The sequence below is a fragment of the Chelonia mydas genome, chromosome 5 (genome assembly GCF_015237465.2).
Source record: "Chelonia mydas isolate rCheMyd1 chromosome 5, rCheMyd1.pri.v2, whole genome shotgun sequence".
Lineage (NCBI taxonomy): Eukaryota > Metazoa > Chordata > Testudines > Cheloniidae > Chelonia > Chelonia mydas.
In genome coordinates this window covers 32507964-32630118 of record NC_051245.2, presented here as the reverse complement: position 1 = coordinate 32630118, position 122155 = coordinate 32507964, and the positions used below count along the sequence as shown (strand labels likewise).

At 40.6% G+C, this 122155-nt stretch overlaps 2 protein-coding genes across 2 annotated transcripts; both read right to left on the bottom strand.

Moving 5' to 3' along the window:
• Window positions 1-6131: 6131 nt before the first annotated feature.
• Window positions 6132-121331, bottom strand: ITGA1 (integrin subunit alpha 1). The gene is made up of 30 exons (XM_027817392.3): window positions 120733-121331; window positions 77186-77306; window positions 75281-75390; window positions 74223-74311; window positions 74014-74128; window positions 73216-73343; window positions 66584-66732; window positions 65072-65222; window positions 61148-61313; window positions 54078-54151; window positions 52260-52404; window positions 51328-51470; window positions 48993-49136; window positions 42857-43111; window positions 40723-40853; window positions 37357-37523; window positions 36901-37037; window positions 35054-35164; window positions 34348-34433; window positions 34018-34153; window positions 28647-28727; window positions 25574-25650; window positions 24727-24816; window positions 23469-23580; window positions 20581-20694; window positions 19739-19843; window positions 18993-19097; window positions 18047-18139; window positions 13767-13883; window positions 6132-11014 (listed from the first exon to the last, which is right to left on the bottom strand). The coding sequence occupies exons 1-30, from the start codon at window positions 120794-120796 to the stop codon at window positions 10970-10972; spliced, it is 3561 nt and encodes a 1186-aa protein (XP_027673193.2). The 5' UTR covers window positions 120797-121331; the 3' UTR covers window positions 6132-10969.
• PELO (pelota mRNA surveillance and ribosome rescue factor) lies at window positions 105879-114437 on the bottom strand. The gene is made up of 2 exons (XM_007052816.4): window positions 112644-114437; window positions 105879-111000 (listed from the first exon to the last, which is right to left on the bottom strand). Exons 1-2 carry the CDS (start codon window positions 113367-113369, stop codon window positions 110569-110571), a joined length of 1158 nt encoding a protein of 385 aa, XP_007052878.1. The 5' UTR covers window positions 113370-114437; the 3' UTR covers window positions 105879-110568.
• Window positions 121332-122155: the final 824 nt, after the last annotated feature.

The following is a 122155-nucleotide window of genomic DNA, read 5'->3' as shown; positions in this document are numbered from 1 at the left end:
CAAATAACCTGACTCTCCTACAAGAGTTGTTAGGATTGAAAGGGAGAGGAAGCAACTTGACAAATAGAGAAAGATGGATAGATCAGGAATGGGCTATTGTGGATTGTTATAAAGCTTAATTGTCAGCATATACTTAACTTTCTGACAATGGGGGAAGATACAAAACAGCTGGGGAGGAGCATACAGGGTTGAAGAAACTAGATGTGTCCTTTATGGAGAGAAAGCACACAAGCGATAGCCCAACGTTTGTTTTGTCCTATGGCTAAAGAAAATCATCAAATTGTTTTGCGCTAAATAACATCTGTAAAGCATGGCTAGAAAGGGTTAAACATCCTGCAAAATTAATAACCCTCAAAAGACATGTGGGGAGATAATGTTTGTGTTTTTGTGTATTTACATATGTATGAGTAGGGTGGCTAATGTAATCAACCATCCTGTCTATGCTGTATTCTGATAATTGAGAGGTCAAAAGAAGATCCTAGCATTTAAATGAATTGTAAACACAGGATATCTCGGTATTCATCTCTCTTTGAAATGTACTGTGAATGGTGGAGGAACAAGCCAATGGCCTTATGTTAATTTGTATAGCTAAGTACCAGTGATGGACCTCCTTCAAAGTAATCCTAATTACCTTTTGTTCCCCGAGGAAATTTCAACTTGTCAAAAGACATGAAATTGTATAAAAGATCCTTGGATCCTGATTCTCTCACCTCATATCTGCTTAGACTTCCTCAGGGGAAGTTTGAGTCACAAGACTTAGGTCCCAGTTATGCTGGTATGCCCTGAATATGCGATTTGGACATTGGACTATGAACTATGAACTATTTCTGAAAGAACTCTTTGCAACTACAAATCTTACCATCTCTGCTATGAATCTGAACCTCAATGGATTGAACTCATGTCTGTATGTATATTGATCTTTTAACCATACTCTCTATCTTTTGTTTTTTAATAAATTTTAGTTTAGTTAATAAGAACTGTAGCATGTATTTGGGTAAGATCTGAAACATTCATTAACCTGGGAGGTAATGTGTCTGATCCTTTGGGATTGGTAGAACCTGTTCTTTTATATGATGAAATAAGATTTACAGAAATTTTCATCATATTTGATGTGGGTACTGGATGGAGGCCTGCGGCTGGATCACTTCAAGGGAACTGTGTTGTTCGGACTTCTGAGTAACCAGTAAGGTAATAAAGAAGCCATTTTATGCTGGCTTGGTAAATCTAAGTATTGGAATATCCACCAGCTTTTTCGGCTGCTAGTCTGAAACCATTCTTTGCAGTTCACCCTAACTGAGTGACCACAGCTGGCTCCCGACTAGGATCCCGATCACAACATCTATGTAGGAGAACTCTGAAAACATTTCAAGTGGGACTGTACTCTGAAAATTTACTATTAAAATGGCAGTTTGAGCCTCAGCCCACTCTACTCTGAGCTGAAACTTCTGATTTCCACGTGCTCAGATACTGTGTGGAGATGGTTCCCATACTGTAGTCCACAGACCACCAGTGGTTCATGGCACACATGTAGACTATATGAGGCAGTCTCTTCCTTGTTTTCAGTTGCTAAATTGCATTAAAACAACCATGAAATACTTTCCTCCTATTTGTTTGCCATGTAAGCAAATGTGAGAGCTGCCACAAAGATGTTATTTGGTCTACAATGAAAGCAGACATGGTTCATGTAATCACAAAGGGGAGGCGAGGTGGTCTGTATGGGAATTTCTTCATTAGCATGTGACACACACACTGAAAAAATTAGATACAAATACAGTATAATTCCAGTGAATTTCATGTAAGGGTCCATCCACCTCTGAAACAATGCATGTGTTTCCCCAATCTATTCTACGTTAATTCAGCACATTTACTAAAGCATTAACCTTGGTACAGTTCCAATGAGAGTTTAATCCTTATAACTAACAATAACCAATCTCTTCTGCCAAACAGTTTCCAGTTAAGAGCTTTAAGTACATTGTGAGCCGGCTGGCTTTTTTTTTTTTTTAATCAAAATATTTTGTATTTACATTCTTCATCCATTTTTAGACAATTCTTGTTTTGAGACCACATGGACTGTTTTCTGATGTGTGAAATCAAAACCTAGTCATGCTTCTGTTTTGATAGTCTGAGCTGAAGAGGTTATTAATCCTTTGATAGGTACGCTTCAAACCAAATTACAACTCCCGTTGAAGCAAATAGGTCTTTTGAGTGACTAAGGTGTGCTGGATTTGTCCAGTAGTGTTTTTATATTGTCAGTTTAAAGATATACTGAAACTTCAAGAGAGAAAATAGTTTTCAGCGTATTCACAATTGCAGATTTCACAATTGCACAATTTTCATCCATTTTTTCTCTTTTACTGCTTTTCAAACCCTTCTCCAATAGAATCAACTCGATTCACAGTTCTTCATCAATCACTCCAGACTAAAACATCAGACATTCAAATTTCATGAGATTGACTTAAAATAATGATTTTTTAAAAAACAACAAATACATTTTTGCATCCTTTTTGTTTGCCTTGGTGTAGCATCACTTTCCCTCACAGCTATGAGGGCTACAAATATATTTTTTCTTTAAATGAGCACTGAGATTGCCATATAAGTACTTCTCTCCATCAGCTGGGGCTTAAGAAAAAATACCAGATATCACAAGAGGTGGAAAAACTGCCAGCATGAGTCTTATGAATCAGGTGCTGCCTAGTGCATAGACACGATGCCCAAAACATAAATCAGAGACGGTGGGAAAAGGTGGTGTCAAACTCTCCTAAGCACTGCCCTGATCCTGTTCTGTGTGCACAGTCCTAGTACTTGCTGTGCTGTTAGAGCAGCCTGAGGGATGATCTAATTTGCACCAGGCCCTAAACTCTGGAAATTGACCTGCCTTTGTTGACCTTCAAGGTAGATGGCAAGGCCCATATATTCTCCTTGGCTTATGTGATAAAACCCTAATTGAGGCTGGTATTACAGGTGGGACATTCTGATGGGGATTCTTTGGGGGCAGGAGGTTATATTAAATGTTAGTTACATTTTTTCTGCTGCTGGTGTTGCAATTTGGAAGGAAGACTAGAGTTTGTACATTTAAAAGTGATTGTTAAGGGTGCCCAGAACCTGGAGTGAGTGCTCATTGTTGGAGATTAATCTAAATCAGTGATACTCAGACTGTGGCTCACGAGCCGCAAGTGGTTCTTTAACCTGTCTCCTGAGGCTCTTCGCAGCACATGATATTAAAACACTGTGTGATTTAATTATTAACCAATTGGGATGCTTTTACTATGTTATTAACCAGTTGTAGTTCATAAACTAATAGTACTTGGTTAGTCATTTTGCTGTGAGAATAACTGTGGTACACATAATAATATATATTGTGGTACAGATGAAGGATACCTGAGTCTGTGAAGCCTTAAGATCTCCCTTTCTTTCTCAAGGTTACTAGGGTCAATCAGTTATCTCCTGGATCTCTGGGAGCTGGTCTCTTTGGGCCTCTCACCCACACTGTAAATGGGCCACCAGCTGTGACAAGCTTACAAACTCCATTTTAAACTTACAACTTTTAAATCCATCCTGACTCTTTATTAACCTAAAACCAATGGCCTCCAGGATACTACAAGGAAGGCAAAAAACCTAAAATAACCCCTCCTCCTGCCGCAAACCCACTGGACACCTTGTCAATCTAGTTCCAAGGGAAAATTTCCTTCTTGATCCCCAAAACTAGCAATCTATCAGACCCATTGCATTCTGGAAACACAGTTCCAACTGCACCTCCATTAGAGGGCAGGGAGAATGGGGCAGCAGCCACAGCAAAGTTCCAGTAGAGAGCTCCAAATACAAGACTAGGCAGGGTGCCAGAGGCATCAAACTTCCATTGCCCCCAGAGCCTAACCAATCACAGCTGGGAGAAGTAGAGAATTCTCCTGTCATCCACCGACACACTCAATCTCCATATATGTTCTGGATAAGGAGAGGAATGAAGGTCCCAGACCAGCCACGCCTGCCTCCGCCCTTCTTCTCTCCTTTCAGAATCCCGGGGTTGTTTTTCCCCTTCTGGTCAATCAAATATCTCGCCCTGTTGAGATGGGGAAGCTGCCAGTCTACTCCTCCTCCTCCACACGTGAAGTGGTGGGGCCTTATTGCCCCCAGCCTCTCATGCCCCCATCAGCAGCGTTGAGCCAGTGCACCTAAGGAGGAAGTAAGCCACATCAGGAAAAGGGCAAGCATGGCTTACATCTGCTTGGGAGAAAGGAAAGGAGGACTTGTGGCACCTTAGAGACTAACCAATTTATTTGAGCATGAGCTTTCGTGAGCCACAGAAGTGAGCTGTGGCTCACGAAAGCTCATGCTCAAATAAATTGGTTAGTCTCTAAGGTGCCACAAGTCCTCCTTTTCTTTTTGCGAATACAGACTAACACGGCTGTTACTCTGAAACTTGGGAGAAAGGGGGAAGCATGAACTGAATTGTAACGCTGGGTCACAGTTTGCTCCCTGGCCTGCTCATGGGGCAGCACAACTACACTCTTCCTCTTATTTTAAGGAAGGGGCCAGTCTAGTGACAGCATTTTACATCTACAAAGTGCTGTGTAAGTCTTAACCATGAGAACAGGGACTGTCTTCTATCAGAAGAATGATTAGGTAGCTGTATCTATATCTCTTGGGTGTTGATGATTGCCCATATAACTCTTTTACAATGATTTCGGCAGTCTCTTAGTCTTTGGGCTGGTCTACATTGAAAAATCACATCAGTATAGCTACATGTCTCAGGGATGTGAATTTTTCACACCCGACAGGGACGTAATTAAACTGACCTAACTCCCCACCCCACCAGACGTAGATCTAGCTACTGCCTCTTGGGGAGATGGAGTGTCTACATTTAAAACGCTAAAGTGGTGTAGCTGCAGGAGACATAGCCCCTTCATTTTTTGATTTTCTTTCGCTCTTACAGGGTTTAATACTTCACTCACTGAACTGGACAGTGCCAGTGTCTTTAAAGTGTGCAGGTTCCAGGACTAAGACTGTTTAATTTGATCAATTTAGATCCAGTTTTGTATCACTAATACAATATACTACAAGGCTTACTTGAGGATGTAATTCTAGTCTGTTTTATTCATATGGAGTAGTGTCACTAAAGGGGACCAGAAAATGGGGAAAAAATAGCAAAAAGTTTTGTGATCCTCCCACAACCCCATTTTTTTCAAAATGTTGTTTCAAAGGAGATTTTTCAGCCAGTTCTGATTATTAGACACGTACATCATAGAAGTCTTGGTAAACATTTTCTCAACATGGGACAGGATGTTAATATTCAACAATTCACAGTTGAAGCAGGTTTCTATCTGATAAGATCACGTAGTCAACAAAATTGTAGGAGTATAATTGAACACAAAACTGTTTACAAAAACGTTGTGTTGTGAAATAAAAGTTGCAACCTTTGCCTTCCAGGAAATGCTATGTGAAGTATTTTGATAGGCTGTGGAGGAGTGATGAGTCATTTTAGACTAGACAAGAACAGCTCAGTATTCAAGAACAAACTGCAGGGAACAATTGTGGAGTGGCCAGAGGGGCAGATAACATGAGACAATATGCTTTCATTTTTAATTTCCATGGTGTTGTGAAATCTTGTCCATGTTAGGAGTTTAGACATACTGTGTAGATGTATGAATGTTTTGTGTATGCTTGTTATTTTAAAAGTTTCCAAAATGGTGCGTGCACACAAAATGTGTACCTACAGCTTCAGTGGCTATTTTGAAAAATTGCCTCTGGATGTCAGATATTATATAAAGAAAAGGAGGACTTGTGGCACCTTAGAGACTAACAAATTTATCTGAGCATAAAAATTTGTTAACTTCATGAAAAAACATAAATTTGTTAGTCTCTAAGGTGCCACAAGTCCTCCTTTTCTTTTTGCGAATACAGACTAACACGGCTGCTACTCTGAAACCAGATATTATATAGTTATTTTAGCTGCAATAATTTCATACTTAATAATGGCAGAAATTTCCTCGCTGTTATAGTTTTGCCCCAATGTGCACTTCTACAATACTTTTTCTATTCACATGGCAAACACATTTGCTCCCATATTATGGTTCTTTCATATTGCCTAGGGAGCAACATTATATCAAACAAACAAAATAGTCAACCAGGCTGGAAACATTGTTATTATTTATTGATAAAATGTATGGAGCAATTTTACAGAAGAAAAGCAAACATGCAGAATTCAACAGGTTTTCTTACGATTCCCTCTCTTAAAAACTGTGCAAAATTCCAACAGTTATTACTCTTAGTGGTATTTTAAGGAGCAGAACACAGCTAGGGAGGACATTCATTCTTTATATGGGTTTAACAGCACAATACATATGCTAACAAATATAAACAAAGGCTTAGCATATGTATTCTGCTGTTAAGTTGGTCAGGAGTTCTCAAGAGGGGAGTGGGGTGGGGGGGGGGGGAGGGGAGATGGAAGGTGTTTAAACAGTGTTTTTGATTCCTGCTCCAGACTCTGGACTATGAACATATACTGATGGGAGCATTCTAACCAAGGGACAGAGGACTTTAATGTAATCTGGAGCCTTCATATTTCCTTGATCCTTTGCAGATGGACTTATGAGATGTATATGGTACAGAGACTGTTCTAGCCTCATTGATTGCCGATTTCTCCCTTGCAATGGACAAAGATCAGATATCTTTCTCATATGAGTTAGCAGCCTTTGATACCTGAGATGTAAGCCACATAGTCCTTGCTTGAGTAGTTTTGTTCTTTCCTCTCCAAATGTAAAAGCCTGTTCCCATTGAACTCAATAGCAAAACTTCTTTTGATTTCAATGGGAACAGGATTTGGCCCCAAGAGATCAGAGAATGTGATTTTGATCAATTGCTTATCTGTCCAGAGACAGTTCTCATGCATGTTCTGCCAGGCTGGTTTTGATTGCCCCGCCTGTATGTCATACTGAGGAAAATAATAAAACAATTTGGGCTGTGGTTCTATCAAGATGCACAGGACACACACAGTTCTATGCCTCTTTTCCATCAAGCCCAGATGGCGCAGCATCTTTGCTTTCCTAGTGCCTGGCGGAGAGCAATACTTAGGCCTTGTCTACACTGCCACTTTACAGCAATGAAACTTTCTCGCTCAGTGGTGTGAAAAAACACCCCCTCCCCCAGTGATGCAAGTTTCAGCACTGTAAAGTGGCAGTGTAGACAGTGCATGAGTGCTGGGAGCCATGCTCCCGGAGCTGGGAGCTACTCCCCTCGTGGGGGTGGGTTTTTTACAGCGCTGGGAGAGCTCTGTCCCAGCGCTGGTGCTGCGACTACACAGCCATGTTAAAGCACTGCCGTGGCAGCACTTTAACGTTGGTAGTGAAGACATACCCTTAGATAAAGGCAAGCTGGCAGAAGTTTAGCTTGGACATAAGGGAAGCACTGATAGTGTGTTAAGGGAAAGTGGGGTGATTGTCCTGGCTATCCTTCTTTCATTTAATAAGTTTTCAATTTGGGGTGCTACTGGATCCCCAATGACACCTGCAAATGCTTTGGACCCCTGGTGCCACCTGTATCATTTTACAACTGTATCTGTTTAAGTTTTTAAACTGTTTAAACTTTTGTTTAAACAAAAAAAGTCCCAACCCCACCAACTGTTAATTATTAGAATCATATTGCAACTTGCTGCTGCTTAATATATGAAGCAGAGTATTTATTTGTAACCTTTAGTAGATGCAGAATGTCAGTGAAATGTTTCTGATATTTGCACCATTGGTTTCAATAGGGTCTTCTATGGTTTGTGTGATAAGAGTAATATTGTTTGTGTGATGGTATGTACAAAGGTTCTCTCGAGTAGAAATAGTGGATTGCTAATGCAGGTTATGTGATAAGATAGTATTCCACGGCAGTACTTACTTTACATATTATTATATTTAAATAGTTTCTTTTTTTAAATTGAAAATCTAATAAGGGCAGGTCTTCACTACCCACCAGATCGGCAGGTAGTGATAGATTTATCAGGAATCAATTTATCACGTCTCATCTAGACGCGATAATCAATCCCAGAACGCACTCCCCGTCGACTCTGGAACTCCAGCTCGCAAGAGGCGGAAGTGGAGTCGATGGGGGAGCAGCAGCGGTTGACTTGCCGCTGTCCTCATGGCCAGGTCAGTCGACCTAAGATACGCCGACTTCAGCTACGCTAGTCACGTAGCTGAAGTTGCATATCTTAGGTCAACCTCCCCACCTTCCCCAGTGTAGGCCAGGGCTATGAGAGCAAGAATGAGTAGGAAGAAAGTGCTATGGTACAAACAGAGAAGAAAGGCTATTATATAAAGCCTATTATTGCATGTATGATCCAAAGTGTGGCTAAAATGAATGGAAACGTGCTTTACCTAGGAAGAATACTTTTGTACACTTTCTCTAGGGAAATATACTGTATATAAAAACTAACATGGTTGCTGATGCATATTAGTCAATAACAGCATTGCTCAGAAATTAAATGTAACATTTCATTAAAAATACTGCTGAAGAGATCATCACAGTTGCAACATGAAGCGCTTAAAAGTCAGGACATGCTAAAGTTAAAATGGCGTGTCTTAGCACTGTCCCATTGTATTATAACATATACAGCGGTTAATCACAGGTGGGGAAGAAGAATGAACTTGTGGTTAAAGCACGAGAAAGAGATTCAGGAGACTGGGAGTTTAGTTCCTGCTCTGTCACAGACTTCCTGTGTGACCACAGGGGAGTCACTTAATCTCTCTGCAAAAATAGGGATAATAGCCCTTTCTCATCTCACAGGGATGGTATGAGGATAAATACATTAATCATTGTGAGGCACGCAGACAGATATATGGCCCTCATCAACATACTATGTACCTCAGACAGATAGACATGGCCATATAGCAATGAAGTTATCTACAAAACCTGTACTCTTATAGTGTGCAAACGGGACTGCAGACAACGAAGCAGCTGTTTAATATTTATTTTCATCTTCATTGTGCAATGAGTAGACCTCTGCATCACTCAACTGCTGACCAATTTGCACACTGAATGAAGCAGGGGGGGTTTTACACGCCACTCTTTGAATTCTATAACTTCTGCTCTCAGTTATACCTGTGTACCTTTGGGGTAAGTCCACTGACTTTGGTGGATTTATGCTGAATTTCACAAACTCCATGGGACAGTGGAGGCACAGTTATTTATCAAGTCCATGTTGTGACTCTGCCACACTTTCTAATGAATTATATCCATTAAAATACGAGACATGGGCAATTTCAGTCAGGCTAGGGTTGTGCAATCATAATTTTTCTTGAACATGAAAGAAAGTTTACAAACATTTTCAAACAAACTCATACTTGCTATATTAATAAGTCTCAACCCATCCCAATGACTACCATATAAGCCAAAAAGTAGATACGAGGGACTTCATGATTTACCCCCTGATATCCTCTTTCAGATATGAAGCACCTCCTAAATTTCCAGAGCTTTATTTGCCCACATATATAATTCAACCTATGGTCACTTTTTTAGAAAAATATACACTCATTAAAAAGTAACAATACACTTGGTAAGACAATATCAAAGAATAGAACAAATATGCCTGACATGTTATGTTCTTTGGAAAAACTGCAGTGGCTTTTGCATTTCAGTGAAATTTGTACCAAGGAGATGAATAAACTCCATTGTCTAAATGCTGGGCTACTTTTGGAAGATGGAGGCATATCCACATATGCTCATTCGGTAGAAGGAATGTGACCCATGTGAAAAAAAGAGGCAGCTTTATATTAAAAATGATTAGTGTTCGAAATGGGTTTAGAGAAATATAATGTTAGTATCTATGTTTCAGTGTATTATATAACATTTTAAATCTTTGATACAAAATAAACATCATTTGTTAAGTGCTTAGTCACTGTACAAATTTTGCATCAGTTCTTAAGCTTGTAAGTAAAAAATGAGGCATGGTTTGTAATACAAAATGCTTGTCAGTGCTTTTCTAATTGCTCTTTTGATAATTATCTGGTTGGGCACTTTCAACCTACTGAATTAAATAGCTACACAGTAACTTTTCATGGATAGTTCAAGAAGCAACCCTACTGGCAACTCCAAGATACACAGCGAGGGGCAAATTTTTGGGGTGCCTCTAAAAAACACAAGACTTACAATTTTGCTGCACACATCAGTTTGAGAGTCCAAATGTGATTCTGCTTATTTGCAAACAATGAGCAATCAGCTGTGCTTGTAATTATAATTTTGTGAGCATAATTTTACAGGCCTGCTAAAAGTCAGATTCTGGTTCAGACACTTGTATGACTTAAGGGATCAATCCTGAATAGTTTTGTTAATAATAGAAATTTATTTCATGGAATGGCCTCTGTACATCTGGATGAACTACATTAAGAGGGAAGAAAAGCCCTTGTAATTGCAAGTTTCGTGCAAGCTCTGCAGTTGCCCCTTTCCTCTGGATTATCCTTTTGTCAAATATACCCGACTGTATCTGGTGCATGCTCAAGGTTTGAAAGTCTGGCTTAGCCAATTGCCAGTCCATTATGAGAAATGACTTTTGAATACTTTGTTCTTTTGAAAATAAGGAACATGTGGTAAAGAGATCATGATTACTGCTTGCAACTTGGCTTCTTGCATAATTTGGGCTGAAGAAATATTTCATTTGACAAAAAACATGAATAGACTATTTTTCCTATACAAAACAACTCAGAATTTTAAAATTGAATTACTCTCCAAAAATGAGTAACAGCTTAAGATATTTTCTAACATATTACAAAATACTATAGGGCTGTTTTCCCTTTTTAACATCCACCTATATACTTGATTTGTTTGCTGCTGTTTCCTCTTTTTAAAAAACACCTTGATTAGTCCATGATGGAGTTTAGAAAATGTTGTGACCATCAAATTTATAACTATATTTATAGCTTTACAGTCATATTTGAGGCAGACCTGAGGACAGATCATTGTTTAATTGCAACATACTCTCCTTTGGTAGAATTCTTTATTTCTCCATTTTCTTCTTTAGTGGCCTTTTGAAAAATCCAGCCTGTATATGGCAGAAAAAAGAGAATGCAATTCAAAACTGGAATTTTAGAAACATGAGACATTTTGGCAAAGCTTAAATGTTTTTATTTACTGTTTTAATGCTTACAGATGATACAAATTCACTTATTACTGAAGTACAATGTTGCTTTAATGGATTGGAACAATAATGACATATCTCACATTAACAGACAAACAGAGCAAAGTTAATGTACAATGATTGCTGAATCATTGTTATGCTGACGGAAAGTGTCAAAGGTTTGTCAAGTCTTCAAACAAATTAGAGGACTGTTGAACAAATATTAGTTTACTGTTTAAATTCCAGATTTTTCAGTGGCTATGCATACTAATTACTAACATACTAACTGAGTTTTGGCTTTGAGAAGACTGCCCACTTGTGGCAAAAGATTTAAGCACAGCAGTCAAACAAACAATATATCTGTCATTACACAAACTAAAAGCTATTTCACCATGCTAATTTCCCCCTACTGTTACTCACACCTTCTTGTCAACTGTTTGAAATGGGCCATCCTAGTTATCACTACAAAAAAGTTTTTTTTCTCCTGCTGATTATAGCCTACCTTAATTGATTACTCTCGTTAGAGTTGGTATGGCAACCCCAATTTTTTCATGTTCTCTATCTATCTTCCTATTGTATTTTCCACTACATGCATCTGATGAAGTGAGTTTAGCCCACGAAAACCTATTCCCAAATAAATTTGTTAGTCTCTAAGCTGCCACAACTACTCCTTGTTCTTTTTACTGTCTTTAAATTATAATTTGACATTTGAATTGCTGAAGAATATCAAGTCTGAAGTCAATACAAAATAATTTTATAATGCTACACTCTTCATTTAATTTTTCAGCTAACAACAAATGTAATGTCATATTTTGCAACGTTAATGAGGGCAACAGACAGCTAGTTATACAGCATATTTATTCCACTCAGAATCACTACTTACCAGGCCAGTTTTTGTTAACCTGCAACATGGCACAGACAAAACCTGCTTTTGTGCATGAAAATCTGGTAATTTCATGTCTAAAATTATTTGTGAATTGTAGATGTGTAATTTTGAAGATGCAAAGGTAGTGGTGGCCACTTTTGAAAATTGGCCCCAACATATCAAGGTATTCGCTAGTTTTCTACTAGTTCTGCTGATTTTGTAAATATGTAAGCGCTGGAGGTATTTTCACAGTTACTTAATTTTAATTCTGCAATGATTAAGAATCAGTTAATAGGTACTAATGACACTTAATATCTACATTTTTAAATTCACTACTGATTTTGGTTGCTAAACTGGACACCTTGAAGGGGCCTGGTTGTCAGATAGTGGATGCATAGCGCTTTCCGATAGTCAGGCCCCTTTAACGTGTCTCAAGTCGGGCACCCAAAATCACTATTTACTTTTGACTTTATTGCCTAATTCTAATTTTTTACACATATCATAAAAATAAAGGGTTGAGATCAACTGAAGAAATATGAGCAATGTTGTGCCTACCACGAGTGTACATGCAAATCAAGTGACCGAGTGTGTGTACATGGCTAGCTAAGAATGTAATCAGTTTAATTATATGTTCAAATGGCTGTACATGTGCAGTAGTGTATCTGCATGTATGTATGTGTGAAATTATATGTGGATTCTTGCATATGGACCTCAAGACTCCCACTTTTTTAAAAAAAAAAGTAGCATAAAGTATACAGTTTTATTTTTAAAAGAGAAAACTGTTATGAATCAGTACCAATACTAAAATTTTACTAGCACCATCTCTCTAAGGTACTGCTATAAGGTATAAAACAGATTGGCAATAGCAAAGTCCCTAGTGGACTTTATGGATTTTGACTCTTTTCCCCTTTCATGGTATAGAAATTTTGTTTGGGATAGTTAATAATGCTAATCTTAGTTTACTATTTATGGTTACAACAATGGTCTACTTCTAGAGTTATTAGAAATGGCATTGGATCATTAAAGGTCTTGCAAGGTTTTAAATGCTTATTGTGGGATGCTGAGAAACCTTAATTCCTACTGAGTTGACTGAGAGTGGAGGGCACCCTGCACCTTCAAGAAGTACTCATAACTTTGCAGGATCAAACCATACATACCTGGAGTTAATGCGTGATATCTGAGAGTAGCTATTTAGGGCCTGACCCTCAGAGGTGCTTTGACTTCCCAAATTTTTAAGAAATTTTGAGACTGTATTTCAGCTGAAGCAACCCAAAATTCAAGGAACGCAGGAGAAACCTGGCATGGTTAGCTAAAATTATTTACCATTCTGTATTGTATACCTTAACTACTTCACTGTGGTGAATCAGTGTTAGTGTTCCACAGAGTAGCTCTAAGGTATTTCAGTGAAACTTTCATTATTTGATCTCTGAAGCATGACCAGATTGAACTGGCTTAGAAATGATTTCACAAGATGGAAGAATCTCTTGTTAGTAGGACAAAAGTGCAAAGCAGCACTTTTTCTTAGCATCCCTGTGTCAGAACCCACTTTTTGGGACAAGAACTCTAACTGAATCTAATTTTAATGAAATCTCACTGCTAGAAAACTGGCACATATTGATTGTACCCAAGTGGTTAGAATGGTCTATTTTACTTAGGGAAAAATGAAATTTCATTAAGTATTTATTATGATATTTTACTAATTTAGGGATTTATTATGTTTGTCAAGTTCTAATGGTAAGAACACAGGACTGAGCCCTTAAACATCTACGTATGTAAAAATCTAAACACAAATCAAACAAATGTGTAGCTTACCTTCCACAATGCAAATATAAGAAGTGCAAGAATCAAGAGTCCAGCAAAGGCACTCAGTAAAACGACCCATAAAGGGATGACACCAGGGTGAAGTTCTCTTGAAATTTTAATCGTGATCTGTGAAAATTATTCAAAAGGTAAATGGTAAAAAAAAAAAATTCTCTAAGTAACAAAGTAGCATAACTTGTATCACCTACTGTAGATACTGTAGTATGACTTTCAAAAGAACCCTATAGTTTCATTTTGTGGGTAGAATTTAAAGGATGAAAGACAGAATTTAACTCTCAGTATGAAAATTGATATTTATGTAAAGTCTCACAAGATGTGTAAAGTTCACACAATGGGCCAGTTTCCTCAAAGACGTTACAAGCTTCCTCCAGAAACTCTTCAACATCAACAACCTCCTTCATAACACCATCCCTACCACCATGGATATCATCTCCCTATATACCAACATCCCTCACCAGGATGGCATCACTGTCTGCCTCAAATACCTATAAAATAATGAACACTCAGAAATCCACCCCAAACGCATAGCCAAACTCATCCTCACCCACAACTACTTTATATTTAACAACAAACACTTTGTCCAAACTATGGGAACAGCAATGGCTAGTAAGATGGCAGCCTCTTTATGGGACATCTCATGGAGGAATTTCTGGAAAAATGCACCACAAAAATCAATGATATACCTGAGATACATCAATGATATTTTCATCCTCTGGACAGATGACCTAAGCTTCCTCATAGCTTTCTACCACAACTTCAATCACCGCCACCGATCCATCAACTCTCTCTACAACACTGTCAAACCAGCACCAAATTCCTGAAGACCTTGATTGGATTCAACAACGGAACCCTACAGACAACTATATACAAGAAAGCCACAGATCACAACATTTACCATCACAGATCCAATAACCACCTCAGACATGCCAAGAAATCTGTTATCTGCAGCCAGGCACTCAGATACCACAGAATTTGCTTCAAATAAGAAGTCCGGTATACACTTCTAAACACATTTAAATCTGCCTTCACTAAACAAGGACACACTATCAAAGAAATAGATTGTATCATGGAATGGGCCACCCAAATACCCAGAAGAACCTGCTTCAATATAGGGGGAAAAAAAACTCACTGACCGCACACTTCCAGTTGTTACCTATCACACCACATGGGGTATCATCTAACAGTTATAACCCATACTTGATGGGGACTACATCCTAAAAAATCTTTCTCAAACCCTGCCTTCTAGCCTTCAGACAACACCCAACCTTAACAAGCTCCCCATAGACCAGGACACACCAACTCAAAGTGCGACCAGACCCTGCCAGAACAACAGATGCAAAACCTGCGGACATAATTCCACGGCTACAATGATTGGTAGCCCCAGAATAAACCTTTCAAGATCCATGGGTCCCACACATGCCTATCACAACATGTGATATACCTCACAGAGTGCATCAAATGCCCTAGCAACAGTTACATAGGTGAAACCAGATAACTGCTACACTCTCAAATGAACTCACATAGAAAAATGATAAAAGGCAGAAATACACTATCACCTCTGCATGAACACTTTTCTCAAAATGATCATTGTGCATCTGACCTCTCAGTCCTCGTCCTCAAGGAAACCTGCCCAACACCATCAAAAAATGAGCCTTGGAACTTAAATTTGCAACTCTGCTGGACAATAAAAAACAGACTTAATATAGACACTGTTTTTTATGGCCCTTACAACAATTTGGAACACAACCTACTGCTTGCTAACCCTTAATTGCTCACTTCATTTTAAGTGGTCTCCTACAGCATGTGTGAATCCCTTATGCTTAAGGATCTGTCCCACCTTGTATTTAGCTCAGACACTCGTTTCTTCCTCCAGACCTGAGGAAGAGCTCTGAGAAGCTTGAAAGCGTGTCCCTTTCACCAACAGAAATTGGTCCTATTAAAGACATTACCTCACCTACCTTGTCCCTTTCATATCCTGGGACCAACATGGCTACAAGAACATTGCAAAGTACCTTCTAATTAGGAGTCACTGTTTTATTTATCACAATTCTGCTACTAAGTGACTGTAGTATTCTAATGAACTATATTTTCTGAAGTGTGATGGGGTGCACAAACCCCAGACTGAGCAACCAGGAATTAAGAAATTACTCTGGGCTCAGCCAGCTCCACCCTGCCACACCGTAGCAAATGTACCAACTGGAGAAGGAACTAAAAGGCAGGAGAGCAGCTCATTTGGGGGCAGACCAGGGAGAAGAGCAAACCTGCTACTAGCAGCTCCAGGGAGATGAGCAGAGGGAAAGGCAGTATTTCTCCCAAAACAACTGCCCAAAGGCCCCTCCCTGGGGGAAGGGAGGGCCTGCTGAAGAGACATACTGAGAGAGAAGCATTGCCCTCTCATATGAACTCTGGACTGGATTGATCCCCTTAATTTTTGTTTGAACTGTCCCAACAGGGGAAAGCCTTGGACTGAGTTGGCCCAGGAGGCTGGGCCATACCCCAGGAGGAGGCAGTTGTCCTCACTCTGCCTAACCCCAGATGGCGACATTGGGACAATTGCAGGAAGGTGATAGGAAGTGGCCCAGGAAGGGCTGCCTTAAGCCTCCCCAGCTGTCAGAACATGGATAGCCCTCAAAAGGCCCTGGGTTGGAGCCCAGTGGAGTGGGAGGGCCAGGGCTCGCCTGCCAACAACCCCCCCCAACTAACCTAACCACTGGGCAGTGCTCTCCTACCAAACAACCCTGAGCGAAGGCTGTCACAAAAATTCTGGCATAACATTTCTCTGTTTATCATATGGTTGTGATTCTCAGAAAGGATTTTCAGTAATACTGGGAAATGTTTATTTAAGTTTGCGTTAAGCTCCTAAAAAAGAGATGTGTGTTCATTCAGGAGTACAGAAAATGCATGTGGAAAGACTGCACACTATGGAGTGTTTACAGTACCTGCTCCATGATTCAGAGGAGCATGTTAAGGGCTTAACTTCATGAAAAAGTTGCAGTGGTTTAACTACATTTGTGATTTTAAACCAATTTAGTTAAATCAATATAAAAGGCTGTGTAGAAAATCTTCTCATTCTAAACCAGACTTATTTTGTTTTTTCAGTTTTATTTGTAATTGGTTTAAGATGACCTGAAATAAGAGTGTCCATACAGGGCCTTTCACCATTTTAATCTTAAATTGGTGTTAAAAACTAATTTAAGTTAAAACAATGCAACTCTCTTGTGCAGCAAGGCCTTAAAATTTGTAAACTAAACATTTAATTTCAATGACTTCTTATAATTAAAACAAGGTATTTCTGATTCACATCACAATGTAGAGGTAGCTCAGTTTATCCTCAAGAGCCAAACTTCATTTTAGTTTATGATCTAAATTTTAATCTGTGTTTTAAAAGGAATGTATGTAGAAAAATAAAGAAAAAGCTTATGGCTCATCACTGGCATGTAATTAGTAGTTCCCAAAGTAATATGTACAAGAACTAATTCATTCTGAAGGTCACTCTTTCAGAAATTCTTGGGGGCACTGCACAGTAACATACAGTAAGATTTTTTACCTAGAGTCACCAGTGTAGTTATCTAATACAATATTACACAAACAAGAAATTACCCTAGAAAACAATACAATAAATTTATTTTGTATAGCTTTATGCAATGTATTCTACAATGTTTTAAAGAGTTAAATAAAAGTTACAAACGAAAAAATAGGATAGAGATGATTATACTGGCTCCCATTAATAGGCAATGAACTTTAATAGGAGTTGATCAGGCCATAAGAGGTATTGCAAATGAGGATTGCACAGTCAGGGTAGATGTAGCTTTAAGAAATAAAATCTTATTTTCATATAAATACTCTTGGTAATGAAGAGGAGGAAACAATTAGAGGAAAATATTGCATATAAGCAGAATTGTTTCTAAAGGACATTTGTTTTTCAAGACTACCTAGGACAGCTGCTTTTTAAATTATTAATGTTTTTAAAAGATTCATTTTAAGTGTGTCTCATATCCACATGGACAGGGGAAGCACTAATTTACTGCAATGGTTAGCTCCAGATTAGGTGAATAATTTTCTACTTCATATGTAAATTGATAAATAGCATAGTTTTTCTATCATTCAATATTATTTTAAGTTAGTTCTGACATTTTTTTTACTCTGAATAGATAGCAAATTATAGACCTCTTCCTCAGAGAAGTGTGGTTCACTGCGGCAGGTAACATATCAAACATGTCATTAACAGGGTAAATCCTGCAATGGGTGTCAGAGACTAGGGTCGCACATACCTCTCGTTTTTGATTGTCTCTTCTCAAAATCAGTGATGAGTTTTCACTCTGAAGTAATGCTCTTACAATGAGATGTAAACTGTGAATACTTGCCTGGAAGAAAACAAGATGCCACTGTTTATGTTAAATATTTTTAAGACTGAAATTTCAGAGATGAATAACAGCATAGAACTAAGTTCAGGTTGTGAGGTAGTAGGAGAGCAAAACGGAATGATAAATAGAAAAATCACAGAGAGGCATAGTGGGACAGCACATTAATTCTGTACATGATGCTAAAGTTTCAAACAACAGTGAAGACAGAAATAATGCACATGGACCTATGGTCTGATCCTGCAACATGACAGTACTTGTAGTACATCTCAGTACTTGTAGGATTGAACCCCAAGTATAGTTAAAATTATGGGAAAGAAACAAAAAATATGAAATTAAGACTGACATATTTAAAGTCCTGATCCTGCAAAAATTGCACACATGAATATCTTAAGCATGTAGGTATAATTAATGAGCATCAAGTTAAGTGCATACATAAGTGTTTGCAGGAGTGGAGACTAATACATCTCCAAAAAACAAGGCAAAGCTTAGATATTTAAAGGGAAATAGAGTCTTGAAAAACTGAATTGCTGAAACAGGAGTTTGCAATGTGAAATATTAGCTATAATCTGAATGCTATTTTGGGTCATATACACAGAGGCATCACATCACAGGTAGGTAATAATTCTTTTCTATGCAGCTCTGGTGAAAATGCATTTTTAATTCTGATGTTCTGAGTACCTCAGTAACAGAATATATGTAGGTTAATTTCAAGGGAATTCTTAAAATAGTAAGGAAACAATCTCAAGTACTAGAAGACTGAAGATTAAAAAAAATATAACTGTCTAAGCATTATATTTGGCTTACTATGGTTTCAAACCCATAGTTATACTCAATGTGGAGAAGGCTTACTTACTTTTATAAAGGTAGGTTTCCATAATCTTAATGAAATGTTCACTTGAGTTATATCAGATGGGGCCAGAGTACAATTAATAGATGCACAGTTGTATGTATCACAGTCCTGTTTAAATGTTTATAGACAGGAATTAGTAATTAAACATTTTAATATGACTCTCTAGAATAAAAAACCTATGTATAGACCAGTGATTTGTAATTTACTATAGGTTAGTTGTATGTGTTATTAACACTAAAAGAATATTGATTACCGGGGCTTGGCTAGACAAAAAAATTACACAGAAATAACCAAGCTTACTTTTTAATTTAAATGTAACATATCAGAATGCTAGCATTTTGTACCAATTTTGCATAGTTGGAAATGACTAAACAAAGTTGCCAGGAAGTGGGAGGTCAGGTCTTTAAAATATTACTTAATATTTATTTCATTAGACGAGAAGGACGAGGATAAAAGATTTACACTGATGTAAATAGGCATAGTTCCACTGAAGTCAACGGAGCTATGCTGATTTACACAAGTCGAAGATCTGGCCCAAGGATGTGTAGTTCAGCTTCATGTGCAGTTTTTGCAGCAAGAGCTAATAAAAAAATATAGCATGTTACCTTTAAAGGTAACGCTTTCAGCTATTAAAATATTTAAGACGAAATTATATGAAGGAATATCTTAACAGTATTTATTAGAAATATTCAACTCAAAACATTCCAGGTAAATACTGCAATGAATGTACACATTTTAGACAGGCTTACCATACTTGTATCTTTTGTAGGCTCTTTTATTTTTGTCACCACAAACAGCGTCCCAGAATTGATCTTGAATGGATCTATAGGGTGACTGGTTTGGCAGACTGCATTCTGTTAGAAAAAATACCAACATCTCTCTTACTGCCCGAAGGTCCAAAATAATAACATGAAAAAGCTCCAGAAATAGGTCAGTACCCTAAGATTTAGCAACTGTAACAACAAGATCATTTTATAGTATACCCATTTGTATACTATATATACTATACTATATATTTGTATACTATATATACACATTTGTATACTATATATACTATATATCTATACATTTGTTAATAACCAGAGCATAGAAGAGCAAAATGAAGGTGACATACCTGTTGAAGCATATTATTTTTATTATCTTTCTCATTACAAATATGACAGTCTTTTATGAGGTAATTTAGGCTACATCTAATCTGCACACCATTGGCAGTGGTAGGTAGTATGCATGTAGCTATATGCTTCAGTGAAAAGCAGGATGCTGCTGAAGCTTTTCAGTGCCCTAACCACTAAGCCACGCGCTTGACAATAAATGAAATTAATCTTGATATCTTCAAATTATTGTTCAAACACCAAAGCTAGGCAGGCCTTATTTTGTGAACGGCTACATTTCTAGAAATTCTTCAAGAAGGTTTACATCTTATTCCAAATCCAAGTTATCATGTAGATTGCAATCAAAGCTAAATTTAAGTGCCCATATGTAATCAAATTGAGTCTTTCATTTTCTGACATCAAACACAAAAAAATGGAAGAAAAACATTTAAACTTTAGAATAAAATGAAGGTGCATTCATGTTTATAGTCATAACTTACATCTGAAGATGACAATCCACTTAGGTAGAGAATGGGGTTTTTGGACAAAGTCAAGTTGGGGAATGAAATCTGCAGAGTGAGTTGTGGCACTGGAAAGTGTTCACCTTTTTCAATCTACAAGAAACAAGAACAACTCTGTATTTCCTGTTTTCTAGTTAGGACCTTCCTTATCTTATTGGTGTTTGACTGTGGTTTTTTCCCCCCCTCCCTTCAAAGAATCATAGAATATTAGGGTTGGAAGAGATCTCAGGAGGTCATCTAGTCCAATCCCCTGCTCAAAGCAGGATCAACACCAACTAAATCATCCCAGCCAGGGCTTTGTCAAGCCAGGCCTTAAAACCTCTAAGGATCGAGATTCCACCACCTCCCTAGGTAACCCATTCCAGTGATTGGGTTTATTTCACCCTCCTAGTGAAATAGTGAAGTGTCTCCTAATATCCAACCTAGACCTCCCCCACTGCAACTTGAGACCATTGCTTCTTGTTCTGTCATCTGCCACCACTGAGAACAGCCTAGCTCCATCTTCTTTGGAACCCCCCTTCAGGTAGTTGAAGGCTGCTATCAAATCCCCCATCACTCTTCTCTTCTGCAGACTAAATAACCCCAGTTCCCTCAGCCTCTCCTCATAAGTCATGTTGCCCTGCCCCCTAATAATTTTCGTTGCCCTCTGCTGGACTCTCTCCAATTTGTCCACATCCCTTCTGTAATAGGAGGACCAAAACTGGACAAAATACTCCAGGTGTGGCCTCACCAGTGCCGAATAGAGGGTAATAATCACTTCCCTCGATCTGATGGCAATGCTCTTACTAATACAGCCCAATTTGCCATTGGCCTTCTTGGCAAAAAGGGCACACTGCTGACTAATATCCAGCCTCTCATCCACTGTAATCCCCAGTAATCCCCTTTTTCTGCAGAAATGCTGCTTAGCCAGTTGGTCCCCAGCCTGTAGCAGAGCATGGGATTCTTCCTTCCTAGGTGCAGGACTCTGCACTTGTCTTTGTTGAACCTCATCAGATTTCTTTTGGCCCAATCCTCTAATTTGTCTAGGACCCTCTGTATCCTATCTCTATCCAGCGTATCTACCAATCCTCCCAGTTTAGTGTCATCTGCAAACTTGCTAAGGGTGCAATCCACATCATCCTCCAGATCATTAATGAAGATATTGAACAAAACCAGCCCCAGGACCAACCCTTGGGGCACTCCGCTTGGTACCGGCTGTCAACTAGACATAGAGCCATTGATCACTACCCATTGAGCCCAATGATCTAGCCAGCTTTCTATCCACCTTATAGTCCAGGGTGATTGAAGTCCCCCATTAGAAGCAGGGCCTGTGATCTGGAAACTTCAGTTAGTTGTCCAAAGAAAGCCTTGTCTATCTCATCCTTCTGATCCGGTGGTCTATAGCACATGTCCACCATAACATCACCCTTGTTGCTCTCGCCTCTAAACTTAACCCTTCATAACTATGCAGTCAGCCAGTGGTGAAAGGGAGCATGATGTGAGCTCCATTAATTTTATTCAAGCAGCAGACAGGTATTAATTGTACTCCAGAATTAGCAAATGCAGTTTACTATGTATCTGATGAATAAATAGGTGGATGCAGACAGAAAGACAGGATTCAGTCCGCGTTTCTATTTTGACATATTCTACATTTCTTGCCACTCCCTTGTACAGCTCATCTGTTTTCCCTTTAGGACTTGTATTACGTGAGTTCCTAGGGGCTTTTCTTTCTATTTTTAACTCCGTGTTCAAGTCCAAAACAATGCTCTAACTTGGGAAGCAGTAGAGGAGCCATTGTTGGGAAAAGGAAATGGCTTCTGGCAGCAGTACTAGCTGGCTCAAAAGAACGTTCTTCCCCAAAGACTCTTAGAACAGCTCTAAAGCAACAGTCTTCTTGCAGCTCCCCTCCTTCCCTATCTCAACTCAGTCTGACTTGTTTCTCAGATCACAGTGGCTTCTCTCTCTCACACACACAAATTTCTGCTCCTTCTGAATTGGCACTCTGCAGGAAGGGGTGGGGAGGAGGACTATCACTTACAAGCAGGGTCCCAAGCTAGTAGCAGGGACACTGTCTATCAGATTTCTGACTACGCACTTCGCAGCCCCTCAGCTTCTGCCTTTATTCAGTCAGGTAGGGTTTAGAAATCAGATAATCCCACCTCAAGCAATCTCTTAATTTTAACATTAACACAAAGATTGGAGAATACTGTATCTAAACTTTAATGTTTAAAAAGTATGGGTGGGTAACAACGACATAGGTGGGATATAATATAACAGAGGGATAACAATTTCACCTTTGTAATTACTGTATAGAAAGAGTTAGTCCTTTCCCAAGGCCCATCTATTACAGACAGAAAGTTGCTGATTCAGACTTTTCATACGGATAGGACTAATATTCAATGCTAGATTTAAAACTGGGAAACAGGGATGTTTTAGAGATGACTAAAATCAGTCCTGCTACAATGTGAGGGATTTATAACCCACTAAATGTCTCTTCCAGCCCAAGTATTCTACTTTGCCATCTTCATTTAATTAGAAATGCAAAGTCCTTAGAGCATGGTACTTCCTTCAAAGCTAGCTGGTTTCTGGAAATATCAATTTTCAAAAATAAGTACAAACTGTAATGAATTAAGGGAAGCTTCTAGTTTCAATGGCACATGCTTTCCCATTGACCATCTTGAATGGCTCCGTGGCCCACAGATCACATTTGAATACCGCTGATATATAATATTTTGAAAGCAAAAAACACAAAATGCTGCTGTAGGAGGTTTAATATGTTGCAAATGTGACACTTAGGTAATAGGTTAGCAAAGGACATAAGTGCATTCAACCAAGTTCAAAAACAGAACTAGTCCCTTTATAGTGTCATTGTAGCTCCTGTTTCTTACCTTATAGTTTATGTTAACTTCATCCCCAATGTTCTCAGTTGTATTAATAACAGCAGGAACTGTATCATTTGCGGCAATTATAATATGGGGTTCTTTGGGATCTTTCAAATGACTGGGGGTTAAAAAAATAACAAAACCTTTATAATCATGCACTCTAAGTTAATTCTAGAGAACTTTTTGTTACTTGAAGTTAATCCTTCAGGGCTAGTTTTATTACAGTGTGCTACTATTTCCATTAATGCACAAGTCATTGGTTTTCTAAGAAGTGCTTGTGTCTTTTTAAGTATAATGTACATTACAAATCCCTTGTTTGGTTAAAACTATATCAGAACAAATCATTCATAAAAGAAAGATGGATTCAAGGCCTGACTCTACACTGCCTTGCTCACATGGAGCAGTACTTCACTCCAACCCTAGTGCCATGCGAAATAGGCAGACTCCTAGTAAACAAACAGAAAAAAGAAAAGGTGGATAAAAACAGACGGGTCAGATTTAACTCTATTCCATATGGGGAGGACCTGTATTCAAAGCTAGATTTGACACCCATTTTTTAGGGATGATTTAAGTCAACGAAGTAACACAAAGAGTGGGAAATTTTCAGAAGCAAAAATGGGAGTTAGGCACTTAACTGCCTTCAGATGCTTTGAAAATCCCAGTTGGAATGAATTTAGCCTAATCATTTACATATACAAATATACACACAGCACATCCCATATTGATATATGTAGGCATACCCTGCACACATATTTCTAAGGATGGAATTCAACTGAATTTCAACTGTTCCTGAGAACAAAGAATATATCTTTACTATGGCAGACCCCTTGAATTAAAAATGTATATGTGAACTGATAAAAGGCTTTTGAGAATCTGGAAATTAAGGCTAATTTATGAAACCTTAAAAAAAACAAACAATAGAGGGCCAATACAAAATGCTAGTTTTCACTACGAGGGGAAAGCTGTGCTTTCTAACGCACGTGACACACCTCTGAATGAACAGAACAAAGTATGAGAGTCAGCGAAAGCTGCTATTGCACTAGTCATCCTATAAATCACATGTAGATAAATAAAAAGTGGCTGCAGCCTGCTACGGACAGTGACTGATCCATTTCAATAAACCCTTTGCTTTTTATTCACGAGACCAGTGTTTGTCTTTTGTCTACACTACCAAGTACAAGCTAACAGCAAAACCACACAATAGCCTCTTTAAATGTCTGCTGTATCCCATACTAGAAAATTAAATACAGAAAAACATTAATACCTTAAAAATATTAATCCCATTTCATATTTTACTGGGATTCTAACGTCTCCTCCATTGTCAGTCAGGGTCTCAAGTGGTTCTTCGCTGTCACTAGAACAGAACAACACATACCGCTCTGGTCAGATTATGATACTCCTCAGTACACAGTATGTATAGTTGGTGGGGAGGGCTCTGAGAGACTGAAATACCTGCAGCTGTGCATATAAAAAATCCCACTGGCCACTTCAAGTTAATTATGGTCTTTTAAAAATAAATTGAAATGGCTCTTTCCAGTAAGTAAAAGGTACATACTGCATTAGGCCAAAGTCAAAATTACACCCTTGTAGAAATGAGAATACAAACTGCTGTAGATTGAAAATAGCTACATTATATCAAGTAGGGGCCATCTCCATCGCACAATCCCTGTAATTTCCTGTGACACCATATATTACAGGCAGGTGCAGTCCAATTTACCCATGCAGCTATGGCAAGGCACCTCAATCTTGACTTGCTGCAACACCATTGCTATTTGAGGCCTAGGCCTCTCTCCTTGGCAGAGACTGCAAATTGTGTTACAATATATGGTAATTTTATTATCAGAACAGATGTCTTCTGTGGTTGAAGCTAGAAAATCTGAGTCACTTGTCTCATTGGTCTCTATAAATGAATGTCCATTTATTTAATCCACATCATTTGATAGCCTCAAACAAACCAACAGTTCTGTACATCTCTAAAGCTGGACATTCTAGACATTTAATATTCTCTTTTGAACCAACCCCCCCCCCCAAAACTCCCCATCTCTGTCATACCAGCTGGAGTGCAAGCTATACAGAAAGTTTGAGATATAAAAGCAATTTTGGTAACTAACCTTGTTACATACACCTGAACAGTAGCATTTTCCAGAAGATAAGAAGCGTTGAATTGGAATACTATTCTGAAAGAAATCTGGGGGAGAAAACACATATTTTAAAAAGATACTAAGAAAAGGAGAGTAATACTCAGCTAAACATTAAAATGTATTCAGATGAAAACTGGCAAAATTCCTAAGTCAAAAATCTTGGAGTCCATACTCAGTTTTCAGTCCATCTAACTGAACGAGTAGGACTTCAGGATTTTGCCCAAAATGAAAAGGAAATCCAATAGCCATCAGGTTATTACACTGCAAGGCCAATTTTTCAAAACTGGTGGCTCAGAATAAAATTGAATATATAATGTGTGTATAAAAGATAATTAAAATAAAATTACATATTTAAATTCCAATTTGTAAATTTAATTTCCTTGATTTAAGAATTCCACATCTGTTGATCCCGAGAGCCTGGTACAACAGCTATCAGGCCTTTAGGGAGGGATTTGTATACAAAGCCTTGGTAGTATAGCTGGTATGGGCTGTTTCCCTTCCTCATTTAGAAGAGGCTGCTGGGTTTGCATCTGTTCGTACTAATGTGATGGCATTTTTAATACATGGCAAAGGTGCCTAGAGTGTTGAATAGGTATTTTTTAAATGTATTTAAGAAATCTAAACAAATAAATAATCCTGGATTTTACAACAATTTACTAATGACTATAATTAAGGCTAATATAACATAACATTGTCACTTGGAAGGCTTTGGAAGCTCTGTTCTAAACATGCACCTCTCAGCATCACTAGACAGATTACACCGTAGCAGTTTTGCTTTGGTTTAATGAAAATGTAGCATTTGGTAATTATGTGATATAACAATCTTACAGTTTGTTAATCTAAAGGAATTTGAATTCAAGCTCTTTATTTCTCCATTGGTTTAAACGTGTGCACAGCTTTAGTATAAGTGATCCAGAGAACATTGTATGGGCGATTTGAGCATATAAGGAAGTCAGGAAGAGGCCTAGAACAGGAATTTACTGGGACTGTTTATCAGCCAATTAGACGAATTAATATCTGAATGCAAATGAGGGTATGAAACATCTAGGTTTTCAGACTGAGTGGGAATTGAAGGACTCTAGCCACAGACAAACTGACAATAACAGTTGGAAAGTAAAATGAGAAGACTCTTAAGAAGCTGCGAATGGGAATAATAAGTGGGGTTTGTCCTGATTTGTCTACATGGAAAGAACAGTTTATCTAGTTGCTACTGCTCAGAGACTGGAATTGGAAAAGTGTGTATGTTGGTGTGTGAGAGAGAATCTAAGGTAATTTATTATATCTGCACAAGATTTGGTGTACCCCAAAATAAAAGGAATAAGATATTTTATCCTAGAGCAATTTAAGTGCAATTGATTGTCCTTATTTTAAGCTATTTTATAAACACTGAAGTCCAAATTTAAAGTGCTGCATTTGGACATTTGATTTAATCACCAAAGAATACATCTGGGCTACCAGAAATTTATTCCTAAAATATAAAGAAATAGGTTACAATTGTTTAAACATTTTTACTTCCAGGTCTCTAGGTATGTTTCTTATGCAAATTGTTGAGGTTATAGGAAATTTTCTTTCATCTAGCTCAGGGATGGCCAACCTGAGCCTCAGAAGGAGCCAGAATTTACCAATGTACATTGCCAAAGAGCCGCAGTAATACATCAGTAGTCCCCACATCAGCTCCCCCCAGCTCCTAGCGTCTCCCATCCAGCAGCAGCCCCATCAATCAGCGCCTCCCCTCCCTCCCAATCAGCTGTTTCATGGTGTGCAGGAGGCTCTGTGGGGGAAGGGGAAGGAGCAAGGGCACGGCAGGCTCAAGAGAGGGGGTGGGATGGGGTGGAGTAGGGGCAGGGCCTGTGGTAGAGCCAGCCACAAAACTCCTGTTGAACCCTTAGGCATGTAAAATCAGTGCCTACATTTCCAGGGTAAAAGTTCTCTCTGGGCATGTGCACTGCTGCCTCAGTGGAAGAATCCAGACACCTATCTCCTGAGTAAGCCCCAGAGCGATCTGGAACTGGGGAAAGTTTGATGTTTGCCTGCCTATCTCGCATGTGAGGCCCCATTCAGTAGGTGTGCTCGTAGGCTGATCATCATGTTGGGTCCCATTTAGAATGGAAAAGGCGGCGGCGGCGGCAATGTTATAACTTTTAGCTCAGTGGTTAGAGCACTCACCTGGGATGTGGGGGACCCTGATTCAACTCCCCCTTTTGCCTGATGGGGATATTTCAATGTGGGGCTCCTTTAGTCTCACCCGTTGAAGTTGTTTCATTGTGGATAAATTCTTAAAGAGCCATAGGGCCAGAAACAGAGAGAGAGAGAGAGAGAGAATGACTCTGTAACCTGCTAGCTAAGGCATACACCTGGAAGGTGGGATACTTAAGGCACAGTGCTCCTGCTCTTTAATTGAGTGCCATAACCACTGAGCTAAAAGTTATAAGGTGGGTGTCATCTTAACCTCCTGTTTTGTGTGAGTGAGGCACATGCCTAACTCATTCTCACAAAACCCAACTTAGGTGGCTAAACTGCCTGATTCCAAGAGAGGGGTTTCTGTTTGTGGTTGACTAGCAGAGCCAGGTGCGTCCCTGCATCCTGGAATGAGACAACTATCTCTGTGAAAGGGGCAGGGTTTAGGACACACCTCTCTCACACATGGCTTTTGTGAATCACATTCTAAGGTACCTATCTCTCCCCATTCATTATAGAGGCTAGGTTTCTTCCGTGAAGAATTGAGAGTTAAATGTGCGGGGGGGGGGGGGTGTGGAACATCATGGCATTTCCTGGATCTTACATGGCTATTTCCATAGAGACAAAATCTATATTAGAAAGGGGACCTTTTGAGTCTTATTTTAGGGAGGCACAGTGAGGTGTGTGTGTGGGGGGGGGGAGGGAGTTCTTTTTTCATTGACATGGAGTTATTTGAGATTTATTTACATCTAGAAGCTTAATTGGTGCATAAATACATAACTGATCATGTAGCAAAGCTCAGGATGGACAGCTGCCATACAGGGCTGCTGCCCTCTCCAAAAATATTCCATTAACAGTTTCCTACCTCTTCTCCAGACTTTAGGAAAGGGTATCCCACTTTACAGGTAATATTGTGATTGGATTCACAGCTATCTTTCTGTATACCCTAGACAGAAAGAGTCACATCATTACAAGAGTGATTTCACTTTTATGTGAAACATTTTAAAAAATGTGTTAATTAAAAATTAAACAGTCCAGAAGTATAGCACATATTCTTTGTAATAGTTACATTCCATCATCATCATAATCATCATAATCTAAAATTCAAATTGTTAATGGATATGACTTTCTACATTTTTGTTTCATAACATATGTAAAATATTTTTATCATAATATTGTTATATAAAGTTATATCAGAATTACTATTATTATCAGTGAAAGTGTACAGAGAACTTCACAAAATGCATAGGGCTTGAGTTTAAAATATGCATACATGCAAAAGAATTCTCTTCTCATCCCAAAGCATCTTTACAAATATGGGGAGCAGTACAGTGTCACCATTCAGTGGTGAAGTGGGGGACTTCAACTACTCAGACATCTATTGGGAAAATAACACAGCAGGGTACAGAGTATCCAATGAGTTCTTGGAATGTATTGGAGACAATTTTTTATTTCAGAAGGTGGAGAAAGTTACTAGGGGAGAGGCTGTTCTAGATTTGATTTTGAAAAACAGGGAGGAACTGCTAAGAATTTGAAAGTGGAAGGCAGCTTGGGTGAAAGTGATCATGAAATGATGAGTTCATGATTCTAAGGTATAGTAGGAGGGAGAACAGCAAAATAAAGACAGTGGATTTCAAGAAGACAGACGTTAGCAAACTCAGGGAGTTGATAGATAAGATCCTGTAGGAAGCAACTCTAAGGGGAAAAACAATTGAAGACATTTGGCAGTTTTTCAAAGAGACATTATTAAGGGCACAAGAGCAAACTATCCCACTGTGTAGGAAAGACAGGAAGTATGGGAAGAGACCACCCAAGCTTAACCAGAAGATCTTCAATGATCTAAAAAAAAAAAAAAAAGAGTCCTACAAAAAGTGGAAACTAGGTCAAATTACAAAGGATGAGTATATACAACTAACACAAGTACATAGGGACAAAATTAGAAAGGTCAAGGCACAAAGCAAGATCTATCTAGCTGGAGATATAAAGGGTAACAAGAAAACATTCTACAAATACACTAGAAGCAAGAGGAAGACCCAGGACAGGGTAGGCCCATTACTCAATGAGGGGCCGGGGGGAATAATAACAGAAAATGTGGAAATGGCAGAGGTGCTTAATGACTTCTTTGTTTCGGTTTTCACCAAGAAGGCTGGTGGTGATTGGACGTCTAACATAGTGACTACCGGTGAAAATGAGGTAGGATCAGAAGAGGCTAAAATAGGGAAAGAACAAGTTAAAATAACTTAGACAAATTAGATGTCTTCAAGTCACCAGGGCCTGATGAAATGCATTCTAGAATATTCAAGGAGCTGACTGAGAAGATATCTGAGTCATTAGCGATTATCTTTGAAAAGTCATGGAAGACTGGAGAGATTCCAGAAGACCGGAAAAGGGCAAATATAGTACCAATCTATAAAAATGGAAATAAAGACAACCCGGAGAATTACAGACCAGTCAGCTTAACTTCTGTACCCGGAAAGATAATGGAACAAATAGTTAAGCAATCAATTTGCAAACATCTAGAAGATAATAAGGTGATGAGTGACAGTCAGCATGGATTTGTCAAAAACAAATTGTGTCAAACCAACCTGATAACTTTCTTTGGCAGGGTAACAAGCCTTGTGGATGGGGCTGGGGGTGGGGAAGTGGTAGACATGGTATATCTTGACTTTGGTAAAGCTTTTGACACTGTCTCGCATGACCTTCTCAAACAAACTAGGGAAATGCAACCTAGATGGAACTACTATAAGGTGGGTGCAAAACTGGTTGAAAAACCATTCCCAGAGAGTGGTTATCAGTGGTTCACAGTCATGCTGGAAGGACATAATGAGTGGGGTCCCGCAGGGATCAGTTCTGGATCCAGTTCTGTTCAATATCTTCATCAATGATTTGGATAATGGCATAAAGAATACATTTAGAAAGTTTGCAGATGATACCAAGCTGGGAGGGGTTGCAAGTGCTTTGGAGGATAGGATTAAAATTCAAAATGATCTGGAGAAACTGGAGAAATGGTCTGATGAAATTCAATAAGGACAAATGCAAAGTATTCCACTTAGGAAAGAACAATCAGTTGCACACATACAAAATGGGAAATGACTGCCTAGGAAGGAGTACTGGGGAAAGGGATCTGGGGGTCATAGTGGAGCACAAGCTAAACATGAATCAACAGTGTAACACTGTTGCAAAAAAAAAAAAAAAAAAGCAAACATCATTCTGGGATGTATTAGCAGGAGTGTTGTAAGCACGACACGAGAAGTAATTCTTCCGCTCTACTCCGCACTGATTAGGCCTCAACTGGAGCATTGTGTCCAGTTATAGGCACCACATTGCAGGAAGGATGTAGCAAATTGGAGAGAATCCAGAGAAGAGTGACAAAAATGATTAAAGGTCTAGAAAACAAGACCTATGAGGGAAGATTGAAAAAAAACTGGGTTTGTTTAGTCTGGAAAAGAAAAGACTGAGAGGGGACATGATAACAGTTTTCAAGTACATAAAAGGTTGTTACAAGGAGGAGGGAGAAAAATTGTTGTTCTTAACCTCTGAGGATAGGACAAGAAGCAATGGGCTTAAATTGCAGCAAGGGAGGTTCAGGTTGGACATTAGGAAAAACTTCTTAACTGTCAAAAGGTGGTTAAGCACTGGAATAAATTGCCTAGGGAGGTTGTGGAATCTCCATCACTGGGGATTTTTAAGAGCAGGTTGGACAAACACCTGTCAGGAATGGTCTAGATAATACTTAGTCCTGCCAAGAGTGCAGGGGACTGGACTAGATGACCTCTCGAGGTCCCTTCCAGTCCTATGATTCATTTTGGACCATGATTTGTACCTCCACTAAGCCCAGCTTGGTCATGTCCTTATGTATGATGTTCCATCACCAAGTCTGATCAGCCTCTAGGTCTGACTGACCCTAGTTTGTGTTTTGCATTATTTTCTTTGGCTTCCTTTCTACCGTTTATCTTGTCCAATGTCCCCACCATTATAATATTTTTGATTGCAGCCAATCTCATAACGATCTCCGATTTCACATTCTACCCTCCTCCTAACTTCATTTCTTTTAACATCATCCCACTTTTTATATCTGCCATCTTCCAAAGAACTCTCATCTCTACTGCCTAAAGCCTTCTGGTATCCATTTCATTTAATGCAGCTACTTCCAGAGTACTACTGTTAATAAACTCGCTTGATAAATTTTCACTTTGGTAGCCAAAGTACATGTTTTAACCTCAACCTTGATGGAACCATCGACAATGATCAAGCTTCCTAGGTACACGTAAAATTTCACTTGTTCAATGGCTTCACCACTGCTGCATTTCAACACTTCATCTATTGTCCATTTCACAAGATGCGACCACTTCATCTTCTTGGCATTTATTGTAAGTCCAAGTTGACTACACCAATTTTCCCTGGCAGTGAAGAGTATCATATTTAAATCAAAGGTGTCTGGCAGTTGTACAATGTCATCTGCATAAGCTACAGAACTTAATTCTAGATCACACAATGTCACACTCTCCATCTCATCTACTATTTTTAACATCTAATTTAGGAACATGATAAATAGTGTTGGTTATTCCATGCCCTCTTGTTTTACACCCCTCTTACTTGAATCAGATGCTTAATCTTCCACCAGAAGTACAGGAGACTTCATACATAACTTTTTTCACTGCGGTTATCCTAGCTGGAACTCCATATAGATGTTACTACTTTCCACAATACTTTACTCCAAACCAAATTAAATGCCTTTGTGAAGTTGATGAAGGCAGCAGACATCTTTAATCCACATTCCCACTACAGGGTTCAGCATTTTGTCAAAATGTTCCTTTCCAGACTTTAATCACCTCTTTGACATTGGTTGTTAATTCACTGGAGGCTGTCTGACAACTTGCATTATTGCCCTGATTGTGTTTCTGTACAACTTAACCTTTTTGTATATTGTTTTCATATCTTGTTTTGTTGCTGCTCCTGCCAGTTGTTGAGTGTCTTCATTCCAAAACTTTTCTTGTCCAACATTTGTGATTTCCTCACTGCTTTGTGCAATGCTTTTAATTCTTCTTATTTCCCAGCTGTCTTGGCTTGTTTACACTTCTCCTATAATGTTCTTGTTTCGTACTCAGAATGCACAAAAATGCATGCACAATCACGCCTACTTGCAAGCACAATTACCATGACTCCATATAAATCTAGCATTTACTTCATACACACCAGGAATCATGCAATCAAGCACTGGATCTAACTGGCCATTTGTATGCACAAATACTTGATTTGTACATATAATGGTGGAAACTGTGTACACAACTTAGGCACATAATTACATGCACACTTTTAAAAAGCAGGCCCATGATAAATAGATCAATAACATTTTAAATTCTTGACATCTAATCAAACCAATCATCTTGGTAACTTCAGAATTGTTTATCATTAACTTTCTATAGCTCTGAGGTCATCACATGTTTATTATTAATATTTGTTTTAACTGATAAGGTGCTTCCCCGTACCCCTGACATCAGAATGTCAGCAAAGCACATATTGTTATTCTCCCCTTCCCATGCATTTCATAATCCCCTCTTCCCAACTGTTGCTGCTGTAGGTGCTCCTTCTTGCCCTTTGACTATGGTGATATGATGCAGAGCCTCCTCCAAGACTGCATTCATGGAACTGATTCCTCCTTTCACTTACACCAATGAATATGGTTCCTTTAAGTCAAAAGAGTTACATCGTCTTCCTGATGTAAGTGAATTTGCTTTGCTGCTGTTGCTGTCGGTCCCAGGATATAAGAGAGACAAGGTGGGTAAGGTAATATCTTTTATTGGACCCACTTCGGTTGATGGAAGGGATGAGCTTTCAAACTTCACAGAGCTCTTCCTCAGGTCTGGAGAAGATAACCAGAGCGTCCAGGCTAAAGCTGAAGAACATGAGGAAAAGCGCTGTGAAGCTCAAAAGCTTGTCCCTTCCACCAACAGAAGTTGGTCCAATAAAAGATATTACCTCACCCAGCTTGTCTCTCTGGTGGGAGTGAAGGCAGATTTAGGCCCTATGTATCTTCACTGCTCTGACACCATCCTCAGTTGAACAGTACTGTTTCTCACCCATTTCCTTAAAGACCATAATGGTGCTTGGTTTGCACTGGCCTAAGAAATTTAGTCCCATGATAATTCTCAAACTGATGTCCCTAGTTTAGCAGCTTAATAGACCAACCCCCTCAAATCTCTCCACCAGATTGTGATAAATTGAAAAATCTATACCTCAATTCCAGCAAAAATAATGTTTGGAGAGTACTGTACTAAGACTCTGGTATTATAGGCACTGTCTTTTTTATTCCTGACAGACAGTAGCACGTTGAACTTATCATTGCTTGACTTTATGATGAATGGAGAGGAACTGTAAAATAAAATAAAATAATTGTGTTAATTATCTTTACTTTACAAACTGATAAAAAAAATTAAGCAATGGAACTTTTTCCCCATGGCCATACTGTTTTGTCTTTGAGAAAACATTGATCACCAGTATTCTATCAGAACACAGAATCTCTATTTTATTAGTATGGCAGCTATATTAAGTTTCAGTGTAGTTACCTGTCTCCAGCTATACTTGTTGTTATAATCAGAACGAGATCTGTAATACATTTATTTTTGATTCCACAGTCTTTTGTGAAAGGAATCTGCAACAATAATATTGATAGTTGTATTCACATTTTGTTATAAGTATAATCAAAATCTAAGTATCAGCATTTCAAGCCATTATGTATTTTACATTATAAAAACACCTTTTGTTTGACTGTCATGGAGACCTTTGTTGGTATTAGTTAATGAAGCCTCCTGCTACCCTGTGAAATTATTGGGTGTTATTACCCAGCTGCAGAAGAGGGATACCTACGCATGGATGAACAGAAAGGTTAAGTGATTTACCCAAAATCACAGAGTGAGTCAGTGGCAAAATTGTGAATAGTACCAATGAGTCCTGACACATTCCCCTGCTCTAATTTGTAGACTAGATACAGCTGCCTCCTTTCGCTGGAGTGTCCTATGGGCAGGTCATTCAGCTTTAAAATTCAGTTAGAGCTTCACAACCTGATTCAAATGCCACTGAAGTCAAAGTCCCCACCAATGGAGGTTTCATGGGAGAATGCATCTCCCAGCCTGGCCCCTCCATCCTCACTGTCCAGCCCTAGCCAATTTATGGACTAAGCCATCCAGCTCTAGGCCTTGCAGGAGCTGTCTGGAGAGGGGTGAATCTCAGCTTAAATACTCTAGATATTAGCAATGAATCTTAACGACTTACATATTCATACGCTGATTTCGGCTGGTCGCTATCGAGAACTGGCCCATTCTCTGGGTTGGAAAAATTGAACTCCAACAAAACCTTTACAGAGTTCTGAAAATCAGGCTTGTCCTAGAAATGAAATAAATGAAACTGTTTTTATGACATTTTCCCTTAAAACCACCATTGGTATGGAAGCCTCTAAAGGAGAATAAATACGGAGAACCCCCCCCCCCCAAATGCAATATTTTTCAGTCTCATTCTCATCAGAACCACAGTGTAGGAAAAATATCTGAAAAAGGAACAACTTGGTCTAGTTAGCTAATGACGACCAGCTTGTTTCCAACCAAAACCTCCAAAATACATGTCCCATAGGATCACAAAAGGTCATCTAGTCCATCCCTCTACCAATGCACGATCATTCAAGATCTTAAATGCGTCAACATTTACAGTTACTTTTATACTTCTTATTCTTCAAAGGCAGCCCTGGAATAGGCAGATACGAGGCCCACGGACATGAATGGAGTGCCCTTTTGTGCCAGGGATGAATCTGTGCCCATTATTCTTACACATATTGCACGTTCAAGCAAATCTTATGCATCATATACCAGTAGGGTAATTTTTTCAGCAAGCAACTGTGGAGTTGCTAGGATATGGGTGCACAACAGGAGTTAGGAACCTAAGTCCCTATGTTAGGAGCCTAGGTCCCAGTTCTCGGACCACTGCGATGCACAAAACTCCCAATGACCTTGTAGGCATCTCAACTTGCCCGCCACCTGAGTTTTTGCTGTAAAAGCTCCTTAGGCACTTGTGTTTCTGAGCAAGTGCACTGCTGCCTCCCTGTGAGCGTCCAGATGCCTATCTCCCACCTAAGCCCTTGCGTGATTCACAGACCATGGGAAGAAAGGTGTTTGGTCCCCTAACTCCCCCAAGAGGCCTGATGCAGTAGATGTGCTCACAGGCTGCCTAACGGATTGGGCTCCCATAGGCGAGCTTACACAAAGCAGCTTGAGGGGTGGAGAGGAGGAGGAGCTGCCACCTCTCAAATGAGTGCTCTAACCATTATACTATGGGATATTCTGATATAGGGAGTCACTCTGTCTCTCCTGTTGATGAAATTGCACTGTGGATAAATAATGAAAGAATCACTGGACCAGGGGGAATGGATGCTGTGTCTCCCACATCCTGGGTAAGTAGTCCAAGCATCAGGCTACAGAGTCATTCTCATGCTTGTGCTCTCATTCTTTCCCCTTTAAAGAGTCAGTTGGGCCAGTCATTGGGCTCAGTGTGACAATGCCGAAATCCTTTTGAGCGTTCAGCCCTAGATGTTTTAAGAATAGGTATCGAATAATGTAAATCCCTAATGATTTAAAACCAATGATCATAATGGACCTTTCATATGAACTGCTAACTGCTTTACATTTATTTTTTTATAGTAAAGAGGTCTAGCTCTGGTCTTCTCACACATACTCTGTCCCAACCCTAATCAGAGTTACACTAGCAAAGAATTGCACCAATGTGCAAATTACACTTTCATCTCACATCTTCCAGCTGACTCTTTTGCTCACACCTAAGTCATCACCACCATCCTTTACATGACTGATGAATTCAGCCCAAATGTGTTATTTGGATTTTAAATATAAACAACAAAGAAATAAAAATAAATTGAGCTAGGAGAATTTAATATATAGTCAAAGAAATATTAATACTATGAAACTGATTAATAATGTGTATACCGGCTTTTGACAATGATAGTGAATGTAAGGAGCCTTTTTAATCTATTTTAGCATTAATGCAATAAAAATGCACTTAGAGATAACTGTAGTGTAACAATGAGAAAATATAGCCACTTTATATGATTTACTTGCCAACACGTAGAAGTTATGTTTAATACATTCTGACCCTTTGACAGTGATATTTTTTTGTATCTTCCTTTCTTGACTTTCCATGAACAAGCTTCGAGATATCTGTCTTTGTGAGTCAAGCGTAGCCCAATACTGTATACCTACAAAGATAATTGAAATAATAAAACCTATGTGGATAGGATTATAAGCAGATAGATATCTCCCTACTCTTTTTTCTCCCCATTTATTTTTGCTGTTTTTTTTAAAAATAAACTGTAATAAAATTTTAACAATTTTAATATTTTTATAGATTGTGAATATCAAACTTAAAAAATAATCATTTCAGAGTTGCTTGCTGTTTTTTGGGGGGAGGAGGGAACCCAAACCAACCCACCAAAACCAAAAAACAAACCAAAACAAACTCAGATGCAAATAGAGCAGGTTTTCATGCAAAGATTCGATGACTTGCTGTCTACTTACTGGTTTCATTTATTGTATCTTCTTTAGACTTTAGTCTGACTTCAAAACATATTGTGGCATTTATGCATACTGTTTCTTTTTTATCCATATTACAGTTTTTCTTTTGGATATTGATTTTATTGGGTGTGAAATTCATGGAAACATTTACTACAGCTACATCGCGAGACCTTAAGAAAACACCAAGAGGAAAGAAGATACTTAAATAATGTAAATCTTTTAGCATTTTAAAAACAAACTTGTCAAACTGTGCAATACTGTACATTACTGAACATACATACAGTGATACAGGCAGATAATGACATACACTATACATACTATGAGGTATACTGTATAATGGGAAAGGAGCAGTTAGTGGAATACTCTTCAGACCTTCCATAGAAATGCACAAAGGATAAGATTTTCAGAAGCATCTAAGTGACAGAAGCCTAAGTCCCATTTTCTAAAGAGATTGTTAGGTACTTAGGAGCCTAAATCTCATTGCAAGTCAAAGGGACTTTGAAAATGGGACTTAGTCTGCTAAGTCATTTTGGAGCTTTTGAAATTTTTATCCAAAATGGTTGTTACTTCTTACTTTTCTGATGATTGCAAAGTATGTAAAAGCCAGCAAATTAAAACCACACTGAGGCAACATAAAATGTATTAAGAGCAAAAAATAAAAGTAGTTCTAAGTCCAAAATTCTGGTTGGCAAAGTCTTGGGAGAAGCATTATTTGTTATGATGATTTCTGTTCTGTTTTTATAAGACAATGCTGATTTGTCTATGAAAACTTTCACTGACTTCAAGGTTAAATCCAGCCCAGTATAAATAGGCACAACATTCATTGGCTTCAGAAGTTGTATCTGCTTTCACTATTATGACTTAACCTATCTAATGTTGAAGTACCTAGATGCCTCAACCAGGTCAGGCCTCTGTTGTACCAGGCATATATAGTAAATGACAGTCCCCATGCTGCCACGTCTTATGATTTTGTCAAGAGTCTTGTGATATTTGGTATTTTGCTTAAAACCCCAGCTCCTGGGGATCACTGATTAGGTAAGAATCTTAGCTGTCATTTAAAAACAAAAAGGAAGTTTCTAGTCTCTGTAGTCACGAAGAAGAGCTTGAAAATGTAACCCAAGGGCACCTTAATGGTTAAAAGGCCAGAATGTAAATAAGAAGACCCCAAACTTATTATTTTTAAAATTTCTTCTTATGATTGTTAAGAAAATCTGATGATTTTTGGAGTCTGACTCATGATTTTGACCTTTTGGGGTTGTTAACATTGAGTCTCTGCCCCAAAGAAAGACAGGCTAAGACCCTTGATCCTGCAAAGACACATGCTTAACTTTACCCACTGTGAGTGGTTCCATTGCGAAACTGGGGCCTAAAAGACAAGACAATCAGATGAGACAAAAGTAGGTTGGAAGGGGAAAGAAGAAAAATGGGGAAACAAAAGATGGGATCTGCTTAGAATAGACTAGCTGTCATTCAGACAGTAATCACAAACTCAGCACCAATACTGAATTTAGTCTCAGGTGTTCATTTAAATTAGAACAGCATTTTATATGTTTAATTATTATTATTACAGGAAGTGCTGGATTTGTTATTTATTCTTTTGACCTTAGATGTAATGTATGCTTAATTTTGCCATTACATCTTAAGCCACAGTTAGTTCAGTGAAAATGTTGCAGGTTCTATTTTGTCTACATTCTAAAAGAATAGGGTCTTTTTGTTTAGATAAAAAATTTAAAATTATGTTTCCTTTTATAATATAGCAAGTTTCATTTTTTCATTATTCCTCCTCTCAGGGAGACATTAAAAATATTAAGATCCATAGATAATTCTAAAATATGAGATGAAACAAGTACACACAAGTGAGATACATAGTTTTCCTGCAATAGTCCACCCTTCAATCTGGAGTGTGTATGTTAATTAATTAGGTGCTTAACTTGTGCTATTATTTTAATGGACACACACACTCCTATAATAATTGGGCCTGCAAATTTACCCTAATTGTAAGATCAAATGTAAAAAGTAAGCATAAGTTTAAAAGATGTCACAATAACCTATAGCAAATGTTGATGGGAAAAGATGCAAAAAGGTGACAAAAAATAAATTAGTCTGAACAAAAAGGCCTATTAATATAACTCAAGGAATGTGTTAAGATCCTGCTTTGTAAACAAGAAAAGTCTAGAACTGAAAATGAGTAAACCAAAATTGGTGTGCTAGAAACTAGGCCTAATAGATGGACAATACTGAGAGGACTAGTCTGCTCATCATTCCCCTTTTGGGGTCCTCAAAAAGAGACTGCGAGAGGAAAAGCTAGCTACTGTGATGCTGGTTGACTGCGAAAGGAGCAAGCTTCACTATCATGGCTGCTACTCGTACTGTCTTCTAATCCTGAAAGATGTCCTGACTAGACCAGACTTGAGAGAGGGAACCAGATTACATCACTACCTCCACTGGCTTTGGCTAAATCCCAAATACTACCTGGGATGTGAGACTTGTATGTTCTTTTCCTTCCCCACTTTATTTCTTCTCTTTCCTATCCCTCTCCTTTTTTCCTTCTGTCTAACAAGAGTCTAGCTTAGTTGGCCAAGACTATATATTTTGCAACACTGCTCTAAGCCTCTGTCATGAAACAGGAAGATAAATGCAATGCCCTAAACTGCACAATGTTGGTACAAGTTTGCCAGGTCCTGGAGTGACTGACAAGACCATGAGCCGTGCTTGTGTTTCTCCAGAAGTGAGGCTGCAAGTGAGAGAAGCTGTATTTTCTCTTTGTTATTTTTTTCTCTCCCACTTTTGTGTGTGTGTCCAACTTGTTGGGTCTTCTAGGAAATGGGAAAGGATGGACAATAACAGCAGCAGCAACAGCTCAAGTTCCAGCCCATCTCTTTTCCCAAAGAAAACAGTTATTACCACCTATAAAACTGTCGAACAAGGTGTGGAGGGAGATGGGCTGGAGGTGGGAATTCCTTCTAAAGACTCTCTCCAGGGAACAAGGAATGTTGTTAAAATGAAAACCTTATTTAAGGCTTTGCATTTCAAATGCTTTAACTGCTTTTCCTTATTTTTCTGTACCTTTAATAAAAGGTTAAAAGGATGCTTAATGGTTTGTTTGCCATGGCACAAAGTAAGTAAGCTGAGGTCTCTGTGTACCAAACCCTGAACCTTGTTTAACTCTGTTTAATGTTGGAAAGTTTCAGGTCATATTAATGCCTATGGCTCTTTAGGCTCTTTTATTCCATCTAAATTAATACAACAACAGGACAGGAATAAGGAAAACAGTCAACATGAAACCTTTCATCTACCAGCAGAGAACATCCAACCATCTACAGGTGATTAGGGTTTTGCCCTTTAAACAAATGCTTTTAATATACATACCAGAAGAGGGCAGCACCACCAAGGCCTCCAATAGTGACATCTGTTAGACCATCACCATTTAAATCCATTTCTCCATGTATAGACTGACCAAAAAATTTCACTTTTTCCCCATCTCCACCTGATGGAATATGCTATGAAAAAGAATTAATAGCTTTATGTCGTATACAACAACTCATATATCAAAAAATTAAGGATGCACAAGTTGGGTGTGAATAGGCTTTTTAGAATTTTAACACTACATTTTCATTATAGACCAGGGGTGGCCAAACTGTGGCTTGTGAGTCACATGCGGCTCTTTTACCATTAAAGTGCGGCTCACGGAGCCCCCCCATGCACCTCCCCATTCTCCACTTATCAGACTGGGGGGAGGGAGAGCTCAGGACCTCTGTCTTACAGCAGGGTGGTAGGGTAGGGGCTTCTACCCAGCGGGGAGCAGGGCCTCGAGGCTTCAGCCCAATGGGGCACACCTGTCAGGGCTCAGGGCTTCTGCCCAGTGGGGAGGGGAGTCTCGAGGCTTTAACCCTGCGGGGTGAACCTGCCAGGGCTCGGGGCTTCTGCCCATTGGGGAGGGGGGTCTTGAGGGTTCAGCTCCGTGGGGTACACCTGCCAGGGCTCAGGGCTTCAACAGGAGCTGGGCTGAAGCCCCGGCAGGCACCTCCTGTGGGGCTGAAGTCCTGAGCCCCGTCAGGTGCGCCCTGGCTCTCGAACTTCTGAAGGTTGTCTTATGTGACTCGGAGGGTCAGTAAGTTTGGCCGCCCCTGTTATAGACCTTCTAAAAGAGTTATCATGGTGATGAGCACAATATAAATGCCCAGCTACACCACTAGATCTTTTAGGAATTGTTAAGCGTCTCCTTTATCTATTCATATAGAGCATATTTAGAAGGTTTCTAATGAAAACACAGTAGAAAACAGGATAAAACATAAGAAAAAGTGTTTTATAACAATAGATCATAATAGTCAAATTCAGTAAAGTCAGAATGAGTTTAACTGTACTTAGCATTCTCAAAAGGAAGCTGTCAAGGTTGCGGAGGTGTCAATTTGACCCTACTGAAGTCGGTGGAAAAACTCCCATTGACTTCAGTGGCGCCTATCAAACTCTGACTGAAGTCAATAGAAATCTTGCCATTGAGCCACAAATGCTGTACTAAAGAAACTAAAGATTTAATCCAAAGTAAACGGAAAGACTTCCACTCATTTCAATAGGAGTTGGATCAAGCCCTCAAGGAGTAATAAGTCCACCCTAATCAAAGGATATGTCTGTTAAGACACACTGTTTATAAAAAGAAAAGGAGTACTTGTGGCACCTTAGAGACTAACAAATTTATTAGAGCATAAGCTTTTGTGAGCTACAGCTCACTTCATCGGAGCTGTAGTTCACAAAAGCTTATGCTCTAATAAATTTGTTAGTCTCTAAGGTGCCACAAGTACTCCTTTTCTTTTTACGGATACAGACTAACACGGCTGCTACTCTGAAACCTGTCACTGTTCTTATAACTGCTGGTAAACTATATGTTTGACTTTGTAACGGTCCTCACTTGGGGAGTGTGGCCTAGTGGTCATGACTGCAACTCTTGACTGCCAAGGGGATTGTGGGGAGGGGAGCCTGGGCTCTCCCACTCCACCAGGCTCTGACCCAGGGCCCTTTGGGCTACCAGTAAATCTGACAACCCAGGCTGTATAAGGCTGTCCTCCCTGGGCCTCTTCCTCTTGGACACTCCCTGGGATCAGCTTAGTCCAAGGCTTTCCCCTGGTGGGGAAACCCAAATCACAATAAGTAAGAGGGGGTTACCAACGTCCAACCTCCACAGGATACTTCCTTCACTGGTTGTTTCGGGGGTGGGTCCTTCCTTCCCACACAGAGGGCCCCTTTGGGCAGTTGTGTCAGAGTCTTAAGCTTCCCTCTGCTCTGCTCTGCTCTGCTCTGCTCTGCTCTGCTCTGCTCGCTGCAGATCTGCCACCCAGCTCACCTCCAGCTCTGCCACCTAAATGAGCTAATTCCCTGCCTTTTAATTCCTCCACCAGATGGAGCATTTGCTGCAGGTGTGGCTGAGCGGGGCTGGCTGATCCCAAAATAATCCCTTAACCCCTTGTAGCCCAGTGTGGGGTTTGTACACCCTATCACAGACTCCTACCTGTGCATATTCTTTCCTTATACTATTGCCATTGCCATGATATATGTACACAGCTCCTCGATGATCATCCTCTAAAGGAGCTCCTATTACAATATCATTAAACCCATCAAGGTTGAGGTCCTTTACTGAAGCAATTGCAGTCCCAAAGCGCGCACCGCAAGGTTCGTTCTTCTGATTTTTGCAGGAACTGTGCTTTAACAACGAACAGCAAGTCTGCTTTATAGGTTCAAGGCTCATCTGATATTCAAATGTTGTCTGTGAAAAGGATAAATGTAATGTTTAGGGACTGCCATAAACTTTACAGCAAAGCAGGCTTTTAAAAGCACGTGCACTCAAGACAAACAGATAAATTACACAAAGTTAAATCGCTTAACAGAAACCATGTGGTGTTAAAATATTATTCTATATATGGTGAAAAGCTGTGGTTCCTAAACTATGGCTGCCATACTGACTCTAAGCAGGAAAGGAGAGACATGCAGTGTGTTTGTCTGTCTGTGATAGCTGTCTGAAGTAATGGGCTGTAGGAAGGCACAGCATCCTAATAGTGTCTGTATGGTACTTTAACTAAACCACTTAACCCCTTAAGGTGCTGCAAGGATTCTTTCCAAAAGAAGTTCCCTGAACTGGAAAGATACAACAAGGTTTATTCTGGATCACAAATGGCAGTTGTCCTGAATATTGTAATTCCAGTTTTGGTAAGGTATGGGTTGTTTACTAGCCCTGAAATAGTCACCCCATGTGTGCAAGATTGGATTCTTTTGGTCATCAGGGTCCATTCAGGCTGTGCCAGGTTCTAGATGTCCTCAAGCCCCCCACCTGAGGTATAAAGGGCAGAGTGTGCCCAACCATCCTCAGTTCATTTGTCAATACAGAATGCCAGAGGAGTAGGTCTCTGTAGAAGCAGGGAAGGAGGGCAGGTTGTGGAATCCATGTGGACAACACATCTCAAAGAGTCACAGTTACTGTAAGGGAAGTAACCATGCTTTCTTCTTCAAAGGATTATTCATATGGATTCCACTTGTGATGGCCATCAAGCAATTTTCTGTTTGTGTAGAGGTGGATACTAGGAATCCTGCAGGACAGCCCTACCAAAGTAGGCATCTTATCTGGATGCCTGTATCAAAGAATAGTCTCCTGTTAATGTGTGGACTGAACTCCATGTTGCTGGCCTTATACATGTCACAAATAGGGACATTCTTCAGTCAGATAACAGAGCCTGCATGACCTCTAGTGGAATAAGCTGTAATGTGGCTGGGTGGATCTAACCTGGATAACTGTAGCACACTCTTATACACTTAGAGACCCATACTGATACTTTCTGAGATGATATTGTGAGATCCTCAACCCTATAAGCAAAGGTCACAAAGAGCCAACGTGTGTTCCTGAATGATTTTGTCTTGACAATGCCCTTATTACATCAAGTATAACTTCCCCTAGGGTTGAGTTAACCTTATGGAAGAAAACTCGGAGATTAATAAATTGGTTCGTATGGAATTCTGAAACAACTCTGAGCAGGAAGGTAGCTCTGAGAATAAAGCTGTCCTTATGAAACACTATAGAAGAACTGACTTATGGACCTGAGTCACCCCTATCATTCAAGCTGATGTAATGACTACTAAAAAGCCAGTCTTCTTAGATAGGTGGTACAGAGAACAGATTGCTAATGGCTCAAAGTGGGGAATCCATCAACCTTATTAATACTATGCTGAGGTCCCAAGTGGGATGGAGCTTCTGAACTGTAGAAAAAACATTAAAGAGGCCTGTAAGGAACCTGGTCACTGCAGGGTAAGAAAACACAGCGTGGCCCTGGATAGGAGGGTGATGCATAGATATTGTTGTTAGATGGATCCCTCTGAAACAAATAGAAAGTCAATCATTTCAGGGCCAGGAAATAGTCCAATATTGATAACATGGGTATTGTTGGGGAGCTGGTGATGAGACGCCCAAATAGAAGACTTCTTCCACTTAGCTTTATGGAAGTCAGTCTAGTTGAGGCTTTCCTGCTTTGGAGCAGAATGTTCTGAACTTCTGCTGAACACTTTCTTTCAGTGGATGTTGGCTAGCCAGTTTCCAGGCTGTCACGTATAACAATACTGGATCTGGATGTAGGATCTAACTGTTGTGTTGTGTGACTATGTTGGGTGATTTGGATGATTTTCCTATCCCTGAGATGAGACATCTGTCACCAGAGTCTTGGTACGCTGATGTGCAGAAAAGGTTACTCCCTTGCACACCTGAGATGTCTTTTTGCCAATCTAATGAGAGGGGACTTCTTGAGGGTGGAACTGTGACTAACACATCCATGTAGTGTCTGCTGTGTAGATACACTGATTTCAATCACCCTTGCATGAAGTATAGGCAAAGTCTGTCAAGCTGTCACATAGGACCATAAGGACATGTGTCCCAGAAGTATGAGGCATGCTGTTATTGAGGTTTTTGGATGAGCTTGAAGTTGGCTGATGAGGTCGGCTATAGTTTGGAATCTTTCTTTTGGGAGGCAAGCTCTTGGTGATCTAGAATCTAACATGACTCCTATGAACTCTATGCTTTGATTAAGAGTAAGTGTGGATTTTTCACTGTCTTTGAGCCCAGTGTAATGTTACTTGAATTGAGTTTGTTACCTGCTGGGGATGATCTTCCTCAGATCAACCTGTAAATGGGATACATCTCCTCAAATGAGCTGCCAAGTACTTGATGGTACCCTTTGAGCTGTGGAAAGGCCAAAGGGCAGGACTTTGTATATATACGGAGATATTCCTGCTAGAAATGTGAGATACATCTGACTCATAGGAAATATGCAGTTAAGACACTGAACCTTCTTTCTTCTTTGGAATTATACTATTGTAGAAATAAACCCATCTACCTTTGAACTCTAAGGGTACCTATTTTGTTGCTCTGAGATGTAGCAGAGAGTCTACTTGCTTCAATGGTATTTTGTGAGGGGTCCCTGAAGGGGATGGGAAAAGGGGGTGGAGGGTAGGAAGGGACTGAAATTGTATGCAAATATCCATTACTGACAATCTCTTGGATCCACTGGTCCATGATGACCCCAATCCAGGCTACTGAAAAAAAAGAAGGCAGTTACCAAAAGAGGCAAAGTGGGGGAGGAGAAGAGTAGAAATCTCCAAAGGTTCTGACTGTGGTGTGAAAGCTGCTGTCAAGAGAAAGACATCAAATGTGTCGTATTTGTCAGAGGCAGAGGGTCATCTGCGTTGGAACCTCTACTTCTTCCTTGGTAGCTCCAGTGCCCCCTCTGGGTTATAATAGTATGAGGCACAGGAATGCTGGCTGAAGGAGGCTTGAAGTCTGGCTTGCTTTCTCTTTGGAATGTACTAGACTAGAGAACACAAAATGGCTCTGGAGTCCTTTAATGACTGGAAGGACTTGTTGGTCTTTAAGTTGAAGAGATTGCAGTCCTCAAATGGAAAATCCTCAAATGATTTGGACCTCCCTTGGTATCCCCAGTGACTAGCACCAGGAGGATCTTCTTATTGCCCCCAATGTGGTCATGGTGTATGCAGATGTCTCAGACACATCCAAAGCAGCCTGCAGGGAAGTTCCCAGCTATCAGCTGTGCCTCTAGCATGATGAATTTTAATTCTTCCGTGTGCTCCTGCAAGAGGTCTTTCTATTAATTGAGACAATTTGTTCGAGTGCAGATAGTCACATTTTGCCAGAAGCACCTGGCAGTTGGCAATGCCTATCTGGAAACTGTCAGAGGAGTAGACTTTTTTGCTCAACAGATCCACTCTTTAATGATCCTTTTCCCTTGGTGTTGTTTATAACGCCCTTGATGCTTGGATCTTTCCTGAATAGCTACTATGACAAGTGAGCTTGGCACCAGAAGTGAATAGAAGCCCTTGTGAGGGGCTTCCTCAAAGCCCTTGTGATGAACTTGGTACCATCTATCCACCCTCTTACAAGTGACAGATATTGATGCTGGAGTCTGCTCCTCATCCTTGCAACGGTCCCTCGTTAACGCATATGGTGACTCTACCAGGTATGGAACGGTGCAGAATGTCTAGCTGATCATGCAAGAGAAGTCACACAGCTTCCAGTGAGATGTCAGGGGTCTGGCCATTAATTTCACTGTGTAATCCCTCCCAGACTCTCAGTGTGCTTCCCATGGAGGGGGATGAACAGGAAATGAGTCTCTATGATAGAGAAGACATACCCCTCCTCCAGGGGTGGGGCTCCCATTCTGCTGTGTTAGGGTGCTCCTGCATCCCTTTATCTGGGTAGGAGAAGCAGATGGTACTGCATAGCTGTATGTGGTCCTGTAATTTCAGTGACTGAAGGCCTTGTTAGCATAGCTGATGTTGTATGAGTCAGCAAGGGGGACTCTGGTACCAGGCTCACTTGGTCTCAAATAGGCCACAGGTGTCAAAAGGGATGATATCAATGCACTGGGTCCTATGGGTATCAAAGAGTCAGTACTGGAGGAAAGGTGGTCACTGGATTTAGATTTAGCTGGTACTGCTGGCATCAGAGTCCAGAGGAACCCATCTTAGGCCATTCCACTGCAAAGTTCAAGACCAGCATGAACACGTGTTGACAATTGTGACCCAGTTGCGAGGGTCTCCTTATCTCTGGAGTGAGGCTCTTTCCTACCCCTGCTCCAGACAATATAACCTTTGGCTGGCATCCCTTCTCAGTGCACTTGGAAAAAGAGAGGCAGCTGGAGCAATGGTCAGGGATATGCCCTTCACCTAAACAAATCAGCGATTTAGAGTGCCTATTGTTGAGAGGCACAGAAGCATCACGAGGAGCATGTCTTAAACTCCTAAGATGCAGCTTCTAGTATCAGAAATTGAGTCCCAGTACTGGACGGCTGGGGCTCTGAGCCTATTAACTGTGTAAGAAAAATTAATAAAAATGTTATATTTTTGAGCCACTGGGCAAAATAAAAGTTAACTAACTACCTCAACTAATAAATCACTAACGCTAACTGCAACAGTCACAGAGATGCAGTCAGACACTGCAAGCGTTCTATCTCACCACCATGGGCAGTAAGAAAAAACTAAGGGATGGTCGGGCACACAGTACCCTTTATGACTGGGAGTGGGGATGGTGGGGTATGAAGACATCTAGGGCACAGGCATAGCCCACACAGACACTGCTGGTCAAAAGAATCCGTTCTTACGTGAATGGGGCACATGCGCCTCAAGAATGGAATCCACATGGACAATCATTTGAAGAACATTCAGGAATATCATTGCCAAGTTAGAGAACGAAGTGAATCAGAATCTATCTATCTGGGCCCCATCCCTGTAATATCTCCACAACTCACAATCTTTAATGTGTTCATCCTAACAGCACCCCTGTAAAGTATGGGAGCACTATTACACCTATTTTATGCATGCACTTGGGGCTTGTCTACATGGGGACACTTGGGAAAATTAATTTAAATTAACTAAAGATATTAATTTAAAGTGGATTAGTTAAACTAGATTAAATCCCTGTGTGGACACTTTGTTTCATAATTAAAACTGCCTTAATTTGATTTAGCTTAAGCTAAAGGCCATTTAACTTCTGATTCAGAGTGTCCACAAAGAGGCTTAATGTAGTTTAACTAATAATCCACTTCAGCCATTAATTTAGATTAATTTCCCTGAGTGTTCCCATGTGGACAAGCCCAGAGTCAAGCAGGAAGTATGTGGCAGAGCAAGGAACTGAACCCATTCTCCCCCGACCCAGGCTAGCACTCTAACCATCCTTCCTCTTTAAGCAGGAAGACCCAACAAGTTCCATCCACACTGCAGTTGTAACTAACTCAGAAAACCCAGGTACGGCAAGGTTTTCCCCTAATTCGTTGACAACACAGTTGAAAGTTGTAGTATGAATGGGGGCTGAACTCAGTTTTCACCCAGGTCTACTAAGGATACATTTCTTAGCCATATAAAATATTATGTTAGATTTCCTGGAACTACTCTCTATTATGTGCTGGTAATTTAACTAGATTTGTCATTAAAAAAATATTTTCCATTCTGCTCTTTTTGTAGGCCACCTCCCTCACCTTCTGTCATTTGAGTATCTCCAAGTCAAGGTTTTAATCAAATTATTTGTTCAAATAAGGGATCCACAGAAACTAATGAGCATATCCCTTTTCCCCAGCCAATAACTGTATCGCTGTTACCTTGTTCAAAGAATACACATACACTTTTCCTTGTTCCTCTTTTTCAGTTCCCATGTACATAGGAGCTCCAACTAGCAGAATGTCTGTAAATGAGTCTTTATTGATGTCAATTGTAGTAATAACACTCCCAAAGTATGACCCAATCTGCAATAAAAACATATGATATATTTATTATAGGCGAGACTGATAGTACTGCCTAATATTACGGAGGCTCAACATTTCCCATTATAAGACCCTGCTTTCAGTTGCATATATCTTTGTGAGACATTAACCATTTGGGCTGAAATTTTACAAGTGAGGTTTCTGCCTTAAGCTGCATTTTCTGGAAAATTTCAGCCAAATAGTTCACCAATTTCTGAGAATCAGACTAGAAAAAAATGTTTTTTTCCCTTTAGAAAAAATGTGGGGACCTTTTCCTTGAACTGCTTTAGCACTCCTCCCCCCCTTGCTTTGGGGGCAGGGAATTGACATTTGGCAGGGAGTGGCCTTTCTGTCAGGGATCTGTCTTTTGCTCTTCCTGTGAAAATCTGCCCAAATTTGGACAAGTTATAAGCCTTTGAAAAATATCCGTTTTTAGTTTTAGTAGAGAGTTAGAGTTTAGTGCTGTACCCTCCATAACTCCTACATGTGACCAGATTATGCATACACCATCCCCACAAGGAAAATGAGCATACTGAAGCCCAGGGTTATGGGGAGCAAAGCCCGACTTTCCCTATAATTACTGCTTCTGCTGATGTGGACTGGGGTGCTCTGGAAGTGACAGCAAGGAGTCTGTCTCTCTGGTGCTCTCAGTGACCATCTCTGCTGGTCACACAGTATGGAAGAGGAAGCTGTCTGACACAAATCCAGACGGCACAAAAGCCAGACTCAGGGGAAAGGAAAGGAGCAGATTAGAACAAGGAGCCTCGTGAGGCAGAAGAGAAAAAACTATGACTGGGAGTTGGGGGGAGAGTCTAGGATTTGTTGGGTAAGGAGGCTGTGCCTGGGAGCTGGTGTGGGGGGAGATGGAGGGAGGCAGTGGTGAGCTGGAGCCGGTTTGCACCGGTTTGCTAGAACTGGTTGTTAAATTTAGAAGCCCTTTTAGAACCGGTTGTTCCGCGAGGGACAACCGGTTCTAAAAGGGCTTCTAAATTTAACCAGCCAAAAGTGGCACCTTAAGTGCTGACTCCATGGGTGCTCCAGTCCTGGAGCACCCAAGGGGAAAATTTGGTGGATGCAGAGCAGCCACCGGCAGCTCCCCGCCCCACCCCTGGCCCCAGCTCACCTCCGCTCCGCCTCCTCCCCTGAACGTGCCACCCTGCTCTGCTTCTCCGCCCCCCCAGGCTTCCTGTGAATCAGCTGTTCGCACGGGAAGCTGGGGCAGGCTGAGAAGCAGGCTGCGGCTTCCTGCTCAGGCCCAGGGCGGTGGAGGTGAGCTGAAGCAGGGGGGCATGAGGAGGGCCGCCCATGCCGCAGCAGGTAACCCGGGGGGGGGCACGCAGAGGAACCACTCCCCGCCCTGGCTCATCTCCGCCTCCCTGGGCCTAAGCAGGAAGGCGCCGCCTGCTTCTCAGCCCTCCCCGGCTTCCCGCTGAACAGCTGATTCGTGGGAAGCTGGGGGCGGGCGGAGAAGCAGAGCAGGGCGGTGCGTTCAGGGGAGGAGGTGGAGCGGAGGTGAGGTGAGCTGGGGCCGGGCGTGGGGCGGGGAGCTGCCGGTGGGTGCTCTGCACCCACCAAATTTTCCCCGTGGGTGCTCTAGCCCTGGAGCACCCAGGGAATCGGCGCCTAAGGAGCCACTTTTGATGTGATCAGTGGGGGAGCAGCTGCTCCCCCTGCTCCCCCCCAGCTACGCTCCCCAGCCCCTAGGAGCCAGAGGGACCTGACGGATGATTCCTGGGAGCTTCCCCAAGTAAGCACCTCTGGGATTCCCCACCTCACCCCCACTACGGTGGCCCACGAGACCCTCCTGCCCGGTTCTGGGGGCAGTCAGGGGACAGGGGAGGGGGGTGGATGGGGCAGGGGTTCTGGGGGGCAGAGTTGGGCAACAACCCCTTCGTGGGCTGAGGAGGGAACCCGTTGTTAAGTTTTTGGCAGCTGGTGGAATCTCCTTCCTTAGAGTTTCTAAGGTCAGGCTTGACAAAGCCCTGGCTGGGATGATTTAGTTGGGGATTGGTCCTGCTTTGAGCAGGGGGTTGGACTAGATGACCTCCTGAGGTCCCTTCCAACCCTGATATTGTATGATTCTATGAATTTCCCTAAGACGTTTTTCTGATCCATAATTTTCATTCAAATTACATTGTAAACAGATTTGTTTACTATATTCCACCTACATTTTAACTGTAAAACACATGCTTACTTGTTCTCCATTTAACCGCTGTAGTATTTTTACATCTCCTCCTACTATTTTGTAAATGATGACTTGGCCTGTGTGATTATAGCGAGGTTGACCAGCAATGTATAGCACATCTCCGGGTGTCAATGCTGAATTTACAGTGTATCCTAGGAGAAGTAAAATAAGTCAAGATGTAACATCTACAGACTGCATCAGCAATAATTGCTGTGATTCAAAACCTTAAGGTCCAATACTGCAAAAACACATACAAGTGTAACTTTGTTTCCATGAGGCCATGCTAGCAGATGTGTATAAGGGTGTGTCTCTGTAACCCACAGACCTTCTGGGTGTGGTGTTCTGTCCCACCAAGACCACTTAGAGTTAAATGAGTTTGCTCTACAGCCTTAGCTAACAGCCAGTTAGCCTTTAGCTCATGCAGTAGAGGCTCATGCACTAAGCTCCAGAGGTCCCTAGTTCAATCCCGACAACCAGGGTCTGTCAGTGTTACACCTACACTGCAGCTGAGAGCGAGCCTCATAGCCCAGGTAGAAGGACTTGTGCTACCTTGGATTCAACTCTCCTGGGTCTGAATTCAAGTGGTTAGCCACTCTGCTAGCATGTTAGCTTTAGCCAAACTAGCACGAGTCAATCTGCTCAGGCTGGGAAGCTTGCTTTCAGCTGCAGTCTAGAATGACCCAAAAGGTTTGGGTGTTTCGTGATCTACATTGACTGTAGAGTTATGGTCATATTGTGTCATCTAACTCGATTGGTCATACTCAGGTTCTAATATGATGAAATATTATAGTTTAGACATACCTCTGGAGTCCAAATCTTCCTCACCACCTGGAAGCCAGGACTGTATTTTGTCAGGAATATCTTTTTGGAAGAGTTTTAGAGAGAACACACAAAATTCATAGGGGTTTCCGCAAAGATTTCCGCAGGATCATTTCTCTTACCTAGATAAGCTGCAAGAGGTTCATTTCTTTCTGAAGACTTGTCACGAAATGTATCGTTTCTTGGCATTAAAACCATACTGTTTTTTTGCATGACTACTGTCCCATTCCAGTCATATGCTCCAACTGCTCCAAGCATGATCCAGTCCTTACATTCAGAAAAAAAAAAAACCAAAACCATTGTTCTTTACAAGAACCATAATTATCATCTCTGGATTTTCTTTGATATTCTTTGATTTTTGTTTTACATATACTTGCAATATTTAGCCTTGCGTTTCATACATTAGTATGTTCCTCACAATCATAAAGTGAAGTCACTTTTCATCCCATTTTTATTAACAACTTTGGGCCAAAGGAGTAAAGGCAAATTGGAACATGTCTTATTCCACTGGGGGATGCAGAGCCAGATAGCATAAGCAAGACAGCAAAAGTAGCCAGGGCAAGGCCAACTAGGAAATGCACTCATTTAATGCCATTCTTGGGTAGCCTCTTAGTACAGTGCTTCTACTGATCTCCAGATGGATTTTAAACCCCTGGGGATGGGTCTGCTGATCTTTTGTGCCTGTAGGAGTCAGTCTGGTCTTCCAGAAAAAGTAAAGGTCTCCCATTTCCAGTCTGCTGAAATATCAACAAATCCATTCCTTCAATGAGGTTCTGATCTTGGCAGTTTGACCCTTTGGCTACTGCAACCATATACAATACCAAATGGATCTTAAGCCTTCCTCTGGCTGGTAGTCTGGATAATATCTGTGTGTAAGGGCTAATAATCTCTCTGAATCATAATTACCATGTTATATTTTATATCCCTCCATGTAAAAGTGGAGAGATTGTATTTCTGAAACAGTATTTGTGCAAGGTCAAATGAAACAAAGTCTGTTGCTCAGGTTTTCATCAATGCTAAACTCTAACCGCATTCAAACCTGTGGGGGAGGCCTTTTCACATGGGCCAGTTCATCTCCGATGAACTGCCCAGTTCATTCCCTCTCTCTTTGTGTTGTTTTCCTTTGCCTCTATTTTTTTTCTTAGGGTGGAGGTCTTTCCATCCTTTGGGCCTAGTATTTAATTAACATATTAATTTTGTACATTGTCTAGATCATCACAATGGGCACATTATTATTTTCTAAAATAAATAAAGAGTTAATGATTTCTGGTTACTACAGTTTTCAGCTTGTGGGGGGAGAGATAGCTCAGTGGTTTGAGCATTGGCCTGCTAAACCCAGGGTTGTGAGTTCAATCCTTGAGGGGGCCATTTAGGGTTCTGGGGCAGAAATTGGGGATAGGTCCTGCTCTGAGCAGGCAATTGGACTAGATGACCTCCTGAGGTCCCTTCCAACCCTGATATTCTGTGATTCAGTACCCTGCACTGTTGTTCCATTAATATTTACCACTTAGAATTTATGTATTTGAAATAGTCAATGTATTAAAAAATGCTATACCTCTAGTAATACAGAACTTATACATTTCAGTATTTTATAGTTAAAACTGTCATTTAATAATATGAAATCTTTCCAAGAGATGGCATAAAAACCTCTTACTTTAAAAATACAATAACAACAATTTGCATTTATAGAAAATCATTTGCTGATGCCACAGTGCTATGTGAGCATTAATTAATTTAGATTCACAAAACTTATTCTTATAAATATTTTTCTATTCATTTTACAAATGACTGAGTTATTGAGAGCTCCAAAATGTGATACAGCAAACCAGTAACAAAATTGTGCACAGAATTCAGGAATCCTAATTCCAGATCCATGCATTAACCAATAAACAGCTGCTTCCCTTCTGAAAATAATTTCTACATCTAAACAGTCAATTTACCTGGGAATAATGAGCACTGAAGCCAGCTTGAGACATTTCCATTTCAAACGAGGCTGCCAGCTGGTCTGTTGTAGCTATCAAACAGGACATTTGAAATTTTAAACATGTTATGGGTTTCAGTATAAAATAATATAATGAAAACTCTGACCTGAGTTGATGGTGAGATGATGCAATTAACTAGACTGTTCACTAAACACAGTTTACTGTGCATCATTATTTAATGAACATTACAGACTTAATGGCCTGGGTAATTAGTGCTACTGTTAAGAACAAGAAGCTGTTTCCACTCTAGTGCATTATATCCATTCTAACTTATTGTATTATCATTTGTTTTAAAATAATGTTTGGACTGACCTCAGCCCAATGGTAAATATGTCTGGTATGTCTGATCAAAACTGATCCAGCCATTTTTCACTTGAGCTAAGTAACCAGTAAAACCCCTATTTGTGCAACCTTTGTTTTGCTCTCAAATACTCAAAAATGGTAGGCAGCTTTAATGAAAATGTAGCAAAGTTGCCACCTCAGTGCACCCCTTGTGGCCAGATATAGTAATGCAGAAACACTGCCTCATTTTCCCCAGTGTCTACTCTGGCCAGACCATTTTAGCTAACACCTTCCAGGGCCTCTGAGCCTGTTACCAAAATCCTAAAAAATATGAAAAGTAGGGCTGTCAAGAGATTAAAAAAATTAATCGTGATTAATGGCACAATTAAAAACATTAAGCATGACTGATCCTGTGATTAAACCACTAATCAATTCACCTCATACAAGTACTGTAGTGCAATCTCTTTATCATGAAAGTTGAATTTACAAATGGAGAATTATGTACAAAAAATAACTGCATTCAAAAATAAAATAATATAAAACTTTAGAGCCTAGTGGCTTTAGAGCCACTCAGTCCTATTTCTTGTACAGCCAGTTACTCAAACAAGTTTGTTTACATTTGCAGGGGATAATGCTGCCTGCTTCCTGTTTACAATGTCATCTGAAAGTGAGAACGGGTGTTTGTATAGCACTGTTATAGCCAGCGGCACAATATATTTACATGCCAGATATGTTAAAGATTCATATGTCCCTTCATGCTTCAACCACCATTCCAGAGGACATGCGTCCACGCTGATGACGGGTTCTGCTAGATAACAATCCAAAGCAGAGCGGACCGACGCATGTTCATTTTCATCATCTGTGTCAGATACCACCAGCAGAAGGTTGATTTTCCTTTTTGGTGGTTTGGGTTCTGTGGTTTCCTCATCAGAGCATTGCGCTTTTAAAACTTCTGAAAACATGCTTCGCGCTTCATCCCTCTCAGATTTTGGAAGGCACTTCAGATTCTTAAACCTTGGGTTGAGTGTCGTAGCTATCTTTTTAGAAATCTCACATTGGTACCTTCTTTGCATTTTGTCAAATCTGCTGTGAAAGTGTTCTTAAAATGAATAACATGCTGGGTCATCATCTGAGACTGCTATAACATGAAATATATGGCAGAATGTGGATAAAACAGCAGGAAACATACAATTCTACCCAAAGGAGTTCAGTCATAAATGTAATTAATGCATTATTTTTTTAATGAGCATCGTCAGCATGGAAGCATGTCCTCTGGAATGGTGGCCGAAACATGAAGAGACATATGAATGTTGAGCATACCTGGCATGTAACTACCTTGCAATGTCTGCTATGAAAGTGCCATGGGAATGCCTGTTCTCACTTTCAGGTGATACTGTAAATAAGAAGCAGGCAGCATTATCTCTCATAAAATGTAAACAAACTTATTTCTCCTAACGATTAGCTGAACAAGAAGTAGGACTTTGTGGACTTGGAGGCTCTAAAGTTTTACAATTGTTTTGTTTTTAAGTACAGTTATGTAACAAAAAAATCTACATTTGTAAGTTGCACTTTCACGATACAGAGATTGCATTATAGTACTTTCATGAGGTGAATTGAAAAATACTATTTCTTTTGTTTATCATTTTTACAGTGCAAATATTTGTAATAAAAATAATAATATAAAGTGAGCACTGTACACTTGCATTCTGTGTTGCAATAGAAATCAATATATTTGAAAATATAGAAAAACATCCAAAACTATTTAATACATTTCAATTGGCATTCTATTTAACAGTGTGATTAAAACTGCGATTAATCTCAATTAATTTTTTTGAGTTAATCGCATGAGTTAACTGCGATTAATCGACAGCCCTAATGAAAAGCAACCAGTCCTTCAGCCCAGCCAGGCTCAGTAAACCACCTGTTCCTCAGTTTCTACCATTTTCACCACACCTTTCTGCAGGTTCCTGTGTCTCAAACACCACCACTGTCTAGGGGTTAGTACGCTCCTCCCCTTGCTAACAGTTCAGATAGGCTGCAGCTCATCAGGGTTCTTGTCTCCAGGCAGGCTCCTTGCCTTCCACAGGACAGTCTGTCTGTACCACTTTCCCCATCAGCCTCTAATTGTTGGGCTTCCCCCTTTTAAACTCTTCTTTTAAGCTTAACGGCCAAATAAGATGTGATAGGGTATGGCTAGTTAAGCCTCAGATTGCCAATTAACCCCTTCCAGCCAGGGACAGCGTTTATATGCCCTGTCAGAAAGGAATAATTAATGTTAGAGCCATGTGAACCTTCCACACCAAAACCCCCACTAAAAGATTCACTGAACTTCAGGCAAGACTTGGCTGACCTGGCTTCAGACAAGGGCTGGGAACCTTATTCTTTTCCAACAAGCTACAAGAACACCCCACTCTTTCTTTTAGATGGCTTTGGATAAGGAGCTAATCTGGTGGCCTGGTATGGTACAGCATCTTTTCAAAAGATTCAGGAGGCAGCCAACTGGCCTCACCTTCATTTTCGGGGGACTGCTGTCAATCTAGCTCCTGTTACCTGGAGTGTTAGGGGACTGGCAAAATAGTCTTCCTCACTCTGAGAAGCACAGCAAATATCTTCAGTGGAATAAATAGTCTGTCTGGTCCCACTTTCACCAATGGCAGGATTAGAAAGGCTCCCTGGCCCAATGCTACATTCAGCTCGTATCTTTACTTCATTCCATGGGTTGATAAATCCCAGAGAACAACCCATGGTAACAGAGGAAAAGGGGTTGTAAACATACTTTGAGGTTTGCTTGGCAAGAACCTTCTATTTGCCTGTAGTCTGAGAACCTTAACTCCAGGCAAACCTCAAAGAATGTGAAACAAATCCCTTTGTAAGAAACCATTGCCTCATGCATATTTAGTCACCAAAGGCATCAGAGGAAGTTCAGCCTGTGAAGTTCAGTACATAAAACCCAGGTGTCCATCACTTGAGCAAAAGGAGTAATTTTTTTTGTCAACAATAAACTATTAATTGTTGTGGTCAGCCACTAGAGGGAGACATGATCATGGCCACTCAGTCAATGTATTATACGTGCAGACAAGACCTAATTATTGTACTTAGTCTGAGAAAAATAGGTAATGTTTAAAAGCAGAAAATTCTAATGTTACATATTGGCTGATATTTAATATTTACCATGGGCAGCCTTAAACTCCCCATGCCGGCCTCTCTGAAGCCAGTGGGGTAAAGTGGGATCCTCCTGTTACACTGTAGATGACAATATTACGGTTACCGCTGTGAATACAGATTAGAGAATGGTGCCCACTCTAATTTTCCATTTTTTTTTAAACTGAGAAACATTCTAAAGATGTCTTGTGCAAAAAACACTTCTGCCAACCTAAAGTTTGGGTAAAACAGAAAACTGCTGTTAAATCCACAGCCCATGCCATGAGATTTAGAGTCATATGAAAAAGATTATGTACAAAAATGCATTTTCTGGCACAGAATTGAATTGTGCAGTGTTACTTGGCTTTGGTTTTTGCGCTCTCTCTCTGTTTTTTTCCTTTGTAGGTTTTTTTAAACAAACAACCCTCCCCCCAAGGAAATAAAATGTAAGATTTATGTTAATACAATGCTGGTTAGACTTAGAATTGAAACACATTAAAGTCAGGCACTTCAACATGAAGTTTCATGCTGTGCTGCAGATGATAACCATGCTGAGCACAGTTAGCAAACACTTTCTAGCCAGCACCAAAACCATGAAGCTGTGTTTGACACAGGGAAGCTTCCCAAGGGCAAGGACAAAGTGAATCCTTCCCCTCCCCTAGTAATATTGTGTCCATGGTTGATACTGCAGCTCTGAGACTGGAATAACTCCAGCTGTGTCTTCGGCTCTGTGTGAGGCAACGACTACAGAATCCACAATCCACCTTGCCTAGCCCCAACACAGACTACACTGCACATTGGTACACAGGGGTTCCCACAGAGTTGGGCTCCTTAGTGCACATTCTGCTGTCTCTGAGCAGCTGGACAGCACTGCTTCTGCTGAGTCTGGGGAACTCCCACACCAAGGAAGAGGGGGCAGGATTTTATACTTCCTCCAACCCCACAACTGGCTCAGTCAATGTTACTGTAGAACCTTGGTCCATACCCTCAGCACCGAGTCCAGCTTCCCTAAAGGGGCAGACAAAGATTTCCCTGGTGCAGAGGGCATAGAGCATAGCCAGCTCCACTCCACTCATCTCACAGGGAGGAAAATGCAGCATAACCAGTGCTCTGTCTTACCCTTAGAGGGTGTGGTGAAGTCCTAATGGGACTTTGGCAGCTGATGTAACTCAGAACAGGCCTTGGGTTTCAGCCCCTGACCAGCCCAGAATCAGTGGGTTGGAAAGGATTTTCAGAGCCACCTTCCTTCCCATCTCTCTAGTTGCACAAAACATAAGCCCAGCTCAGCTGAGGATTGATTCAATTTTTCAATTCCTGACTTCTCTATGTTTACATTATTAACCTTAATTTTGCCTGAACATCATTTTTGCATACAAGAGAAAGTTTATTTTTCCTGTGTCAAACAGGAGTTTATTTAAAAAAGTCCTTTTGTATGAATTTGAAAACATTTAGTACCTTGATCAAATGTACTTGAAATTAGAAAATTGCTGGAGAAAAGGCTACATTTTTTTTTGAGGTATGTAACAACATATGGTATTTTTCTTTGTTTAGCTAAACCTTTGTCTTTTGAAGGCCACTATTTCACCTTCCTCAAATAAACGAAGTTCAAAAGTGAGAAAATTAGAAGTCTTCAAAAGCCAAGAGAGGAAAACAAGAAAATATAACACTTAATTGAAAGAAGCTGTCTAATATTTTTAAACAATCCAGTTAAAAATATTGGTACTTTATCCAGATAAATGCTTTAATAATAACAAGCTGTCTAAATGTGTCTAAATAGTGGAATTCTAATTTAAATATTTTTATAAATTATTTCTTATATTTATATTATTTCTTGACATTCAAGTTAACAGTATCTTTTGGTCTAGCCATAAACAATCCCATTCCAATTATTTGGAAAGTTGAGATATTGAAATGTGAAGTATATGCAGATGTCTTCCCTGCATGGCAATGTAATCCTTTTGAAAAGTGGCTATAATTTAAGATGAACAAACAACTTGGTGTTCTGTTACTAGCCACACACTTGAAACACAATATTGACTCATTGGAATAGAGGATGTGGGCTGATTTGGATGGCGGATGTGGCAGCCATTAATACACAAAGGATCTTCTCTATTAAAAATTTGGACTCCATGAACATTTCCAAAAGGAAAGAATAGCTTGGTGCAGCTCTACCTCCTTGGCCAACTATCTTGTGTGGCAAAGTAATGTTATAATTAAGGCTACCTTTTAGTCACGGGTATTTTTAGTAAAAGTCATGGACAGGTCACGGGCAGTAAACAAAAATTCTCAACCTGTGACCTGTCCATGACTTGTACTATATACCCTTGACTAAACCTTGGGGGGGGGGAGGTGGCCTGGGGGGCATCTCAGGGGCACTGTGGGTGATGGGGGAGGGTGGCCCATGACCCCTGATGGTACTGGCAGGGTGGGGGAGGAACGGCATGGAACCTGGAACCCCTACTGGTGCTGGTGGGGGAGCAGGCAGCAGCGCATGGCCCAGCACCCGACTAGTGCTGTGGGGAGCAGTTGTTGGGGCTGACAGGCTCCCTACCTGGCTCTGCACCTCCCCGGAAGTGGCGACATCACCCTCCCTCAGCTCCTAGGTGGAGGTGTGGCCAGGCAGCTCTGCGCACTGCCTCTGCCCCGAGCTCTGGCTCCGCAGCTCCCATTGGCTGGGAACCGTGGCCAATGGGAGCTGTGGGTGCAGTGCCTACAGGTGAAGGCAGCGCGCAGAGCTGCCTGGCCATGCCTCCGCCTAGGAGCTGAGGAATGTCGCTGCTTCCGGGGAGCCTCCCCGAGGTAAGCGCCACCCAGAGCCCTCACCCCCTCCCACCCCAGCCCTGAGCCCCCTTCCACACCCAAACTCCTGCTGCTGCTGTGGGGGGTGGGGCATGGCCCAAGACTGCCCTAGCAGTGGCTGGTGCGGCTGGCCCTGGAGCAGCCTGAGCAACACTGGCTGCTGCAGAAGTCCCGGAGATCCCGGAAAGTCATGAAATCTGTGACTTCCGTGACCTCCATGACAAACTCACAGCCTTAGTTATAATCAATAACTAACCAACATTTAGAAAGTAGTCACATACTACTGTGGGGAGGGGCACTACAGAAAAATGTAGGATAGACAGACATGGTGAAATTTTTCACCCTTTAAATCAAAATGCACTCCTTTCCCAATAATTTCCAAAAATCACCTTGTCCCAGCAAACACCAATGAAATGTAAAATGAGACCAGGAGAAATTTAGAGATCCATTGTGTCTTATATTATCTTTAACACTTCAAACTCCACGTAAAGTTTCAAATAAATAAATAAATATAGGAGGAAGAGATTTGGTACTGTTGGTGTGTTACCACAATGGTGCCTAATACAGTGACCTTCTTTACTTTTTCCAGCCTACTGTCTCCATCTACTCAGCCTCGGAGCATAACATTTCACATCATCTGCCCTTTCTGATATGTATTGCAAGACAGCTGTATGACCAGCATGTTAAAAAATGAACATATAATGTATTGTACTTTACCCAGTACAATACATCCCCAAGAGTAGGTGATCCATTATTTACTTCAGTCATAATGCAAGGATACATTAAAATTTAAAGAAATTTCATACCTTCTAGGGCAAATATTCTCTCTCCAAGTGCTTCAACAATAGTAAGAAGAGCTAATTCATCTGAGACATTGAAGAAATGCTTTTCAGTAGGTTCACTTGCAATTGATTTTATTTCCTCCACAAATTTCTCTGTACTTAAATTTCCTCTGTTGTAGCTACCAAGAATCTAAGGCAATAAAAAAAATGTCAAGAATATATTTTACAAATTATATTTTAAAGACACATTTTAGGCAGATTGTCAGTGCATACTGGGAAATAGTACCTTAGCTTAATTCAATCCACTTAACACTAGCCCTACAGTGTCAGAAAAGCACTTTTGGTAATATGAGATCATGAATATTAACTTTAAAGTTTGTCTAGAAGTTGACGCAAACTCTCGTGTTCCCTTCAAAAAACCAGATTCTCACAAACATCAAATTTAAGGGAAATATATATATATATCCATAAACCTCCATTGAAGTGTGAATTTAGAGTGGGGCGTTCAAAAAAGCTCAACATGGCACTAACTCTGTTCCCACTGATATCTTCAAGGAGTACACAGTTATGTAGGGTGACCAAACATCCCGTTTTTAAAGGGACAATCCCGTATTTAAGACCTCCTGCAGGTATCCTGACTTTTTCTTAAAAACTGGCAAATTGTCCCATATTTTATGTCTCTCCTCCTCCCCCCCATATCAGTACTGGCGGGTCCTGCTGCTGGACAGATCCCTTCTCACGAGCCGCCCGCCCACCAGTGGTGATTGAGGGGGTGGTCCAGTAGCTGACGATGGGGGCGGGCGTGTGCAAGGCTGGTGGAGGGACGAAGATGCAGTGTGCAGGGCTGGCCGCTCCCTCTGCTGGTCGATCAGCACGGCCCCTGCTGCATGCCAGCTTTCAGCCAGCAAGGCCCCACCCCCCGTCCTGGTTCCAGACAGCAGTGGCTGTGCATTGAGAGCTGCGGTGGCTGGTGAGTGTAGGCAGGTGCCACATGGCAGCGGGTTACATGACGCCTCTGCTGCCCACCCATCGGCCCTTTACGTGCCCCACCTCTCACTGTCCTCTCCCTGCTTCGCCCCATCATCTCCCCCAGCCTTGCTGCTCCTCCATATCCTCCCCGGCGGGACACATCCCGTTCCCAGCTGTGCGGAGAACCAGCCCCTGGTCGGACCGTTCAGCTCACCAACAGCCTGGCCAGCAGGCTCCTTCCTTCCCCCACTGCCTCTGGCTGGACCAGCACCCTGGAAAAGCCCAAGACCCTCTGGCTTGTGGTGCTGGCCAGGAGGAGCCAAGCCCTGCATGTGCCAAAGCCCCGCTTAGTGCTGGCACAGGGAAGCTTCTCTGCCCCTCAGCTAAGTTCTGGAGTGGTGGTGAGGGAAGTGATTTCCAGCCTGTTTGTGCCCCGACCCTGCAGGCTTCACAGCAGCACCCCCGGGCAGGGGGCTTAGCACCCTCTTCATCCACCCTTCCCCCACCCTGGGTCCTGTCCTGTCCACAGGGAGCATGGGGTTTCTCCGTCCCCTAGGCACCCTCCCATGCTGAGCTGGGTTTACTGAAGCCCCTGCAGTCTCAGGGCCTTGGCGTACAATGCATCCTTAGGGCTTAATCCCTTCCTGCCCGTGCTGTAGCCGGGGGACCAGAGGCAGCTGGGTTTTATCGGTGGCCAGCAGCAGCCTGGAGGTGTTAGCTGCCTTTCGACACTGTGCGGGCAGGACGGGAAAAGTTGCTTCCAGCCACAGGGGAGTGTGTGTGGAGGGGACAGATGAGCTCTGCAAAGACAGGGACCAGGTCATCCCTTCCCCCACTCCTCCTTCCCTGTGGCTGGAGGCAGCTCCCATCCCTTCCCTCCTGCACAGTGCTGAAAAGCTGCTGCTGGCCACATTCTGGTGTGAACCATGGAAGAAATCTGGGGATGGGGGGCATGCGACCCTGAGCTTCTCCCCCTCCTCCACGTGTTGCCTTGGGAAGACACGGCGCCAAGTGCCAGGAGAGGCAGGCCTGTCCTGGGGCCCCAGCCAGTCATGGAGGGCAGAGAGCGCCAGGCAGGGAGGGTCAGGTTGGTCGGTCACTCGCCCCGTGTCAGAGATTTGTATGGGAGTGTGTGTGTGTCACCTTTCCCCGTGTGAACCCTAAAGCCTTAAAGATAAGAAGGTATATAAAAAGAATCCAACTACGCAGTATTGCTTTTTAACAGGGCCTCAGTCAACTTGATGTTAATTTGAACGTTTATGCTGCTTAGTTCCGACTGATTTCTATTGAACTCACTTGAATATGAGTAATTTTACCAGGTGTCCCATATTCAGCGTAGGGAAATAAGGTCACCCTACAGTTACGCCAAGGCCTAGTTTTTCTGAAAATACCAACCATATCCACCACAACAATCATTACCCTCATCCTTCCCTATATCCTACAACATTTCTAAATCACCCATTGAGTTACATCGTAATTCAGGCCACAACCCTACATGGGATGCACAATTTTAGTGAGGTCCTGTACAGGTGCAAGGGTCCACGAGCTCATATCACATTGCGGTATCAGGGCCATAGATTGTATGCCCTTTGGGGGCAGGAATATTCTCTTTTATTTAAGTGCCATGAAAATTTATTGCATTATAAAAATAAACAACAATAATGGGCACTTCTTTGCAGTGCTAATGACTAGACTCTAGAGAATGGTACTGGAAATCAGGACAGCTATGTTCTGTTCCCCGCTCTGTTGCCAACTTTGTGAGGTCTTTGTCAATTATGTAACCTCTCCATACCTCAGTTTACTGAACTGCAAAATGGGAACTTCCTTAATTCACGGGGATGTTGTGAAGGTTAATTAACTGAGCTTTCTAAAGCACTCTTAGATTCTTGGATACAATTTGCCCTGTGGATTACAGTATTATTTACTACTAGCGATGGGCCAGAAACTTACCTCCAGATCCTAATTCCTCTGGCCTTTGTGGAAGTACAGATCCAGATAGAGACCTGAATTTTGCTAGAGCCCATCAATAACTATGACATTTCAGCTCCACATGAGATTTTTAATTTGCTGAACTCTTGCTTAATGAAAGAAACCATCACCAAAGCCTCATGTGTTACCACCTGCCACTATTAAAATACTGGCAGCCTAAAACCAAATATTGTTTCCTCCTTTAAAACCTGTGATTTGTGCCATTTAGTTACACTGATGTTTAATATTTAAACAATTAGTAGTGAGCTGCTTGGCCTTGCAGGAACAGTACTTCCTGATAGTATTGTTCATGACTGGGGGTAGCAGGGAAATAGATTCTTGGATCTGGCAGTTATCTGCTCTGCTTACAAAACCTGGAAGCAATACAACTGTGGTGTTCCTGTTAGGAGCAGTAAAGAGAAATGTGATCCTGAAGAGGGATTAAAAATAAACTTTCTAAAAAAATCAACTAGTTAAATATGAGACTAATTCTAATGTATAGTTACAGTAGATAGTTCACACACAAAAATATTTAAGGACCTTATGTTTCTCTGCGGAGGTTATTTTCACATAGGGAATAAAATCTCAAATTTCATCTTCATTCTCTCCCGGCTTATAGGGTTTGCCCCCCTTCATGAGAGAGGCAGCTTCAATATCCTAATTGCAAATATCAATGAGGAATAAAATGATTAAAAACCTGACAGAGTCTCTTAAGAAGTTGCTGGATGATTCAGACTAATCCACTCAATTCACTTTTGCTCTTAACAAATAGATTACACACACACACAGACACAGACACACACACAGAGGATGAATTGATTGGCTTTTTCTGATGTATTATAAAATTTGAAAGATGTATTTTATGTTCTTTAAGTTTCTCTTATTTCCCCCTCTCTCTTGAGCAATTATAGCTCCATAAAGATGCTGTGAAATAAACTTTTAACAGGCATTACAATTTAAAAGATGAAACATGCTTTTAAGATCTAAATTTCCCTGTATCATTTCACTTACAGCAATAGAAAATCTCTGAATGTTTTCATGTTTACAGTCCTTAATCACGTCTGCTAATTTGTAGCTGTCGTGTGATTCCCCGTCAGTCACAATAACCATTACTTTCTTTACTCCTCTTCGTGCACCCCGAGCCTCAGTGAACGCCTCTTTCCTTTAGGGAACACACAGAGAACACAGAAAAGCAAAACACCACTCTGATTTCACAGAATTTTTAAAAAATGGATCAGAGACTAAACTACTTGCTATCAACCAATAAACAGAAGGGAGACATAAATGCTTAATCTGATCAAATGTTAAAATCTCACCCCTACATTCTTTTCTCTTTCTTTTATGTGTACTGTGATCTCTGTCTCTTTCAGTTACCTCACAGCCTAGCCTGATGGATTCACAGTGCTGATGAAACAGCTGTCCACATCAGTTGTATGAGTGTCCGATTTTGCATTTATTGTCTATCCAGCAGAAGCCAGAATTCATGTATTGCGGGTAAGGGAGGATTCCTAAAGTAACAGTATTCAGAAAAAAGAACTTTAATTCTCCCTGCATGCTCAGTGTTTGAGAGCCAGTACTTTCAGAAGCTTCTGATGCTCAGCATCCAATAGAATCGCAGATTCTTCTAAGTTTGGTTCTGAGAGAATGTCTCTTACAGCTTTTTACTACAGGATCTGTTTTACTGAAGAGTACCACAGTTCTAAGTAGAGCAACAGAAGCAGAAACATCAGTACTAATCCCTGTACCACTCAGCTTTAGAAGTACCCACGACTTTTGCTGTGCTCATTAACCTTCCCTTCAGTGAGGTTGCTTCCTTCTTCCCCCTCTCCCATTTGAATGCTTTGATCCTGACTGAAATAGGATGTTAAGGTATGAGGAGCAGATGAGGTCTGAATAAACTACAGAAGAGAACAAAATAATGTAATAAATTGCATTGTCAAGGGGCTTTTTGGTATATTGTGATGTTATTAAATACAATAATAGAACAATTAAAGCAGATGGTGTCACTCTAGAAGCAATATAGACAGACTCGTTAAATTCAGACGTGAATTCATGTAAATTTTGCTGACTTGTTTATTTAGAAAAAACAAAATTCTGGAAAAATCAAAATTTTTCATTTTGACATTTTTTAAATGAAACGTTTCAATTTTTCAGTTTTGAATGAATTTTTATTTCTAAGTTGCCTTTAATTTTATTTTAAAAATTCAAAAACCTTTAAAAATGGTCAGCATCAAAACAAATATTTTCATTTTGTCAAAATGATTCTTTTAAAATTTTCTATTTACTGAGCAAAAATTGGTTTTGGCTCTACTCTAAATTTACTCCTTATTTAAATTAAATCTACTACTAAAAAACTCCATTATTCACCTAGCTTTAGTGCAGATACAATGTAACCCAGATGCAAACTGCCCTGGATTTTGATTTGCAAAATCAAAATCTATAAAAACCAAATCTACAAACACATCTGATTTTATTCATCTCCACTGTAACTTATCCATACTTCATAAAATAGTATGCACTTACCTTGCTGTATCTATTCCAAGGGCTGTCATAGTTTGTGCTCCACCTCTTTGCTTTATCGCCTTGGATGCAATCAGTACTTCATCTGTTGTCATGTAAGTACTGAGGTTAAATTCATGGACTACCTTTTGCCCATATTGAACAATTCCAACCTGAAACAAGCAATTTCTGTTAAAAAAAGCCCTCAATAATGAACGTTTTTGCGATCATCAGTCTCTCTACTGGGTTAAATACATTCCTTTGCTGAAGGCCAGGGCAAGGGGTATGGACAACACAAGTCCTGGGTAGAGCTGTGTGAGTAACTGATTGGCAGGCAAAAAAGTCATCGGGTGAACTCAAAATGAAAACACTTCAAAATTTTCAATAAAACAAAAAAGAGAAAATAATTATTCAGGCCTAATGAAATGTTTTGTCCAGCCCCAAATTAAACATTTTATTTATTTTTTGAGTTTTTAAAACCTTTTTAAAAATAAAATTGAAGCTTTTTAAAGAATAATTTTGAATAAAAAAATTAAAACATTTCATTTAGAAGATGTCAAAACAAAACATTTAGACTTTTTCAGAATTTTTTTCTTTTTTGTTTCAGCCAAAACAATTCAGTGAATTTAACACATATTCATGAGCTGTTTAGGTTGACCTGAAGATACTTTTTTTTGGCAAAAAGAATTGCATCCAAAAAATTTCACTCACTTCTAGTCCTGGGGTAAATTTCTCCTAAGATAAATACATAGTTTGCATGTGAGTAGATATGGTTCGAAAACAACTATTGTGTTTCACAAAACATACTGAGGTTTTAAAATTTGGTTTTTGAATCTTTCACAAAAAGGGTGGGAGGTTAGGAGGAGCAAGACCCACCCCAGTATAGCTAAAAGCCTGGTGTTTAGGCCATTGACCAACTGGTTAGGAGACTCAGATTCAAGTCTGATTTAGGATAGAAAAACTGGGATAGAAAAACTCTGATTTGAATGCAGAGCCAGGCCAGTGTCTTAACTACCATGTTATAGAGAGTCTCCCTTTCACCAGTTTTGTTTTAAAAAAAAATTGTCTAGCTCTACAGGTGAGCTTACACAACTGCCTATGGAGTAAGAGGACATATTTCACATCCAATAATGCTAATGCTTTTAAAATACATTTCAGTTATATCCAATATATCATTTATACTAAACCTAGAGCAGAAGTATCACTCAGCTGATGTTTTCAGGCCCCAGCATGAGATGAAGATTACAGTGATCTTTAGCTTGATCAAGAGCACAGTGCTCTCTGATTTAAGGGACAGCAGGGAGGGTAGTTCAGGCTCAGGCCATCCTCCCAGCAGGAGGTAAGCCAAACCAATAGATTCTTTATGCCTGACATGCGCCAGAGGGGAGAACTTGAATAAAATGGCAGCTCCTGGAAAGAAGGGAAACCCAAGAAGACCTCAGCTGGACAAGTCTTTGTGTGAGAGATTGACACACTGAATTACAGCCAGTGTGCAAATGCCTGAGGGAACCTACTGCAAAAACTGAATGTAAAATAAAAAAAGATAAGCAATATTCCTAAATATTAATTAATTTCCCGCATTCATCTCAGTCTCTTTTAATGTTTTGGCAGGTTCTTGACAGCTTTTACTGGGAAAAATCCACACAATATTCCATTAGCATATTTCAATTTTATGTTAAGCTTTACGATTTATTGGTGTTATTTAGGGTAATGCACTATTATGTGGCATATTTATATTTCGCCCATCTATTATTAAAAGCTCTGTAACATTTAGGTATTGGGGATCAATAAGACCTCTATAATGTTTATACAGTCATATTATTTTATAGGTGGCTTGGTGTGTGTTTTAGACTTGCTTTTACATGTGTTTCTGAGACAATTTTATAACATTTCCGTCGGCTGTGAAAAGGTTTTGTTTACTAGCATTCAGACTGATGATGCTATAATGGGATAAATATCCTATACTGTGATAAAGTAAACATTGACACTGTAATAGTCTTATTAACCCCATGGTCCTGCTAGCAGTATGATTATAAAGGGATATGACAATAACAGAGAATCCTAACATCACCTTTAACTTCTGCAACTCAGATTTGCTTGCTTTTTCTAAAGGAAGGATATACATAAGTTCACCCCATTAAGATAAGCTGCACCCTTTTAAAATTGCCTCTAAAAATTCACTTCTGCTCCCATAATGAGGAATATCCAGGGGCTGTGTGCCCCTGTGGATTCTGCACAATGTGTATCTCTTGTTTAGGTTACACAAAAGACTGAGGCACACATGACATTTACTGCTCATAGAAGACGTGTGGCTAAAACTGTATCCCTTGTCAAAGATTAAATTCTGAACCCCTTGCCTCCGTTGCACCTAATTTTGTGGCATGTGTTTTAACTACAGTTGAAGGAGGAATGTGCCCAGTCAAAGGAAGCTGGCTTTCAGTGATTTCTTTTTCTTAGATAAGACCATTAAACCCATGATGGAGCTTCATCCCCCCTTATTTTCCATTTCATGTGGTAGCAGCCAATAAATTGGTACATGGAAATTAGCTCTATTCAATCATGATCTGGCTCTTGCATATAAAATAATTCCAGTGAGGTACTGTGAATATTTTAACAAGGGGCTCTCAAAACTTTCCCCGTTCACCTGTGATAAACTCAAAAGGCCACATCCTTATTCCCTACTTGGTTGTATTTTCATTGCTCTAGCCACACAAAGGGGACAGAGGCTTGTTTCAGCAATCAGCTGTGGATTCTCTTGTGTTTTAAGGAATCCCTGGGTGGCATAAAGCTGGTCTAGCCAGCTCCATGCCACCTGCTCTTGGTCCTCCTAGTGCAGGGGACAGGCCAAGAGCATGCTGGGGCCATGAATGAGTATAGGCAGAGCAAGCTGCACTCCAGCAAACCTAGGCTAATGGAATGATTCCCAGGAAACTATTACTGCCTGCACAAATAAGATCACAGCATTGAGGCTGCTCTAATTTGCGGTAGGGTCCATATCGGCCCCTGGATGCTCTCGGGATCAGGAAAGCGGAAAGGATGCTGGCTGCCACATATACCACCCCACCCCAGGAATGTCCTATGTATGTAGAGGTGCTTGTTTTTGCAGAGAAGAGAGGCAATAGACTAAGGAATTGATTCATTTGTTTTCCCTCTTCAAAGAAAATCATGCCCATAACCACGGAATGAAACAGCACCTCTTGACAAATGTATACTAAGAGCATTTGCTGAAAATGTTTACACTTTGTTTCTGAAAATCACACTGCATGTGTTGATAGTATAGCACAGCATTCAGCTTGTAAAATATGAAGGAGGAAGATGTGATGACGTTTTGGGAGTTCTGAGGAATCCTGCCCTGGGAGAATTTTTGAAAAAACCTGTCATCTGGTACAATCTAGTCCAAGGTGTCAAGGATACATCATCTCTGGCAGGGATAATTTACTGGTTTTCGAGAAAATTGTTACAGTCTTTGGCAAAGTGACAGAATCAGTTCCACCTTTTAAAATTAGACATAAATCTCTATTGTAATAGGAATGGAAGGTTGGGCTTTTGGGGGCTTTTATACTGGGCACACATCTGACTGATGTAACCTTACCTTAGTGGGACTATGATCCTGTCCAAACCCCCATACCTCATCAGACTACTAATCCCAATCTTATATGTAATATGAGTCTTGATTTACTTGGTTTACATATGTGAACTAGGATCCTATTAGTTAGGGGGCGGTATTTCTATGTTGCCTGAGAAAAACTAACATTTTTCCTCCCAGCTTTACTGACCACAGCTTATTGAACATGTTTTTTGACTCATGACTTATTGAACATGTCTTTGTCCTCTTCCCTTACATTCCACACATTTTTATTTTCCATGAGGGAATGGTTCTGTAATTGTCCCAAGTTCCTGTGCAAAAGTGCTGTAAGACTATTCAAGGAAAAGTTCTATGTTCTGCGTGACCGTTCTATTTTAAGACAAAACTTTTTGTGGCAATATATATTGTTGTTCCTTCTATTAATAAATACACTCCCTTGTTTGAAGTATATAAATTAGCTGTCCTAATAAATATACATGGAAACAATTGTATTTCTAAAAAAATAAAACAAAACAAAACAGTAAAATTTAAAGCAATGAAATGTCAGGACATTCCTCACTGGGATGTGGAGGAGGGAGAGAAAGAAAATTATTGGTTTTAGCCAACTTATTTGAGATGAGATTAAAAACTGAAAAAGCTTGGAAAGCAATAACAGATGGTTCATTTTTATGGATATAGAACCAGCTGAACTTTCCTCAGTAATGACACAGTCTGATTTATTCCATGGCATTTTGTTTGGTCTATCTTGCCCCTAATGAGTCAAACATAATGATCTTTAAGCCACCACTAAATCCTCCCTTCATACAAAACCTCCTTAATGCCACAATATTTTTTATACATGTAATGCCCTTTCTGTCTTTTGGAAATAAAAGTGATCATTAAGATACCACGGGGCACGTTTTATTAGCCCATTGATTCAGCCCGGTGGGGGGCATCATGAGGCACAAGCCACTTGCCCATAGCCCCCCAAAGTGTGAATTAATGCAGCAATAAAATAGGCCTGAGAGTCTTTTAAAATCATTGTAATATGGTTCCAAAGTTCTAATGAAACTTTTTTTGCTGTTCGGCATAGGGCTTGTGCCACAGGAAATAGCTCAGACAGGAGGGAAAAAAAGAACTTGTATGAAAAAGGCAGTAATGCTTTTTTCCTTTATTCATGATCCGCATTTTAACTTTCTCTTTGCTTTGGAGCTTCTCACCCCACTCCCCATTTTAATTGTTTCTTTCCTCCTATTTTCTCCATGACCCTTTCCCTTCCCACACCCCTCCTCCCGCCGCATATTCCTTCAGTTCTCTTCCCACCATTCAGAAAAAGCAACCACACTTGGCCCACACACTTGAGCAGCTCTGATGACCGCATGACCAGCAATAGCGATGTCACCTTTCAGTCTGAGTTTGGGGCACCATGATTGCTTCTCAAGTGGCCAGACTTCAAAGGAGAGTGCCACATTTCTCCTTCATTTCGGCTTCTGTTCTCATCAGCCATGGCTGAGACAACTGGGCTGCTTTGAACTCCAGCAGCTGGACTGCTTTTGAGCTGAACTCTTACATCTGATGCTGAACAGGGAAACATACATTACATGTCTGATGTACAAGTACAAGTTAAAAGCAGGCCAGCTGCCTCAGAAACTGCTGAGCACTCTGCTCAGTTAGGGAAAGAGACTGGAGAAGGAGGAAGTTCTTGTGGGAAAAACATATACAGCAATGTACTGTACTCTTTGTACCTGAATGTTTTAGCTATTGCTTTAAAATATCATTCTAAAGTAGAGAATGGAGGACTTTTTCTCTTTCCCTTTTACTCCATTCCTTTCTTAGTTATAGTGAGAAGACGAAATCTATCTAGCCGTAACTGCGATGATCATTTTTTCATGGAGGAGATAAACCAAAACACCCTAAGCAGACAATCAGAAAATGGTTGTGTAAAATTAATAGCCAAAGCCATATTATAAATTTGTTCGAAACTACAGTGTACAGCAGTGACCCAATTCTCCTGTCACTTGTGGAACACTGGGCTTGAAATCAGTGTAACTCCATAGATTTCAAAGTGCTCAGAAATTATAGTGATGGAGACAGTTGTACAAATCCAATCTGATCCAATCACATAGAATTTAAAGCAGTGTGAGTGAGAGTAAAATAAGGCCTACATGTTTAAAAATATAGATCAGAGGGGCAGAGGGCCCAGCCACAATCCTCTTCGCCTAGGCAGCAAGGGGAAAGGAGGAGAGATCCTGGCCACTCTTGGGGGAGAGGAGGGGTGAAGGAGAAGTCCTGGCCAGTCAGGGTCTCTCCAGTGGGAAGTAAGGGCAGATGTTCCAGCTGGTCCTGGAACAGGAGAGGAAATGGGGAGAAATCCTGGTGGTTCTGGTCTCTCCAAGGAGAGTGGAGGGGCTGGGAGGGGCAGGGGGGAAGTCTCAGACTATCAGGATCTCCCCAGTGAGAGGGGCGGGGTGGGATCTCAACTGGCCAGGGCCTCTCTGATGGGCAATTTAGTAATCTGGAATGAAATTTCCCATGCTCTCACAGCCTTCCTCCTATCTCAGTAGGAAGGGGATGTTTGATATGATGGCAGGGGTCCTGAGAAGAGGAAGGAAGAGCAGAACAGACTTGGCTACTCTGAGGCTTTCCCTCTACCCAGAATGCACATAGAGATGGTGCCTTGATAGGAAAGACGGCAGAGGCATAGAGATTCTCTGTCTTTTCCTGCTGCCATTGGCTAAGCTTGGGGAATAGAGGGGAGGAGAGAGTTGATTGTCTTTCATATCCTTATTCTACCTGTATGTGAAGGCCAGGGGGGCATGAGGCAGCAGCCATTCTCCTGTGGTTGCTGCTCGCCTTCCCCACCCCTGTAATGGAGGTGTTGTTTGAACAGTATTTCCAAGATGCTGTGGGTCTGAGCAGGAAGGAACTTTTTCTTTGCGGCAAAACTGACAAAGTGAGGATAAAATCATTTTTTTATTTTGACTCCTCATTGTAATAAACTCACTTTATTCTGCATGGACTCTCCTCTCGTTTTATTTTCCGTAAACCATATTTTTCTGCAAACAAGAATAATATCACAGCATCACTTTACCTGTGTTTGTTGAGGGCCTATGTCCATTTTTTTCAGAAGGCGGTTTAAAAATTCTGTGACACTCTCCCATGGGTAAATACTATTGGAACCATCAAGAACTATGACAATATCCAGTTGGGTCTTACATTCTGCAACATAAATTGCCAGATGAGAACTGTCACAAACAAGTGTCAAATGTATAATCATTGCACCAATAATTGTAGACATCACAATGAAGCCTGACTTTTAAAAATACATGTCTAAAACAAACTGGTTTTCAGCAATATTTGCTTTGCCATTTTAGTCCCAGGATTTTACATGTGTGAGTAGTCCCATTAACATTAGTAGAACATTGCATACAGAAAGTTAGGCATGTGTTTGTTTACAGGATTGGGATCTTTACTAAGGTAAACCCTTAATTTTCCAATTTCCTACTTTCCTACTCTAGCTCTTCCACTTAAACATGTCCTAAGATTTTGTAATGTATATCTTACCAGACAGGGCTTGTTAGATGTCTCCGTAACTTACTTTCATTATTTAAAGAAACTCTTCTGACCATAAGGAAAAGCATCAGGACTATTTTTAGCAATTATGTTTGGACATTACAAAGCATTCTAGAGATTGTTTACACTGCACATTTATTCCAAAAGTAGCAAGAAGTTAGCTTATATACTGACAATGAAAACATTTACTTAACTTGGTAATGCTGGTAGCCTGGAAAAATAGTTTATGCTTTTTGGTATGTCTGTGTGTATACATTTGTCTTGTTCAGTGCTTCATGCTTTCAAACACATGAGAACAGTACTGTGGTATGCATACCTTGTACAGATGGTGCAATGGCATTTACAACTTCAAATGTGGAACTGACGTTAGAACAGATGCCAGTTGTGTAATGCAAATGCCCACATTTGTAAGCGTAGAGAGGTCCACACGCCTTTAAGAAACAGAAAGAGTTAAAAGTTAGATAATGAAGCTTTTGGGATATGTATAATTCCCTATCAAAGTAAGGAATGTATTTATTTTCTTACCAGAAAGCCTCCTTTTGGGTTAGTCACTAAAGTTGTTCCAAGAGTCATGTTCTCTTTTACTTCCATGACGTTAGGAACTGAAGTGTCAGCTATAAATAGATCAAAATGTTAAGTATTTTGAAAAGTGAAAAGATGTTAAGTTATATGTCCTCCAGTATAAAGCTTCCAAACATAAAACACAGCTTGTTTTTGGTTCTATCAAGTATTTTAGCACTCCTCCTCCCACCGGAACAGTGATTAGGAGTATAATGAACAAGTAAACATGCCAAGACTGGCTTTCATCCCAGAATTTTGTCTGGGTCACTGTCTCAAATAGTTTTCCTGAACCACAAAAGAACGTAGAAATAGCAGTGCGATGAAAGCAGGAGATTACTGTTCACACAATTTTGCCAGTTAGAACAAATAAACATTACATCTTGTATAGAAGTCTGCTGTTATATATGTTATAGATTTTACATCGAAATAAATCACTGATAAGTAAGGGGTTTCAGTAAAGAATAAAACTAAATAATAAATCTGGTAAAACTCAGCTTGACAGTAACTCTTTTCCTGTCACTATCAAGGATCTCCAGATGCCAGCCACAGTTATGGTGGCAATCCAGGCTTACTCTAATTGACATATTAATTGCTTCATCCCTGTTCTGGTGAGACCACTTCTAGCCAGTGACCATCTCATCTAAAGCCCATTGAAGTAATTGGAAAGACTCTCATTGGCTTCAGTGGGGTTTGGATGAGATACTGAAAAGGTAATCCATGAAAATGGATTGAAATCACCAACACATTTCATGCAGACATAGGGCACTGAAGAGACTTGAAGAGAATACTATTGTTATTAATATTCAAATGTGCAACCTTGATTTGAAAGACTTCCTATTTCATTATCATGAGTTATTTTATCCCCCAGAATGTAAGCATTTAGCTACACAAATTTAGCTATCTTTTTTTGTAAACAATTTTAATAAAAAAAATTAGCTATAAACTTGCTAAGATGTCACCTCTATGAGAGCTCCACACACAGGATAAGGGTAGTCCTCTGCCACCCCTATTTTATTTCATACCTGGTAGGTTCAGTTTTATGCAACGTGATTGGCCCTTCCCTACAGGGCATTTGTAGACATCTCCTGTTCTCTTCTTGGGTTGGCCAACTAATGGAGAACCAATAAGTACCCTGAAAATGAAATAAGTCACATGAATTTTCTCCTCAAAGCATACATTCTTCCTTTTGTTCCATTAGTGGACATGAAAGTCATTACTGAGTATAATGCACCTTTATAAAACTTATTGGGGGGCCCATCTGCAGCAAGCTCTGCACAAGTGTGCAAGCTGGAGACACAGCTGGAAAAAATGGCATCATATTTTTAGTTCAGAGACAAAGAAAAGTAACCATGTTATCTTCTGCTCCTTGAGAAGAACACAAAAAAAGGAAAGAGGTGTGTAAGTGTATGTGTTCATGGATGTGTGGAGGAAAAGACAATGCCAAACGCCAAAGACATTTTGGGAGACAAAAGATTTGAAAAAGTATCTGCATTTGTCTTTTTTAAAACATCTTCTCTCTCCTCTCTTATTTTTTTTCCATTTTAGTTTAAATTACAATTTACAATGGTCTACAGCAGTGGTTCTCAAACTAGGGCCACTGCTTGTTCAGGGAAAGCCCTTGGCGGGCTGGGCCGGTTTGTTTACCTGCCGCGTCCATAGGTTCGGCCGATTGCAGCTCCCACTGGCTGCAGTTCACTGCTCCAGGCCAATGGGGGATGCGGGAAGCGGCGCGGGCCGAGGGATGTGCTGGCCACACTTCCTGCAGCCCCCATTGGCCTGGAGCGGCGAACTGCAGCCAGTGGGAGCCACGATCGGCCGAACCTGCAGACGCGGCAGGTAAACAAACCGGCCCGGCCCGGCCCGCCAAGGGCTTTCCCTGAACAAGCGGCAGCCCTAGTTTGAGAACCACTGCCTTAATGTATATTTAAAGAACCCACAAGCCAGAAGATCATGAAATAGTATTTTAAAAGGGGCACCTGCAGTTTCATTACTTTCAATACTTTCTAGTGATTCTGTAATAGCCAGCGTGAGACAGTAATATTGTACATAGCCTCATCAACAACCTGCGGCTATATTGGTACATTTGTGCATAAGATTAGTGAAGGTATTACATACTGATAGCCTGATCTAGCAGAATATATCTATTGCCAATGGGCCTCAAACCCGTAGATTGTCATTGGCTGTTTTCCTATCTTGTTCAGCAGAAATATTAGACTGCTGCAGAAGCCCATTTCAAAAATAGGGAAACCTACACAGAATGGTGAATGCTACAGAGCTATGCTTCAGTATTCCCAATTTTTGGGTCATTCAACTTCCAATTCAATCCTCTACCCAACCAGCAACGAGTGTGGGAACAGGAATAATTCTCAAAGATGCAGCTGCAGAGAGGACTATTAACTCCCTATCAACTGGACAGGTAATCGGACGGAGATAGTCTTATTCTGAATTCCACTCTCAGTGCAGAGGAGATGGTCCCCTTTCTGATTTGAGCTTTCTCATAGCATTGCCATCTCAGTGGAATATCTAGCATGACGTCATTCTGAAGAAGCAAAGACAGCAACAAACCTGGCTGAATAAAACTTTTATTTCAGAATGTAGCAGCCATGAGCAGAGGGTACAAAACACCAAACACCAATATAATAATCAAAGAAGACATTTCAGCCCAAATTAAAGGCTATTGTATTATTTGATATTTTGATCTAAAAGTCTTCCTCCAGGTTGGCATAATCAGTGGAGACAATCACTGACAGAACCCATTAGAGACAACCGTACAAAGCAAGGAAATATTTACCAGGACTATAGAAGGCAGAACCTGGCCCTTATTTACTGAAATTATTGAACAGAATACAGTTCCAATGTGTGCTATTCCTGTTATTAAATAGTTATTAAATACCATTAGGATATTATGCTATTTAGAAAAAACTCACCATTTTCCTTCCTCATTTTCATACTGTTGAACCGTGTACCCAAACATGTCCTCCACAGAGCCATTGAACGTCATTGCATTTTTGACATCAACATTGAAAGATGCACTGAGGTGAAGCAGAGCTGTTAAAAAAAAATTAAATTCAATGTAACATGAAACATTATGTTACTATGTATACAAATCAAGACCGAGTAAAGTGACCATTGTGATTTTGATTAAAAGTGATTTTACTGAGGTGGCTATTGGAGTCAGCCATTTTGCTCAAAATGGCATTTTTGAATAGCAGAAATAAATATTAAGCAACCACATTAAGTTTTAATTTTAGTTAATATTTGTTTCATAACTTTCCTTTATAAAAAATCTTCATTAATTTTAAAACAAAAATATAATGAGGATTCTGTTTCTGCAATAGCTGAATTGCAGGATTGATGCAAGAAAGCTAGATAAAACAGAATTATAAATTGTGGAATGGGAGAACTGGTTGGATTCTGGATGGATGGATTTTGATGACTCAGGATCTCTTCCTATCTGTTAATTAAGTGCGCTCCAGGAAGGTAATAATAAGGTTCACACTTTGGGTGTAATTTTTGACCATCAGCAGAATATGGAAGAACAGGCTTTTAGCACCAGGCCAGAAGTTGTACATTTTAATTCTACATATAGAGTTCATCATGATGATCCATGCCTTTGTGATATCTGTGCTTGACTATTCTAATAGCCTATCAATGCTCAGTCAGAATGGCTTATTGCAATTAGAGTCTGACTTGTTCCTTGTGCTAGAGGGTATGGCAACAGCAGCTGTACCTGCGATCTGATCACTGGATTACCAGTTAAACTGCCCCAGAGTAAACTTGAGGGGCAAAGCTGTGTCTAACTGATAGACTGAGGATGGGCTGGAGGATGGGCTAATTAACCCATTAACCCAGTAAGTAGAAACGTGCAAGAAGAAAGTGGTCAGTGGGAAGAGAGATTGGTAGAGTTTTCAGAGTCAGAAGAGATCTGTTGGAGGGAAGATGCCTTCTCCACTCCTTGGCTGAGTGAGCTAAGGATAGGGTGACATATGTCCAGTTTTAGCTGAGACAGGCCCTTTTTTAAGCCCTGTCCCAGCTGTCACGACTTTTTTGGCAAAACTGGGCATTTGTCCCATTTGCTCTTGCCAACTGATCATCAGTTAGCAAGAGCAATCTGGACAAATGCCCAGTTTTGCCCAAAAAGTGGGGTGTGACCCCTAGTGGAGCACAGAGGAACGTGCAGGGGTGCAAGCGGCAACGCCATCCCCATGCAGGAGGGAGAGCTCAGGAGAGTGGCCCGGGCTGAGCCCATATAGGCAGGCAGCGGGGGCGGGGCGGGGCTTGGGCCAGCCCTGCACATCAGGGAAGAAGGGAGGAGGACCTCAGGTCGGTTCCCTGCAGAGTCCCATTTTCCCTTTGGGAAAATATGGTCACGCCAGCTAAGGAGTGTGTGCTATTGTAAATACTGAGCTGCACAAGTCTGTAAGGCTGGTGGGAAAGAGCATTGCAAATAAGTTGCAAAAGGTGTTTGACCAGCAGAAGGACTCTGAGTGGTTTGTGACTAGAAAAGAGACAGGAGTGGGATGATGCCCTGTCATATTCCTTTAACACTTCATTATTTTTTATAAAACTACTTTTCACAGCCTGACATTACTCTGGAGGGTAAATCTCTTGGCATCATCGGCAGCTTTTGCTACTTGGGTTCTATGATCAGCAGGAATCTTGATCTTCAGACTGAACTAACAGAATCAGAAAAGCAGCTAAGAATTTCTGGCTATTACAGAAACGCGCATGTAATAACAGCAAACTATCAGCTAAGGTGCAGATGAGACTTGTGTGCTGTCATCCCTGCTCTATGGTTCAGAAACATGGACTACATATGCTAGGCACATCAGGACGCTGAACAGCTTCTACACGAGATGCTTGTATAAGATTCTGCAAATAAAGTGAGAAGACAAAATACCAAACACAGAGGTGCTAGAGCGTGTGGGATTGACACACTTAGAAACTACTACCAAGAAGAGGACGTTGTGATGGCTCGGTCATATCAGGAGAATGGGTGGAGGCCATATCCCCAAGAATATTTTTTACAGGGAGATTCAAGACAGCACTAGAAAGTGTGGTCACCCTTTATGGCTGTACCATTATGTGTACAAAAATGATCTGAAGTTATTCAACATCAATGTAGACAGCTGGGAGGAGTGCACAGAAGCCCCCTTTCAGTCTGGAGGGAACATCTGCACTTGGTGCAGCTCAAGATGAAGTGGCTTTGATCCAGAGAATGGAAGCAAAGCAAAAAAGAAGAAAGCTGTAATCTTGGACTCCAACTCTGACAACACGTACATCTGTGAAACTTGTAACGAGCAGTGTCGCTCTCTAATTAGGCTTCTCAGCCATAAGTCTGACTAGACCTTTTATACATACACCATGATCCAGTGAATCGACAGTTGCCAATATATATCCTTGCTCTAGGAAAATTAGTTTCTTCTGAAGGAGATAAAGAAAGTAGTAGGGGAAAGGATATAAATACCTATTTTCAACTATTTTATAATACTTATTTTAAAAAAAATCCCTAAGCTGTTTGGACCCATTTCTTCTCTCGTCCCCTATTTCACAAGACATTTCTGGCCCAGCAGATAATTTTAATTCATTTCCCTTTCATAAAGTCTACTTTTGGAATATAGAACAACTCCCAAGCTTTTACACAGAAAAATAAGGTACAAGTGGCTGAAAGGGACACAAACTGTTGCTGAAATGATCTCAGTTATCACAACAGACTATGAGGAAATGGATCCTCACATACGCACGTGATATACTATTATAGATTTTACATATTGTTTGGGTATGGCTGCGGATGCTGATTCTTCAAAGCCTCATTCCAATTGGCCAGTTTGGGCATTTTAATGATATCACACCTGTGCACCAACTCTCAATAGGGTACACCAACGAAACACTCAGAGAAAATCCCTAGATACCTATTATATTAAATGGATGGGAGAATATTGTTTGGAGACATAATGATAATAAAGGGACAGGGAAAAGTAGCGTGAGGACAGCAGAAACCAAGCTAGCTTTAAGGTTGGAGTTACTGCCTACTAGGCATAAGATTGAAAGGATGGATGCAAAGCCTTCTCTGCTGAATGCTTGCAACAGAAATGTTTTCCCCTGATTCACCAGAGAACATCTATGGTACTCCTCAGGGCAAAGCTCAAAACCTTGCTTCCTTTATAGTTTGTGTTGTTTATTGATTGATTGATTGTTTATTTACTGTATGTTGGAGTGGATTCCTTTCCCATTCCCTTTCACATTCACACACAGTTATACCTGGAGAGCATTACCCTTTTTACATTACTGTACCATTCTTCTGTTCTGGGACCATTGTGTCTAAAAATTAAACTTCATTATGTAAAGTTCTTCATCTGCATGTAAATCAGTATCAAAGAGGATCTTAGCTTACAGTCATTTTCATGGGTTTCATCTATCTGCAGTTCTAATGTAAAATATGAAGTCACAAAAGATCTCCATTGCCCTTATTAAACTCAGGAATTGCCTATTTGAATACAACATGATTTTCAACATAAGTCATAGTGTATGCATGAAGGATATTGTGAAGAGCTTTCAGCCAAGTTAAATTCCAAAATGCTGGACTGAAGAAAATGGTTTTCTTGTAATACTACAATTGTCCTGTCTGGAGTGTTTGCAAATATGACCATGCTTTTTTATTTATAATATTTCTTTATGGGATGAAACTGTAATTTCTCATACAACTACATGTTCTTATCATGAAAGTATTTGTCTGCATTTTTGTGAGCACTGCCAGAATTCTAACCATTAGCCTCTTGTGGATTGTCTCCTTGCCACACATACAACTTCATACTGTTTTGTTATGTCCGTTCCACACAATGATGAAGAATGACTATTCAGATTGACTTCTCCTAATTTAATTATAAAAGTTTATCAATTCTTAAACACATGGCATGTTTTCAAACATGAGTGTGTAAAAAAATTCAAGCAGACAGAGCTGGTGGTCCACATAATATTGTGTGAAATCAGGACCATAAATGCGAAATTATATGTTATCTAGCTCCCCTTCGTGTTTTGGCATTTTGTGTCAATGACCCTATTGATGAATATGTACATGAAAAATGGCCAGATTATCAAAATATCAAGTTCACAGGTCAAAGCCAAGACCTTATTGCAAAACTAGGGGAAGTGACCTATCTAATGACCAACCAAGGATGACCATTCATTCATACTTTCAGAATCCCCACACCCTATGCAAGGCAGAGTTTAGAGGCCAGATTCTGCTCTTGTTGACAGTGGTGTAAATATAGAGTAATGGTGAAAGTTGCTCTAAATTTCAATACTGTAAATGCTGCTCTAGGACTAAAAGGCTCCCACTGATCTCTGTGGTGCAAGATCAGATATTAAGTGTGTAAAAGTAACCTAATGTGAAGGAATCAAGAAAAAGGTAAATAATCAAGAACTATTTACATGCTATTACAACTATTTTAGTAAACAATTATACACTTAAACTTAATTTAATCGCAAAAAGTAATTGATGATTTTAAATATTTATTGAAGTTAAACAACTATGTAAAAATACACATATCAATATGTAACAGTTGTTATAAATCAGTAAATTGTCTAAATAACCAGTGGTCATTTAGATACAACTTTCTTACCAAGCCTAAAATGAAGTGATATGTGAACCTCATATGTGAACCCTTGAATATTCAAATGTTCAATACGGTACTTATTTGCCTTTCTGAAACAAACTCACAAATACTCTTTTTGTGGTATTTTTGGCTCTAGCTTGGGAGGAAATAGCCTAAGAATTGCTTTTCTTGTGATATTTTAACTCTGCAGATTCCAGACAGTATGAGGCAGTGCAGAAAGTCAAATTTTAAACCTCAGAAATGATTTATTATGGGTTTGAGTTGAGGGCTGAGCAAAAAGTTTTATGGTAGGATGTTCTGAGGAGAAAAGGACAGGGATTACTGGGGAAAAAAAAAAGACTACTTAGCACAAGTCCCTCTCATTAAAATATTAAGGACCATATTGTGTTACACTTATTGATGCTAAGTAGTTCTTTACACAAGAAGTTCCATGGAATGGTTGTGGAATCTGCTCCTTAAAGTTCAAGAGCTTTGTGATAGATATAAATATGTAACTTGTTATAAAAATGACTTGTTAAATCTCAAATATTTTAAAATAATCAACTGGTACAATGAATTTTTGACATTGTCTTACTATAAGGCAAAAAGGGAATCCGGTCTACTGGTTAGAGAATAAGACTGGGATTCAGAATGCCCACTTTTCAACTTCATTTAAATAGCTTGCCATTGACTCAGTGTACGGCCTTGCATAAATTACCCAACATCTCATGCCTCAGTTAACCCACATGTAAAATGTGGACACTTCACAGGAGTGTTATAAAGTTTAATTCATGGATGCTTGTACAGTGCTCCCTGGAAGAAAGATGTTTCTATATAAATTCAAAGCACAACTATAATAATTCCTATTCCACAGATAATAATAATAATAGAAACAATAATAGAATTACTGGAACTAGTAATGGAGAGACATAGGCCCTCTTTATTCCCTGTGTAACTCTTAATTTCAACAGTTTACAAGAGATGAGAGTTGCTCTCCTGTATAAGACTGGGAAATCTAGTGCCCTGATAATATAGAATGGTTCCTGATAGCATCTTTTGCCATGCTTTGTTTCAATTATCTTCATGGATAAGACTTCCACCTTTACCCTTGAAAGATTATAACAGAGTTTTATAATCGTAATCCACTGGGTGACTGTGACTCGGTGTGAGGACCCAATTCATTTCAATTAACAAAACAAAGAGAAAAATAAATGTTGTCTAGCTTCACAATACTGTAGACCAGTGGTTCTCAAAGCTGGTCCGCCGCTTGTGCAGGGAAAGCCCCTGGCGTGCCGGACTGGTTTGTTTACCTGCTGCATCCGCAGGTTCGGCCGATCGCGGCTCCCACTGGCCGCGGTTCGCCGCTCCAGGTCAATGGAGGCTGAGGGAAGGGCGGCCAGCATGTCCCTTGGCCCGCACCACTTCCTGCAGCCCCCATTGGCCTGGAGTGGCGAACCGCAGCCAGTGGGAGCAGCGATCAGCCGAACTTGCGGACGTGGCAGGTAAACAAACTGGTTTGGCGTACCAGGGGCTTTCCCTGAACAAGCAGTGGACCGGCTTTGAGAACCACTGCTGTCGACAATGTTTCTTGTAAAAACAGAATTTTTTGTGATGAATTGGGTCTTTAGAAACTTACTAGAAGAAATTTGAATAGAGTTTTGATACCAGAGTGTCCAAATGGAGAATACATTCATATCAGCTGTACTTTTATTGTACAGAAAATTAAAGGAAATACATATATGAGCCTTCTTACGAGTTCAAACTGTGTTCTAATGCAATGCAGAAAGCTGTAATATACTAAACTTCAAAATACAGTCAGTGAAAGGAACCTGGACACCCTAACGCTCTCCATAATGGATAAAAGTAAGATTACTAAAGATGGTTGGGAATTTTCAACAAAACATTTTTTCATCAGAAAACACTCATTTATCAAAACTGAAACTGTCCATGGGAAAGGAGTGGTTTCAAAGAATTTCTCATTTTGAAAAAAATTGGGATAGTTTCAAAATTGACAAGATGTCTCATTTCAATATTTTTTTAATTAAAAATTCATTTTTTCCAGTTCAAAAGGACTTTGTTTCAAAATTTAAGCTAAGTGTAGTAAAAGAAAATTAAAGATCAAAATCAAAACATTAACCCAAACCGATTTTTGTTGTCGTCTTTTTATAAAAAAACTTTCAAGATTTACTTTTTCATCTAATTTGGTATAGGATTTTTTTTTTCAAAATCTCAATTTTTTTCCTGGGATGGGAAAATGTTTCTCACCCAGCTTGAATGCAAATTAGATTAGGAAGCAGGTGTAGGGTCAAATCCTGGCCCCAGTGAAGTCAATGGGAGTTTTGCCATTGACTTCAATAGTACCAGGATTTCATCTGTATTATACACAGGAAGGAGAAACACTGATATAGGATTACATAATATCACACACACATGTCTTCCCAGTCCTTTACTTGCTTCTTTTCTTTTATTGTCTCAAATTCAAACTCCTCATTCTTCACTTCAAGGCCTTGCACAAGCTCACTCCTACCTACATCTCTGGTGTCATTTCCTTCCACTCCCTATCTTGATCCCTGCACTCCTTCTAATGCTCTCTCTTTACTGATCTGTTCATTCTCCTTTTCTCACTCAGCTTTGTTCCTCCTCATTTCCTATTACTGTAGTGACCAGGGCATGGACAGTCATGCCTAGTAGTCAGAGCAGGAGTCAGGCCTAGCTGTCAGAGCCAACGGTCAAAACCTAAGACAGCATCAGGTGCTCAGCCAGGGGCCACAGCCAAAGACAAAGCCAGGGATAAGGTGGAGGAGTGGGGTCCTGGAGTAGGGTCCTGGAGCTGGACAGGACAGCAGGAACTGGGAATAGATGGAAGTCTGGGTTAGGATGGAGGACAGGAACCAAGAACAGGCAGAAATACAGGGCTCAGGAGTCAGGTAAGCAGGAGGGCTCCACAGTAGTAGCCAGCCAGGGATTCCTTTACCTGCTCAGACAACTTCCTGGTTTATATAGCACTCGTCAGCCAATCAGGGGGCTGGATATTTGCCTCAATCAGGAACCTTTGTAGTGGGGCCCCCTGCAAGCTGACCCTTCCCAGTTTACTCAGGTGAGCTATTGGGTAACAATTGTGGCCTGAGCACTGCCTAGGACTCCATGGGACCTGGGCATGAAGCCAGTGATCCCTCAGAATTACCCTCTGTGCTTGCCTCGTAGTCATTAATGAAAATATTGACGAGTACTGATGCTAGAAGAAACTCCTGAGAGACGCTACTAGATACATCTCCCCACTTTGACAGCAAACCATTGGTAATTACTCTGAGTACAGTTTTTCAGCCAGTTTTACACCAACTTTATAGTAATTTCATCTAGACCACATTTCCATGGTTTGCTTATGAGAATGTTATATAAGCCTGTGTCAAAAGCCTTACTAAAAATCAAGATGTCCCCCCACATCCCAGTAACCCTGTCAAAGAAGAAAATTAGTTTGGCTTGGCATCATTTGTTTTTCTAAATCCACATTGGTTATTACTTATAACTAAGGCTACGATTATGTCACGTAGGTCACGGAATCCATGACTTACATTGACCTCTGTGACATTTTCTTCCCCGGGGTTGGAGCTCCCAACCAGCCCAGCCCCTGCAGCTCCCAGCCCCCACCCTGGGACCCCTCAGCTTCCCAGCCACGGTGGGGGGACTCCCCGCAGCTCCCCAGCCCCGACCAGGGGACCCTGCAACTCCCAGCTGCCCTGGGGATGAGGGGACCCTGCAGCAGCCCAGACCCGCAGGCAGGGGGACCCCAGAGCTCTCACGCACCGCAGCAATGGGGGACCCGGGAGCCCCAGAAACAGCAGGTGCTGAACCTGCCTACTCCTTTTGCCAGGGATATTTTTACTGAACGTCAGAGACAGGTCACAGGCTTCTGTGAATTTTTGTTTATTGCCCATGAGCTGTCCATGATTTTTACTAAAAATATCCATGATAAAAATTTAGCTTTACTTATAACTCTATTATTCTCTTGGTGCTTACTGGAACAAATTATTAAATAATTGTCTTGTATCTTTCAAGGTATCAAAGTTAGGCCAACTGGTGTATAATTCTTCAGGTCCTCTCTGATCCCCTTTTTAAAGATAGGTACTATGTCTCCGTTCTTCAGTCCTCTGGGACGTCATATGTCCTCCAGGAGTTCTCTAACACAATTACTCATAGTTACAAGATTGTTCCAACTCGTTTCAAAAGCACCCTAGGGTGAATTTCATCAGGGTCAGCCAATTTGAATACAGCTAATCTATCCAAATATCGCTGAACCTGTTCTTTCCCAATTTGACTTGTGTTTCTTCCACTTATTGTTAATATTAATTGTATTAACTATCCGGTCACCCTTATTCTTTTGTAGCCAGCCTTGCAAGGTATTTACGTGCCAGATATGCTAAACATTCATATGTCCCTTCATGCTTTGGCCACCATTCCAGAGAACATGCTTCCATGCTGATGATGCTTGTTAAAAAAAGAATGCATTAATTAAATTTCTGACTGAACTCCCTTGGGGGAGAACTGTATGTTTCCTGTTCTGTTTTACCTACATACTGCCATATATTTCATGTTATAGCAGTCTTGAATGATGATCTAGCACATGTTCGTTTTAAGAACACTTTCACAGCAGATTTGACAAAACACAAAGAAGGTACCAATGTGAGATTTCTAAGGACAGATACAGCACTCGACCCAAGGCTTAAGAATCTTAAGTGCTTTCCAAAATCTGAGAGGGATGAGGTATGGAGCATGCTTTCAGATGTCTTAAAAGAGCAACACTCCAATGCAGAAACTACAGAACCCTAACCACCAAAAAAAAAAAAAAAATCAACCTTCTGCTAATGGCATCTGACTCAGATGATGAAAATGAACATGTGTCGTCCTGCTCTGCTTTGGATTGTTATCGAGCAGAACCTGTCATCAGCATGTCTTCTGGAATGGTGGCTGAAGCATGAAGGGACATTTGAATCTTTAGTGCATCTGGCATGTAAATATCTTGCGATGCCGGCTATAACAATGCCATACGAATGCCTGTTCTCACTTTCAGGTGAGATTGTAAACAAGATGTGGGCAGCATTATCTCCTGCAAATTTTAACCAAACTTGTTTATCTGAGCGACTGGCTGAAGTAGGACTGCGTGGACTTGTGGGTTCTGTAAACTTGTAAAGTTTTACATTCTTTTATTTTTAAATGCAGTTATTTTTTGTACATAATTGTCCATTTGTATGTTCAACTTTCATTATAAAGAGATTGCACTACAGTACTTGTATTAGGTGAATTGAAATATACTATTTCTTTTGTTTTTTACAGTGCAAATATTTGTAATCAAAAATAAATATACAGTGAGCACTGTACACTTTGTATTCTGTGTTGTAATTGAAATCAATATATTTGAAAATGTAGAAGACATCCAAAAATATTTAAATAAATGGTATTCGATTATTGTTTAACAGTGCGATTAATCACGATTAATTTTTTTAATCGCTTGACAGCCCTACTCCCAATGTATGTATAGTACCTCTTTTTACTGCCTTTTATGTCCCTTGCTAGGTGTAACTCATTTTGTGCCTTACCCTCTATGATTTTGTCCCTGCATGTTTATTCTATTCTTTTATACTTATCCTAAGCAATTTATCCATGTGTCACCAGCTTCCTCCTCTTCTTCCTGTCTTTCTTTTGCATCAGGATAATTTGAAGTTGTGCCTTTAATATTTTCTCTTTGAGAAGCTGCCAGCTCTCCTCAACAACTTTTTCCCCTTAAATATTCGTCCAATGGAACCTTACCTACCAGTTCTCTGAATTTGTTAAAGTCTACATTTTGAAGTCCATTGTCCATTCTGCTGCTCTCACTCCCTCCTTTCCTTATAATTATGAAAACCATCATAATAATATAATGTTGGTGCCACTCTGTGTGCGGGTCATCTGGGCACATTATCTTCTGCTGAAGTACTGTTGTAAAATGCCCAGATTTTCCCAGAATAGAGTGATGCAAACACAGGTAGAATGGTAGCACAAAATTGGACACATGGCTGTGCTGTGGAAGAAAAAAGAAATCACCACATATCACCCGGAAGAGATGTCCTTGGTTACTGATTTAACCAACAAAAGCCAGGAAAAAAATTAAAGCTCAGATCTGAAATCTGTTCTTAGCATGCCGTATAGGGTACACCTACCTTTCAATTAAACACCCATGACTGGCCCATGTCAGCTGACTCAGGCTTGCAGGACCCAGGCTCCGGGGCTGTTTATGATGAGATTGCCTATAATGGCAAGTGGCCCATCTTGTGACTGCTAGCAGAAAATATCTCCAACAGCCAGAGATGGGACACTAGATGGGGAAGGCTCTGAGTTACTACAGTGAATTTTTTCCAGGTGTCTGGCTGGTGGGTGTCACTGACGTGCTCAGGTTCTAACTGATCACCATAGTTGGGGTAGGGAAGGAATTTCCCCCCGGGTTGGATGGGCAAAGAATCTAGGATTTTTTGCCTTCCTCTGCTGCATGGAGCACGGGTCATTTGCTGGTTTGAACTAGAGTAAATGGTGTAACGTGATGTCTTTAAATCATGATTTTAGGTCTTCAGTAACTCAGCCAGAAGTTATGGGTTATTACAGGAGTGGTTGGGTGAGGTTCAGTGGCCTGTCAGGTGCAGGAGATCAGACTAGATGATCACGATAATCCCTTCCAGCCTTAAAGTCTATAAGTTTATGGTTTTAACCGTAGTGTAGATGTTCAGGCGCAGGCTGGAACCCATCTCTGGAACCCTGCGAGGGGGAGGGTACCAGAGCCTGGGCTCCAGCCTGAGCCCAAATGTCTACACCACAATTAAACAGCCCTGCAGCCTGAGCCCTGCAACTCCAAGTCAGCTGACACAGGCTAGCTGCCGTGCACAAGAGGGATTGTACCTTGCATCTAACAGAGGCTGCATATTGGCTTCATGTTCATCTTCCTCCCCAACAGCTTGTAAAAAGATCAAATTCAAATTTATTTGTATTCGATTTTGGCCCCCAAACACCAAACCTATATACATATCAGTCTTTGCGCACAATGGTACAAAGGTGCTTAAGGTTTGACACTTTGTAAAAAGAAGTTAAAAACTAAAAGGGTTGAGTGCAATGCAAAAGAACAAAACAGACTGAAACACCTCACAGAAAGCTAAATATATAAAACTGAAAAGCCTTAGGAAACTACAAAAAAGCAGCTAGGAAAATCCAACATCTATCTAACCATGACTCTGGGTAATAAAAGATGACAGGGGAATTTAAGATGAAGATTAAAATGTTGTACAGAGTATAAAAGTTCAATCAGGAACCTTATGCAGGAAAAAAAATACTGCTATAATGTTTTGTACAACACATAATGCATCAAATGCCATTATAAGGATATTTGAATACCTGAGAACTTATCAACATATTTTTATAAGATGCACTCTTTTACAATTAAGTGATACTAGGATGGGTGTCCCGTTTTATGAGGCAGTAATCGAGTTCCTGAGTGCCTTGTACATTAGTTTATGCTGATGTGGAACCAAATTATTGCCTTGTAAAAGTCTGCCTATTCCATTAGTGCTCTTATGGTCCATATGAAAATTGGAAATAAATAGGATAAAAAAAAGAAATTTCCAAGTTATTGACAAATTACTGAAGAGAGTTATTTAGAAATGGCAATAATGGACAGTTGACTGGGAGTATTTTCTGGGCTTCACTGCTATGATTAATGTGAAAAAGAAGTCAACTAAAACCACCATTTTGCACTTACAAAGCACCTTTCATTTGAGGACATCAGGCAACTCTGAAACTGAGGCCCAAAGCTCTTCACAAAAGTAGGTGTTATCCTCACTTTATACATGTGGAAAATGAGTCACAGTCAGAAGTTGCTTAACCAAGGTCCCATTGTGAGTCGGTGAAAAGCAGAGCTAAGGATAGAAACAAGAAGGCCCTCTCAGTGCTTGGATGCTATCACTAGACCTCACTCACAGAAATGCTAATAACTAACTGGTGGCTCAAGAACACGGAAGTGGATTCCTCCATTGTATAAGATAAGTGTAAGAAGCTTCACACTTTAACTTTTGCCTGGGTTGTGATAATGTCACCACTGAATTGTACAATCTTGGTCTATTATTTATCAGACCAGTATTCTTCTTAGTGAAATATAGGACTAGTTGCAAACATTCCACATGGAAGAAAATATTCATTTGTAGTACAATGAACTTCTGTGAACTTAGGAGACAGAGTGCTTTAGTTTCACAGCAGAAGTCTGAGACAGCTATGCTGGGAGTTCACATTGTATTTAATTCCAGTTGGCTAAATATCAGTGTCTGTATTTCAGAAAAAGCTTTATAAAAAGTTTTATACTTTATAAACCTTTCAGTACAGTTTAAATCAGGCTTTTTATTTCTCTGGACTACAAAAGAACCTTTTTATAATATTGCCTCCAACTAGTATTCCTTAATCCTTAACCTTTGAGGAGCAAAAGACTGACTTTCTGGATAGACTCCAGCCCACTGAAAAATGACTTTTCATTATTAAAAGTAGACAATTGTCCAATAAAACAAGGCAAAGAAATATATATCTTGCAAAAAGCTCCAAATTCAGTAGTCATGACTTATTCAACCCCAATAAAATGCTTTGTACAAACCAGCAAATGAAAGCTTTCTTTACTGGCTTGCACAAAGTGATTTGTATTGGAACATAGTTTTATAATGTGGTATCAAGCCTGGAAATGTATTGAATCAAAGCTTTGTAATCTGTTCATGAATGAATAAGACTGTATAACAGGAAAAACTTTTCTAAATACAATAACAGAATTTTAGAAAATGTCACCTACTAAATTGTACAACCATCTGAATAAGCCCATTGAATTTAGAAATTTGGAAACTGGCATTTGTATGTATGCAGCTCTTAACAATTTGCACATTTCATTTTATGCAAGAGGTTCCCAGAGTGCTTTACAAATATGAATGAAGCCTCACAAAGAGCCTTGTGAGGTTGTTAAGCGTTGTTATACTCTTTGAAATATATGTAAACTGAGGCACGGAGAGGCTGAGTGATATGCTGAAGGCCACACAGCAAATTCTAGAAAACTCTTCAACTCATCTATTCAGTGATCTCCAATCCATCTCCTCATATATCCCTCCCTGAGTACCATTGACTCTACTCCACTATCTAGAAACTCAGCTCCCACTCCAGTTTGGACTCTGAGGTCCACTCCCTTCTGTACATCTCACTTTCTTCCTTAGGTCCTGGCATATCATTTTCTACCTTATCCCTAAACCAGACTCCAACTTCTGTCCCCTGACCTTATAGCTGAACAAAGGATAACATATATATTTATTTTATACAGGCCTAGGAAGCAATACATTAGAGTATCTTTAAAAATTATTTAGGCTATAATTTGTTATGAAGAAATATTGAGACTTTTAAAAAAACCAAGTAGCGTGATGGTACAGAAAATTATTTTATGCAAAAGGTTAAGTTTAAGTGAACACTATACGCTTTGCATGTTGCAGCATTTTCTAATCTAGCACTTTCTGTCAGTTATGTTGTCTTTAGAAATAAACACACACACTACACTTTTACCAAGCCCTAGACATGTATTACTTCTTCCGTGGTATTTTTTCATCAAATGCCCCTACTAGTAAGCTGGCTTCTTATCCCCAATTAAAAGCACATGCCTTTACACATCTCTACACAATATCAGTATATTAATATTACCCTAAATACAAAGACATATGTCTGATAAGAGCCTGAGAATTTCTTTGGAGCACTACAAGTAGCATCTGAGTATCTAGTCTTATTTTTTCTACCATGCTTCAATGTTCCTATGTATTTTTAATCACAATAAGTGATTTCATTTTAAATATAATATTCTTTTAAGAACAGATTTCTAAAATATGAACTTGAACAGGAGGAAGCAAAGAAATATTCTTAGCTCTTACATTAGCATTGCAGTTTTTTGCTATCACACTGAGCTTCCAGAAATACTATAGTTAATTTTCTAACTGTTATCCATCCACGCACATCAGTCCTCCCCAAACAAAGGTTTTTTCAACATTGTTCCTCTGCTTCATGCTGAAGAGTTTAGCTGTATCTTGCTATACCTGGCAGAAATAAGTTAGTGAGGCAAAATCATTCATTACCTTGTTAAATTTACCACCAGGGTTAAATCTGCTATAATAGCGGTTCTAAAACGTTAGCAATCCAAGGCCCCCCATTTTGATTTAAAAAATTTTCACAGACTCCGAAACCTCCTGCTCAGCCCCAAGCCCCGCTCCAATTCTACCCCTTCCACCAAGGCCCCACCTCCAGCCCAGCTCTTCCCGTCCTCACTCCACAACTGCCCCTCCTCTTCCCCGCCTCTTTCCACCCCGTCCCCGAGCGTGTCCCATCCCCACTCCTCCCCCTCCCTCCCAGCGCCTCCTGCATGCCTCTAAACAGGTGTTCAGCAGCGTGCAGGAGGCGCTGGGAGAGAGGGGGAGGAATTGACGGGGGGAGGGGAAGGTTTGATCAGCGGGGCCCGTGGACTCCCTGGAGTACCCTTGTGGACCTCCAGGGGTTACCCCAGTTTGAGAAATCCTGTGCTATAACATCCTTGACTAGTATCACTCTGCTGCTTTCTGTAGTCAGTAATCAACCGGTTAAAAAGATATGTCTTAGTATCAGAGAAGTTCTACAATATTGAAGTCAAACCTCGTAACACAAATATGTGAAATCTTTTAGGAATACATCAATAGGTCTACTCCTGTGCATAAATGTTTGCAGAAGTGGCACCTTAAACAATGTATGTGGTGCCTATTCTTCACCCAGAGAAAGATTCGTTTCTGTAATTAAATCATAAGCATATAAGTGACTGTTAATCTCTCTCCTCATCTTCCTCTTTGATGCATGGCTGTCATAACCATACAGCTAAGGGTAGCCTAGAATTCCTCCTTACCTGTAAGGGGTTAAGAAGCTCAGATAACCTGGCTGGCACCTGACCAAAAGGATCAATGGGGAAAGAAGATACTTTCAAATCTTGGGGAGGGGGGGAAGGCTTTGTTGTTGTGTTCTCTGGGGAAAGCAGAGAAGCATCAGGTGAAAAAACTCCTTCTTCTATAAACCATCCTGTACAAGTCTCTGATATTACAAAAAGAGTAAGTAAATAAGGCAAGGTGCATTAGATTACCTTTTGTTTTCAACTTGTGAATTTTCCCTTTGCTAGAGGGAAGTTTATCCCGGTTTTTTGTAACTTTAAAGTTTTGCCTAGAGGGGAATCCTCTGTGTTTTGAATCTGATTACCCTGTAAAGTATGTACCATCCTGATTTTACAGAGGTGATTCTTTTACCTTTTCGTTAAATAAAATTCTTCTTTTAAGAACCTGATTGATTTTTCATTGTTCTTAAGATCCAAGGGTTTGGGTCTGTGCTCACCTGTACCAATTGGTAAGGATATTATTCTGAAGCCTTCCCCCGGAAAGAGGGTGTAGGGCTTGGGGAAATAGGATTCCTTTCCCTGGTTCTTTGTCTAAATCACTTGGTGGTGGCAGCATACTGTTCAAGGACAAGGCGGAATTTGTGCCTTGGGAAAGTTTTTAACCTAAGCTGGTAAAAATAATCTTAGGGGGTCTTTCATGCGGGTCCCCACATCTGTACCCAAGAGTTCAGAGTGGGGAAGGAACCCTGACAGTGGCTTTATACCCACACACAGAAAAAAAATCCCAATTTTACTTGTAAGTACAGGATCAAGCCCTAGAAGAAACCTATACCTTAACCCCACTGAAGCTATGACTTATCAAGGTGGTCACTCTTTCAGGTGAGGCAGAGCAGTTTTCCATCCATCAGTGTTCAGACACTCATTGAAAAGCTCATAATGTCTATACCTGTGCATTTTAGGTCTCTTGTTGAACATGTTATTTTGCATATATGTTATTTTTCCTTGTCAGCTGTTTTGCTTAGCATTTTATCTTCTAAAAATGCAATAGAAATACTCTGACAATAATCCAGGAAAAATTGTTAGACACAGCAGTCAACTTAATGTAGTGATGAGGCTGGATGCATTGGGACTGTGCTGAGAGCTATAAAAATTTGCCATCCCATTTTAATTTACCAGGAATATGAAGCTATGGCACTAACTGCTCGACATCAGTCAATGCTATTGCCCTATACAATTACTCATTCTGACACTCTGTACCTCAAAGTAGCACCCTGGAACCCCCATATTCACCACTGTCATATAATTATGATATGTTTTGTACAAAGTATGCCTTGTGAGGTATCATTTTAAAAGTCTTGATTTGTTGAACATTAATATCCTGTTGGATTGTACACATTGTCATTGTATGTGAAGTTATGAAGTACTGCTATACGCAGGGGTGAAAGTAAGCCGGTACGGGCTGGTACGGCATACCAGTAAAAAGCGGCTGCCAATATGTGCCCATATTCAGCTGATGTTAAAGCACTGCCACAGCAAAGGACCCTACTTAAAGTGTTGTCTGTTGCTGCCCCGCCCCCCAGGCAAAAGGAGCAGCTGCCCCAGGGCCGCGATTGAAAAGAGCCCGGGGCTCCGGCCACTGCTGCCGCTACTGCAGCAGTGGCCAGAGCCCCGGGCCCTTTAAATCACTGCTGGAGCCCTGGGTGGCATGGGCCAGGCAGTGCAGATGGGCTGGCTCAGAGACGCTGACCCCTCCAGCCCCGCCCCCTCCGCCTGAGGCCCCGCCCCTTCTGGGGGACGGAGTCAGCTTCCTTACCGGTAAGTGTGGAATGTTATTTTCACCCCTGGCTATATGGGCTATTGAAATATGTTGTGAGGTAGGGAGATGCGTACAGCCAGACTTTCTGTAAGGACAAAGAAGCACTGGCCAGATGGGCATTGATGGCCCATCAAAACAGAATCAGCTATCCCAGAGGCTCCTTAGAGAAAGCACATATGCAATGGAGATTGTTTGACCAATGGAAACTGCCTGACCCGTCACAGCAAGAATCTTTCTAGCTGCTGGAAGAAGGTGTAAAAAGAGAGACAGTGACATCATCACCTGGCCTCTCTCCCCACCATTTCAACACCTAGAAGATTGTTTGAAAGACAAAGAGTTTGGACACGGAGTTCGGTGGAGGCTGGAAGAGGTCCAGTCAGTGTATCAAAGAACTGTAAACTGCTGGTACTGTCTGTTAGGGTGAGAGTCAGTTTGATTCAAATCATGCTTAGTCTGTTTAAGTTAGAATTTAGACTGCAGATTTATTTTTGTTTCTTAGGTAACCAACTTTGATCTCCATGCCTGCTACTTATAATCACTTGAAATCTATCTATTTACAATTAATAAATCTGTTTTATATTTTACCTAAAACTCAGTGTGTTTCTGGTTGAAGCGCTTGGGGAATCTCAGCTCAGACTACAAAGGCTAGTGATGTCCATTCCACGGAGCGGTGAACTAGGTAATGAGCTTACAGTGGCCAGGTTTCTGTCCAGTTCTGGGGTGTAGGGCTGGAACTGGAGGGAATTGTCTGAAGCTTCTCTATGTATGGTTCATGAGTGGCTGGGAGATCATTCATGTAACTCAGTTAGGTGTGTCCCTGCCTGTGGATGGCTGTGTAAGTGGAGTGCCTGCCAGAGACTTGTAGCTTGACACTAGCATCACAGTGTGAGGGATAGCCCAAGTGGGTGGGTTGGAGGGTTCAGTGGTCCCATGGTCCAGGTTGCACCTCGGGGACGCCATTACACTCATCTAGTGATCTCTAGAATGGAAAAAGAAAATATAACAACTCCCTTCCTGCATTCTATGAAATATAAACATCGGAGCCCAGTTATCAAAACTGAGGGCTACCTAAAATATATTGTTGACATCTCACTAAAAATGCCCAAGAACAGTTTTTGCCCTGTTGGCTTGTTCATTGCCATTCCAGGCTACACCATTATTTATCTTCCCAAACAGCTTCCCTGTGGATTTCTCCCTCCCTGAGAAGATCTCCACAAAGCTTGTCTGGCTAGAGGCAGATATCAGAGTAGAAGTAATTTGAGGAGTGGAACTTCAGCATAAACCTTTTCTGAAAATAGCTATTTTTCTCACTTCTTTGATCCTCAATAGCCACAAACCCTTGTGTCTGCCATGCCATATGCTGAACATATAGACATTCAGGCCTCATTCTGATTCCATCAGTACAGGCTGAAGCAAAAGAAGAAATCATCCAGAAGGAATAGCAACCATCCTTATGTGATCCTCCCAAGCCCAGCTAGCCTAGGGAGCAAAGGAGTGAATTAGTCTCAACTCCAAGTCAGTTGCACATCATACTGCAACTAGCCTTTAGAACTGACCTTGAAACAGAATGTTTAAGGACAGACTTGTAATTTGCTATGGTACAGCAAAAATGTATGCAGCCATGCAGGTATCCTGAAAGCCCCAGTAGTCTTACACAGGGTATGCATTGTTCATCTTAAGGCTCTACAGGTGTTAAATATTAATACCTCAGCGATATGAAAAACTGTTATCAATATAAGGCTCAATATTGTGCCAGGGAATCAATAAGAATAGGGATCAGGACTTCAGGCATCTAACTTTCCTTATGACTTGACATTAATTTATCTCATGGCATATATGTTGTATAATTATGTAACAGAAAACCCAATTATAATGCAAACAGGGAAGTGAGCAAAGAAAAAGTTTCAGAGTCTGATGGGAACATAGACTCCACTCTTGGAATTTCTTAGCACAAAAACCCTATTCATGTTTTTCGCAGGAACAATTAATAGGGAACTCTAATAATACATTAAGTTTTTCATTTGGAAGATAGCTTTGGAACAATGTTCAGTAACTGTTTCTATTCCTGATCCAACGTCCATTAATGTCAAAGAGAACCTTTGTGTTGACTTTAATGGGCACTGCAGTGGGCCCCATGTAAAAATATTAAAATGACCTTCAATTTTTTTCTTATTCATAATATTTAGTTCATCAGGACTTGAGAAATCTCTATCATTTTAGCAAAATAAATAAATAAGCAAGTAAATAAATAAATAATGCCACCTAACTCTCAAATGTGCTAAAATGGAAGTCGGGAATAGGTTTTGGGGCCTAAATTTGGGCTTGATAATAAGAAGGCCCGGTAAAATATGAGTGAAGTGACATAATTTAGAGGCAAATTAGAGATAAGTTAGAACATACCAGGTCACATTGTAAATATGTTTTGGTGTTAACAAATGTTTTTAGGGAAATCATGCTGTATCACCTATTTGAATTCTTTGATGGGGGTCAACAAAACATCTGGATAACTGTGATCTAGTGGATATTGTGTACGTGGTCTTTCAGAAAGCCTTTGAAAAGTTCCCTTACCAAAGGCTCTTAAGCAAAGTAAGCAATCATAGGATAAGAAAGAAGGTCTTCTCGTGGATCAGTAACTGGCTAAAACATAGGAAACAAAGTGTAGGAATAAACGGTCAGTTTTCATAGTGGAAAGAGTAAATAGCAGGTTCCCCCAAGGATCTGTACTGGGACCTGTGCTGTTCAACATATTCATAAAAGATCTGGAAAAAGGGGTAAACAGTGAGGTGGCAAAGTTTGCAGACAAAATAAAATTACTCAAGATAGTTAAATCCAAAGCAGACTGCAAAGAGTTACAAAGGGATCTCGCAAAATGGGGTGACTGTGCAACAAAGTAGCAGAGTATATTCAATGTTGATATATGCAAAAAAATGCACATTGGAAAACATAATCCCAACCATACATACAAAATGATGGGTTCTAAATTAGCTGTTATAATTCAAGAAAGAGATCTGGGAGTCATCGTGGATAGTACTCTGAAAACACCTGTTCAATGTGCAGTGGCAGTCAAAAAAGCAAACAGAATATTAGGATCCATTAGGAAAGGGTTAGATAATAAGACAGAAATTATCATAATGCCAGAATTGGAGAAAGTACAGAGAAGGGCAACAAAAATGATTAGGCGTATGGAACAGCTTTGATATGAGGAGAGATTAAAAGACTGGGGCTGGTCAGCTTGGAAAAGAGACAAGTAAGGGGAGATATGATAGAGGTCTATGAATGGTGTGGGGAAAGTGAATAAGGACGTGTTATTTACCCCTTCACATAACACAAGAACCAGGGGTGGCCCAATTAAATGAACAGGCAGCAGGTTTAAAACAAGCCAATGGACATGGGAGGTGTGCTAGCCCCCCAACCCTGCCCCTTCCACCCAAGTCCGCGCCCACCAGAGCCCAGCCCGCACGGTGGCTGCTGGCACCTGCCCAGGCTAGCACCCCCCACCCCCCGACCCCGGAGCAACAGGCAGCGCGGCCCCAGCCTCCCCAGGCCACGCCGCCCGGCCCGCATGCCCCAGCCTCCATGGGCCATGCCGACGGGCCTGACCCCCACCTGGCTGCCCCCCACCAAATGTGCCCCCCCACCCCCCCGGTGGAGCTGCCAGCCCCAGAGCTGGGCAATGCGGCCTCAGCGCTGGGAGGACGGGTGGCGTGGCGCAGTCCCAGGGGCGCACTGCAGCTCCCAGCCTGCCTGCCCCAACCTCTGGCACAAAGGGAACAGCAGGCAGGATGGGGTCTGGGGGTGGAGCATGGGCGAAATATGTCAGGCTGTTTGGGAAGGCGAAACGTTCCCGTGCCTACGATACCTGCTGCCCATACCAGTGGAAATACTCCATACAATGAACACTCAGCTTGTGTAACTCATTGCCCGGGGATCTTGCGAAGCCCAAAAGTATAACTGTATTCAAAAAATAATTAGATAAGTTCATGGAGAATAGGTCCATCAATGGCTATTAGCCAAGATGTTCAGGGATGCAACCCCATGCTCTGGGTGTCCCTAAGCCTTGGACTGCCAGATGCTAGAACTGGACGACAAGGGATGGATCACTGAATAATTGTCCTGTTCCGTTTTTTCCCTCTGAAGCATCTGGTATTAGTCATTGTCAGAAGACAGGATATTGGACTAGATGGACTATTGGATTGATCCTGTATGTTATGTTCTTAGACACAATGTGAATGTCTTGGATATATTAGTATCCTGATATATTAGTAGTTATTGGAAAGATACTTACATAGACGTTAATTAGATGAAGTTAAATGTTAAATAGCCAATGAGACAGAAGAAAATATGTAATTATGGTAGTGAAAATCGAATCTAGATTATCATGAAAGCATCACTGTAAGTGTTGCTATCTTCCATTGCTTTTAGTGTGCTAATTCTTCACAAAAATCAACTTGCTAAGTAATATAGTTTGAGATGTCATTTTAAAAAAATTCTTAACATATAACTAGCAGTCACAGCTGCAACAAGCATATGGATTTTTAGTGATTACTATAAGCAGTACAGGAAAAGAAAGCAATATTCAATTAGTTCTACTGTTGGAATTTTGCCAGGGAGGAGCCCCATCTCTTTAAGAAAGAGAGCCTGTACTTTGTGTAAATGGAGGTCAAATGGAAGCGTCTCCTCATCTCCAATTATCTAGATGCTAAATTCCAACATAGAATAGTCTGTTCTGCTCTGTCAAAACACTGCACATCTTTAGAAGATACATGTTTAAATGTGTCATCTTTTGGTAGTAATTAGGTTGATATGTTGAGTTTGTCATGGACAGAAATAGAAGAGCATTAGTGACAGATGTTTTCATATATCAAGTTCTGTGTGAAGAATGGTTTACACTATAATGTTTCTGAATTATATTATTTCATTCATTGAGACACATCTGTTTTGAGATATATATTTTTAAATTGACGGACAAATTGCCACTACTCTCTCTCAGATTTTGTATAAGCACATTCACTTCTATTGTGGTCTGCGACAGATAAACACTGTTACAAAGTCACTGTACTGCATATTAGTACCTGCTAGTTAGTTATAAATAAAATGAAGATAAGAGGAATATTATCCATGTTATATATCGCGTCAGATGAAAGATAATCTCCTGTGAATGGATTCACTACAGTAATTGGTCTAGGATTTAAGTTCTCCATGGAACATCACAAATCCACATGAAGCCCCTGAGTACTTAATTTAGCACTTGGATCTCTTAGTTAGCTGAAGTAAGTGCAAAAAATTACATATATATTTATTATGCTGCTGTGGCTATATCTGAAAATTCTCTTTTGTGTGCTTTATTCAGAGTGCATTATACTCAAGAGACATATATTGCCATTGCCTGCTATTGCCATTGCAGACTGCAGTTCATCAGTTGAACTAGTTCAAAAAATATCTTAGGTGAAATAAATCATTAACACTTTAGGAAGGTGTTCAGACTAAAAATCACATTCGTTTTAGGATTGAAATGATGAAGTTTTTAGATTTTATGTAAAAATTGATCATTTCTCTGAAGAGCTAAAATAATTTCAAGAGATTTTCCACTTGAAGCCGCGAATGTGCATCTTCAGTTGCATGTGTAATATATGGCTTCCATAACATCTATGCCCACAGACTGTATGGGGGTGGAGGATCTGGCCAGCAGGAGGAGCTTTAAGTACCTTTTGTGTTGTAGCAGTGGAGTTTGATGCTCAGTAGTCATTTAAGGACCTTTTATCTGCGAGCTAGATGACAGTCCTGAAAATGTAATTTAATTTAATTTAATTTAAGCTCTGGCTTTTTACTGTGAATGTTGCTCAACTGTCTAATAAAAACACAGGGTAAATTGGCACCAGCCATGCAGAGGATTTTTTTAAGCTGATTTTTTTTCGAATTTAAAGCCTTAAATTTGACATTTGGATTCTGAGGAAGGGAGAAATCTAGTTTTTCACATTTAGTCCTAAAAACAGAGCTTTTATACATGGATAATTGCTGATGATACTGTACGTTCCCCACCCATGGTACATTTAGGACTCCAGTGAGTGTAAGAAAGTTAGTATCCTAGCAGAACAAGAATTTAGTGAAGAGGCTGCTGCTCTTCCCCGTGAACATCTAGATCAGCCTTGCAAAGATAACATGAAAATTTACTAGTTAGGAAAAAACCTGCATTTTATTCACTATTTTAGACACTGCTTGCCCTGGGTGAGCAAATGTTGCAAGGCTCATGTAGATTCCTCCAGTTTTGGCAATGCACATCAATGGTCTCATCTTCAGTAGCCAATAGGAGCTGCAAGTGCTCAACACCTTTTTTTAAAAAGCTATAAGCTACCAACGTGTACAGGGAAATGAACTCTTGTGAATAAACACTTTCACTTTATAGTTTTATCATATTCTCTTACATCAATAGGCTCTCAGCTTTATAGCTCCAGCAGTACAAAGGGGCTGGAAACTGGCCAGTTACCCTTTTCTTCCAGCCTCAGCTTACAGGGTGTGCCAGAAGCTATATTGTGTTTCAACTAGTCTTAGCTAGCTGTCAGCTCCTTGGAGGATGTTAACAGCTGCCATTGTTTAGGGAAGACCCCAGGCTGTTCTAAACTATGTTGCGGTGAATGGAGAAGAAAAAAAAATAACAGGAAGTTGTGTTTGCTCCTTTGTGACCCTATCCTTGCTGTAGTGCATGGAGATTGGGTGTAGTAGAGAATTTGGATCTTAGTTTTGTCAAGCTTAGGAATTTATAGTTAAAAATCTATTTATCTGGTGTATTTAAGGTATTTTCTTACATATTGCAACATTTCCAATTTAATTTAACATTCTAGAACTCCTACTTGGTGGGGGGTGGGGGGGGGACTGGGACTGCACAAGCTATGAGCTTCCATATCCAGCACTTTATAATTCCTGGAAGAGGAGATTAAAACTAGAGTAACCAAGTTCAAGTTCCCTCATAAATGTTTCATTCAGTGACTTTAAACAAGAATAGTGGTTGGCTAATTAATAAGAACTATTAGTAAGAACAGAAATAATAGTTTACTTTACTGTACTGATTGTATCATGACCAGTGGAACTGGATTCAGAGGGCCCATGTTCCATAGAGCAGAAACTGTTTATTGTAATTCAAATCAATCCGTTTCAACCCACACATTCCTAGTATACACACCATTCTTTAGAATTCACAGTGGCTACACATAATTTAATTTTAACAAGGCAATTCTATAGTGCCCAGAGTATTAAATTGTTAGGTCAACTAGATATACGTCAACAGTTGCTTTTAACCTTAAAACTAAATACTGAGGCCTGGTCTACAGTAGGAATTTACATTTACGTCTCTCCGGGCTTTGAAAAATCCACATCCTGGAGAGACATAGCTATAGCGGACTAGCACCCTGGTGAAGACAGTGGTAGGTCAATGGAATTCTGTGGGAGGTGGGGAGGCTGCAGCTGGCCTCTGGAGGGTAGGGGGTGTGAGTGCCTGGGCTGGGGAGGGCCCCAGGGCTGCGCTCTGAGTGGGAAGGAGTGTGAGTGTCTGGTCCCCTAGCTGGGCTCTGGGGGCAGAGGATGCAGAGAAATAAGAACTGGGCTGTCATAGGATTTCTTTAACTCTCTACCCTTGGGGAAATTTGTGTGTGTCTGTATTGTTACAGACATGTTTGCAGACAAGTATTTGGACACAAATTACCAAAATAATTGAAACTGGAGTGATTATATTGTCAGGTTTCGGAGTAACAGCCGTGTTAGTCTGTATTCGCAAAAAGAAAAGGAGTACTTGTGGCACCTTAGAGACTAGCCAATTTATTTGAGCATAAGCTTTCGTGAGCTACAGCTCACTTCATCGGATGAAGTGAGCTGTAGCTCACGAAAGCTTATGCTCAAATAAATTGGCTAGTCTCTAAGGTGCCACAAGCACTCCTTTTCTTTTTGATTATATTGTGTTATTTTAACAAATAACATTTGCAGAATTTTGTAGAATTTTAATACTGTGCACAGATATTTTAACTTTTTGGTGCAGAATTCCCCCAGGAGTACTCTCAGGGAGGTGGATTACCTATACCAATGCATTTTAATTGCAGCTATACCTTTAGTGACATAAGTTGTCATTTCAGTGCCTGTAGAGAATCTAAAACAGGAGACTCCAGGTTTCTCATTTTATTTTTTTTTAAAATGTAGAGCTCATGAAAGGTACTAGAGATTGAAATATTGTTAATTCCCACAACAGCTGCAGAATAGGTAGCACAAGTGTAAGTAAGCATCTGCACAAAACTCTGCTAGTGTGCCTCATTCCTAGTCTGGAAGGTCCAGCTATAGGGGTGAAAAATGGTCCCTGTCCATTCAATGCCCTTGTTGGGGTCCTAATGTGATGTAAACAAATGCCCAATAAGAACTAAACTGAGGCAATCTTTTATTTCATATAAGGCTACTCAACCTCCAAAATAGTCATGGCAAGGGCCCTACCAAATTCATAGGCATGAAAAACGTGTCACAGACCGTGAAATCTGGTCTTCTGTGTGCTTTTACTTTATACTGTACAGATTTCACTGGGGGAGACGAGAGTTTCTTAATTTGGGGGTCCTGACGCAAAAGGTAGTTGCAGGGGGGCCACAAGGTTATTTTAGGGGGTTGCGGTATTGCCCCCCTTACTTCTACACTGCCTGCAGAGCTGGGCGGCTGGAGCGTGGCGGCTGTCAGCTGGGCGCTCAGCTCTGGAGGCAGCACTCCACCAGCAGCAGCAGCGCAGAAGTAAGGGTGGCAATACCATACTATGCCACTATTATTTTGGTGTCGCTACCTTCAGAGCTGGGCGGCTGGAGATTGGCAGCTGCTGACCAAGGGCACAGCTCTGCAGACAGCAGCGCAAAAGTAAGGGTGGCAATACCATACCAGGCCATCCTTACTTCTGTGCTGCTGCTGGTGGTGGCTCTGCCTTCAGTCGGGCTCCTGGCCAGTAGCCGCTGCTCTGCAGCTGCCCAGCTCTGAAGGCAGTGCCTCTGCCAGCAGTAGCGCAGAAGTAAGAGTAGCTGTCTGTGCTGCAGTGTTGAAGGTTCATGTTTCAAACCCTGATGATCACGCATTATGGGGAGGTTGTTACAGTTATACATAAATGGTTTTTACTTTTGCATACAAAAGGAAATTATATATAAAAATCGGTGTTAAAAGACCTTCCCCCTTTCCCCCCCTAACCTTGTGACACCCCCTACCCAACTCCTTTTTGGATCAGGACCCCTACAATTACACCACCATGAAATTTCAGATTTAAATAGCTGAAATCATGAAATTTACAATTTTATGGTATGCTATGACCTGAAATTGACCAAAATGGACTGTGAATTTGGTAGGACCCCAGTCATGGCTGTCAGTCACTATGCACCTGAGCTGAATATTTGCTTATGTTCTAGACGTGAAATGCTCCATATGTTCTAAATTATATATTCTAACTGTTAAAAGTTATCTATCTACGGTAGGTTGCAAAGTCAAACACTCAAAAGTTAAGAAATGCCAGATTTACCGTTGTCTGTTCAACTTTAATTCATCCCCCTCTGCATCTAACCTGTGCACTGAATGAAATAGGTGTTCTGAGACAAAAAATAGTATGTGATGATGCAGTTAAAGACTAACATAATACATATGCAGAAGGGAGATGTATGCTTCAGAATGCTTGAAAAAATAATATTCTTTTAACATACATTTTTATATGTAATTTCCTAGTTTTTTTGGTGTGCAAATATAAAACCCATTTATGTATAACTGTAACAACTTCCCCATAATGAATGATCATCAGGGTTTGAAACATGAACCTTTATCACTACAGCACAGACATCTACCACTTAAACCACAGGACTAACAACATTAGCTGGCAGCAGGCTGTTAACCCAGATAGAGGACGGGAACTATGTGCTATGTCCAGAATTTAGCTGGCTCTCGCCCCGACCCTAGAAGCCATCAGAGCCATCTCACTAGAGGTAATGGGCTGCTGGGTCCATATAATATAGGAGCCCAGCTTGGATTTCTCTATCTTGGGAGTTTAAAGAACTCCTGCTCCATGTAGTACCCCTTCCTACACCCCTCTCCTCCCACCAAAAGCTGCTGTGGCAGCTCTCAGGGGTTTTCAGCAGTATTGCCTACTAATATGATAGCGTTAGCCTGGTCTGGAGTGTTCTGTGATTTTGAGAGGCTGCCAAATTTTTCCCAAGAAAGAAAAAGGAAATAGTGTTTAACACTGTAGAAATCAGGTCTTTTCTACACACAAAAGTTGAACATTTGGGGCCTGCAGAAATACATATAAAGAAAAGACATAACTTTCCTCCTAAACATTCTTTTGGCTGGCAAATAGAAGTGCCAGCTTTCTGAAGGTTAATGCTTCACTGAAAGACTTAATTAAATTTGTCTTTCATGTGAAGACATTACATATTCTTGCAGCAATATATATTTCGTTTGCTGGCTTTGAAGTTCTTCCAGTAAAAAGGCAGTTGAACATTTTTCCAGCACACAAACTTTTAAGCATTTCTATACTGTATGATTAATTTATTCGAGCTTTATGGCAGCAGCTACATTTTGTGAAGAATTCAGAGTTTCCAAAGTGAATGGCAAAAAATCAGGGGCCAGTACTTGTTCAGAACTAAATTGACAGTTGGGATCAGCCAGAAGCCGGAGGTGCTAGGGAGCTACTACTTTCCCTAGCATGCTGTTGAATAGCGGAATTCCTAGAAGAGATCAGCTCAGGAGTTAATGCTGCTCGAAGCAATATTCACTCCCCTCCCCCACCTTCTACAGTTCTCAGCTGCGATGGGGAAGGGCAATAATTTTTGAACAATGGCACAATAAGGAACGAATTTAACATTTTTTTTCTTAATACTCTGTTTTACATTAGGAGACTACAAAACAACTTGACTTCGTGATATTTCTAATTCAGTCAGTTGAAAGAGCTTGCGCTACTGGTTAGCTTTGTGTTAAGAGATTTTCATTCCTTTTATATTTCGTGTAATACAAGTGGTCATTATCTTAAAATCAGAGCCAATGCACCAAATAAGTCAAACACAAAAAATTTGGCAGCATTAAACATTATTCATTCAGCAATTCTTTATGCAAGTGTCAGACTAGAAGCTCTCCAGCCTGTGTTTATTCCTTCCATTGCTGGGAAAAAAAAAAAGCTCAATCTGGAGCTTGAATTTAGATCCTAATATAATACTTGCAAGACCTGAACTGTTTGGCATTTTCTTTACTTCAGTCTTCACTGAATAAAAATTTCCTTAATCAGGATTTCCATGTTAACAGTTCTATAGGTTTTAATAAAGTTATTTTTCTACACAACATTTGAATATGACAATCTTCTCCTACAAGTTGGGGAAGTAATCAGATAATTACGGTGCTGTGGAATCAACTATCGTGAAGTCATTCCCTCTCAGAAAAACTTCACTATTATCTAAATTGCACACCTCAAAATATTCACTTTATTACACAATAAAATGTTTATCTTTAGAGATCTTTATATAAAAATGACCTTCCAAATTCATGCTTGTTTGAATCTACTTCAAAAGTATGAAAACTGCATATTTCTAAATCTTTCCCTTATGTTTTTGATAACTACATCCTCAAAGTAACTCAGATTTCTCAGTAAGCATTTCCATATATTGTTGGCCCTCTTCAAGAATTTCACTGTTTTGAAAATTACTTTCAGAGATCTTGTGTATAAGAAACAGACCATGCTTTGCAGATGACAGACTGGGGATAAGATGAACAGTAGCATAAACCTTTTTGCTATTTGACACTTGACATATTTTTCCTTCTAAAAATGAGGTAACTTGTGCCATTTCTGTTTAAGAAAGCATAGCTAGGAATATGAAAACTTTAGTTATGTAAACAGTGGTCTAGCTGAGCTAATTCAAAAATGAACATTAAAAGCCTACATATATATGTTCACTTTTTATAAGTAGGTTATATTTTCATTATGTATAGTTCAAAGTAAACAGAACAAAATGTCAAATATATGCTAAGTAACAAAGAAAAAATTTGTTTGTCCATCTATATTTTCAACAGTTAAAAATAAGTGGAGTTGGTACTATTCTGTTCTGCTCCAAACCTAGTACTTAAGGTTTTTTTGGAGGGTATCAGACCCAAGGATACAACAATAAAATATAATCCTTAATATCATTACATGGTTTCTATTTAACTAGTGTTGCTGTAACAAAAGGAACTTAAAAATCAAGTTTTACATTTCAAGGCTCACTATCATGAATCCCTGACTCCACTACCACTGCATCCAGATTTAGTGTCTGCATTTTAAATGGATGTTTCAAATTAGAGGGTTCAGACTGAGGCTCAAGAGTTGCAAGTGGCTTTTTAATGTGTGTTGCAAAGAGCAGCAGGAGACACATTAAAACATGATGTGATTTAATTATTAACCAGTCTAAATTATTAAGCAGTCAGGATGCTTTTACTATGTTATTAACCAATTGTGGTTGATAAAATAATACTTACTCATTTTACTGTAAGAGAATGTTTGTGTGTGTGTGTATTACACATATAATGAATTCACACTACTGTGGCACTTTTGGGTAATGTTGATTGCTAACTTGGCTCCTGAACCACTGAGGTCTGAGTAATACTGCTCTATAAATTTGTTTTAAGTTTAGTAAAATAACCTTTATATGTCTATAATTAATAGCATTTTATTTGAGTGGCCTGAATGAGAAAAAAACTGCTCAATGCCAAATAAAAAGATAAATGATTGCCTGTGTTAATCATGTTCTTCTCTAAAAAAGCCGTTACAAAGCAAATAAAATAAGATACATAATCAAGTGGATTTATTTTTTAGTTGATGATCATATTCTATTTTTATAGTAAATTTCATACTGAAAATCCCAGAACACTTACATGTTGAGATCAGCAGTGGTTTTTCCCAAGTGAATTATTCAGTCCAGGAACAGCGGTTGCTGGATCAAAATAAACAGGACTACTGATACTCTTAATGTTAAGCATAGGCCAGGTCACAACATTCCAATCCTACAAGCAGATATGCTAGAGCAGACTCCTCTTTCTATGTTAAGTCCCATATACTTCACAGTCTCAGGGATCTCTACTTCCATTGCAGTTTTAGTTAGAAAAGGTACTCATTTCCTGTCCTAAGTTGTAGTGTAATACTGCTGTGTTGTTTAACACTTGCTGACTTCTAGTGGTGAAGTATCCCTGTATATGGTTTATATAAGTTTAAGGACTTAACTTTGCAAGTACACGTGCCAGTATGGAAAGGACCCTTCAGCAAATACCTCTAACTACAAAGGTATCAGCATCAATGGAACTCTGCCAAGTGTAAGGAGTCTGCATTACTGTATCTACCTGGAGGATGATTTCATCCCTTTTTCCTGAAATCTGATGCATTTTTCTACCTGTTACTTGTGTATCATTTATGAGTTTGATTCCACTACAAAAGTGTTTATGAACAAATTTCCAGGTGTCTTGTTTTCTGGAAGTATATATTTCTTCCAGTAAACTAGCGGCACTGCAATAATAGTTAAAAGAAAAATCTATATTTTACAAATTTCATTTACTGCAGAACTCCCAATTCTAAACTTAAACAGAAATACTGCAGAGAAACAAAATCACTATAAATCAAGTGTTACTGAACTGCAAAAATAAGTTCTCTCACTTCTGAGAATTATACCTTTCCAAAAAACTGATATATTGGTTAGCTGTATTTATTTGAAGAGCTGTATTTGACAATACAGTACATGCTATCATACTTAGAGGCACATAATGTAGAACGGTGGAATTACAGTATTTTGACTTTGTACCTTTCATGTACTACAAAAGACTAAAAAAAAGTAGTACCACTGAACGTTTTTTTAAATGAACTCATTTTTTCCACTCAAGACACAAACAACCAGCAAGCCCTTCTGTCCCACAATCTGGGATAGCATAATTCAACAAATTATACCAATGTAAAGATATTTTAATCCAACCAAATTAAAGGGGGCACTACCTATCCATGCTAAATACAAGCTCAGTACTGTAGTCTGGTCTTAATTATAAATAGCGTTATCCTGAAGATTATTGCAATATTTAATAACGACCACTGATGTTTGCTTACCAACATACAGGCCTAATACAGCTATCTCAAGGGAGAAAATACTTATGCAGTATTTAGTATCTGCCAAATCACATTGACTTTAATGTAAGCTGAGGGCACTCCAACCCTTGCTAGTGGCTCAGAATCTTGCCCAATAAAACTACAGCCTTTCAACAAGAATGTCCTTTTTTTTTTTTTTTAAGTGAAATAGTGCTAATTGTTAGAGAAAAATTCAGTGATTACTTATAATTCCTCAAACAGATAAATGTTCAATAGGAGTTGAGGGTGTTCAAGACCTTGCATGATTGGGCTCTAAGGCCAAGATTCCTATAATCAGATATCCAAAGTGAACCACAGCAACCCACTGCAGTTAATTCAAGTTATAATTAAAGGGCTGCCCATAAGTTGAGTTCTAACAGTTATATTTAAAGAACAAGAACAAAAAAAAATAAATTTGGGGCCATGCCTTGCCTGACAACTGAGTATTATTTGTATGTAAAAATTACACTATTACTCCTGAACGCCCTCCCCAAAACCCCTCCTTAATTGGGTTTTAGATGCTGAAGATTCCCTCCCTTTCCCCTCCTCTAAACTTTTTTCCAAACTATAAACTCCAGGAAATACTGAATTACTGTTTGATCACCTCAATTCTGAGCACCTTTAATAAATATGGATAAATAGGTTAAATAAAATTGGGAAATAACAAAGTTAACTTTTTCTAACAATCACTACCTTCAAAAAGGTCAAAGTCCTGCTTCTAAGTAGATCTTCTGTTCCCAAAAGATATTGTTTTGTACATACCTGTTTTTAAAAACATCTACATGAGAATAACAGATTGTGAGATTGTAATGCAAGCCATTTATCTATTGCCAAAAGGATTCCTGGAGAAGCTATGGACTTAATTCTGCAAACCTTACTCATGCAAGTAAGGGTTTGCAGCATGAGGTCCAAATGATCCCAATGCTGATTCATCAGAAAACAATTAATTAAAGCTGGAGCATCTGATTTATAGCATATAAACCAGCACAGAGCACAACTTTCTGGAGCTCACATGACAGGGATCTGAAGTAGTGCATTTAAAGAAATGTTAAAAGCATGGCACATACAGCTTCACACCTTGACCTTCAGTTTCCATCATGTCTAAAGAGATATTGTTAATTCAGTTTTGGTTTTTGTTTAGTTTCCATTTCTGACAGAACAGTATTAAATATTGCCAAATTCAGCCAAATGGCTGGACTCATGACGAAGACAGATCCACATCTGGTATTCTTCCCATCCCTACTACAATCTACTCCTTTTTACATCAGTAAGATATGGCCCCTGGGTTCCTGACCTAGTTGTCAACATAGCCCTTCAGATGGGCAAGCCTTGGATAGCTGATTGAAAAGTATCAGTATTCTTTATAATATGATACCTAACACGTTGCTTCCCATACTTTGTAGTATTGTTTGCAAGCACATAACTTAAAACAGGAAATGTGACATTTTAGTGTTTTTTTCCCCTCTTAATTTATTATCCTTTTTTGTACATTCACCAAAAGGCAAAGAAACTCATCTGCTTTAAAATACCTAATCAGCAGCTTTCAGGAACCAAATCAGAGAATTTTATATTAGTTTGTTGTGCTCTTGGAGATCCAGAGTGTAGTTTGTACAAACAATGGTCAACCCCAACCTATAATATACCCATCATCATCATTACCACAGCAAGTGCAAATATATATGACCATCCAGTAGAGTGTGTTGAACAAAACCAGACACCTTAAAAAATATTGTCCTCAAAAAGTTAAATTGCATGCCATGGCACATCTGCTTGCAGTATTTGGAAAGGAAGTGCCATGACTGTCACTTTAGTCTTATTATGCTATGAGGGAAGGGTGGAGTGAGCCATCATCATCAATCCTCTTCAGAACTGGATTCCTCCTCTTGGTCAGAGAGCTCAGAAACAGGGAAACGCAGGATAGCTGCTACCCCTGTCAGCTGGCCAAGCTGCTCCCCAGACACATGGAGGCTGGAGAATATGCGCACTGTGCCCATGTTCTCCCGCACACTATCTACCAGCCGCACATATCGGCTGCGAGAAGCCACATCCTGGTGCCTGAAGAGCTCATCACTGATCAACAGGGTATCAATGGCCATGGCCTCATTGGCTTTTTCCACATGTTTGAGGCCATAAAAAGCACGGTCAGGCTCATGTTGCAGCATCTTGTAGAAGTCATCCAAGGCTTTGACCTCACCAGCTGCTTTGGTGTCAGAGAGACGGCTGGCCACAGCTGGGTCACAAAGAGCTTCCTTCAGCGCATATTTATGTCCCGAGGAGGAGTGGACCTACAATAATAAATGTTATAGATAGAAGAAAAAGTGGATCATTTAGTCCATGCTGATTACTTAGTCTTATATGTTTCACCTGTGAACTGAAATTTTCCATCGTCAGTCTTTTTATCAAGGTGAATTTTTTTCAGAAATATTGAACAACATCTCTTCAGCTACCTCTGAATTTAGCAAGGATAGAAAAAAATGCTTCTATCGTTCAAGATTTGTTTTAAACATCCTGGGATCTTAAGCACTGGCCTAGAGCAAAAAATATCTGAAACTAGACAGAGTAATTCTCAATAGGAACTAGTGCTTTTGCTACATTTGAAAAAAAAAAAGAAGAAAAAAGAAAAAAAAAAGATGGGTTGTTTTTCTCTCTAAAGGTATATCTCTGAAATGATATACCAACTGTTCAGAAAAACAACAACCTGCTACGGCTACAGATATATGCTTCAGAAGAGGCATGCATTGCACACGCTGCAGACGCTTTTCAGTAGTGATTGGACCCTGCTCCTCATGCTGGTCATCACTGCAAATCAGATAATACCTGATACATATCCATGTTAAAACACTGAGTTAAAACAAATGCCCGTTTCATACTTCTGAAGCTATTTTTAATGTACTGGACTCCAAAGGCTTGGAAGCTTGATTTTGGATTAAAGACCTGCTTAATCTAGGAAGCCAGAAGTAGTAAACTCAGGAAGCCAAGAAGATCTGGATTTTCTTATTTTTTTCATCCTCCTTTAAAAAATACCCAAGAAGTCAGATGAAAAATAATTAGTAAATGAAACCTTAAGGTCATGCAGACAGCAAAACGCGAAGAAAAACAAATATTAAGGTTTTCAACAGCAATATTAATTCAGCCCTGCCAGTTACAGGTATGTTTTCATTTGCTTTTTTTTTACAGCAGCATTAAATTTGTCATTAAACACTCATGATTAGGGCCCTACCAAATTCACGGCCATGAAAAACGCGTCACGGACTGTGAAATCTGGACTCCCACCGTGAATTCTGGTCTTTTGTGTGCTTTTACCTTACACTATATAGATTTCACGGGGGAGACCAGCATTTCTCAAATTGGGGGTCCTGACCAAAAGGGAGTTGCGGGGGGGGGTTGCACGGTTATTTGGGGGTGGGGGATCGCGTGGTATTGCCACCCTGACTTCTGTGCTGCCTTCAGAACTGGGTGGCCGGAGAGCAGCAGCTGGTCACCCAGCTCTGAAGGCAGCACAGAAGTCAGGATGGCATACCAAAAAAAGGCATACCAAAACCATACCATACCACCCTTACTTCTGTGCTGCTGCCTTCAGAGCTGGGTGGCCACAGAGTGTCAGCTGCTGACTGAGGATCCAGCTCTGCAGGCAGCAGTGCAGAAGTAAGGGTAGCAATACCATACCATGCCATCCTTACCTTTGCACTGCTGCATTTAATTATCTACCGCTTTATCTAGTCTAGATTTAAATGTCCCAAACAAAAGGACACCTACATTCCTTACTAGCCCATCATTTAAGATCTCACAAAAAATAAATTTCTCTTGATGTTCAGCCTAAGTTTTCTTTGTGTTAATGTCACTTTTCCTTATAACACCTTCTTGTCACACTGTATAACTCTTCACTCTTTTTGGATTTCCCAGTTTAAGGGTTACTTATCTACTTTACCTGAAGGAATTTGGACCGGTTCTCTAGCAGCAGCTTGTTGTCAGTCTTGACTGCCTGCTGGAACATGTAGTCACAGAACTGTTCTCTTACGAACCCCGGGCTGGCCACCAGAACACATTTCACAATCTCAAAGTTGATATGACGCTGGATTGCCTGCACCACCTGCTCATAGAATCTCTCCAGTGCTCGGTCATGTTGACTGCAATTACCCTTTCGTTTTCTGGGGATGTTCACTTCAATCTTAGCCCGGGTCAGTGTCATGCTGGGGGTAACGAGACAGATATGAGCCAGCCCCTCCTGCATGACCACGGCTGCCACGTCAGCGCTCCAGCTTGGGTCGCAGGCCTGCTCAATGCGCTCCAGCACCACACTGTCCCACTGCTTCTTGGCTAGCGTGAACTGGCGATTGGGCTCCAGCTCGATGGTGTGGTAGGCTCCCATCTTGACGTACTCATTCTCCTGGATGTTGGTCCCCTTGACCCGCAGCTGGCAGGCCTGCGAGTCGAAGTCGATGGTCTCCACGCAGAGAGTGAGGGTGGTGCGGATGCGGTTGCTGCCCACGCTGCCCGTGGCAGACTCGGTCTGCACCTTGCGGATGGTGGATGCCCGCAGGCTGTCGCCCACCTGCAGCAGATTGTAGGTGTGCCATATGTCCTCGGGATCCTCGGGGATCAGGGTCACCTGCCCCGCGTTATCCTTCTCGATGTCCTTCCTCACCAGCTTCATCCTGCCGCTGCCCGGCCCGCCCCTCTCTGATCTCACCGGGAAACGGGGATAGCACGGCGCCCCGCACTGAGACAGGCGCTGGCTCCTCAGCCTACGCACGGGCCGCCCTGGGCCTCACACGGCCTGGGGGCCCCGCGTCCTCTCAGCGGGAAGGGGACGGGGGCAGCGCTGGCCCACACAGCGGGGACAGAAGCCTCTCGGAGGGGACACGTGGGACGAGGCCGGCCGGCTCTAGGCCCGGGGCACAGGGTGGGGGCGGTGCTGCCCGGCGCCGGACCCCTCCCGCGAAGGGGCTGATCGCTCGGCCGAACCGCGCTGATCCGAGCGGCGCTTGACGACACTGCGCAGTCAGTCAGTGAGGAGCGGCGGCGACACCGGGACACGCCTGCGCACTGGCTGGTGACAGGACGCGGCACACTCAAAAGCAGCCGACGACAGCATGGTCTCCGCGCGTACGCGCCAGCTGGGCAGCTCCTTCACACACCGCATGCGTACACTGCCGACCCGGAGCGGAGACGTTGAGATTACTTCCGGCGCATTTATGGTAAGCTGGCTCAGGGAGCCCGCGGCGAGTCCTACTCACGCATGCGCACAGAAAAGCCGGGCGCCGCCGACGCTGATTGCACCCCCACCGCGCGCGCCTTTAGCGCATGCGCGGAAGGTGCCCAGGCCGAGAGGAGGGAGCCAGGGTTGGGGTGGACGGTCGGGGCTGGATGCGGCTGCTGCTGCCGAGGCAGAGGCGGCGGCCGCGGCCCGGACAGAAGCGGGATCGGGGTGGCGCACGTGGCCCTATCACCGTTGTTCTGAGCGGGGCTGCGCTTGACCTCCAGGCGGCTCGTGGCCCAGCCCCTGCTCCCAGGCTCCGCTGTCCCTGCCCAGCCGCCGCCCTCCGCCCCCGAGCAGTTCCTGACGCAGTCAGTGCGGGCCGGGCGAGGACTGCGGCACCTGGTGGAAGGCAGCGAGGTGGAGTATCTCCAGCTGGAGCCTCTCTCGCCCTGCTTCACAGCCGGGCCCGCCTGCGTGCACGGCCTTGCTCTGTTCCACTTCCCTTTGGCACAAAGCTAGAGTAACACCTTGGTCAGTCGGGCCCGCACGTATAGCCATCGCCTAGCTCTTCCATTGAATAGTGATTAGTAATAATATCTACATTTTATACAGCGCTTAACCATCAATAGCTCTCAAAGCACTTTACAAAGGAGGTTAGTATCATTACCCCATTTCACAGATGGGGAAACTGAGGTGCAGAGCAGAGACTTGCCCAAGGTTACTCAGCAGTTCAGTAGCAGAGCACCCAAGGCTCCTGAGTGCAGTTCTTGGGCTCCCACAAGCTGCCAGTGTTACAGTTCCCACAACAAGCCAAATTTGAAGTAAGTTAGATATGAAGCTAGATTTATGGCTTGTGTTATACAAGAGGTCAGATGACATGATCACACTGCCCCTTCTGGCCTTGGAATTCATGAAGGATAAAACTCTTGGGAAATGTTAAAAAGCAGCATTGTGCCAGCTAGACTAGGGGTTTTCAACCCTTTTTCTTAGGTGGACCCCTAAAAAATTTCAAATGGAGATAGGACCCCCTTGGAAATCTTAGGCATAGTCTGCAGACCTCCTCAGTAGTCTAGAGACCACAGGTTGAAAGCCACTGTGTGAGAGGAAGCAAGATAAGAAACTATATTACGTGCAGGTTTCAGAGTAGCAGCCGTGTTAGTCTGTATTCGCAAAAGCTTTTGTGAGCTACAGCTCACGAAAGCTTAAGCTCAAATAAATTGGTTAGTCTCTAAGGTGCCACAAGTACTCCTTTTCTTTTTATATTAAGTGCAGATCATTCACATAAGAACTTCTCTGTGAAAAAAATATCAGGGTTAGTAAAAGTTAGTTTTTATTTTCTAACTGTCTTGGTTCTTTTCCCCATGTAGATGCACCGTGTAGCACTATGTATATACTGAAAAAGTTGCAGAAAGAATTGGGGCATTTTTTTCAACAGTAGTATTGGAAAAAATAAGGAACTTTCTCCTAGCATGGAATTTTTTAAAAACGTACTTAATTCTATAATATCTTGAATTCTAAAGGTTGTTATGATAGAGGCAATCAAATGAACTCAAGTAATTGAGAAACTCAGGCCCTGAGACGCTGAACGTACTCCTCTCTCATTTAAGGCCTTGTCTACATGGAAAATGGAACTGAAATTAGAGGTGCAGTTTGCACTTTCAGGTATTTCAGTGCAGGCCTTAGTAGAAAACTCTTATTTTGGAATCGTTTATGTAAAAAATTAATTCTTAGCAAGTAACAAGACCAGTCTTTTAGTTATACAAAAAGGGTAGAGGCCTGGAATCCTTTGAAAAAAGGAATCTGAGAAGCAATCACATTAAGGCAGAGAAACCTGGAAGGAACAGAAAGGAAAAATGTAACAATGATTGCTAGTATCCCTGTGGGCAACAACCATCCAAGAAGTGAGGATGGGGTCTCAATTTCTCCCTCTTTGTACCTGCTAGTGGAGAGGATTACATGTTGCACTTCTCTAATGGGGGTGGCAGGGAACATACTTTTTCTGTGCATTTGGGAGATCTGGGGCTATGCTTGATAGACACAATGGAGTCAAAACATTAGTTTAATCTTAAAAAAAGAGTAGTTAATGCTGAAAGTGAAATTAAAGCCACGAACTGAAAGGGCATATAAGTGAGCCAGGTTGTCTTTTCCTGTTACTAATCTTTTTTCTGTTCTGTCAAGAGCAGGCATGGAAGCATCTAACAAAGTTTTAAAAACCATAAGGTATTTGGAAGGAAAATATCAGAGGTACACGAATTGGGGAGATTGCTTATTTTGTGTTGGATTAGCTATGTGGACAGGCTCTAATTGATAGTCTTCCATCCCTATGATTTCTTATGTTCTTGTAATCTAGATTTATATTCATACAATGAACAGATAGATGTTAGGGAACAGATACTTATTTTTGTCATGGGGAAAGTATAGTCCACATCTACTCTGAGGCTTATGTTGTTATGTGATATTGTATATGCATCTAGTGGCTAACATAACAGTGCACAGTCAATGCTCTTTATAGAAGTCACAGCATATGTATACTATAGCAATATTGATAGTAAGAATATGGGCCAGAATTTTCAGACGTGTGCTCCTAAATTATGCATTCTGATCAGCTGCATAAGTATTAAAGAATCAAGTTAAATATTTTAAGAATGGAACTAATACAACTTCAATAGACAAACACACACATTTTAGCCTGTTTTGTCAACTTCAGATATTCTACCAACATCTAAAAGTTAACCATTCATATGTCACTATTCACTTGTTCCAAGATCTGTGATAAATACTAATGCTCTCATTATTTAATTAAAAAATTAACAACATACAGGGATCTCTGAAGAACAGAAAAAGATCAAACTGGTAGGTCCCATATTCTACAAATCTTTACTCACCTGAATAGCCCTATAGAAGCAAAGGGGACAACATGCGTGAGTAAGGGTTACTTCCCTAGGTAGATTTTGGAAGATTTCTAAACTATTGTTCCAGATGATTGAAGGGTAGCAAATATTGTACTTGTGTATAAAATGGTTCTGGGGAGTATTACAGACCTGGAAGCCTTACCCTGTACCTGGCAAATTGGATGAACAATTGAAAATCAAATAATAAAACACTTGAAGTTCATGATATGATAGTATCTAGCCAACAGGGTTTCTGCTAAGGAAAATAATGTCTCATTAATCTCTTAGACAGCATCATTAAAGTAGTAGATAAAGAAAAACCACTTGACTGTTTAGATTTATCAAAAGACTTTTAACAAGGTCCCTCAGAAAAGACTTAGAGTAGCTAAGTAGTCATGGGATGGGCAGTGAAGTAATGTCATGGATCAAACAATCCTGTAAATAGTTAAGCATTTGAGTATCTTTTTTATAAAAAGAAAAGGAGTACTTGTGGCACCTTAGAGACTAACCAATTTATTTGAGCATAAGCTTTCGTGAGCTACAGCTCACTTCATCGGATGAAGTGAGCTGTAGCTCACGAAAGCTTATGCTCAGATAAATTGGTTAGTCTCTAAGGTGCCACAAGTACTCCTTTTCTTTTTGCAAATACAGACTAACACGGCTGTTACTCTGAAACCTACCTTTTTTATGTGAGTAATCCCATTCAAGTCAATGGGCCAGATCCTTACCTGGTTTCAACTTTGAAGACCTATGACAGTTTACATAACTGAGGATCTGGTCTCTTGCAACTACTTGCTTGTGTAAAATTAAGCACAAGCGTAATGCTTGTAGAATTGAACTCAGTCATTTAAACGGTTTCCCTGTTATTTTGTGTAGCACCTTTTTGTGGAAGACACGGGAGAGAAATATTTTTTTAAAAAATAGGAAATTGTGATTGTAAAACCATATAAACTGACAGGGAGACTAAAGAGCAGGACAAAAATTGACAGGTATTTTACCGGAAACTATTTTTAACTGATTTTAAAAAAACAAACTAGATTTCAAGTTGAGAGTGTCTCTTTAAGCAGAATTTAAATTTTAAATAAAGCAATAGTAAACTCTGACTTCCCAACATATCAAATTATTTTGCCTGTTTCTGCAGCATAGGGTGACAATTTAAAACAGAAGTTGCAGTATTAAGATAAAAAAAGTTAATGAGAGGTGCAAAAGTCAGGAGTTCTGCTTAAAATCTGAAGTTACAAAGTGACAATTGAACTTCATATGTGGTAAGCAATCTCTTGAACACAGAGATCAATACAGCCTAGTTCATTAAGAGCTTCTGGAAGCAGTAAATTGCTTCTTATAATAGTTTTGTATAAAAATATACTACAAGCAGGGTATTGCACCCATGGCCTGATCCTGCATCCACTGAGCTCAAGAATGTGTTGTTCATTTTAATGGGCAAAAGTTTTAGCCCCTGGAGAGATAAATATTATCTCAGTAAGTTTGAGGAACACATAGCTGAGTTGTGTGGCACCAGAAACCTGGTCCTGATCCCAATGAGATATTGAGACTTATGCCTTTGACTTCAGTAGGGCAGGATCCTATGACCAAGGAGACATCTGCTAAGTATCCATTACTATGCATTACATTTTTTTCATCAATCAATTTTATTTTTAAAAATTTCAGAAAATTCAAAAGTACCAAGAGCTCAATCGGAAATGTGAAGGATTATATGTTGTCTCCCATTCATTCTCAGAGAGAGAGAGAGAGAGAGAGAGATTTGTATGTGTAGGACCCATGAGCTCTTGCTACGCTCGCTCCCCCACCCCTACCTTTTCTAGCTTTCTGTTTTGTTTTCCTAGATAATTTAAAGGGTTCTATTTTTTTTTAAATATAGCAGTTCAGTACTTGATTTTCAAGCTCTGAGCAGTACAATAAATAAATAAAAGGTGTGTATAGTGTGTGTTAACATGATTTTCTGAAGTTTCCTCTTTTTGATTAGATAATATCTTGTTTGCAATTGAGTCACTCAGCTCTCCTTAGTCAAACCAAAGTTGCACCATCAACTTGTTTTTCGTTGCTTATCTTAGATCAGAACCTGTATGAAGAGTAGCTCTGGCTAAAGCAGAATCCAGACAAGACTGAGGTGACACTGGTAGCAAGAAGGGGTGTGACCAGTGTATCTTGGACTTGTGAACTCGCAACAGTCCAGAACAAGACAGGGGGCTCTGAATGGGAAAGAGGTCTCTGAATGCAAAAAGCTGTGGGGAGAGCAGCTGAGAAATGATGGGAGAGAAATTGTTATGGACAAGAGGAAAAGAACAGAGAAGAGGTAGTGAAGGCATAAGAAAAGAAGGGATGGGATAGTTCTGTTATATCACTTTCAGCCTGTGTTTAGCTTGTCTATGTGGATTGTAAGTTCTTCTGGGTAGGGACTATCTGCTACTCTGTGTTTTCACTTCTACTCTGTGTAGCCCATTCTTGGTTGGTCCTTAGGAACTATAATAAACATGGTTAATTCATTAATGTGCCCGTGAAGAGAGAGAGCTCCAGTAGAGAGAAGGCTCAGGGCTGCGTAGAAACAGATTGAGAGTGAGTGAGGGTGAAAGTTGAGGAAGCCTCATTGTTTTGATATTAAAATAATCTTTGTGTATGCAATGGTATTATAATTGTCATAAAGATTAGGCAATTAAAGATAAGATAATAGCACTGTTAATTTGTCCACATTGCACACATGTGAAAGAACCTTAACTTTTGCAGTTCTTGACTTCATTTAAATTTGCACTTTTCTTGCTGAACCATCTGAAGCCAATACAAGTGTTAATTTTTCAGTTCCAGATGGAAAAGGAGTCCAGAGATAAGAATTTCAAACTGCTGTTGCTGCATATCCTCCCTCCACAAAGAAACACCACCATCGCTTACACAAAACCAAGCATAAGGATTTGGAAAAGGATCATATAATAGTTTAGGAGATTATAACAACATGATATACATTTGCAAAGTGCTACCTGTCAACTGCCTGGTAAACCTAGTTTGCTACACTTGTTCAGGTTTCTACACGAATCTCATTTCAGAACAATCCCAAAGTGAAGAAAAGAGTTACAAAACACTTTCAACAATATAAATGATCTTATCCTTCCCCGCCACCCCCGTCTCTCTCCATTTAGATTATTTATATAAAGCTTATTTCTTCTTGCTTATTGGTTAATTTCAGATGTTCTCAGCTCAGTTATTTTGGCTTGCTCACACTGTAAGAAAACTGTACCCCAGAGAGCCAAATTCCACAGTTGTGTGAATGTTTGCATTTCCTTGAATTTTCTCTCTCCAAATACAAATGGTTTAGCCACAAATCCCACAACATATCAAAAATTGTTGTCCATACTTGAATCGCTGCCCCCCCCCCCTTTTTTGGCAAAACAAAAGAAATCCCCAACAACATTAAGACCTTACATGGAAATACTCCATGCTTAATGGGCTGAGCTACCGTCCCTGTAACCTTTTTTCCTCTCTCTCCCACAGTCACTCTGAACAGTTAACATTGCCCTTCGCAGTCAACCATATCAGAAACCAAGAAAAAAAGTTCACATTCATAAATGTTGTTCCTACATACCCCACCCTTCGCCCAGCAGCTTCTACTTGTATTGTTCTCATCTCCCATCCCTCCTGCTGTTTGAGTATTTTCCCTAGATCCTAGGGTGTAAAGGAGACTGACGCCCGGCGAGGAAAAGTTTCTTAAAAACCCACTCCCAAGAGCCGTCTTAAACCGGGGCACTCTGAGCGGAGTGAGGTTGCTGGGGATGATGGATGCAGAGATTTGAAGGGACTCTGGGATGCCATATCCTGAGAGATTCATCCTCCCCAAGAAGGGAGCCTCCCTGCAGAGGAGCGAGACTTGGCAGATCTGGGTCTTCAGAGAAGAGGGAAAGAGAGAAGAATTCTCTCACCTGTCAGAATCCCGCATGGGACAGCGACCCCTGGGCTTCTGCTACGGAGGGGCTGGGAGCCCATGGCTGCAGTGGCAAGGATAGCCCGTGAAGGAGCACAGGGCCAGGGGGGCAGCAGATCCCCTGGGCTAGCTCGGTCGTTCACACGCTGCCTGTTAGGGAGAACAGCTCAGTGCGTTGCAACTGCCTCTGGTCCCCTCTGCATCAGCAGCCGGGCTAGGCATTTCCTGTTTGTTGTTTCAGTCCCTTTAAGTTTTCTCTTCTCATCAAGATGAGCTGCGCCCCCCTCACACCCCCGCCGCCCCCCCCGCAACCCCAAGCGGTCTCTGAGCCTTTGAAACCCCCACGTGGCAGGATCCCAGAGCGGAGAGACATGCACAAATAAAGTCAGATCTCAGTGTTTAGGCTAAAGTCTGCAGGGAGCAAAGCAAACCTTAAAGGGACATATGCACTTTTATAATTCATGGGTGTCTCCTACCGGCCAACCCGCACCCCAGATGGGAGTGGGAGGGCAGTAGGAGAGAGCTGGATGTCCGGCTCTGGATTACAACTGGCGTGTCATTGGTCTCCTGCCCCTTCCTTCCCTCAGCATATGAAACAAATCAAAGAGATGAAGAGAAGTGCGTTAAATCCAGATTACAAGACACTTCCAGGCTGAGAGCGGCTTTTGTTGGGCTAGTTTTATTTCACTTACGTCACTCTAAAAGTGTGTACGTGCTGTACCACAGTCCTAAAGCCGGTCACTTGCTCGTAGGAGAAAATCGGGGAATTTTCCCCCTTCCCCACCAAACTACGCGTTGCCGGGATCTAAGTTTTCAGTGGCTTCCCAGACAGAGGATGCATGAATTTCCTCATGCTCTCTGTATTTGCATGTGCTTTGCATTATCATTCAAGCACAAGACAAAAATTACCTCTGTCCACAACTTCCAAACTCTTTTGTGGTCCCTTCCATTCTCCCTCAGGAATTTCACAAATTAATCACTGAATAAACCCTGTGAATAATGCTGAGCTAACTTAAGGGTGAGCAGTGTCTATGTTTAGGATATTTTAAACTCAACTGCAAATGTGCCTGGCAACATTTATTCTTTTCTGATGTTCCAGAGATGTATCCAGTTTGTGTTACATTCCTTTCAGAACAATTGATCTGAGATTCATCTTTGAACATACTACCAAGTTATTGTATTACTCTTTACAAAAGAAAGGAAATTGAGACGGTGCAGTGCTGCACTATGGCAAGGAAATAGAGTTCAAAACATGATCTCAAGGACTTACAGATTGTGGGTCATTACGGAATTCTCCTTCCCTTTTTGAGCTGGAGCCAGGATTTCAGTGAATTTTCTTCAGTTCCTCTGAGGCTAATAAAATAAGGGTACTAATGACCATTAGCCATAGTTAAAATGTGTTTTCTATTTCTGCCTTAAGT

Bases quoted from the DNA above. Each gene is read 5' to 3' on its own strand.
- PELO (XM_007052816.4), bottom strand. From the start codon at position 113,369: ATGAAGCTGGTGAGGAAGGACATCGAGAAGGATAACGCGGGGCAGGTG. The intron at 111,001-112,643 runs GTAAAGTAGATA...TTATTATTGTAG, and splicing joins ACCGGTCCAAATTCCTTCAG to GTCCACTCCTCCTCGGGACA.
- ITGA1 (XM_027817392.3), bottom strand. From the start codon at position 120,796: ATGGGCTCCCAGCCCCTCCGTAGCAGAAGCCCAGGGGTCGCTGTCCCA. The intron at 34,154-34,347 runs GTAACTACACTG...TTTATTTTACAG, and splicing joins ACAAGTATAGCTGGAGACAG to TTCCTCTCCATTCATCATAA. The intron at 19,098-19,738 runs GTAAGCCTGTCT...ACATTTAAACAG, and splicing joins CTACAAAAGATACAAGTATG to GACTGTGATACATACAACTG.